This window comes from Euleptes europaea, chromosome 6, assembly GCF_029931775.1.
Source record: "Euleptes europaea isolate rEulEur1 chromosome 6, rEulEur1.hap1, whole genome shotgun sequence".
Lineage (NCBI taxonomy): Eukaryota > Metazoa > Chordata > Lepidosauria > Squamata > Sphaerodactylidae > Euleptes > Euleptes europaea.
In genome coordinates, this window is record NC_079317.1 from 108,009,942 (window position 1) to 108,154,120 (window position 144,179).

General features: G+C 48.3%; 1 protein-coding gene across 1 annotated transcript; it reads left to right on the top strand.

Moving 5' to 3' along the window:
* Positions 1 to 8,713: 8,713 nt before the first annotated feature.
* On the top strand, positions 8,714 to 102,718 carry WNT10A (Wnt family member 10A). Its single transcript, XM_056852044.1, has 3 exons — positions 8,714 to 9,011; positions 40,911 to 41,287; positions 102,231 to 102,718. The coding sequence occupies exons 1-3, from the start codon at positions 8,714 to 8,716 to the stop codon at positions 102,696 to 102,698; spliced, it is 1,143 nt and encodes a 380-aa protein (XP_056708022.1). The 3' UTR covers positions 102,699 to 102,718.
* Positions 102,719 to 144,179: the final 41,461 nt, after the last annotated feature.

A 144,179-nucleotide genomic window follows, 5' to 3' on the forward strand; every position in this document is an offset into this window, starting at 1 on the left:
GTTAGGTGGGGAACCCGACCCCCTACTCACGCTCCTGGAAACGGAACTTTTACCGCACATTACCGCAGCTGCCGCTCTGAGACTTGAAAGCGCACAGACTCTCGCGGATAGGGAAGCTGCTGAAGCGGCTAAGGCGGAAGCTGAGGCTCAAGCCGCAAGGGACAAAGAGCAGCAGTTGGCTGCGGATCGGGCGCGGACAGGCGGCCGCCCCAAAGACTCCGGACGGAGCGGTCCTCCATTGGGTCTGTCGTTTTCCCCGGTATTTGCCCCGTCGCGCACGACCCAACACGCACGCCGCCTCGCAGAATGACGCCAAGACTCCGAGGAGTCTGAGGAAGAGGACTTGTATGGGGACAGTTCTCAATGGGCCACAAGTTTTCGGACAAGCAAACCTCATCGTACAGGTGGTCCAGGTGAGGACGTTCACCTCTTACGAGCTCAGAATCGGGAGCTATCTGGCCGTGTAGATCAACTCCAGGAGCTAATGGAACGCTTGCTTCAGGACAACAGGCAGTTACAGCAGGCCCTGACAACCCTGGCACAACCCGTTCCACAGGGGGCCGCAGTACCGGTTCAGCAGGGAGTGCCAGCCCAGCCACCTGCTAATGTGCCTGTTCAACCCCTGGTTCCCGGAGGTCCCGTTTTACCTGCACCCAGGGCACCCGTGCAACCGGGCCAACCCATGCCCGGTCCTTGGAAACAACTCAAATTGAAAACTACTTACGATGGATCTCTCGAAACCCTGCCCTGTTTCTTGCATCAGGTAGACAGCTATATGCGAGAACAAGGACAGATTTTCTCTACAGAGGACAGCCGGGTTCACTATGTGGCTTCCCTTTTGACAGGTAAAGCAGCCGACTGGATGGTCCTCCAGTTCGACACCCGATCCCGCTCTATCCGTTCCCTCAACAATTTCATGACTGCCTTACGGAGGAGGTTTGAGGATCCCTTTCTGGGGGAACGAGCCAAAGCGGAGCTTCTACAACTAAGACAAGGCTCTACTCCAGTTCGAGAGTTTGCCGATGAATTCCAGAGACTAGCAAGCAGAATTGTGGGCTGGCCCGAAGCCACCCTAATTCACCATTTCAGGGAAGCCTTACACCCTGACATTCTGAACTGGTCGTATATGCGGGGTGATCCCGACACCCTCGAGGATTGGATTCTATTAGCCGAGGAGGTGGAAAGCCGCCTGCGCTTTATTTCCCTTGTCCGCCAAAGAAACAAGGAGAAAAGCGTCCAAAAACTCCAGCCCAAGGCACCGCTCCCCAATCCACGGAAGCCCGCGCGTCCACCCCAGGATCGCGAAACACGGTTTCAAAGATGAGCTTGCCTCACTTGTGGGGAACTGGGCCACTTTGCGGCAGTCTGCCCACATCGCCCTGAACTGTTTCGCCCCAGCATGGCAGCCCGAGCTCGAGGACGACCTCAACGCAGAGGCACCACGGCCACCCGCAGCGCAGCGCCGGGAAGACCCACACCCTCTGCACTTCACGTTGAGGACTCATCTAACCTTCCTACATCGAGTGACCCCGCCGGGTCGCGGATTACAAATGCCCCATTGGGGGACAACTCTCCTTCTTCTGATGAAGAGAACCCATGGAATCCTCCAGCTTTGAACCTGGAAACCCCCCTTGATTTGTCAAAAAACGGCTCCGGTCTGTGGTGAGTGGAGCGTCTCCACAGACCCCTGCAGAATCTCCTGCTAAACCGAAAGCTCCCACCAAGGTGAAGGAAGTAGAAACCACCGTTTATGTGGACGCAGTTTTACAACACTATAAAGGTGGTCCCCAACTACCCGTTAAGGCACTCATTGACTCCGGTTGCTGTCGCACTCTAATCAATGAGGCCACATTTGCAGCACTCAAAGTCAAGTCCGAGGCTTTACCAGCCCCCGTCCAATTTGCCCAAATGGACGGAAGCCATTTCAAGGGGGGCCCAGTTGATCATCGCACTACAGGAGTGGCGATGGGTATTGGCTCCCACTGGGAGCAAATAGACTTTACCATAGCCCCTATCCGATTTGAAGTGGTCCTGGGAATTAACTGGATTAAAGGTCATAGTCCCAGTATAGACTGGGAGATGAACACTATCTCCTTTGCCAACCCCAAATGCGATCAGCACCGACAGCAAGTTGCAGTGCTGTCTCCACCCGCTCCAGCATTAACCTCCGATGTCCCATCACCGCCGTCCCTACCTGATGTATACCAGGACTTTGCGGATGTCTTTAACATTAAAGAATGTGATGCCTTACCCCCCCACCGGGCCACTGACTGTGCAATTGAGGTGGTGAAGGACTGCACATTAACCAAGAGTAAGATTTACCCTATGAGCGCTTCCGAGCGCACTGTACTACGGGACTTTTTGGACAAAAACCTTGCCAGAGGGTTCATCCGCCCATCGAATGCTCCCAACTCAGCCCCCGCATTTTTCGTCCGAAAAAAGGAGGGCGACCTGCACCTATGCATCGACTTCCGAAAGCTCAATGCAGTTACTCAAGCCAACGCCTACCCTATACCGCTAATTTCAGATATTTTGGGACAATTGCAGGAGGGACGTATATTCTCCAAATTGGACTTAGTAGAAGCCTACTACCGCATCCGTATCCGTGAGGGAGACGAACCCCTCACTGCCTTCTCTAGCTGTTTTGGAATGTTTGAATTCCTTGTGATGCCTTTCGGGTTAAAAGGGAGCCCCGGGGGTCTTCATGCAACTCATCAACGAAATCCTCCACGATTTACTGTACCGCGGGGTGGTAGTTTATTTAGATGACATTCTTATTTATTCAAAAACCATGGATGAGCATGTCGCTCTGGTCCGAGAAGGTCTGCAGCGCCTGCGCAGTCACCAACTCTTTGCAAAGTTGGCTAAATGCGAATTTCATCAGAGCAAAATAACGTTCTTGGGATATATAATCTCCCACCATGGCCTTAGCATGGACCCGGCCAAGGTCCAATCCGTCCTCGATTGGACCCCTCCCTCCAACCGCAAACAAGTACAACAGTTTCTAGGTTTTGCTAATTTCTATCGCGGGTTCATCCCTAACTTCGCCCAAGTGGCGCTGCCCATCACCGACCTGCTGAAAACAAAGGGTAAAGGAAGCTCGGCTACATTACCCTCCGCTAAGATACTGTGGACTGATCAATGCCAGGCCGCTTTTGTAGCCCTCAAACGCCTTTTCACTTCGGAGCCCGTGCTACGGCACCCAGACCTGAATCAAATGTTCATTGTGCAAGTCGATGCCTCCGACGTGGCTATGGGAGGGGCCCTTCTCCAAAGAGGACCAAATGGTCTCCTTCACCCCTGCGCTTACTTCTCAAAGAAGTTTGCGCACTCCCAATTGAACTGGCCCATTTGGGAGAAAGAAGCATCAGCCGTTCACCATGCACTTACTCTGTGGCGACAATTCCTGGAGGGGTCTAAAGTACCCTTTGAAGTCTGGACCGACCACAAAAATCTAGCTGCCCTCACGGGGACCCATAAATTGTCCGCGAAACAACAGCGTTGGGCGGATTTCTTTGCTCAGTTTCGTTTTGTCCTGAAGCATGTCCCTGGAAAACAAAATGTTCTCACGGATGCTCTCTCCAGACTGCCTCAATACTCGGTGAAACTCGATCGGCCAACAGACTCTTTATTTACGCCCGCGCAAAGAGAAGCCCTACCCGTGCTGGCTGTACAAACCCGATCCCAAACACTGCCCCCACAACGGAAGCACGCAGTAGCCAACGCACCAACTCCTCCGACCCAACCGGCCACCAAGCCGCCTGCAGTCAGCGCACCGCCGCACGTAAGCGCTTCCCCCTCTTCGACCCCCATATCTGCTCCTGCTTCCACCGTAAAAAAGGGGGGGTTCCCGTCTCCGAGTCTTTCTTAAATTCCCTTCGGGCACAATGCCTTATGGAACGCTCTGCTCAAACCCTGCCTCCCGATGTAATCGAACAAGGAGGTTGCTGGTACAAAGACTCGAAATTATACGTGCCCAAGACGCTCCGAAAAGAAGTCTTACATTTGGCTCATGGAGTAAAAACAGCTGGACACTTTGGGTTCCTAAAGACCCTTCACCTGTTGCGCAGACAGTTCTGGTGGGGGGGAATGCGTTCTGACATTGACTCTTTTATTCGCAGCTGTCCTGTTTGCGCCACGGTCAAACGATCTCAAGGCAAACCCCCAGGACTACTGCAACCACTTGAAATACCCAGCAAACCCTGGGAAGTGATTGCTATGGATTTTATGACGGATCTCCCTCTCAGCGGGGGAAAAACTGTGTTATGGGTTATCACTGACTTATTTTCTAAGCAAATACATTTGGTTCCGTGTGCGGGGATCCCCTCCGCTCAGAAGTTGGCCCGCCTCTTCATGTCACATGTCTTTAGACTACATTCGTTTCCGCGCAAGATAATCTGCGACCACGGAAGTAGTTTCGTTGCTAAGTTTTGGAAAGCTTTTCTCAAATTGGTGGGGGTGGAGCAAGGGTTGTCTAGTGCATACCATCTCCAAACGGATGGTCAAACCGAACGTGTTAATGCTGTACTCGAATGTTATTTGCGCTGTTATGTCAATTACCACCAAGATGACTGGGTGGAACTGTTGCCTTTTGCAGAATATGCCTACAATAATGCTGTACATCAGTCCACAGGTTTCAGCCCGTTTTATGTGGTGTATGGACAGGACTTCGGTCCTATCACCCCGGTAGAAGGATCAGAGGGGGAGGGGGATGCCAACATTGCCTCTTGGGCACACACCCTCCGTACAACATGGCCCTGGCTGATTAGCAACCTGGACCGAGCCAAGCGCAAATAAAGGCGCAAGCTGACAAGCATCGTTCCCCCAGTAGGGACCTGCAAGTGGGTGACCTGGTATACCTTTCCACCAAGAACCTGCGCTCCACCCGTCCTTGCCATAAGCTCAGTGCTAAATACATTGGCCCATTTCCCATCACCCGCCTCATAAATCCTGTCACAGTGGAACTGTCTCTCCCCAAAACTCTGAGGCGTGTGCACCCCGTTTTCCATGTCAGCCTTCTAAAGCCCCATATTGCTTCCCCACAATGGCACCCGGAGCCGCCTCCTGAACAACCCATAATGGTGGGGGGGGGGAAGAACATTTCAAAGTCTCCAAAATCCTGGATTCCCGCATACACCATGGGGCCTTGCAATACCTGATCCGCTGGAAACACTTCCCCCCTGCCTATGATGAGTGGGTTCGCGCACGGGATGTCTCCGCCCCCAAACTCGTCGACGCCTTTCACAATACCTACCCGGACAGACCAGCCCCCTTGCCGGATGGGAGGGGGACTTAAGGGGAGCAGGATGTCAGGTTGTTATCTCGGTTTAGATCTTTCTTTTCGTTTCTCTGCTGAACCGTCCAGACTCAAGGACGGCTACACATACCAAAGCCTGGGAACGCCACTCCTGGGAAATAATGCTCTGTTTATGCTTTGTAATCTCCCGCCGTTTCTCTGCCTTATATTTCCAAATAACAGGAAAGACAAGCCATAGCTGTCATCTTGCTTTTCATGCACTGTATTGCCTATTTGACCAGTAAAGCCATCTGCTTGGAATCTGATTGTCTCTGTGGTGATTTCTGGTTCGATGGGTCAAGAGCTGACACTAGCGGCCTTATCGGAGCCTGAACTCAGGGAGAACCCTCTACCAGCCCCAACACCAGCATCAGGTCCAAACCATTCTCCAGTGGACATCGCGGAATGGGAGATCCCAACCGTCCCCATAGGACCAACCGTGTCAGCTTCAGCCGACATACAGTGGTCGCCGCCGAGGGGCCACACCGCTCTCAAAGGGCTCAGTTGCAGCTGAGCTACCTGCGGGACTATGTTTGCTGGAAGTGGGTATGCTCGTTCTTAGGAGGGAGGAGTGTAATGTACTTAGCTGGTGCAAGGTAGATGCGAACTATTGAACTGCTGAACTGTTGAACTTGGCTGGGCTGAGCTGTGTTGGGCTTGAGGCCCTACTCCAGGCTCCATCATCTGTTGTTCCTATTGGACTGTGGACTTTGGGCCATCCAACCATGGACTTGTGGGTGTGGCTCCGGGTGGTTGGGAGTTGTATATAAGTTGGGTTGGTTTGCAGTTAGCCAGCTTTTTCCCCTCTCCCGCTTCCCTGTTAGTTGAATAAAGCGGTTGATGTTGGAACTCTGTCTCTGGCTGTGTGTATGACCAATGCATACATAACAGTTTGTATGTGGATCCCAAAGAAGGAGAGGACCACACTGCTCATTAGACACAAATGCATGTAACAGCAGCCTAACGTGTGTGTGTTTTGTTGTCAAGTCACAGCTGACTTAAGACGACCCCATAGGCAAGAGACATTCCAAGGCAAGAGACATTTCCAAGGCAAGAGACATTCAAAGATGGTTTGCCATTGTCTTCCTCTGCATAGCAACCCTGGTATTCCTTGGTGGTCTCCAATCCAAATACTGACCAGGGCTGACCCTGCTTAGCCTCCAAGATCTGATGATATCATGTATTATGTTTACGTGTGGAAAAATAATTTCTGGTTGGGATGTTCAGGAGGAGAGAAGTATTGTGTAGTGAAGCAGTGTAACTCTCTGGCTGCCATTTCCCTATTACAGATAGTTCCCAAGTGCTTCCCCCCACCGGATTTTTTTATTTGGGGCATTCACATGTGGGAAAGCTCCCTGCAGAGCAAAAAACAATAGTGGGGTATGGATGCAAATCATTTGGTGAAATGGTGGGAAAGGGTTAAGTGCCCCCTGCCCTGCCAATTTTCTGCTCCTGATCCAGAAGTGGTTTTCTCTCATCTAAATGGACCATCAAGTTACTGCCATACATGTTGTGGTTTAGGCCTTAGTAGGCTGAGGTGGGTGTGCTTTATTAGGCCAAGCTTGTGAGGAAAACACACATTACAATTTCAAGCAAAATTCTGGATTTTTATCCTTTGTTGGCTATGATGAACTGACTAGAGGAGCATGAGGCATGACAAGTTTGTGCTTCTGCTGATTGGTTTTGATTATTGCATGGGACACAGGGTAAATTTAGCCTTTGTCTTACAGTCACCTTTGGCATGGCAAGTTTTGTGTGTTCCACCTTTCCTGCTGTGTAGACGGGTTGCATTTTGCAGTGTTGAAACTCTACAATTAAAGACTGAATGCCTCCAGGAATCCAGAAAAATGTTCTTAGGATTGTACTGCTATAGTGCAATTCTATTCAGGCTCAAGACTCTAGTCTCACACAACTGGAGCAACTCTGCCTAGGCTTGCATACTAAGTGTAGCAGGTAGAACAATCGGACGTTCATGTCCCTTCTAGATTTACAAAAGGAGCTGCTTTATGGGTCTTCATGGATCTCTTCAAGGAGCTCATGCACTGTCTGGAGGAGGATGCTTATGTCCAGCAAGTGTAATTTATGTACAGCAACAGGTTTTATTTTGATGGGGGTACATGAATTGTTCTGGTGGACTGCACATGAATTGCACTAGAATGTGCAAAAGAACTCTGTGATGCCCTTCCACTGCAGGTGTACTCATGAACCAGTGATTTATTTTGCTGACTTTGACAGTTCCAATCATTTTCTTTTGGCAGGGTGAAGTAGGGACAGACAGTTGCATGCATTCGCTGTTTGCTGCACAAGAACACATCTGGATAGCTTTTAGAAGATGCAGTGCAAGTGTTATGGGGCTAGTGGGAATCATAACATGAACAGAGCCAGAACTGTGATGCCTATGCAAAAAAGTCACATTTCTTGCTTAATCACCAATATAGTATGAGGCTGGATATAACAGTCACTGTTTGGTCCATGCTGGCCAAGCATGAGCTAGAAAAGGGGTGGGGAACCTTCTTTCCACCAAGGGCCATTTGGATATTTATAACATCATTTGCGGGCCATACAAAATTATCAACTTAAAAATTAGCTGACCAAGCCCCAAGCAGGCAGCTGCCCCAGATGACCCCCCCCCCGGCACGGGCAAGCAGGCAGGCATCCATTCAACCAGTGGGGCACTTGCCCACCTGGTGGCACAGGATGGTCTATTGCACCAGCCAGGCGTAGCCGTCCAGCCGCACGCTGGAGTTGCACCGGCTCCGCATGGTCGGGGCCGGATTCTATAGCAGGCTCCTGCTACCTCCACCTGCAGGGGTGAAATGAGGACACACTGGCTAAGAACTCACCCCCCCACACATTCTGGCCCTGCCCCCTTTAACCCCTCCATTGTCGCCACTTCTGCTCCCAGCCCTCTTGTAGTGCAGAGGGAATACGTTTCTCCACGGCCTGGGTGAGAAAGGGTTAGCACAGTTTCTTGGGCGGTCCTAGCAGCTCCATAGCTAATGACTCTTCTGCAAGTGGGGGGGAAGGTTCCTTTTCTCGGCAAAACAAGCTCACATCCGCCTTGTCTCTAATGATAGATGGGAGCAGTGGAGATAGTAATAAAACCCAGAGGGCTATTTTGAAACCACCACACTGGACCAAACAACATATGTAGGAATACACAGTTTCCAAACAAATACATTTTTTTTGTTTGTTATGGGGATGAAACAAGGATGAATACTTCTTGAAGGACCACAGTGGATGGGGAAAATGGTGGGGGTTATGTTACAGAAAGGATATGTAGGTTAACTATTAGAAATAATCAAAACTGAGCATTAGATATTGTGTCTCATTTCTTGGCATTTACCTTCTGAGATTGTTGACGTTTCTTTCTTTTGGGGTGAGGGATGTAATTGTAACTAGCTTTGGGATGTGATGATGGCCCCACTGATGACCCTCTGTATCCTCTCCAGCTCCTTCTCAAATGAGATCCTGGGTCTGAAGCTGCCGCTGGAACCAGTGCTAAATGCCAACACAGTCTGCCTGACCTTGCCTGGCTTGACACGGCGGCAACTGGAGGTATGTGTCCGGAATCCTGACGTGACGGCTTCTGCCATTCAAGGCATCCAGATTGCCATCCACGAGTGCCAGCACCAGTTCCGTGACCAGCGATGGAATTGCTCTAGCCTGGAGACCAAGAATAAGATTCCGTACGAAAGCATCATCTTCAGCAGAGGTGAGAGTGCTGCTCCTTTCCGTAGCATCTCTGTAATGCCTCCTGGAAATTAAAATGTACCACTTCAGGGGATGTTTTACTTACTTTAAAAAAAAGGAGAATTGAGTTGTGGAATTGTAATTTCATAATGAATACAGCACTGTCTTTAAGGCAGGCACATGGTTACTCACCCAAGCTTCAGTGGCTTCAGCGGGTGCTTTTTTGTGAAATGAAAACTTGTCCTCTTGCTCTGCAGGCCCAGCCTTGCACAAATTGGTCGCACTGGATAGATGATAACCACTGACATTAGGACAGGCATTGACATCAGTCTTGCTCAGATTGCTTTATTAAATAAACAGAATTACTGTGATCCAATAATGAATTTTAAATTTACAGAGGATTAATACATACTGATCTTGTAATATATAAGATATAACTCATATGTGCTGCTCCTGGGATTGTCTTGTTTGTTGGATGATGGTCCACCCAGTCTGGCATTCTTGATAAAAACCCTAGCAACTGGAAGTTGCTTTGTGGTCCCATGGTTGTGGCTACGAGTCCACCAGAGCCCCCCTAATTCCAAAGAAAGCATGGAAGAGCCTGTTTGTGCCAGTTTTGTGGAGTGGCGATCCTCTCTGTCTCTAGTTGATGAGTGGAGTTACATGGGGGGGGGGGGGAAGAGGAAGATTACAAGTACCTAGAAATATGTGGAGAAGCTTCTCCCCTTGATTCTTTGGTCTCAAAATATACCATTGTTTAATCTGTTCCCAGCTGCAGCACAATATGAGTGTGGGTTGGGAGAATATTGCTTAGTAGAGGAGAGAGATAGGCAGACAGGATCTGCAGATGGTTATTGAATGGGAAACCCTAAGGAAACTTTTCACTACTAATTGAGAAAAACAAATTATACATAAAGGTTTTACTAACTAGTGGAACTCTCTGCCACAGGTTATGATTAAGAGCCTGAGAAAAAGGGTCGGCTGTCTCAGTGGATGACAGAGTATAAAGAATTTTGAGCCATTTTTCATTGTTTCTCCAGTTCTGCTGGTGGTCTTCTCAGTCTTCTTGCCTCTATAGTTAGAAGCGCTTACTGAACCTAGCACACAAGTATGCCTCCTTGCAAAGTCATTGCATAAATATCATTTGGGAAAGCTCATTCTCATTTTTTGTCTTCAGAAGCTTAAGTCATAGGGGTTATTTCTTTGCTATGGAGGGGGGGATTACTGTAACTGTAGCAAACCCCGTGTAGCCACTAGCCTCTGATGTTGCAGCACAATTCATTGCCTCTGAAGACCACCTTAATTTCCCCAGTTACTACCTCACCTTTTTTATTTCCGGGAGTTTTGCCATATTCACTGTTAAAGCAATTCAGTTAAAAGTGTTGGCTGTAATATTTCCAGTAATCACGTATGACTTGAGATGTAGTACTGGTTGCATGAAATTTTTTTACGTCTGTGTTGATTGATAAGTTAGACTTGTGTTGCTTATCCAGAATTCATTTTCGTAATAACCAAGAAGCCTTCTAAGAAACAGTTCAATAGTCAGCATGTTTCTCTCCACAATCCCAGCCTCATACAGTAAAAGGATGCAGTAAAGAAGGAGATCTTTGTGTGGCTTCTCTTACTTGCAGAATCCTTGCTATGTTTCAGAAGGACAATTGGTTGGATCTCATTTGTGGTCTCTTATTAACAGAGGCTACTGTTCACACATCTGTAATTATTGTACCAAACGGAGATATTTTTTCATAGTGCCACATTCAGAAAAGGTGTGGGTTGGGTCTAGACCTTAAATTGTGGGTTTTGAACATCAAAGGCAACCCAGCAATACCTGCCAAAGTCTAACAATCTAAAACAGAAGTTTAGGCTGCAGTCCTCTTCACAGTTAGTTGTAAAGCATTATTGAGGAAGTATCATCAACATCATCTGGGATTTATTCCAGGTAAATATATTTAGGGTGGGCATATTAGGCTTCTCACATAGATCTATACCTCTGTTCATGATTCACTTTGCAAAGCTGCCTAAGAAAACATAGATATTTCAATTGGTACTGTTCTGGTTTAACTATACATGGGCATAGTGAGTGATGATTCAGAAGGCTGCAGATTCAAATTTCTAGTGCAGACTCACTCAGTGACTTTAAGGAAGCCACTGGATGTCAGCCTTGGCTTCTCTTCTGCAATATCGGGATAAAATACTGGACTACTTTATAGGACTGTTGTAACAATTACTATGATACTGTATGTGAGGTGGTTTGGAACTTGAAATGCTGTGCAATTTCTATTAACTGTCATTATTTCCCATAAAGCATTCTGGAAATTGAACTTTGGTGGGTTTTAAAAAAAATATTTCTCTACTACAGCTCCCTAGCCGCCTCAATTCCCAGGGGTTCCTGGGGAGGAGGAATGCCTTTTAAGCCAGTTTTTCTGCTGTTTGTGGTTTTAGTTCAACAAGTCTGCCCCAGCCTGTTCTCTCTTTCCCCCCTCCCGGGTCTGGCACCACAGCCCTCTAGAAAGCTTCAGAGACCTTTCTTCTTGGGGAGATCAGGAGCATACAAACCTGTGCAGATTTGGCTGTTTCTCTAGTTTCTGTTTTTCCACGAACAATGGAACAAAAAAGTCAGCCCCTCTGAAGACCATTTAAAAAACTGTCAGTGAAAATAGAACCCATTATTGCTTCCATGGCACCCTTGGACTTCGGCTGAGGAGTTGCATGTGCTGAAGAGGTAGTGGAGGGAGTCCCTGTGTCACTTGCATTAATGCTGTTTCTGGGTCTGGAGGGGTGAATTGCATCTTGCTGTGTCTCACAGGGGAATTCATTGTGCATACAAGGATGGTTCTTGGTAACCTAAAGTGACAGATCTCTTTAATCTTTCATGCTGTTTCCCACTTCTGCTTCCATCAGCTGAGCTGTGCATGCTTCTCACTTTAAATAATTTGTAGATCATACCTTTCTTCCCCTCACCCTAGTCCCTTATCTCTTATGCCTCATCATCTCCTTTTCCACCAAGTGAGGCAAAAGCAACCTCCCAAGACTCAGGGGCTGGGTATAGAAAAGCCACTTTCCCCATTCTGGCCTCGCTAGGCAGGTTCTGATATACCCGTATATACTCGGGTATAAGCCGACCCGAGTATAAGCCGACCCCCCCAAATTTGAGGCCAGAAAAGGGAATTTCTTATTGACCTGCGTATAAGCCGAGGGTCAATAAGAAATTCCCTTTACCGGCAATGCTGCACTCTAAAATGGCGGCCGCCATTTTAGAGCGCAAGGATGATCTCGCCCCTGCCCCAGGTCGCCCTCCTGCCGGCCTCCCGGGCCCTCCCAACCCACCCCAACCCACCCCGACCCCAGTCAACTGTAATTGACTTTAGTTTGAATATCAACTGTAATTCAGCAGTTGAATTACAGTTGATATTCAAACTAAAATCAATGCATTTTCCTGGGCTGAATAAAGACCTTGCATTCATGGCCCATTACCAATGCTGATTTCTCCACACCCATCTCTCCCCTGGACATCACAGACTCTTCTGCATACCACACCTAATCCCGTCAAGCCTGCTATTCACATTTACATACTGTTCCTCTACTTAAAGACCGATGGATTCACATTCTAGCTGTATCTGAAGAAGTGAGCTGTGGCTCACGAAAGCTCATACCCTACCAGAAAATATTTTTGTTAGTCTTTAAGGTGCTACTGGACTCTTGCCCTTTTTTGACAATGACAAATCAGAAGCCCTGCTTGTCAAAAGCCCCAGCTGGCTCTGCCTACTTTTAAAAAACACGTACTGGGTGCCAGGAAAGGTGCCCATGGGCCCTATGGGCACCCACAGCCTAGCTGAACATCTGATACAGTAGGTGGCAATGGGACCATATCATTCTGAAATGTTGTTGCTGAATTCCATCAGCCAGGACAGAGGACAACAACAGCTTGAAATGTTCTTTCAGCTATAAGGATGAAAAGGTTTTACTACTTTTTGTACACATTGCTTGTCATGTTCCACAACATGTCACTGAGGAGAATCCTTCATGCAACAAGTGGGACAATATCCTACAGTGCCCTCTTAGAACATTTTCTGGGAATAAGCTCATTGAACAATATCTTGTGCCTTTCGTTAGGATAGTGAGAGAACATATCCCCAAATATATAGAAGAACAGGAAGATTAAATGAAATAATCCTATCTACTCCCATTCCTCATGCCATGGTGTTTATATAATATGCATTTTTAGGAAGAAATCAGTGGTCATTTATGCTTATAAAGATTTGCCGCTCTGCAGACGCATGGTTTTTTTATTCGAATCTCATTGCCCCAAAGAAATTCCAGGAGTAGCAAGAGCCATGAAGAAACCCCGAAAATGCAGACATTCAGAGTCCCTCCCCCCGTGTATTGGTTGCGAAGAGTGCTGATGGCCGGCAGATCACGATCGGCAAGCACCCCTTGCCAGCTCCTGGAGCCTCAAGATCTTTTTCTGCTTGTCTCCCTAATATGCACGGCATCAAAGAAAGCCTCAATATGAGGTGTGTGTGTGTGTGTGTGTGTGTGTGTGTGTGTGTGTGTGTGAAAACAGGCAGCGGCCATGGAGTGGAACTCTCTGGCAGCCAGCCCCTGCGATTTGGGGGGGGGTTTACATTACTGCTTTAACGATATACCGATTAATTTAATAATATTTTAGTGTTTTATTGCTAGAATGCTATTAAATTAATCATTATATCATTAAAACACTGCCACACCTGAAGCTTCTGCCTTGGTGTGGGTCCCTCACCCTCCTCCCTTATTGTGGGGGAATCACTCTCTTGTCCCTCCTAGGGCTGTATATATCGATAAACACGAACCGAAAATAAACCCAAAATTAGCTGTTTTGGCAATATTGGGGCTTCGGCTTGTTGGGGTTCAGCTATTCGCCTTTGTTCTGTGCTTTCTCCCATTTTTCTATTTTTTTTACTGGTTTTGTTAGCGCCCCACCTTTTGAGTAGGGATCATGTAATCGGAGCCAACTTGGGCTGACCAACCTTCCAACCACACAACCATCCATCATCACTGGGTTCACTGGGTTAATCTGGATAAAGCTTAAGGATAATTTAAAAGACGGGGCTCACCCAGTCCCGTCCGGAGGGATATACCCTCCAACTAAAACGGAGCCATCTTCAACTCCTGCTACCACCAGCTTCTGAAGAAGATTTCTTCATCCACATGGATGAGCAATCTACTTCAGACAGCTCCTGTGGTCGAGACTTTGGCTGGCTCCGATCTCACCCCCCCTCTGAAAACCTGCTCTCAAACTGAAGGTTGCCCTAGTAGAGGCTTTGTTTCCCCGCACCGTGACCATCTCTTGAAATCTGGTTTTGATGACCACAATAAAGGACTGTTCACAGGATGTCATTTGCCACCAAAAGAAATGTTTCCTGTGCCTTATTTTTCTTGTATTTAAGCCTTTTCCCTCCGTTTGGAAGCTGATTTGCATGGACTTCATGCTATGCGCCCCAGATACGAAGGCAGCCTCCAGACTTTGAGGTGGCAGGCTGCCAATTGGCTCTTTCTTCCAGTCCTCGGCAACACTGAACTTCTGAATCTGAAACTGATGGACAGCTCAACTCGCAAATACCTGGAGGAGGGGTGACCCCTTTGCGGGCCCATAAAATTGTACCCCCTCTCCCAAAGTTCACCAAACTTTGGTGACTATCTAAGGAGAGTGCTTTGCAACCACGCTACAAATTTGGGGACTCTACTTCCAAAAATGCCCCCACAGGAACTTCAAAAAAATCCCCATAAACTATAATGGACCTGAATTTTTCAGTAAACCTGGAAATAACCCGAATGCCAATATTTACTGGGTATGGGTATTTGGCTTATTTTAGGTTTACTGAAAAAAACCGGGCCCAATAAACCTGAAATTTATCGATGTTTTTTGGGTACAATCCTAGTTTCTCCAGTTATTCCTTCGCTGGATAGAAAGTGCAGTTGGCGCAGCAGCTGCTGCTGCTGCTTCCAGCAAGGCCTCTCTCCACAAGAGATGCGAGCCAGGCTCCAGGGACGGAAAACAACAATGCCTTGTCTTGCTTGCGGCAGCAGAGTCACCCTCTCGCTGGCCCACATGAGCCAATTGCGGCCCCTCCAGGGCTCTGGGGACCAAGACAGCCCTCCCCCCCCGCGGGGCTTTGGAGTGCTGCGTGCAAACTGGTCTCTTGGTACTCCTTGTCTAGGGCATGCTGATGGAGGAGCATGGAGAGAAGCAACACAGGTGTCCACCATCAGAAGAGAGGCTGCCCAGGAGAGACCTGTCGTTAAAACATTAAACAAAATGCATGGGGGTGGGGAAAGCTGGCTTCCAAAATCTTTAAAGTACTTCCTAAAATGGTGGGTCTGTGAGAGCTGGTGTGATGGCGGGACAGGGCAACAATGAGTGGGGGCAGAAATAACCCAAAGTTGAGATTATTCATGAAAATTGTCTCGCTTTTGGATCAAGGAAAAATTTAAATTTGTGATAAAAGAGCTTTCTGAAATCCCAAAGCTAGTGTGGGTCGGCCGCGGGGTGACCCCTGAAGGACAGATAATTAATGCATAAGTCAAAAAAAGCCTTGGGGCACTTCTGCTTGGATAGTACGGCTAATAACCAAGCATAAATGGCCATAGTTTGATTGAGAGGCCGTAAGAAGATAGACAATTTACCCTTTCCTTACTCATGTTTCCCTAGCAAGGAAGCTTATTCCAGTGATTAATTATCCTCTTAACATTTTCACCTTTACACATAAGAAGTTAACTGTATTGAGCAGCTGGTGGGGCCTGTTAGTACATCCACATTCTTAACATTGCTTCTCTGTGGTCTCTGCAGACCCATTTACTATGTCTATGGAGATCTTGGTTCAGAACCTTCTAGAATTTGAGTCCAGAGGCTGGCACTCCCCTCTCCCCTCTCCAAAAGGAAGGTGCAGTGTGAAGGGACAGTGCTCTTCAAGGTGACTGCCGTCAATTCCTGGCTGAAGAGTCTGTTCAATTGTTAACTGATTCTGTAGGTTCCTCTCAAATTCAGTTTATCCACTAGCTTAATTTCTGTGCAGAGCAGGATCCTAGCCAACCAGGGTCTTTTCTGTGTTCAGATGTGATTTACTTCTGTGTTCCTTTGTTGTATGTGATAGTGTTATAAGAAGAGGTGAGAGCAATGCCTGAGGAAATTGGTAACAAAGCCAGCATATTGGAGATGAGGATATTTTCTGTACTACATAAGAAGTCAAGGGCTTGGTGGGACTAAAAGGTTTCTGGGATGCTGTATGTCATGTCTGTGCGCCTATGAGCCTCTTCTTGTGTGAAATAGACATGATGGCAAGAGGATGAGCATTATGAGGCACTTGTGTCCTCCACTTGACCATCACAAGTCACGTTGACCAGGTGTTCTCTGAGAGTTCCATGCTCAGAACTTAATTCCAGGTTGGCAGAGGCCTGATTCTAATTGGGACTGTGACATATGGGGGTGGCGATTTCAATCCCCCTCCCACACACATCATTGCCCCAACCTGTAATGGCACTAGAGATCTGCTGTTTGTCCTGTTGGGGAAACTTACTTGTACTGCTTGCAACACATACGTTTCTCCAACAAGGCGCATAGTAGCTTTCTAGGGGCATTTTAGATTGGGAAACCCCACACACCGCGATCTCCCTTGGGTCTTTGCACATCTGAGAATTAAGTTCTGAGCACTAAACATCCAGACCCCATCTGTCAGCCTAACAGGATATGAGGACTTCGTGATGTGTGAATCAGCCAATCTGAATCATGATTCCATCCTTTTCCCCAAACTCCTGTTGTTTGTACAAAGGGGGACTTTATATTTCTTGTTAAAATAGATCTGTGTTGTAGGGTACAGGTCACACATGCTCCTAAAGGGAAGGAGAGAAGGTACACATTTGCCTTCCACACAAGACAAGAAAGAGAGTGCACCTGATTCATGCCTATCCGTATCACCACTTCATACGTAAAGCTACGTTGTGTGTGGGTTGTATTTGACTCTGTTCATCTTTTTTAATGCAGTTGTGCCTTAGGGCTCAGATGTGGAGGTCCAGAATGTGGCTCAGCATAGGACCCATCCTTTAATCAGACGTTGGTTATCATTTTTGGCTTTTTCCCCCCCAGCCCTTTTGCAGACTGAGAAGGTTCAGAGCCTTGCCCGGCCATAGGTCTGCAATGTGCCATTGAGCAAGTTACTGTTTCTCAGCCTCAGTTCTTTGTCTATAAAACGGGGTGATGGAGTCCTATATCTATGGTTTGTTGTGATGGAAAAAACCCTGCATGTTAGCAGTGCTGAGTAAAAAAAATCAGAAACTTATGATTAACAATGGATTCTGGATGAGAAATCCCTGCTCAAAGGAGGCCCTCTGTGTCTCCACAGTGCAGCACCCCCAGCAGCTAGAACGCGTAAGGTCTCAGGGGCTGCTTATGAAGATGGAAGGAGGCAAGTTACAATCTGCAGCAAAGAGCTGAAGCTCTGGCAAGTTGCCAGTCCCTGGCGGGTTCACGTGCAGTTTAATTAGGAAAAGAGGGAGGAGGGGCAGGGAGAGAGAAAGGGTGACATGTTGCAACTAGCTGCCTGCATAACCCTCAGAGGAATTGGGAAGGGGAAGTGGTAGACAACAGCACATGGGGCAAGAAAGACTCTCCCTGTATCCCAGGAGGGTAGTTGCTCCTCTTTTGACACGGATAGATGAAACTTCCAACTAAGTGGAAAGCATTTTGCTAGGACATACTGTGGCCAGTTCTGGTACCTGGATGAACACCTATCAGAGAGAACGTGAAGAAGAAAGACTAATAATTACTTGTGGAAGGACAGAATAAACAGCTAAATCTGAGACTTTGTTAAAATATACACACGGTGATATTTTTTTTGCAGGAGTTTTGCTAATGTGGGTGTATTCTGTATTTCTGTGGGTTGAAGGCCTTAAGTAGTATCATATTCTCCAATCCTTGACAAATAGGTGCATTTGTTTAGTGTTAAGTCAACAAGGGGTTCATAATTTGAATTCCCCTATTCTATATATTGTCCTCATAAAACAGGCTTGCGGAGCCCTCTGCTGCCCACCTTCTCTGCCGCTGCAGTCCACGTTGCTGTTTAGCAGTTGTTCTGAAGTGAGGATCTGTGGGGAATGGATTGGGGGCAGTTGGGTTGCTATATCTATAAGGGGAATTTACAGTGCAATCCAGACTACGCACCAATTAACAGCCACTAGGCAGGGATACAATTTCTACTAAATTTCATCAGATTATTAACACGAGTGTAGCATTATCTTTGTGCTAGGAGAAGACAAAGCTGGGGCTGTTGGTTACACTGATAAAGACTCTGCCAGTATGAGGGGCAAAATGGGGGCAGAGCTGAGAAGTGATGGGGGAGGTGTGGCACTTAGGCTGCTCTGATTGCTCAGAGGAGGGGTCACCTCTCACACGATACATAATGTTACTTAGCAAGAGGTGTGGTGTGAGCAAATCATCTAGGGAGGGCAGTTTTGTGTTGGCAATCCCTAGAAACACTGTTGGGGGAGGGGGAGGCAGAGACTTCTTGGACATCATGACACACTACAAACATATGTCAGTGCTGTCAAGTCGCAACCAACTTATGGTGACCCCAGCTTCCAAGGCAAGTGAGAAGCAGAGGTGGTTTCCCACTGCCTTCTTCTGCAGTCTTCTTTGGTGACCAGCCACTCAAGTACCAGCCCCTCTTAGCTTCCAAAATTTGACAAGTTCAGGCTACGCCATGCCACCTTCCCTCCCCATGAAAAACTAGGGATTTCAAAAGTCTCTGGTAAAACCATAGAGGTTTTTGACATTCCTGAAGTGTTATGTTGTAACTTCCTGTTCTGAAACAGAAAGTGACCACCCCACCCCACCCTGCGCCAATCTATTGAGCGAGGGTGGGAGGTAGGAACCATTACCTGGAGATATTCCCCAGCAATAACAGGTATCTGGTAACCCTAAAATCATCCCAGTAGAGGACATGATTCTGACTGGCTCAAGAGCCAACTAGGTTCACCACTGGAAATGTTAAGGCTTACAAAGGGTGGAGCTATAGCTCAACAGTAAAGTTTCATGTTTGCATGCAGAAGATCCCTGGTTCAATCCTTTGCATTTCCCATTAAAAGGTTCAGATAGGAGGATAATGGGGAAAATCTCTTCCTGAGATCCCGGAGAGCCACGGCCAGTTGGACCTTGACAGACTAAGGGGCATTTTTATATGCTTGAGCCACAGCAAGAGAACCCTACTTATGTATCAAGGTGTGTGATATTGGGCTACATCATTCTGCTCCCACATCTAGAGAGCTCTGTGGGAACTCACTGGCAGTCTTCAAGCAGTTGGCTGGGTGAACACTTGTCAGGGATGCTTGAGGCTGATTTTGCATCGAGCAGGGGGTGGGACCAAATAGCCTGTATGGCCCCTTCCAACTATAATTTTATGATTCTATAACTCTGATGATGGGGAACATAGTGCCAGAAAGCACTTTGCAGAAATATCAAGCCACCAAGGCAAACACAAAGGTAAGAAGGGGAGATGAATAACCCTTGTATTCTCCCAGAACCCTCACAGGCACTCCAGACACAAACCCTGAAATCAACTTCACTTCTGAAATCGGGTCTGAGAGGTCAAGGCATTTCACAGAAGTAAGTGAAAGGGGTTGAGGTCAGGGAGGTAGAGATTGTATACGGATCACAGCTGGAACATTTGTCTGTGGCTTGTTCTTATGCTGGTGAGACACTAGCCTGGCTTGATTGTGGCAGCAGGATATGCCGGCCAACCTCCAAACAAAGAGAGAAGCTGATGAGCTCCTCTGCAGCAGCAAAACAGGTAGCTCACCACTGGCAGAAGACTGTTCAAAAGGAATGTGGGGAGACAGTGAAAGTTGGAAATGAATGGGGGTTGTTGCTCTCCTCCAGCCCATAGGATGCTAAGGGTGGCAGTAAATGGATTACACAAGATCCACTGGGAAAATTAGGTGTCTTCTCATGAAGGTGGGGGGCAAGGGATGCTTTAGACTGAACAGGGGGTTGGACTAGATGGCCTGTTTGGTTCTATGATAAGGGAGAGGTTCTGTTGGCTTCTTAGGATCACCAGCTCCTCTACTAGAGCCTGGGTCCAGAGGATGCTGACATTAAAGGAGTTGCTGGGAAGGAAGTAACCAGCAAGCTCCATTCTTATCTGCTGAGCACCCCAAGATGTGCAGAGCGCTCAAACCCCCCCGGGGCCACAGAAGTTGCTTCCATATGGAGCTTTTGCTTTTCATTCCCTCCTCCAAACTGCAGCATTGTGGGAGAGGATTGGGGGGGGGGGCTTCTGCGCAACACTATTGTGTAGTCAGCGGCCTTCTAGGTTTTCCCCTGCTTTGCTGAACGTTTTCCAAAATCTGCTTTTGTATGATCTTTACAGAAAGATCATGCTCTAAATGGGTTTGGGTTCTATGTGGATGGCCAAGCTCCAATTACCACTCCAGTCCCCAACATCTGGTTTCATGTTCCTTTGCACCTGCCATTTTGCTGGCCTTTAAAAACCAGTACTAGATATATCATTATACTGTATAAGTCCTTATACTATAATGAGGTACCTACTACTGATTCAAAGAAAAACCTTGTGAAAAGCACTTTGGCAACGGGGGGCGGGGGCGGGGGATGACAGGCATGAGGGGACAGTGCTGAGAACCCCCTCCCCACATGGAGCCTGTGTTGCCACTGCAGATGCCTCTGCAAATGAGAGCACAATGGGGAATTATCCCCATGTGGTAGCAGCCAGCCTGTCTATTCCCTGCAACAGGGGGAAAATAAAATCTAAGTTAGCAACTTGCCTTCCCATCCAAGCTGGCCTCTCACAGTGGGGAAGATTTTTTTTGGGGGGGGAAACCATTGTTGGTGAACATTGAGCACTCCATTCCATTCACTGGCACTGCAGTTCATGACTCATGTGTCACTCTTCCTTTCAAGATCGGCCTATGGAACATGGAAGAGAGCAAAACATGTCCAGAGTAGGGTCATGCAAAAAGAAAAACAAAATCAGTAAATTTCAGGTTCGGGTTTATTGGGCCCAATTTCCCCCCCGGTAAACCTGGAATAAGCTGAATTCTCATACTGGTAAATATGGTATTCAGGTTTATTTCTGGGTTTACTGAAAAAAATCGGGTCCATTATACTCTATGAAATTTTTTCGAAGCTCCTGTGGGTGTGTTTTGGGAGATAGAGTTCCCAAATTTTCAGGGTAGCTTGAAGGGACTTTCCTTGCATGAACCCTGAAGTTTGGTGAAGATTGGGTCAGGGGGTCCAATTTTATGGGGTCTGGAGGGGTCACCCCTCTCCTCCATAGAAAGGCACGGTAAAGTTTACATTATTTTCCTATGGGAAGTGGGGCCACCCCTTCAGGACACCATAAAATTGGACCCCTGACCCAATCTTCACCAAACTTCAGGGTTCATGCTACCCTGAAAATTTGGGGACTCTGCCTCCAAAAACGCCCCCACAGGAGCTTCGAAAATAATTTTCCATAGACTACAGTGGCCCTATTTCACATGTGCTGGGAATTGCTAAGCCCACTTTCCCATCATTGGTGTCAATTGGCCCATGCAAAGCAATGGGAGGACCAGTCTAAGTTCCAGTGGAAAAGTGGAGAGGTATGTGAGTAAGTACTGGCCAATGCCTCCCTCCCCAAGAACTCACGCAAGCCCTACACAACCAGGCACCAACCCAATCCAGCAGCACAACAAACTACATAGAGAAGTCTAACGGAGCTGATACTCTTTACAAAAACCCTGAAACACAGCACACCACAACAAAATCAAAGTGGGGGCACTTTTGCCATCCAATACGAAACCACAGTCCTACACTATGCACAGGGCGGAGGCCAAACACCAGCACCCAGGCATGCTCGGGAGGCACATGCCCAACAAAACCTATGTCCAGCCACACAATGCCAGGTAGCTACTGCCAGCCCAGATGTGGTGCCAAGCCAATCCGACACACAGGGCAAAACCCAACAACAACTAGGCACGCAACAAAGATACATACCCACACTTTTCCCTTGGAAGAAAGGCCTCAGAAAGTGAGAGAGAGGGGGTTCGTTATGCACCCAGATCCTCTTATTATCTCTGCAGTCTCGTACATCATCACACAGACCACCAGGTGGAAACGGTGGTGCTGCGGCTGCCTTTCACCATCGCTGGCTCTCCTCTTCCCACCTCCCAACCCTGCAATGAAGAAAGTTAGGGGGTGGGGGTAAATACTTGAATAGTTTCATTATTGTTGTAGCCACTCTGTTAGTTTCTGTTGTGTAACGTTTAAAATGCTTGTCCCTATCCTACTGTGTCCCTTTCATCTCTGAAGAGATGAAGAACAGTTTTGGGGCGGCTGTATTAATCTCACCAGCATGCAAATTTGGTGTGGGTTGCAGGTCCAAGGGGTGAGCCATGAGTGAGCCGAGAACCACCTTCAACATTCCCTTGTGGCGCATGGCCATGAAGGGTCAATGGAGGCCTTGGTTTGCTTGCGAGAGTGTTCCAGGTGGCGTTAGGGGTTGGGGAGGGGAGACTGCCACTTGGGAATCTGCCAATCCAATTGGGAATCTGACCTGCCACGTCTTTCTGATGCTGATGATTCAGGGAAGAGCATTTCACCCATACTTCCCAAGAAAGGCCCCAAGGAGATGCAGGCACAAGCATTTGCTCACCTCAGTCATCCTCAAAGTCCAGGGCTGGAAAACCAAACAGAGGCAAGTTGATCTTGAGGAATACCAACTTCTCTGCATGCCAGGGTGCTATGTGTGAGTGATGTGGGCTGAGGGTGTCGCCCAAATGGGAAAAAATGCACTCACTCTGGACGCTCATCGGAGGGCAAGAGAGGAGCCTCTGGGCCACTAGAGAGCAGTCCGGCCAGATTGACTCCTTCATGGCCCAGTAGCTCAGCGGACTCGAGGACTGTAACTCGTAAGGCTCCCCAAGGTACTCCCTCACCATTGCAGTTCTTCATAGAATCATAGAGTTGGAAGGGACCACCAGGGTCATCAAGTCCAACCCCCTGCACAATGCAGGATATTCACAACTACCTCCCCCCTCCACACCCCTAGTGACCAGAAGATGGCCAAGATGCCCTCCCTCTCATGAACGGCCTAAGTTCATAGAATCAGCATTGGTGACTATGACGCACCCTCCCTTTTAACCCCTTCAATATCCCACTCTCTCAGCTCGACTACACGCTGAGGGAAAAGCGTTGGCCTGAGTGTATTTGTGAGGAGATTATTTTCCTTCTCCTCCAGTCCCTCACCAGTATTTACCTCAGAGAGAAATAGGAGACAAGAGGCTTTTTAATTTAAACAGACAAAACAGGGAAGTTTATTGAACAGAACTCACAGAGATTGGTTTTCAAGAAAAAGGCAGAATTTGGGGGGGAAACTCAGAGTCAGATTTATATACGCAAGATTACTTCAGAGAGATAGCTTAGATGTTTTCTTCACTCAAGTTCCCTCAGTTCTTAGTTTTCACGCTTAGTTCTGTCCCTCAAAGCTGTTATTCAGATGCAGACGCTCAGACTCTGTCCCCAGCCCAGCTCACCGGAGCGAAGGAGGTCTGAGTCCCTCTCCCTCCTCAGAGAGCTCACAGAAGTTTGGGGAAATATCCAAAATCCCTCTTCCAGCTCTCTCTCTGACTACCCCACCTCAGTGGCTGTGATCCTCCACACCTCCCTGCTACCGGAACGGCTCTACCTCAGAGACTCATTCCCCTTTGTGACTTGAGAACGGGCCCTCAGTCTCTAACCCCATTCTCACCCCTGTCACTACCACAGGGGTTGTGTGTGTGTGTGTGTGTGTGTGTGTCAATCGCTTCGGCTTTAACAGAACCCCCCTCGGGTTCACAGAGAGTACAGTCTGGCTTCTGCTCAGTTTCGCTACTAAGCTCAGAATCTATCACAGCCTCATAGCCAGGCCGGGTCCCCAAGCTTCGAATGCTTTCCTGCCTCCCAGAGCCCAGGGTGTCCAGCTGCTCTCTCTGGCTCCGCCCGCTCTTGGTCTGTCAGCTCTGGCGGCAGATTGACCCCCTTATCCGTCACACTGACAGATGGCCATCTGGCCTCTTCTTAAAAACCTCCAGGGAAGGAGAGCTCACCACCTCCCGAGGAAGCCTGTTCCACTGCTCTAACTGTTAGAACATTCTTCCTAGTGTCTAGAGGGAAACTCTTCTGATTTAATTTTAATCCGTTGGTTCTGGTCCGACCTTCTTGAGCAACAGAAAACAACTCGGCACCCTCCTCTATATGACAGCCCCTCAAGAACTTGAAGATGGTTATCATATCCCCTCTCAGTCTTCTCCTCTTCAGGCTAAACATACCCAGCTCCTTCAACCTTTCCTCATAGGACTTGGTCTCCAGACCCCTCACCATCTTTGTTGCCCTCCTCTGGACACATTCCAGCTTGTCTACATCCTTCTTAAATTGTGGTGCCCAAAACTGAACACAGTACTCTAGGTGAGGTCTAGCCAGAGCAGAGTAAAGCGATACCATCACTTTGCATGATCTGGACACTATACTTCTGTTGATGCAGACCAAGATCGCATTTGCCTTTTTAGCTACCGCATCACACTGCTGACTCATGTTCGGTGTTTGGTCTACTAAGACTCCAAGATCCTTTTCACACACACTACTGCTCAGACAAGTCTCCCCCATCCTATAATTATGCATTTGATTTTTCCTACCTAAATGCAGACCTTTACATTTGTCTTTGTTGAAGTGCATTTTATTAGTTCTAGCCCACTTCTCCAGCCTGTGAAGATCATCCTGCATCTTGGATCTGTCTTCTACTGTATTTGCTACCCCTCCCAATTTAATATCATCTGCAAATTTAATAAGCATCCCCTCTATTCCTTCATCCAAATCATTTATAAAGATGTTGAACAACACAGGGCCCAGCACAGATCCCTGAGGAACTCCACTAGTTGACTCAATAAAGCAGGGGTGGGGAACCTTTTTTTTTTTTTTGCCAAGGGCCATTTGGATATCTTGGACATTATTTGGGGGCCATACAAAATTTATATATATAAAACAAAAAGTAATCAGCAGTGCAATGTTATGCAGGTCTACTCTAAATCCTACTCAAGTCCAGTCAGCGGGGCTTACTCATTGGAAAATGTCAGCAGGTTTGTCCTGCAGATGTCTAGGATCTTAACCAATTGGCAATCTACGCATTTTGGTCCAGAGAAACTATGAAGTACATTTTGTTTATTGAGAAATTTTACATGCTGCTTGGAAATTGACTTGGATGGCCCAGCCTGATCTCATCAGATCTCAAAAGCTAAGCAAGGTCGGCCCTGGTTAGTACTTGGATATGAGACCACCAAGGAATACCAGACTCTTTATGCAGAGAAAGGCAGTGGCAACCAACCTCTGTTCATTTCTTGCCCGAACCAGCAATGCCGTGGATTGAACTTAGAAGGGTACAGATTGGGGAGGGGCACAGAGTACACAGAGAGAGATGCTGCATGTTTGGTAGTCCATCCTGCACCTAGGACCTTCTGCATGCCAAACAGATGCTCTACCTCTGAGACACAACCCCTGCCAAGCAGAGGCTCTACCCCTGATCCACAGCCCCTCCCAAGCAGATGCTCTCCCCCTGATCCACAGCCCCTCCCAAGCAGATGCTCTCCCCCTGATTCACAGCCCCTGCCAAGGAGATGCTGTACCACTGATCCACAGCCCCTGCCAAGGAGATGCTCTCCCCCTGATCCACAGCACCTTCCAAGCAGATGCTCTCCCTCTGATCCACAGCCCCTGCCAAGGAGATGCTCTCCCCCTGATCCACAGCACCTCCCAAGCAGATGCTCTCCCCCTGATTCACAGCCCTTGCCAAGGAGATGCTGTACCACTGATCCACAGCCCCTGCCAAGGAGATGCTCTCCCCCTGATCCACAGCACCTCCCAAGCAGATGCTCTTCCCCTGATCCGCAGCCCCTCCCAAGCAGACGCTCTCCCCGATCCACAGCCCCTGCCAAGGAGATGCTCTCCCCCTGATCCACAGCCCCTGCCAAGGAGATGCTCTCCCTGATCCGCAGCCCCTGCCAAGGAGATGCTCTCCCCCTGATCCACAGCACCTCCCAAGCAGATGCTCTCCCTCTGATCCACAGCCCCTGCCAAGGAGATGCTCTCCCCCTGAACCACAGCCTCTGCCAAGGAGATGCTCTCCCCCTGATCCACAGCCCCTCCCAAGCAGATGCACTCCCCCTGATTCACAGCCCCTGCCAAGGAGATGCTGTACCACTGATCCACAGCCTCTGCCAAGGAGATGCTCTCCCCCTGATCCACAGCACCTCCCAAGCAGATGCTCTACCCCTGATCCGCAGCCCCTCCCAAGCAGATGCTCTCCCTCTGATCCACAGCCCCTGCCAAGGAGATGCTGTCCCCCTGATCCACAGCCCCTCCCAAGCAGATGCTCTCCCCCTGATCCACAGCCCCTGCCAAGGAGATGCTCTCCCCCTGATCCACAGCCCCAGCCAAGGAGATGCTCTCCCTCTGACCCACAGCCCCTGCCAAGGAGATGCTCTCCCCCTGATCCACAGCCCCAGCCAAGGAGATGCTCTCCCTCTGACCCACAGCCCCTGCCAAGGAGATGCTCTCCCCCTGATCCACAGCCCCTCCCAAGCAGATGCTCTCCCCCTGATCCACAGCCCCTGCCAAGGAGATGCTCTTTCACCTGATCCACAGCACCTCCCAAGCAGATGCTCTTCCTCTGATCCACAGCCCCTGCCAAGGAGATGCTCTCCCCCTGATCCACAGGCCCTGCCAAGGAGATGCTCTCCCCCTGACCCACAGCCCCTGCCAAGGAGATGATGTATATATTTGAAGGGGGGGGGTCCATATCTCTCCGGATCCAAGTTTTTTCTTCATTTTAGGTGCGAAAACAGCAATATATCAATGATGCCCTGTAAATGCCGTCGGCAATTTTTAAAGTCAAACTAATTCCCTCCCCCCGCCCCACTCTCCTGCTGCTTCGTCTCTTAGTTTGTATCGCCATCAGAAATCAATTATGCAACTTTTTTTCCAACTCTTTACTGGATAATCAATTTTCTTTCCAGGTGACAGGAGCTCTGAAAGTTGTTCTTCCAGGGAAAGCAAAAAGAAAATCACATTGGAAGATGACTTCTTCGAGTTCAACCAAAATGGCACCTCAGCAATGCCACCTCGTGCGCTGTGAACCCTTCCCTTAGAATCATAGAGTTGGAAGGGACCACCAGCGTCATCTAGTTCAACCCCCTGCACAATGCAGGAATTTCACAGCTACCTCCCCCACACACATACACCCAGTGACCCCAACATTGCTGACAGATGGTCATCTAGCCTCTGTTTAAAACCTCCAGGGAAGGAGAGCTTACCACCTCCCGAGGAAGCCTGTTCCACTGAGGAACCGCTCTAACTGTTAGAAAATTCTTCCTAATGTCTAGTTCAGGGGTGGGGAACCTCCAGCCCACGGGCCATAAACGGCCCGCGGGATCATTTCAGCCGCCCCCCAGCCCACCTGCAGAGGGCCCCCTGGCCAGCCCCTCCCTGCTGGATCTCCCGGCTGGCGCGCACTTCCCGCACGGCAGCCAGAGGACCCCCTGCCAAGCCCCTTCTCACTTGAACCTTGGAGTTGGGGATAGAGCAACTTGGAGTGTAAAAGCCTTGATTAATTCTTAAACTTAGGACTAATTCTCACGGAGATAGTAAAATTGTGTCTGGAAGGTATTATAATTTAGGAAGTCATAGACTACAGGATCATGTCCAACTTCATGACTGGATTGAAACACTTAGAATAATTATTTCAGAGCTGACTGTGTTGGTCAGGTTTCTATGGGTTTCTCCACTGAGTCAGACAGTACATTTCCACAACTGACCTAGTTAACCATTATATTATATGGCTAAAATTCAGTATTGTAAAGCAGTGTGTTTCTTCCTATTCTTCTGCCTGGTTCATCTCCTTTGTTCTGTGCCCTTTGGAACAACTCCCAGACAAGGGCTTCTTAAATTTATCAGGTGGGTTGGTTACAGGCCAAGAGGTAGAGACTAATGCCAACTAAGTGGAGAGGCTGTGACTCAGTGGTACAACTTCTGCTTTGCTCGCAGAAAATCCCAGGTTCAATCCTCCTCAGCATTGCAAGTTAAAAGGCTGTGGTAGTAGGTGATGTGAAAGCACCCTGCCAGCCTGAGTAGATAATACTGCTCTTGATAGACCAACGGTATAAAACAGCTTCATGTATTCATGTATATGTGATGGCTGTAGGGACACCAGGCCTCCTGGTGAGACCTGAGGGTCCCTTGGAATTTCAACTCATCTCCAGACTACTGAGATCAGTTCCCCTGGAGAAAACGGATGCTTTGGAGGATGGACTCTATGGCATTGTACCCTACTGTGGTCCCTGTATTCCCCAGGCTCCATCCCCAAATCTCGAGGAGTTTCCCAACCTGGATCTGGCAACCTTACCCCATCCCCTGCCAGTGGCTGGGGGGGGGGAGGGGGGAAGCTAGCAACCCTAGAAGGTTGAACAGTCAAGGCAAGCATTACGCGGAGCATATGGAGGAAAAGTGGTTGAGCCAGTGGTATGATCCCACTCCCCTCTCTGCACAATCTTCTGTGGTTATAAATGAAAGAGAGAATCTCTCTCTCTTCCCTTCCCACACACATTTCTCTAATCTAATCTTATTTATCTGTCTTAAGTATCCTTATGTACCTCATAAGCGGAAATACCTCCTTTATCTCAGGTGTAAACTCACATATAATATTCTGTCCTTCAGTGTGAGCATTTATCTTCTACTTGTAATATGAAACCGAGTGTTGAGGAGGGTTTGTCTTCCTCCATTGGTAAACTTAGTGCTGGAAATTCCCTTCTGCGCAGTGAAGTAATGCCGAGCCACGGTGGCTGCAGCCTGCAGTTTCTTCTCTTGTGGGAGCTCACGTGACGCCAGGGTACCTTCACAAAGTATAAACAAAGCCAAAAACAGAAGCATGCTCTAATTATAGCTGGTAAGTTTTCCAATTGTTGAGACTCGAAGGTGCCTCAGAATTCCCTTGCCATCATCACTTTTAAATTGTCCATAACTGCATAAGGCCTGAAGGGAGTCTCAGAGTCACCTAGTACAGGATTCTCCAACGTGGTGCCTGTGGGCACCAGGATGACTGCCAGTGCTTCCCTTGGTACCCACCAAACGTGTAAGGAAGTGGATGGGGCCATTGAAAAGCAGGGCTTGTTACTGGCTGTCCTTGTTCAAATGAAAGGGTTTTCCACTGGAGGATCAGGAGGACTGGTAAGTACCTGGCATTTCCTTAGCCAGTGTGCAGTTCCATTCCCTCTTAAGGCTTTCCATCTTCCCAGGAGGTTTGAGGAGGGACATACGCCATTTGGATCTGCTTCCTGTGGTAGCCATTTTGGGTTTGGTTCTGCCCCCTATGGCAGCCATTTTAAGATGGCACTCACTACTCCCTCTCAAAATCCCAAAGGGAACCCCTGACCTAACGTAATCCTCTGTCTCAGAAACCACTATGTCTGAATTGTTGCCAGAGATTGGCTTCTGATAGCAGGGCCAGAAGTCAAACCAAGAATAGGACACTAGAGTTTTATCAGCTAGAATCAAAAAGTTAATTAAAGATTCGATTCATGAAGACCAAGCAGGTTTTGTTCCGGAAAGACAAATTAAGGACAATGTCAGGATACTTTTAGATGCACTGAACTACTATGAACATAATATTCAACATAAAGCAGCTTTTGTCTTCCTAGATGCAGAGAAAGCTTTTGACATGGTTTCCTGGGATTATATGAAAAAGACTTTGGAAGTAATGAATTTTGGAGAAAAATTTAGAAGAGGTATAGATGCCATATATACCAAACAGAAAGCGAAAATATTGGTTAATGAATCAATGTCAGGAGAATGTAATATATAAAAAGGGACGAGACAAGGATGTCCACTTTCTCCTTTACTTTTTATTTTGGTTTTGGAGTCCCTGTGCTGTAAAATTCGTGAATCAAAGGATGTAAATGGACAAATAAATAAACAAACAGGAATTTAAAATGAGGGCATTTGCTGATGATCTATTATTGATTTTAGACGATCCTAATCAATCTGCACTTAAATTGAAGGAGATATTGGACTCTTATAGTAATGTTTCAGGATTTAAAATCAATCAAGAGAAAACACAAACGATTTTTAAGAATTTTTCCGGAATAGAACAACATTTTATTGCTACGACAGGTTGGCAGAAAGCGACTAAAGTGAAATACTTGGGAATTTGGATTTCTATAAAAAATGCGTATTTGATTACTAACAACTCTATCAAATTATGGGAAGAAATAAAGAAGGATATGATGATTTAGACTAATAAGATACTCCCTGCTTGGCCGCATTTCAACAATACAAATGAATGTATTACCAAGACTATTATTTTTGTTTCAGAATCTTCCTATAATATCCCAAGTAAAGTATTTTAATACCTGGAAGAAAGATTTATTGAATTTCATCTGGCAAGGCAAAAAAACCAAGGATTGCATATAAATATTTGGTGGATTCAAAAGAGAGAGGTGGACTTGCACTTCCTAATTTTAAGCTATATGCTGAGGCGGCTGCTTTAGTATGGTTGAAAGAGTGGATGGACTTAAATAATACACGTTTACTGGACTTGGAGGGTTTTGATAATAGAAGTGGTTGGCATGGTTATTTGTGGTACAATAAAATTAAAACTCATGCATCATTTCAACAACATATGGGTAAATCGTCTCTTTATAGGATATGGATTAGATATAAACATTTATTAGAAACAAAAACTCTGTTATGGATTTCACCACAAGAAATGCTAACATTACCCCCATTAAGACCAGCTCAATTTGTAACATATCAGGATCTTTTGAAATGGGAAGGTACAAAATGTTCACTAAGAGAATATGAAGAAGTTAAAGATTTACTATCTTGGTTCCAGTATAATCAAATAAACTTGGTCTTTTTACAGGATATGAAAACAGGATTTTGTAAAACTAAATCAACTTTACAGAAACTTTTACTGGATACAAATGATCATCTTATATCTAAGATGTATAAACTATTGTTAGAACTTTATTGTGAACAAGAACGAATAAAACCTACCATGATTGTGTGTGTGTTAAGTGCCGTCAAGTCGCTTCCGACTCATGGCGACCCTATGAATGAAAGTCCTCCAAAATTACCATGATTAGCTGGGCACAAATGTTGGGCCATGATATAATGTTACAAAAATGGGAAAGTCTTTGGACGAGAGATCTGAAATGTATATCTTCGCAATCATTAAGAGAAAATATATACAAAATGATGTATAAATGGTATTTAACACTGAAAAAATTAGCTTGCCTCAATGTCACCAAATTGCTGAAAATGCAATAAAGAAATAGGATCTTTTTATCATATGTGGTGGACTTGTGAAAAAGCTAAGAAATTCTGGGAGACGATATATAATGAAATAAGGTTGATCTTACAACAAAATATCCCTAAAACACCTGAAATGATGCTATTAAGTATGATACCGGATACCATTTTTACTCACCGAACGTTTTTGATATATGCCACCACGGCTGCAAGATTGATATATGCAGCTAAATAGAAGACTGTGGAGATACCAGACAAAAAAGACTGGATAAAAAAGATGCTGGAATTGACTGAGATGGCGAAGCTTACAGCCTTGATAAACCAGAATGATAATGTACAGTTTTGGGGGGAATGGGAGGCTTGGAGAATTTACTGCGAAAATCAATTTTCAATGGGGCCGTTTAAAGGATACTCTTTGATCTAATCCCTTATCTATACTTTTTATCAATTTTATATTAGGTAATGATTTAATAATGTTGGATAGGATAATAACTTGGTAATTAAAATAATATTGGGATTAGTACTGTTAACAAAAGTTTATACAATTTATTTCTAGACGGAAGAGGGTGAGGGGGAAGTCAATCTATTGTTAAATTAGCAATATTATTTGATTTTTTTAATTATTATTTTTTAGTATTGGATATTGTTTCATTTGTTGATATGTTAAATGAAGACAAAAAAATTATTAAAAAAAAAGAATAGGACACTAGAGCAGTAGGACCCAATGATATACTACACGTTAACACTACAATCCTAAGGAAACGGTATGCATTCCCTGCTTCTTAGAATCATAGAGTTGGAAGGGACCACCAGGGCCATCAAGTCCAACCCCCTGCACAATGCAGGAAATTCACCACTATCTCCCCCCTCCACACCCCTAGTGACCAGAAGATGGCCAAGATGCCCTCCCTCTCATCATCTGCCTAAGGTGAAAAGTTCCAGGGGCAGTACTTGTGTTAATTTCCTTTGGAGAAGAGAGACCATTGAGGGCAAATGTACCGATACTTTCCCATGCCTGTATTCTAGCCTTAAGTTTCTATGACTTGCTGAACTCGCTGACTTTCTGAATAAAACTTTTAACTGGCTGCATCGTCTGGAGTGAAGTTCATTATACCAGGAATGCAACGTGTTGCTGAAGCCTGACAGGAAGGCAATGGCAAACCACCTCTGCTTCTCACTTGCCTTGAAAGCCCCTTGCTGGGGTTGCCATAAGTCAGCTGCAACCTGGTGGTACTTTATGCACACAAAATACAATGGCTACAATCCTTCCTGTGTTCATAGCATTTCAAGACTTTTAAATCATGTGTGTTCCATTTAGTGCTAGAGAGACATTTAATCAGCCTCTGGTTTGTTTGTTTTCAGTGGGATGCCTTCATTTTTTGCTTGTATCTCCAGGAAGGCTATGGTTGCCAACTCCTGGTTGGGAAGTTCCAGGAGATTTGGGAGGGGTGGAGCCCAGGGAGGGTGGGCTTTGGGGAGGGGAGGGACCTCAGAGGGGTATAATGCCATAGAATCTACCCAGTAAAGCAACAATTTTTTTCCTGGTGACTTGATCTCTGTAGTCTGGTGATCAGTTGTAATTCTGGAAGATCTTCAGACACCACCTGGAGGTTGGCAGTTGTGAGGAAAGCCAAGGGTGGAGCCTGACACCAGCCCCATTTCAAGACAAGACCTTAAGGCCGTGACCTGATATATATTTTTCTTTATCTGCCCCGTTTTTGTTTTTTAATATCTAGCCTGATGAAGAGTTCTGGAGGACCTGAAATCTTGCATACTGTTTTGTGTTATGTGGTTGGTCTTTATAAAAGGTATTACATAACTTTTGTTTTTGCTTTTGCTTAGGATCAATGCAACTACATGGAACTTGCTTCTACTAAATTAAGAAAGGAGACCACAGAACACAGTGGAATTTACTTCTGAGTAAACATGGGTGGGATCCAACAGCTAGTATTTTGCCTTGTGTATCACTGCATTGGGTAGCAGTAGGATAACCACCCCTGGCCCCAGAGGTCCAAAACAAATGCGACACCGGGCATTCCATGATCAAAACTCCCTGTATTTTTTTTAAATCTGTCATCAGGTATGTGGGGGCCCAATTCCAAGTGAGACTGCAAGGTAAGGGGAGGGGGGTTAACCCTGTGCTAATATTTTGACCTAAAATAGCCCCAGGGAGCTGCTGTTGTGGAAACATATGAGTACAGAGCTTTCCAGGCTCAAAGACCAGAATGCTGGGAGCTCAGGTGTGGAAAATGCAAAGCCAAAGATGCTTCGGCTGCATGAAAAATATATAAGCACAAGCTCTGTCTGAGGGCACACTGGCAGAGGAAAGGGATGCCATACCCCTCGTGCCTATTTGTCTAAGCATGTCTGGAGGTTGGAGGTCAGTGGGAGATCTCTGGGGAAACCGCAGACAGAGGGAAAGGTGAGTGAGGTAGATGTGAGTGACTTAGATTCGGTGGGCCTGTTGGACCATTAAAAAGTGAGATTTATTCTTTTAAATGTATTTTTATTATGAGGTGTCTTGGACAGATGGGAAAATGGGTTTGTTATAACAAGGAAGAGTTTTTCAGAATATGCGCAAAGTGAATTTTCACCACTACCAAACGCAGAGTGCTCCACATATCTTTTTGACTAAGGGGCTGTCAAATTGTGCGGTTTCCAAGCAGACTTTTACTCTAACAGCTGCTCCCTGACAAAAAAACGGTCCTATCACCGAAGAAGAAGAAGACTTGGTTTTTATACCCTGCTTTTCTCTACCTTTTAAGGAGTCTCAAAGTGTCTTATGATCGCCTCCCCTTCCTCTCCCCACAACAAGCACCTTGTGAAGTAGATGAGGCTGAGAGCTCTAAGAAAACTGTGACTGGCCCAAGGTCATCCAGGAGGCTTCATGTGGAGGAGTTGGGGACTCAGACCTGGTTCTCCAGATCAGAGTCTGCCACTCTTAACCACTACGCCACGCTGGCTCTCAAGTTTCAGAAGGTTGTCTTTAGTTCTGAAACATTAGATTTTATGTCACAACCTTTCCTAAAATGAATCTTCCTGAGTGGTATCTGATGTTCTTTTGCAGTGAAGTGATCACACCTTCTTTGCATTTGGTAAATTTTTGCCTCAGTCATATCTTTGGGTGCAGCTATCATGTGGTGGTGAGTCCTGCTGGTTAATGTCAACAGTTATCTGTTAAAGGAGTTGACCAGCATGCCTGCTACATTAGACACGGGATGCTAAGTTGTGCTTAGCCTGTATCCTGGAAGAGGCTAGGGCATGAGTTTGACCTTTGCAGAAAACAAGTATTGGATGATCTTGGTAAGGGAGAGGATGCAATTCTAGTACTTCTGGGTTTTTTAGAGTTAATTCAACCCTGGAGCATTTTTAAAAATGTAATGCAAAAAAGCAGGGAGAGCTTTGAGTTACAGGTTTCTATATGCTCATAGTTGAAAGTGCTACCCAAGGAAACTGGGAGCTGTGTTGTAAATCAGGATAGGTACCCTGAGCTCTCTGTGCCATTGGCACTTCCTGCAGGTAATAGAGGGTCTAGGTCTCCATGGCTGAACGTGTGCAAGGGCAGAGACCATGTAGGGCTGTTGGGAAAAAAAATCGGTAAAATTCAGATTTGGCAAAATTCGGCCCGTTTTTATTCAGGAAATGCCGAAGTCCGAACTCCCTCTATTCGGATCTGTGAAATTCAGCATGAAATTCGTGTTGCCGAATAAATTCGGTCAAATAAAGCCATTTAAAGCACATTCGTGGCTTTCCATGGCTCCGGGGGGCATTTTTGGAGGTAGAGGTCCCAAACTTTCAGGGTAGCTTGGAGGGACCCTACGTGCAAGAACTTGAAGATTGGGTCAGGGGGTCCCAAGTTATGGGGTCTGGAAGGGTTTCCCCATCCGCCCATTGGAATGAATGGGAGCAGCCAATCCTTAATGTGCATCTAGAGAGCGGCAAATCCAAGGCAAAACCTCCCATTCTTTCTCGTTGGTTATTTCTACACGGGAGGTTTTGCTTTGGATTTGCTGCTTTCTAGATGCACATTTCCCCCAGACAAATTCTCAAAACTCTGCAGGGGGGCTTATTGTTGAGATTTGAGAATTTGGATGGGGAAAATGTGCATCTAGAGAGTGGCAAATGCAAGGCAAAACCTCCCATTGTTGTGGACTGATAAAAGGCAGCGTTGTTTACAATTCGCTCTGCTTTACCTTGGGAGCAAAGCCCCACTGCGGCTCTTACTTCTGAATAAGTAGGTTGGAGGATCAGGACTACCTGCCCTTTCCTCTACATTTTGCTTCCTCCTGTCACTGCTTCCTCAGCCCCAGGGGCACCCAAAAAAAAATGAAGACTGGGGTGGGGGGGGGGAGTTGAGGGAGGAGACAACGTGGCTGAGCTGTCACTGTCAGGGTAAAGAAGAAATCCTGAGCAGGGACACCCACGGGGTGCCGGGGAGGGGGGGAATAAACAGGATGCTGCATTGTATGGCACACGACACCACTGGCACATACACACATGCACATCCGCTACATGCCATTCCCTCCCCCCATCGCGCAAAAGAAGGCAAAAGCTCGGATTCTACGGACAAGGCCCACAGAGACAATCAACCCCCCCAAGCAGAACAGCTCCCCCCGTGACAAGAAGATGCAAATTCCAAATGAAGGAGAACAACAGGGCAGCCAGAGAGAGAGGCTCACTGACCCACACTGACCTCCAGGCGAAGGTGGCAACCAGTGAAAACAGCAAAAAAAAAAAAAAACTAGCGCAGAGGCAATCAACCCCCCCAAGCAGAACAGCCCCCCCCCCGCGACAAGAAGATGCAAATTCCAAACAAAGGAGAACAATGGGGCAGCCAGAGAGAGAGACTCACCGACCCACACTGACTTCCAGGCGAAGGTGGCAACCAGTGAAAACAGCAAAAAAACACTAGCACAGAGGCAATCAACCCCCCCCCCAGCAGAACAGCCCCCCTTTGGCTTCCCCCCATACACAGAATCTCCCCCCCTCACATACACACACACAGAGGAAAAAAGTTATAGAGAAAAGCCCCAAAACGGGTCAAACTGTGGATGTCTTCTCTTCCAATCTGATTCCAGCAAGCAGCAGCAGGTCAGCTCTGCTCAGGATCTCTCACGATCAGCACAGGAGCAGCACAGGAGCAGCAGCAATGGAAGGAATACAGACTCACACACACAGACTCTCTGGCCATTTATGCACAGGAGGTTTTGCCTTGGATTTGCCGCCCTCTAGATGCACATTTTCCCTAAACTCTGCATGGGAGCTTATTGTTGAGTTTTGAGAATTTGGATGGGGAAAATGTGCATCTGGAGAGCGGCAAATCCAAGGCAAAACCTCCCGTGCATAAATGGCCTCTCTCTCTCCCCCCCTGGGCCGCACAGCAACCCAGGACCACGCACATGCACCCTCCCACACAGGGATCTCTCTCACACACAGACTCTCTCTCCCCCCCCTGGGCTTCACAGCGGCTGGGCTCACACATTCATTTACGACTGATTGGTCAGAAGAAGATCCAACTTGGCCACCGATTGGCCGCGGGAGAATGCTGATTAGGGGGCGCCGAATTTGTACGAATTTATCCAGCATCCGCCCAAACTCGCCGAGTTCGGCTCGTCGTTTTCCCACCTTTTTTGACTTTGGTTCTATCAGAACTAGAAACCGCCGAATCGGGGCAAATTTGGCTGTTTTTAAGTTCAGATGGAACCGAATTGACAATCCTAGAGACCAGTCAGATGTATTTTGCTGTGTGATAGAGCAACGCTCTCAAAATGATGCCCTTTTAGTTTGGTAGAGAGGATGAAGTTGCAGGTGTTCAGGGTGTGTGTAGTGAATAGAAAGTCACTATTGAGAGGAGGTAGAATTATACTGTTTAAAAACATTTTTAAAACTCTTTGTCCAAGGTGGCATGGGTGTGTGGGGGTGCCACACAGATTTACTCTTAGTGGGAGGTGATGGGAAAGTGTACAGTTGCAACTTGTAAAACGAATTAGCATGTATTTAATCCCAGATATTTCTCTTTTGCCTGGAAGATGTAGCAACAGACTGCAGTCCTATTTTCATTGGGCAGCATCAGCTCATGCATTATACCGATTGAAGTTAATATAACTGTGTTACAACTGAGTTACTGTAAGTGTTGTAAGTGGCAACCATGCACAGCTGCCTCTCCCTATCTTTCAAGTCACTTTTGTTCTTGGTGCTGGAATTCTATACAACAAAATCTGATGGCTCAGGTGTTTCAGGAAAGCAAAGCGCATTGCCCACATACCACAGAAGTGTCACTGTACCTCCAGCTCTTTGGGGTTGTCAGTCACATGAATGAAGGAGGACTGTACCTGTGTCCTGCTGCAGCTTTGCTTAATTGTGGTGGTTTTGAAGATACACCAGAGAACGGTGTGGTTTCCTTTAAGCTTTTTGAGGAAGGGAGACCAATGAATGCTGGCCTAAGCTCCTTGAAAAAAGAACAGGATAAAAATGTATTAAATAAATGAAATGAGGGATTCCTCACTGAGAAGAACAGTAATGGAGGACATACTTCTCCGAAAGACAGCAGATCTATTGTTACCAGTCACCCCTGAAATACGCCAGATTCAAAATGTATGCTGAGTGCATTAGAGTACAATTTGTGCAAGGCAGTAGTGAGGGCCAACAGGCCTGGGAAGTATTGTGTGTGACCTGCATATATGCCCTGACATGTTTGAATCCTCTGCAAGGACTAGGGGCTCTGTGGCAACAAGTTTCCTGAATGCAGAAATCTTGAAAACCACTGCTGATTTGATAGGTCATAGCTGAGAGTAGACTCACCACCTATCCTTTATATTAAAGAGTCAGTCTACATCCCCATTAGAACTAACAACGTGTGTGCCTGTTTTTTTCTTAGTAGGCCATGGATGTGCCCTAAACTTGACATGTGTAGGCAAGCAGGTTAGTAATAGTTTTTGGGCTAGTGATTTCTGTAGATATATTTGCAAGGCCGTAACATAGAGTTGCGAACCTCCCGGTGGTACAAGGAGATCTCCTGCTATTATGGTTGATCTCCAGATGACCAAGATCAGTTCCCCTGGAGAAAATGACATTACATATGAGGTCCCTCCACTCCCCAAACCGCTCCCTCCCCAGAGTCCACTCCCAAAATCTCCAGGTGTTTCCCAACCCAGAGCAGGCAACCCTACTGTAACAGCAAGAGACATCGGGATGAGGATCAGAGAAAATTCTTCTGAGACTCCACTCAGCAGGGAAAGGACCAAAACACAGAGTCAGTCAACTCTCCACACCAACTACAGTTCCACACTCTTCACTACTGAAGTCTAGAAACATCCCATATTATTTTTACTTGTTTCAGCCATAGATGCTAAAGAACTGGTACATTTGATGCTGCGCAGTTCCAAGTAAGCCTGTGAAACTGGTCCCGGCTCCCTAGAGTGTTAATATTGACATATCCACCTGAACTGGACTTTCTATTCTCCATGTGTCCCTCAGTAAAACAATAAAATCTTCACCCAACAATTAATGCACAGTATATTACTTTGCCCTGACCTGGATGGCCCAGGCTAGCCTGATCTCATCAGATCTCAGAAGCTAAGCAGGGTTGGCCCTGGTTAGTATTTGGATGGGAGACCACCAAGGAAGTCCAGGGTTGCTGTGCAGAGGAAGTCACTGGCAAACCACCTCTGTTAGTCTCTTGCCATGAAAACCCCAAAAGGGGTCGCCATAAGTCGGCTGGGACTTGACGGCACTTTGCACACACACACACATTACTTTGTGGAAATAAAACAAGTCTTTCTGTACTGTGGTAGTGAGGGGGGGTCATGTACACAGGCCGGGGACTTCCTCACAGCAGGTTCATCTTTGTGGCTAATCCACTCAGCTTTAAACAGGTTTTGTATGTTTGAGAGGAATAGATGCAAGAATTCCTGGTCCTTTTGTGGCTCCAGAAAACACACTTTACACAAGATCCCAATTAAGGGAAATATAACTGCTAAAGATTAGTTCAGTTTATTGAAATGCACAGTATGGATTCTGAGCATGCTCTGTCGAAGGAAATCTGGGCATTTCCTGCTGAGGTACGGTGATACCCCGAGGGACACGTTGGGTGTTAATTGAGAGAAGGGTGGCTGCAGTGACAGAAGCTCTTTCCCCACCAGGAGTCAGTGAGATGAAATATGGAGAGGGAGCCTTTTGGAGGAGGGACCTTCTGCTCAGGGTAGCCTTGAAGTGTCTGTCAGTGCCCGGCTCCACAAAAGAGGAGGCGGGAAGGAAGAGGCAAAGGGAGACATCGGGAAGACACAAGCCCAACTGAGGTGAAGGGACATGGAGGCCTAAAGAAGAGGATAGGGTTGCCAGGTCCCTCTTTGCCACCGGTGGGAGGTTTTTGGGGTGGAGCCTGAGGAGGGCGGGGTTTGGGGAGGGAAGGGACTTCAATGCCATAGAGCCCAATTTCCAAGGCGGCCATTTTTCTAGGTGAACTGATCTCTATTGGCTGGAGATTAGTTGTAATAGCAGGAGATCTCCAGTTATTACCTGGAGGTTGGCAACCCTAGAAGAGGAGCAGATATTCCAGGCTGCACATTTGAAAAAGGTGTCCAGTGCCTGAGTGCAGAGAGACTTTGGGATGCTTTAAACCATCACTGCATCGCCCAGGCTTCTTCTAGGCCTTGCGGGAGAAGACAGCCACCCTTTGTCTACAAAGCTAATTCGCATGTGCTTGCCAGTGTTATGTGGCCTGGCTTGGGGTGTGTTCTAGCCTCCAACAATCACAGCTGGTTTTACAAACATCAACTGACCATTAGCAAGTAATTAAGTATGAAATAGGGTCACTTGTTGACTCTCATATGAATTTTTATTGAGTTTTTATGGGTTTGCCTGCCCCCCCCCCCCCCTGTAAGACAGGACTGGGCAGGCTGTAGCAGTTTGAACGAAGGCGGCAGCAGTCCAGACGTCAGCAGTGCCACTTTCCTCCACTCCTCCACAACACTTTTTTGTGGTTTTTGCTTGGTGTGTGCCTATTTTTAACTGACAGGTGCTGGAGGGCAGGGGTTTCTATGTTCAGCCTTTCTTCATAGAAACAGGGAGGGGAGATAGTTTGATTGTCATGATGAAGGACAACTGGAAGCCATGAAAGCAGGTTGAAGAGAAATGGGAAAATGTTGTCCCCTCCCATGTAGCAAAAATTGATCTGTGAAACTCATTGGATTGGATCTAATCTGCTTTCCTGCTAGTTAAAAAGGAAGGAGAGATCCTCTCAAAGAAGGGCTATGCTGAGAATCATGGGGTGGGGGCTGTAGTAGGGAGGGGAATTGGGCAAGACTGAATGAAACAGCTGGCTGGATCTAGCCCATGTCACATAGTGAGGTGGTGGGCAATTATATATTTGGATTATAAAAACTCATTGCTGATTCTTGTACTATACTTTTAAAAGTTATATTTTTGACAACAGTGTCCCTTTCCTGAAAGTGTGAGTGACAGGTACTGGAGGATCAATGTCTTCTTGCCTTATGTGCAGTATATATAGCTGAAGGCAGGACTCTTGATCTGGCTGACCCTAATGGGCCATTGTGTTCTTTCTTGCAGGTTTCCGGGAAAGTGCTTTTGCCTATGCCATTGCAGCGGCAGGAGCGGTGCATGCTGTCTCCAACGCTTGCTCCCTGGGCAAGCTGCAGGCATGCGGATGTGACCAGAAGCGCCGAGGGGACGAGGAAGCCTTCCGCATCAAGCTGCACCGGCTTCAGCTGGAGGCCATGAACCGGGGCAAAGGAATGATGCACGGTGTGCACCTGGAGCACGTGCCAGCTGAGGCCCCAGGCCTGCAGGACTCCTGGGAATGGGGGGGCTGCAGCCCAGATGTGGACTACGGGGAGAAGTTTTCCAAGGACTTCCTAGATTCTCGAGAGACCTACCGAGACATCCATTCCCGCATGAGGCTGCATAACAACCGTGTTGGCCGACAGGTGAGCTGCATGAGCAGAGATGGGAGAGAGTCCAGGCTTTTGGTCTGTACATGCCTCAGAGTTTGGGTATAAGGAATAGAGACCGCTCCTGATTTACTGGAAACAGAAGTAAAGGAAAGGAATAGAAGTAAAGTTCCAGACTAGGGTTGCCAGGTCCCTCTTCGCCACCGGCGGGATATTTTGGGGGCGGAACCTGAGGAGGGCGGGGTTTGGGGAGGGGAGGGACTTCAATGCCATAGAGTTCAATTTCCAAAGCGGCCATTTTTCTCCAGGTGATCTGATCTCTATCGGCTGGAGATCAGTTGAATTAGCAGGAGATCTCCAGTTGAATTAGCAGTTGAATTAGCAGTTGGCAACCCTATTCCAGACCTCTACTCACTTGGCTGGTTGGTTTGCACTGGGCTGGAAAAGAAACTGGAGTTGCTAAAAATGGGCGTGGCCTGCCAGTATCTTCTGGGAGAGTCTCTGGCATATTTGCATGAGGGTGTTGTGAGAAAAAGAGCAGGCAGTGCACCAGCTTCCAGTGCAAGTGCCAAATTCAGTGGTGCCTGCTGTACTGTGGCCCATGCCCAAAGCCGTCGCAGGCACAGGGGGCCAAAAGTGCCATTTGTTTGTCAGCATAAAGGGTGCCCCTTCAGAGACCCTTCAAAACCATGCACCATCTCTGCACAACTTTTCACACTCCCAACTTCAGAAGCATGAAACGTGCAGCCAGAAATTGCTGTAGATGCATAACACATCCCAAATGCCTTTTATAAGGGGAAGTTGGATTTTGTGTGTACATGTGTGGTATGGATACTTCACAGTGACTTACAAAATAAGCTCACAGTTAAAACCACAAATAAAACAAACAAATAACCCAAAGTAAAATAAAACAGCAACTACTACCTTTTTTGACAAAAGATGCCAAACATTCAGCCTGCCAAACTAAAGGCTCGCTGAAACAGGCTGCCTTGTGGCCCTTGCTAAAGCATGCAAAGAAGGAGCATTTCTGCACTTTTAGAGGGGAAGGTTCAGGGTTACCAACTCTGATTTAGAAAATTTCTGGAGCTTAGGGCTGATGCCTGGGAAGGGTGGAGTTTGGGTGAGGAACTCAGTGGGGATGTGTGATGCCATAGAGTCCACCTTCCAAAGCTGCAGTTTCCTCCAGGGGAATTGATCTCTTTAATCTGGAAAGCAGTTGTAATTCCAACAAAACTTCATGTCCCTCCTGGATGTTGGCAACCATAGGGAAGGGTGCTTCACAGGGGCAATCACCACAAAGGCCTTGCTTCTCTTGTGGGCCCAGTTTGTGCTTCCTGTATAGTTGGGGTATGAAGCAGGGATTAATTGGAAGAGCCAGGCAGAGGCTTCAGTGTGAGGTAGAGGACTGATTACTTGTTATGATTAGCAATCTAACTGGGAATATGTGGAGCATACATATTACAGCAATCAGGCTTGTTATCATTGTACACCAACAGAGGTTAGTAATCATGAGGCTGTCCTTTGTTGCAGGAGGTTTCTCTGGTATGCTTTTTTTCTTTTCTAAACAGAAGAGTCCCTAATCTTGGTTGCTCCAAGTATAGAAGATACTCTATACGCCTGCTAATTTAGGTTATGTTCTTTATACATTTCTGATTCTGCATAGAACAGCCATAACTGAAAGAAGGCTTGAGAGCAGTCTTCAGATACGTAAAGGGTTATCTCAAGGAGAGTCAGAGCCAGCTGTTCTCCTTGTTTACCATGGACAAGAAACAGGGACCTCAAACAGTAATGCAAAAGATTTGCACCTGGGCATTAGGCAGAGCTTTCTTATTCAAAGACTGGTGGAGCACAGTAACAGATAGCATTGGGGTGTGATGGAATATGCACTGAAGAATTGCTTTAAGGGAAGGGTAGGCAAACATTTGCTTTGATTTCGAGCAGCGGAGTTAACTGGAGATCCACTTAAGGCTGCTATCAGCCATATATTCAAAGGAGCCATCAGTTGAAAAGTCAGTAAAATAAAAGAACAGCTTTAGGTAGACTTCCTGCATTTGGTATGAAGTGTGCCAAATGGCGTTTATTCTGTGACTGCTCTGTGCAAGGGTAGAAACAGGCATTGGCTGCATCTCCACATTCAGTTTCTAGGTCAAACTCAGCACCCTGAAGCCTAACTAGAAGTCAGCAGGGAGACAGTGAGTTGGTGCTCTGTAGGTTAAAGAACAAAATTGCTTAACAAGTCAGATATTTTCTGAGTAATTTAAGGGACATAGTGTTCTAATTATAATGCAAATGTGAGAGATCCCCCTCTCTGAGTTTGCTTCTCCAAATCAGTTGCTCAGACGTTGATACAGAAACAATCGATTTATTGAAGCCTTCAGGAGATGAGACAGGCACAGGTAGAAAGTTGCAAGTGAGGGGCTATACGGGTTTACAGAATATATTGACTCCAGGGCACTGGGGCACTGGGGTTCACACTTATTGTTATGGGAAGTTACAAGCTTGGCATAATACAAAACATCAGACAGATCCCAGGAAGTCTGGGCGGCTATCACACTTCCAAGGCCGCATCGGCCTGAGGGAGTACTGGCAGGAAGAACAGCGGGGGGGGGGAAGATACATGGGCCATCAGGCCTGGCGCCTGAGACCAGAAGGTGTGAACTGCTTTTACGAGTTCACTGATAACACAGCAGGTGATGGAAAGCAGAGACACAAAGACAGAGACCCTCACATTCTGCCCCCCTTAAGGCCCCCCCCCGGGGTCCCCGAGAGGACGAGGCTTATCGGGATAAGCAAGGTGGAATTCCCGGACTAAGCGAGGAGCCGCCATGTGGGGTGCGGCCACCCATTCGTCATGAGCGGAGCCAAGGTTTTTCCAGCGAACAAAGTAAAACAGTTTCCCTTTCTTCCATTTGGAGTCTAAAACCTTGGATATTTCCAAATGGGTGTCCCCTCCTACTACGGTAGGAATCTCGTGTGCGGGAGGGGGGTGGAACTGGGGGGCTGCCACATAGGGTTTGAGGAGGCTTATATGAAAGACTGGATGGACTCCTTTCAGAGTTTTTGGGAGGTCCAGTTCCACAGTAACCTCGTTGATTACTCTGGTAATGGGGAAAGGTCCCACATAACGGTCGCTTAGTTTTTTGCAGGGGCGAAGAGAGCGGAGGTTTTTGGTGGACAGATAGACTTGCTCCCCCACCTTGAGTTCCCATCCCGGAGACCGGTGTTTGTCTGCTTGTTCCTTGTACTTGCTTTTTGCCCTTTCCAGATTTTTGAGCAACCATGGCCAGGTGGATTTAACCACCTGAATCCACTCCTGAAGGTCAGGGGTAGACTGGAGCTCTGGCGAGACGGGGGCAGAACCGAAAGGGCCGAAATCCGTCCCGTATATAACTTGGAAGGGACTAAAGCCGGTAGAGGAATGAGGCGCATTGTTATACGCATATTCGGCAAATGGCAGCAGGTCGACCCAGTCGTCCTGGTGGAAATTTACATAGCAACGCAAATAACATTCTACCACCGCATTTACTCGTTCTGTTTGACCATCCGTTTGGGGGTGATAGGCGGAAGAAAGGCCCTGCTCTTCCACTCCCATTAACTTTAGGAAGGCCCGCCAGAATTTGGCAACAAACTGGACCCCCCGGTCGGAGAGGACCTTCCTCGGGATCGAGTGTAGCCTGAGGACGTGTGTGATGAACAGTTTAGCTAAGCCCTGGGCTGAAGGAAGGCCTGCACATGGAACGAAGTGAACCTGTTTGGAAAAGAGGTCTGTGATAACCCAAAGAACCGTTTTTCCCCGACTCGGAGGTAGGTCGGTGATAAAATCCATGGCGATGACTTCCCAGGGACGGGAGGGGCTCTCAAGCGGTTTGAGAAGCCCTGGGGGTTTTCCCATCCGTTTCTTGGCTGTGGCGCAGGTGGGGCAGCTGCGCACATACAACTCTACATCAGATCTCATACCGGGCCACCAGAATTGTCTTCGAACCAGGTGAAGCGTTTTTATGAAACCAAAATGACCCGCTAGCCTGGCACCATGTACAAGTCCCAATACTTCCTTGCGAAGAGAGGAAGGGACGTACAGTTTCCCCCCTTGCACCCACCAAGTGTTGGTACGTTCCAGACCAGTGGGGAGGAGATGATGCTCCTCCTCCTGCAAGGAGGCGTCCCGGAGTCGCTGTTGGAAGGCTTCCGGGATGCCTTTGAGTGTAGGGGGGGTCTCCGGTGGTCGGGCTTGGGACCGGGTGGTGACGGCTAAGCTAGGAACTTCCCCTCGCTGCTCGGGAGTGAACAGGGAGTCGACTGGGCGATCGAAATCGTTGCGATACTGGGGAAGTCGTGACAAAGCGTCGGCTAGGGCATTTTCTTTGCCAGGGACATGTCTGAGAGTGAACCGGAACTTAGCGAAAAATTGGGCCCACCGAACCTGTTTGGCATTGAGTTTTCTAGCCCCCTTGAGGGCCTCACGATTCTTGTGATCGGTACACACTTCGAATGGCAGTTCGGCCCCTTCCATGAAGTGTCGCCATATGGTAAGGGCATGTTTGACCGCTGCTGCCTCCTTCTCCCAAATGGCCCAGTTGATTTCAGACTGGGAAAACTTCTTGGAGAAGTAGGCGCATGGTCTCAACCGTCCCCCCTCATCCCTCTGCAATAGGGCCCCGCCCATGGCTACATCCGAGGCATCCACTTGCACCACAAAAGGCTTGGTGCAATCTGGGTGAGCCAAAACGGGTTCGGATGAAAAAAGTAGCTTCAAACGTTCAAAAGCTAGCTGGCACTGGGGGGACCATTGCAAACGGGCTGAGGGAAGCGCGGCGCTAGCCCCCTTGTCCTTGGTACGCAACAGGGCAGTGAGGGGAAGCGCAACTTGGGCAAAGTTAGGAATGAAGTTCCGGTAAAAATTGGCAAACCCCAAAAACTGCTGAAGTTGGCGGCGGGTAGTGGGGGGTTCCCAGTCCCGCACTGCCTGGACCTTGGCGGGGTCCATTTCCAACCCTTGGTGGGAGATCACATACCCCAGAAATGTAATGGAGGGTTGGTGGAATTCACATTTGGACACCTTAGCATACAGTTTGTGCTCCCGCAGCCGCTGGAGCACCTCTCGCACTAGGCGCACATGGTCTTCCATGGTTTCAGAGTAAATAAGGATGTCATCGAGAAATACCACCACCCCCCGAAACAGCAAATCATGCAAAACCTCATTAATTAATTGCATAAAGACACTCGGAGCCCCCGAAAGTCCGAACGGCATGACTAGGTACTCAAACATCCCAAAACAACTGGAAAAGGCCGTTTTGGGTTCGTCTCCTTCTTTGATGCGAATGCGGTGGTAGGCTTCTACCAAGTCCAGTTTGGTGAAGATTCGGCCCTCCTTTAATTGTGCTAGAAGGTCAGGAATAAGAGGGAGGGGGTAAGCATTAGACTGGGTGACTGCGTTCAGTCTGCGAAAGTCAATACACAGTCTTAAATCTCCCGTCTTTTTCTTTACAAAGAAAGCTGGGGCTGAATAAGGAGCCTTGGAGGGGCGTATGAAACCCCTTGCCAGATTGACATCCAGATAGTCTCGCAACACTGTCTTTTCACTAGGGCTCATGGGGTAAACCTTTCCCTTAGACAGTTTGCCTTCCCCTACAATCTCGATGGCACAGTCCGTTTCTCTGTGGGGAGGCAGTTCGTCGCACTCTCTAACATCAAAAACATCAGTAAATTGCGAGTACTCAGAGGGTAATTGAGGAGAGACTGGGGCGGGGGACCCTACCAGTGCGGCGGCTGGAGTCCTGAGTACCCGTTCCTTGTCATGCAACCCACAGGGGTTTTCGGGGAAGGAAAGCACCCGTTTAACCCAATCAATGGAGGGATTGTGCCCCCTTAACCAGTTCATCCCTAACACCACAGGGGTTACAATAGGGGCGATAGTGAAATACAACCGTTCCCAATGTTCCCCCACGGACATAATCACGGCTGCAGTTCTGTGGGTCACCGGGCCCCGTTTAAAGTCACTCCCGTCCATTTGGGAAAAACGGAGGGGTCCCGGAAGCCGCTTGCGCCGGACACCCAACTTCTTGGCAGTTTCCTCATTTATCATGGTGCGGGCACACCCCGAGTCGACCAACGCGGGGACCTCTAACGGGGGACCCCCTTTGGGTAGGGACAGATGGACACGCACAAATACATTGTCCTCTTGGGCGCTTACCATCGGTGGAGCTCCTTGCACAACGATAGGGACGGTCTGCTGCGGAGCCCCCTCTACAGCAGACCGACGGCGTTTTTTGCCGGCTGTTCCCACTCTTCCTCCTCGCTGGAAGAGGGGGACGGGGTAGTGGCCTCCGGGGAGCCGTCCGAATCGAAGACGGTATTTGTAATCCGGGACCCCGATGGGACCGTAGAGTCGGATGCTCCATCCTGGGGACGTGCGTGGAGAGCGGAGGGTGCGCCGGAGCGCCGGCTCAGTGGTCCACTTCTGCGGCGAGGCTGGCTGTCGGCGGCCGGTTTCGTCGGCTCGGCCTGGGTTTGGCGGGGAGGGGTCGGACGGCCTGAGCGAGAGGGGCATTGCGATGCAAAGTGACCCTTTCCCCCGCAGATCAGGCAGACGCCGGCCTCGAACCGCTTGCGGCGTTCCGCGGCCGAGAGGACCCCGCCACCCCCTTGCCGGAGTTCCCGGCCACGGTCACCCCGGGGCCTGGGGTCTCGCCCAATCCGTTGCTTGGACAAGTTCAGGAGTTGTTTGCGATTCTCGATGTCAGCAGCATGGCGAACCCAACCTTCCACATCCGGGGGGTTCCCTTGCATGAAGGCCCAATGTTGGAGGTCTGGGTTGAGACCCTCCCTGAAACATTGTACCAAGGTAGCCTCACTCCAGTCCAGAATTCGGCTAGCCAGTGACTGGAACTCACTTGCATACTGCGCCACCGACTTAGTCCCTTGGCGCAGTTGCATCAGGGAGGCTTTAGCCCGCTCACCTAGAGTCGGGTCCTCAAAACGGTTTCGGAGTGCTACCATGAACTCGTCCAGGGTTCGCAGCACCGGCGAGCGGAGTTCATACTGCAACACCATCCAGGCAGCCGCCTCCCCTTGCAGTAAGGAAGCCACGTACTGCACCCGGGACTCCTCAGAAACGAAGGTTCGGCCTTGTTCCCGCATAAAAATGTCTACTTGGACCATAAAAAAGGTCAACTGGTCTCCCGACCCGTCATACGTGACTTTCAGGTCCCGACGGGCCGGGGGGGCAGGGGTTGCGGGCGGAACTACTGGCGCCCCGTCTGGGGGAGCACCGGCTGGAGGTTGCAATTTCAGCGCATCTAGGGTCGTGGCCATCTCACCCATTACGCGTTGCATGATCTCCATCTGCTCCTGCATAGCCCGGCGGTCTTCCTGCCACTGCTTTCGTTCTTCCTCCATGAGGGCCTCTTTGCGGGCCGGGTCCCCTTCGAGTCCCGTGCTGGGGAAGGCCAACCGGCGATCCTTCGCCGCAGTCCGCGAGAGCGACCAGCCCTTGGGAGAGTCCAGCCAATAAGTGAGCCCCCGGGGACGTCCGTCCCGATCTTGGTCGGGGGCGCGACCCTTCGGTTTCTTTGGCTTGGCTCCCTCCTCTTTAGGGTCCGGCTTCTCCGGCTCGTCCGGTTCCTTGGGGGCATCGGGGTTAGGGGTGGTGTCCTCGTCGGCTGACATTCTGTCCAAAGCGGTACAGCTGCAGTCCGAGAGGCAATGACTTGCAACTTAATGTGAGAGATCCCCCTCTCTGAGTTTGCTTCTCCAAATCAGTTGCTCAGACGTTGATACAGAAACAATCGATTTATTGAAGCCTTCAGGAGATGAGACAGGCACAGGTAGAAAGTTGCAAGTGAGGGGCTATACGGGTTTACAGAATATATTGACTCCAGGGCACTGGGGCACTGGGGTTCACACTTATTGTTATGGGAAGTTACAAGCTTGGCATAATACAAAACATCAGACAGATCCCAGGAAGTCTGGGCGGCTATCACACTTCCAAGGCCGCATCGGCCTGAGGGAGTACTGGCAGGAAGAACAGCGGGGGGGGGGAAGATACATGGGCCATCAGGCCTGGCGCCTGAGACCAGAAGGTGTGAACTGCTTTTACGAGTTCACTGATAACACAGCAGGTGATGGAAAGCAGAGACACAAAGACAGAGACCCTCACAGCAGTGCACCAGACATCCTCAAGGGAACTATGAGTGTGAAACTGAATAGTATTTAATATCACTAATTAAACAATATAGGAACATAATTACAGACAAAACATCTCTTTATATTAAATGGACATTTCTCCCTTCTTCTAGCTCACTTTGCTGTCTCTTTGACCTCTCGGGATTCTAAAAAGAAAGTTTTTGAAAAAAAAAGCCTCAAACTTGCAGATCATAAGACAATTTGCACTGATCTTGAGTTCTTGGTGACCACAGCAACACACTGCTGTCTCTGCATGTTGTCATATTGTTGTCATATTGTTGCAGGAATGTGGGAAAAATGTGTTTCTTCTGTGCATACCAGGCAGGAGGAAGGCAAGGGGGTTGTTGTTTGTCGGACCACCTTCTGTCAAAGATTTCACAAATGACAAGGAATGAGGGTTGACAGGTACAGACCACAAGTGGACACCTGGGCCCAGGGACCATTGTGTCACTGCTGTACTCTAATGTGAAAAACCAGATCTTAAAAGGGGGTGTGGGGGGAAAAAGCCACCGTTTGGCAAGGAATAAAGAGATAGCAGAAGCAGCGCCAAATGTGAAATTTGTAGCAGATTTGAAAACTATTACAAATGTACTATTACAAATTTGTTGCACCAGTCCTCTTGGTAGCCTGTAAAAGGTTAGTGCAGACAGGGACTTTTAAATTTAAGGCTAGTACAGACAGGGACTTTTAAGTTTGAAAAAGAATATGGATGTGGAAGCTGGAATGTGACATTTCTAGATCTGACCAAATGACATTGGTTTGTTTACTTTTGGTAGCATGTCTCACTGTATTTTTTTTACCAGTTGTGCTTCATGGCAGAATGCACTGTGCTGCCACAGCTTAGCTCAAAGGGTTGGAACCAGACTACATTTTCCATCAACAGAAGGGAGCTTTCCTGCTTCCCCCTCTCACTGCTGCTCAAGGATCACCACCAAACTCTGTTCCTGGGGGATAGGAGAAGCTGCAGAGGCATCCTGGGGTGGGGGTGGGGGCTCCTGATTTGGCCCTCCCAAGTTGCACCACTGCCCTCCAGGCTCAAGGGACGTGGGTTAGGGGAAGGAACAGTCCCTTCCCAGGCTTGTTTGGGCCTCCCTGATTGCCCCTGAGACTCTGAGGAACAATACGAGAGTGGTCTGCAGTGGGGAGGGTGAATCAATAGTGGAGTTGCCCCCCTTCTGTTAGTCTGGATTCCTCCCAAGGTGTTTTACTGGATTTGCAGTTCTTTGGATTTTCAGTTAGCATTCAAACTGCTTTCATGCAGTGCAAACAAATAATCCATGCAGTGCAGAAAGCTGAAAGACAAGTTGAAGTATTTGGTTATATGGCATTGCACCAGTCTTTGTTCTGGATCTTCCAGAGAGCTTTGTAATAAATAAATAAATAGTACCCAGTTAAGCAGAGGAGTGTCTCAGATAATTTCTGTGGCTCCCACAGCACGATACATAGACGGGGGTGCCTTGCCTTTCTTGATGAACTCTGCTGGGGCAGGCAAAAGTCATGTTAGTCTTAAGGTTGAGGTGTGCCTCAAGGCAAAACTCCATCCCTTCTCACAGGGGTCAGACCTTATGGGTCCATAATGGCAGCACTTGCCTTTGCGAGATTGAACATGAAAGGGGAACCAGAACCGCCCATTAGATGCACAACAAAGGCCTCCTGGGAACGAGGGCAACAATAAAGCATTCTGGGTGTATCAGTGAGCAAAGGGCAGCTGGTAGCTCAGGTGGCCGTGCTCAGGTTCTGGATACCAGTTCACAAATTCTTCAGTCTTGGTTAGGTGGCTGAAGTTTGACCAGAACTGACAAGTTATATAGAAGCTTAGCTACCTTCCCTTCCTCCATGTATTAATTAAAAAAATTGATTCTCATCTATGGGAGAGATAAAATCATAAAGGAAATGGCAAAATTATCACTTTCAAGGCCCTTGAATTATGGATGATGGGGATGTAATCCCTGGTAATGAGGGCTAATCCAGGTTAAACCTTCTTCCTGTACACAAACCTGAACACCTTGACAAGGAAGAAGCAGCCCTTTACTGTCAGCCTAATGCAGGGGTCGCAAAAGCACGGCTCCCGAGCCGCAAGTGGCTGTTTGGGCCCCTGAGTGCGGCTCTTCCCACGTGCGGAAGCAGCGCCCTAGGCCGGCCGAAGCAGCGGGAGGGTCTCCGAGAGAGGAAGGAGTGGCCCTTCTTCCTTCTCGCCCCAGCGCCGTACCCGCCTCCCACCATTGCGGCGGCGGCCTGAGAACAAGAGCCCCTCAACTGCCACCCCCCCGTCTTTTCTTGCCGCCTGGCTGAGCGCCTTGGTTTGGCAGAGAGGGGGCTCCTCCCTCCCTCCTCCCTCCCTTCTCTCCACCGTGAGGAGTGAGGCGTGGCTGTCGGGTCCTCGTTTCGGCCGCCACCGCCTTCCCTCCTCTGTCTCTATGGGCGACCAAAGCTGGGCGACCTCTCACCCCCACCTCCTCCTCCTCCTCCTCCTCTTCCTGTTGGCTCCGCCTGGCCCCGGGCGGGGAAGGCGACGATGCTTCCTGGGCCAGGACCGAGCTCTCTTCGCTCTCCCCGCTCCTCAGACTCTCAAAAGAAATCTCAATGGTTGTACTGTTGATATTTGGCTCTCTTGACTAATGAGTTTGCCGACCACTAGCCTAACGCAACCGAGTCTGACACTGCGGCCTTGCTGTGTATTTGTGCAGTGGCTGATTGTTCCTCTAATCCTCTAAGGTTAGTACAACAAGCAACACTTTTAAAAGACAGGGAGATAAATCTAGGAAGAGTATTAGGATAGATTGAAGAAACTGCTTGGGCAGTTATGGGATATCCTTCAAAAAGATTGTACAGCCACCCTTGGGCAATGTTTTAGATACAGGAGGCTGCTGAGAGAGGTGTGGAGAAGCTGTTATATAGTGCTTAAAATATTTGGCTAAAACGTGGGAGATCCAGGTTCAAATCCTTGTTCTCCCCTGAAGCTCACTGGGTGACCTTGGGCCAGTCACTCTTTTTCTGCATAACACACCTCACAGGGTTGTTGTGAGGATAGAAATGGAGGAGGGGAAAGCCATATACACTGACTACAGCTTCTTGAAAGAAGTGTAGGATAGAAATGTGGTAGAAAATCATGGATCCCCAGGAGTTCACAGATGTGGTTGTCAGTGATGGTCAGAAAATTAAAATCTGGTAATCAGCAGGGGAAACCTCTATTATATTCCGCCACAGGAGCAACTTTAAAGAACATTATTCGGGTACCATAAGGTGTGCAAGTTGCAATCTGGGTAGATGGGCTTGAGATAATGAAAACAGTGCATAGGAAGGTCTTAAAATTCCTTAATCTGAATCAGGTAGCCCTGCAACTCTTATTAGAAGTTTTAAAAAGTGAGTGATTTATTCACAGACTCACATCATCATATCTAGTCAAACCTCCCCCCCCCAATACACACACATACACATTGTGCTCTTTGCTCCTGAGGAGGAACCGCTCTGAGGCCGAGCTGCAGTCACCTCTACCCCATACCCCCGAGAAGAGGAACGCCGTCTTCTGCAGGAGCAGAACCATGACCTGACTCGACAGAACCGGGAGCTTCAGGACCAGCTGGAGATCCTAAGGAGGGAGATGGCGGCGCTAGCAGGGACGGTGCGGGGACTCCGATCGTCCATCGGCGCGGCGACTACCCTCTCCATTCATTCCCCACGCACAGTCGCCCGGGACCTGCAGATTTCTTTTGATGGGACCTGCGCCCAGTTATCCCACTTCCTACTGCAACTTTCTGGTTTCATGAATGATCAGGGTGAGACTTTTCCTTCCGAAGAAACCCGGGTGCGGTATGCCATCGGGCTTCTAAAGAAGGAGGCAGTAGAGTGGGCAGTGGCAGCGACAGAGGTTAACCCTGGACTTTTGTGCTCCCTCGATGATTTCCTAGAAGCCCTGCACTGCCGGTTTGAGGACCCTCACCGGGCAGAGAGGGCCAAGATTGCTATGCGCAGATTCAGGCAGGGGTCCCGGTCTGTGCTAGAATATACCCAGGAGTTCCAGTCCCTGGCGTGCAAGGTGCACGAGTGGAGCGAAGCCACCAAGGTCCAACACTTCCGCAAGGGACTGCGCTGGGAAGTGTTGGAGGGCTGCCTGACTCTGGGAGACCCTGACACTGTGGAGGGCTGGATCCTGCTGGCATGGCAAGTAGAACACCGCAAGCTAACCCTGCAGTTCGCCAAGGATCGCCCGGGGAAGGAACCCCCTTCCAGAGGCCCGACCAAGGGGAACACTATGACGGAGGTGCACCGAGGCGAAGGGAATCGAGGCCATTTCCTGGATGAGAGAGTGCGCCGCTTCAGAGAAGATTCCTGTCTACGTTGCCGTAGGATGGGACACTTTGCTGCCAAGTGCACCAGTGGATCGCCCAAGCAGGCGACAGACAAGAAAACTCTGACCAGCTACCAAGTTCCAGATCTGAAGAGGACGGAGGGAACACCCACCCGGCGCGGGATGGCGGCGTTAAGTGCGGACCTGGAACCTGTCCCGTGTGAACATCGCTGCTGTTCCAGAGATGTCTCACCGACAAAAAACGAAGAAAGCTTCCTGTGAGTGAACCGGCACAGGAGGCTACTTTGCAAGAAAACGAGCCGGTTCCGACCTGGGTGAGTGACCAGGGGGAGACTCTCCTGGTGCCCGTGGTGTTAAGGAATCCCCAGGGAGGGGATCCAGTTGCAGTAGTGGGCATTTTGGACTCTGGTTGCTCCAGAACTTTAATTGACCAAGACGTATTTAGCGGATTACAATTGGGGGCAATGGAGTTGAACCAGCCCTTGCGCTTCCGTCAAATGGACGGGAGGGATCTTCAGGGGGGTCCCGTTCATTTGCACTGTGACCCTGTGTTGCTAGGGGTGGGGGATCACTGGGAGCAAATCAGCCTCACCATAGCCCCTGGGATTGCTTACCCGGTGGTTCTGGGAAGCAATTGGTTGGCGGGTCACAATCCCAGCATCGACTGAGCACAGCGCCAAGTAGTGTTTGAGTTCCCCCAATGCAGGTGGCATTGCAGGGAGGACATGCCCGATGGGGGGAGGGTAACTGCCACGACGGCAATTCCTGTAACGCTACTCCCGGAATATCAGGACTTTGCGGAAGTCTTTGAGGGGAAGGACTATGACTTGCTACCCCCTCACCGCACCACGGACTGTGCCATTGAGTTAACGGCGGACATGAAGCCCTCCAAGGCTCGGGTCTACCCCATGAGCCCTCAGGAAAAGACTGTATTAATGTAAGCACTTGGCCTAACGAGAACCACAAACCACAACAGTAGATGAGTTGTCCAAAGAAGCTGGTTTTACTGGTCACAAAGGTTAGCAGCACACAGGGAAACTAAGACAGCAATGGGGCAAACTAGCTTGCACTTGATAATATAAAAGCATTGAAAAAAGCACTCTATAGCACAGTACAGCTTCAAGAGATTACAAATTACAAACAGCACAAAGGCGCTGTGGTTCTCACGGATTACTGTCGGCTTCAAAGAGTCCAAATATGCAAAACAATCCTTGAAGGCTAGTCGGTGGGAAAACAAAACCAACTGAGATACAGACCTGACATTTAAGGGAGTTTCTGGATAAGAATCTGGCCAGGGGGTTCATCCATCCATCCAAGGCTACATTCTCCTCACCCTGCTTCTTCGTGAAAAAGAAGGGGACTTCGGACTTCCGGTTATGTGTGGACTATAGGGGGCTTAATGCAGTTACTGAAACAAATGCATACCCCATCCCCCTCATCCCTGACCTTCTCAGCCAGCTACAAGAGGGCAGGGTGTTTTCTAAACTGGACTTGGCGGAGGCCTACTACCGGGTCCGGATTAAGGAGGGGGATGAGGCTAAAACAGCTTTCTCGTGTTGCTTTGGGCTTTTTGAATTCTGTGTAATGCCTTTTGGGTTGTCTGGAGCTCCGTCCTGCTTCATGCAACTTATCAACGAGATTTTGTATGATCTGTTGTTTCAGGGGGTCATCGTATACCTAGATGATATTTTAATTTATTCATGAGACCCGGAAGAACACTGGAAATTGGTGCGGGAGGTTTTGCGCCGGCTGCGGGAACACCACCTGTACGCCAAACTGTCCAAGTGTGCCTTTAACCAAGACGAACTTTTCTTGGGTTTGTGGTGTCTCCCAATGGGTTGATTATGGACCCCGAGAAGGTTCAGGCGGTCCGGGATTGGGAACCTCCCCGGACCCGCAAACAGGTTCAACAATTTCTGGGCTTCGCAAATTTCTACAGGGGTTTCATCCCAGATTTTGCTGAGATAGCCCTCCCGATCACGGAACTCCTTAGGACCAAGGAGAGGGGCCAAGCGGCCACTGCCGCTAACTATCGGGTAGCATGGGATGACCAATGCCAGGCGGCGTTTGATCTGCTTAAGAGCCGGTTTACTACCGGACCCGTCTTGGCTCACCCCGACTGTTCCCAACCTTTTACCCTGCAAGTGGATGCTTCCGACAGGGCGATGGGGGGAGCACTCTTACAGAGGGATGCTCAGGGAAGGCTCCAACCCTGCGCCTATTTTTCCAAGAAGTTCTCTGGGGCTGAACTCAACTGGCCAATAGGGGAGAAGGAGGCCATGGCAATTAAACACACCCTCATGGTCTGGCGCCAGTTCTTGGAGGGGGCGGTGGTACCGTTTGAGGTTTGGACAGACCACCGGAACCTCGAGGCCATCCTGGGACAGAGGAAACTCTCGGCCAAACAGCTGAGGTGGGCGGATTTCTTTTCTAGATTCCGCTTCACCATTAAGCATGTTCCCGGGAGGGAGAATTGCCTGGCGGACGGTCTCTCCCGTATGCCGCAGTACGACTGCAGAGTCGAGCGGCCGCTTGGATCCCTTTTTACCCCAGAACACCTGGGCTTGGACCCGGAGGGGGCAAGCGCAGGAGTTCTAACCCAGGCCCAAGCCCGAGCAGTGCCCCCCTCACCTGCCCCGGCTCTTTCGCATGGCGGCACGAGCGGTGCCACTCGTCTCCCAGGGGTTCGGACCCGGGCCCAGACCCGGGCGGCGGGTACCGCGCCTGTACCAGACCTCCAGCAAGAGGGGACACTCGATGCCTCCCCCCCGGGGAGTCCGGACCCGGGCCCAAGCCCGGACGGCGGGTTCTCCGCCTCCCCCGGCCCTTCCACAGAGGGAGACTCACGATTCCCCCCATTCCCAGGAGGTTCCTGGAGATCTGCTTTCTGCCGCAAAGACCAGGTGGGAGAAGGCCCTCCTCGAGGAACGAGGATTGGGGTGGAGGAATCTGGGACCCCGGAAGGAAAGACTTATGTTCCCCAGAAGCTGCACCAGGAAGCGCTAGAATGGAGCTACAGCTCCAAGACAGGGGGTCACTTTGGTTTCGTGAAAACCCTACACCTGGTACGGCGGCGCTTTTGGTGGCCAGGGATGCGCGAGGACATTGATGGTTTTGTAAGGTCCTGCCCAACGTGTGCTACCAATAAACGTCTCATGGGAAAGCCCCCTGGACTACTGAAACCCCTGGAGACCCCGGAGGCTCCCTGGTGGGTGATTGGTATGGACTTTGTAACCAATCTCCCTCCTAGCCAGGGTAAAACCGTACTTTGGGTCATCACGGATCTGTTTTCTAAGCAGATCCACATTATTCCGTGCGAGGGGTTGCCCTCAGCCCACAAGTTGGCCCGCCTATTTGTTCAACAGATCTTCCGCCTACATGGTTTTCCTCGGAAGATCATGAGCGACAGAGGCTCGGTGTTCCTGTCTAAATTCTGGCAGGCTTTTTTGGGAATTGTTCGGGTACAACAAGGTTTATCGTCAGCCTATCACCCCCAGACGGATGGGCAGACGGAAAGGGTGAATGCTGTGGTTAAATGTTATTTGCGCTGCTTCACCAATTATCACCAGGATAATTGGGTCGACCTGTTACCTCTGGCGGAGTACGCCTATAACAACTCAGTGCACTCTGCTACTGGGCAGAGTCCCTTTAAGACTGTTTATGGGATGGAATTCGACCCTTTGGGGGCGGTCCCCCTCCCGCTGGGAGGCGACCCCCCGGAGGTGGCAGCATGGTCTAACACAGTCAGAAATACTTGGCCGGGACTTGTTAAACAGTTGGACCAGGCTAAGGAACGATACAAGGCGCAGGCTGATAAACAGAGAGTGCCTCAGTGGGATCTAGTGGTCGGGAAAAAGGTGTACTTTTCCACCAAGAACTTAAAGTCCCTGCGTCCGTGTAGAAAACTATGCCAAAAGTACGTGGGTCCGTTTACCATATCCCGAGTAATCAATGAGGTCACTGCCATATTGGACCTCCCCAAGACTCTGCAAGGGGTACACCCTGTGTTCCATGTGAGCCTTCTGAAGCCCTTTTCTCCCACTCCTGGTTGGCACCCCGAACCCCCGGCGGCGACGCCCATCATGGTGCAGGGGGAACAGCATTTTGAAATTTCCAGGGTCCTGGACTCCAGGCTGCCATCCTGGGACAGAGGAAACTCTCGGCCAAACAGCTGAGGTGGGCGGATTTCTTTTCTAGATTCCGCTTCACCATTAAGCATGTTCCCGGGAGGGAGAATTGCCTGGCGGACGGTCTCTCCCGTATGCCGCAGTACGACTGCAGAGTCGAGCGGCCGCTTGGATCCCTTTTTACCCCAGAACACCTGGGCTTGGACCCGGAGGGGGCAAGCGCAGGAGTTCTAACCCAGGCCCAAGCCCGAGCAGTGCCCCCCTCACCTGCCCCGGCTCTTTCGCATGGCGGCACGAGCGGTGCCACTCGTCTCCCAGGGGTTCGGACCCGGGCCCAGACCCGGGCGGCGGGTACCGCGCCTGTACCAGACCTCCAGCAAGAGGGGACACTCGATGCCTCCCCCCCGGGGAGTCCGGACCCGGGCCCAAGCCCGGACGGCGGGTTCTCCGCCTCCCCCGGCCCTTCCACAGAGGGAGACTCACGATTCCCCCCATTCCCAGGAGGTTCCTGGAGATCTGCTTTCTGCCGCAAAGACCAGGTGGGAGAAGGCCCTCCTCGAGGAACGAGGATTGGGGTGGAGGAATCTGGGACCCCGGAAGGAAAGACTTATGTTCCCCAGAAGCTGCACCAGGAAGCGCTAGAATGGAGCTACAGCTCCAAGACAGGGGGTCACTTTGGTTTCGTGAAAACCCTACACCTGGTACGGCGGCGCTTTTGGTGGCCAGGGATGCGCGAGGACATTGATGGTTTTGTAAGGTCCTGCCCAACGTGTGCTACCAATAAACGTCTCATGGGAAAGCCCCCTGGACTACTGAAACCCCTGGAGACCCCGGAGGCTCCCTGGTGGGTGATTGGTATGGACTTTGTAACCAATCTCCCTCCTAGCCAGGGTAAAACCGTACTTTGGGTCATCACGGATCTGTTTTCTAAGCAGATCCACATTATTCCGTGCGAGGGGTTGCCCTCAGCCCACAAGTTGGCCCGCCTATTTGTTCAACAGATCTTCCGCCTACATGGTTTTCCTCGGAAGATCATGAGCGACAGAGGCTCGGTGTTCCTGTCTAAATTCTGGCAGGCTTTTTTGGGAATTGTTCGGGTACAACAAGGTTTATCGTCAGCCTATCACCCCCAGACGGATGGGCAGACGGAAAGGGTGAATGCTGTGGTTAAATGTTATTTGCGCTGCTTCACCAATTATCACCAGGATAATTGGGTCGACCTGTTACCTCTGGCGGAGTACGCCTATAACAACTCAGTGCACTCTGCTACTGGGCAGAGTCCCTTTAAGACTGTTTATGGGATGGAATTCGACCCTTTGGGGGCGGTCCCCCTCCCGCTGGGAGGCGACCCCCCGGAGGTGGCAGCATGGTCTAACACAGTCAGAAATACTTGGCCGGGACTTGTTAAACAGTTGGACCAGGCTAAGGAACGATACAAGGCGCAGGCTGATAAACAGAGAGTGCCTCAGTGGGATCTAGTGGTCGGGAAAAAGGTGTACTTTTCCACCAAGAACTTAAAGTCCCTGCGTCCGTGTAGAAAACTATGCCAAAAGTACGTGGGTCCGTTTACCATATCCCGAGTAATCAATGAGGTCACTGCCATATTGGACCTCCCCAAGACTCTGCAAGGGGTACACCCTGTGTTCCATGTGAGCCTTCTGAAGCCCTTTTCTCCCACTCCTGGTTGGCACCCCGAACCCCCGGCGGCGACGCCCATCATGGTGCAGGGGGAACAGCATTTTGAAATTTCCAGGGTCCTGGACTCCAGGCTGCAGAGAGGTCAGCTGGAGTACCTGGTGCACTGGAAACACTTGAACTCAAGTCACGATGAGTGGGTCACAACAGAACATGTGAACTGATCACCATCAGTGTTCCATCAGTTCCATCAGTGTTGTCCCGACAAGCCTGGGAACCCAGGGAGGGGGTCTTTGGAGAGGCGGGATGTCAGATAAGGCTTCTGACAGCTCCGGTCCCAAACAAGATGGTTTCCCCGCAAACAAGATGGGGTTCTCCGTGCACTCCTCCCCACCCCCGTTTTGCACACGAACTCCGGCCAGGGATTTACATTTGTTATGGGACCCGCCCGTGTAAATCTCCCATCTGATATCGGGTCCCGCGCACAAAGCCAGGAGCTCGGCCGTCTCCTCCACTGATTGCTCTTAATGGTTTCTGTTTCAGTTTTACTTAAGTCATTACTGGCAGGAAACGACTACATTGTCTCTTTGTTCCTATAACCCTATTGTATCAGTCCTATAAATGTATCCTCTCCACCCCAGTCATGTATTCCAGTCTTGTTTGCCTCCTTACTGAAATCATTGACTTTCGGAATAAATCTTTGAATCTCTGCTCTGCCTGGATTCGAGTTCTATTGCCTGAAACGCCGTGTATTTGCTGAAGCCTGACACCTACCTCATGTCAAAAGCCTTTGCTCCAGTGAACAGGCAAAGGCCTGACATGTTGTAATCCTCTCAACAACAATCTTATGAGGCAGAGTAGGCTGAGAGAGTGTGGCAGGCCCAAGGTCACCCAGCAGGCTTCCATGACAGAGTAGGGCTTTGATCCTGGGTTTTCCGTATCCTAGTCTGTCACTTTAACCACTGCATCCCTCTGATGTGGAAGCAGGAAATCCCACTAACTGGTGTGTTTTGTGCATGTGTTGTTTATGTGTTTGATTTATGTATAAAATGGAAGGTGTAATGGTATGACAATGGCAACAGCTAGGAGACAGCACCAGGGGCATAAAAATCCAGACTGCACAGAGGCATCAGCAGGGATGTCCCTTTCTTGGGGATATCTATCCAGCACAGTTGATAGTAGAAAGGCTCCTGCTCGCCAGAGGCTCTTGCCCTGTGGCTCTTAGCCTGTGGATCGTGACTGGGGATCTGTAGGTGAGTATAAAATCTTTTTATCTTAGCAGAGAAACTCTCTCCATCTGGTTGGAGTACCAAGCAACTTGAATATCTATGTGAATTAGCAGCAGATAGCTGCAGGGCAAGGAACTTTGGCACTCAGTTCTTATTTGGTATAGGAACAGTGCAAGAGAGTAAAGGGCAGGGTTACAACACCAAAGAATAATATAATAATAAATTAATTAATAAAATACCAGTTATGAAGGTAGAAAGCCAGCAGGGGTCGGGGGTCTATCCAGTGTGCTGCATGGAATGTCACATGTATGATTATCTGCCTTCTGGACAGAAGTCATGGGTGTGCGCTCGGTGCAGGGAGCTCCTGGCTCTCAGGAAGCGAGTTTACTTCCTCGAGGCCAAGGTAGCTCAACTGGAGGAGCTGAGGCAGGCAGAGAGAGAGGTGACTAAGGACTCCGGGGATGAAATAGTCACATCCCAGTCCCAAGGTGACTGTCACCTGCCAGTCACCTGCCTCAGAGGGGAGGGAGGCTTCTTGTAGTGGGGGATTCAATCCTTAGGAATGTAGATAGCTGGGTTTCTGGTGGGTGCATGGACTGCATGGTGACGCCTGCCTGGTGCGAAGGTCATATAGGTAGTCTGGTAGGTAGTGCTGGGGAGGAGCCAGTGGTTGTGGTGCATGTTGGCACCAACGACATGGGGAAATGTAGTCCGGAGGTCTTGGAATCCAAAGTTAGGTTGCTAGGCAGGAGACTAAAAGCCAGGACCTCCAAGGTAGCTTTCTCAGAAATGCTACCTGTTCCACGTGCAGGACCAGCTAGGCAGGCACAGTTGGTGAGTCTCAATGCGTGGATGAGATGGTGGTACAGGGAAGAGGGCTTTAGATTTGTAAGGAACTGGGCAACATTTTGGGACAAGCCGGGCCTATACAAAAGGGATGGGCTCCACTTGAACCAGGATGGAACCAGACTGCTGGTGTGTAATATAAAAAAGGTGGCAGAGCAGCTTTTAAAATGAACCTGGGGGGAAAGCTGACAGGAGCTGAGAAGCATCCAGTTCGGGCAAACTCAGTTCACATGGACAAAGGGAAAATTGCTTCAGATTGCCCACATGGGAATTACTTAGACATGAAAGGGAATGGGGAAAAAATGATGGATAGCCACTTAAAGATGCCCAAAGGCACATGCTAGGCAAGCCGAAAGAGAGAAACAGTGTAGAGGTGTTTCTATGCTAATGCTAGAAGCATCCAAGCAAAAATGGGGGAATTAGAGTGCATGGTTTTAAGGGAAAACATAGATATAGTGAGCATCACAGAAACCTGGTGGAGGGGAGAGAACCAGTGGGATACAGTCATCCCTGGTTACAAACTGTATAGAAATGACAGGGAAGGGCATATTGGAGGGGGTTGCTATGTATATCAAGGAAGGCATAGTGTCTAATAAGCTAGAGACCATAAAAAGGGCAGACTCGTCCACAGAATCCTTATGGGTGACGATTCCGGGCCCCAAAGGAGATTTAGTACTGGGGACGTTCTATCGGCCCCCTGACCAAATGGCTCAGGGTGATCTTGAGATGGAGAATGAAATTAGGGAAGCATGTAAAGGTAATGAAGTAGTAATAATGGGAGACTTCAACTTCCCTCATATTGATTAAATAAATGTATGCTCCAGTCAAGCCAAAGAGATAAAAATTTTAGACATCCTAAATGACTGTGCCCTTGAACAGTTGGTCATAGACCCAACCAGAGGGGAGGCGATCCTGGATTTAATACTCTGTGGTGCTGCCAGTGATTTAGTGCGGGATGTGGATGTAGTTGAGCCAGTTGGCAATAGTGATCACAATGGCATCAAATTTAATTTATATGTAAGTGGGAAAGTGACTGGGAAATCTCACACAATTACCTTTGACTTTAAAAGAGGAAACTTCTCTAAAACGAGAAAACTGGTAAAGAGGAAGTTGAAAGGAACAGTTAGGAGGGTTACATCTCTTGAAAAGGCTTGGGGGTTACTCAAGTCCACATTACTAGAGGCTCAGCTAGCTTGTATACCGCAGGTCAGGAAAGGTAGTAATAAGTCCAAGAGGTCACCACCATAGCTAACGGGTAAGGTGAAGGAAGCCATTAGAGAAAAAAAGTGTTCCTTCAGAGACTGGAAGGTTTGCCCAAATGAGGCGAACAGAAGCAAACACAAACTTGCACAAAGGAAATGCAAGCAGATAATTAGAGATGCAAAAAAAGATTTTGAGGGGCATATTGCTAAACACATCAAAACAAACAATAAGAAATTCTTTAAGTATATCAGGAGTAGGAAACCAGCTAGGGAAGTGGTTGGACCATTGGATGACAATGGGAGTAAAGGAACTCTAAGGGAGGATAAAGCGATTGCTGAAAAACTAAACGAAATCTTCACTGTTGAAGATACAGGGCAGATTCCTGTCAGGTCTTCCAACCAACCTAGGTCTTCTCAAAAAGTCACTCGCTCAGACAGACATGTCAGAAGCAGGTAAACGTTTATTGAGAGCATCTAGTAAGCATGGATACACTGCAGCTTCAAAGCTGCCAATAATGGGCTGGACTACAAGGCATAACTTAAAGCATGGTTACATGATTACATCACAGGTGCAAGATCAAAAGGCCTGGGAAACAGCGAGATAGCGGAGCACAGGAGGAAGGAGGGAAGAAGGAGTGAAACAGGAATCTAAACACGGCTTGGCCGTTAGCTACCCAAGGTCGGGGCTCGGGAGGGGCGAGGATCAGGGAGTGGGAATCACAGAGCAACTGAACAGCAAACACGGGCCTAGAACATGTCAAGAGCCTGAACCAGGGCCTGACCGCTTGTACAGGTCAGACCTGACAACAGAGTTAAAAGAAACAAACCAGCAGACTTCCTCACATTCTGCCCCCCTTAAGGCCCCCCCCGAGCCCGAGGGCTTCTGGGGGTAGGCCGTATGGAACTCATGGAGCAGATGGGGGCTGCTACATGTGGAGCCGCCACCCACTCGTCCTGGGCTGGACCCAGATGTTTCCACCGGACCAAATAGAACAACTTCCCCTTTTTCAGTTTAGAATCCAGAATCTTAGAGACTTCCAGGTGCATTTCCCCTCCCACCACGGTGGGCACTTCAGGCTTGGGCTCCGGGTGAAAGTGAGGGGCTGCGGTATACGGTTTGAGCAAGCTGATGTGGAACACGGGATGAACTCCTCGAAGCGCCTTGGGAAGAGCTAGTTCCACTGTCACCTCATTGATCACCCTGGTGATGGGATAAGACCCACATACTTATCGCTGAGCTTTCTACATGGATGCAAGGTCCGTAGATTCTTTGTGGACAGATACACTTGATCCCCCACCTTCAAGTCCCACCCCGGGGAACGATGTTTGTCTGCTTGCTCTTTATATTTGCATTTGGCACCGTCTAAGTTTTTCTGGAGCCAGGGCCATGTGGTTTGAACAACCTGTATCCACTCATTAACATCATCAGCATCTCCCATGTCCTGGGAAAGAGCTGTACTTCCAAAAGGACCAAAGTCCCTGCCATTAACCACTCGGAACGGGTTGAAACCTGTGGAGGAATGGGGAGCATTATTGTAATCGTACTCAGCAAAAGGCAAAAGATCTACCCAATTGTCCTGATGGTAATTCACATAGCAGCGCAAATAACATTCCAGCACAGCAGTAACACGTTCAGTTTGTCCGTTTGAGGGTGATGTGCAGATGATAGCCCTTGTTCCACCCCCATGATTTTCAAAAAGGCTTTCCAAAATTTAGCCACGAATTGGGAACCTCTGTTGGAAATTATCTTGCATGGAAAGGAATGATATTTCATCACATGTGTAACAAACATGTGTGCCAGCTTTTGGGCAGTAGGCTAACCTGCACAGGGAATAAAATGTACTTGCTTGGAAAACAAGTTCGTTACAACCCACAACACCGTTTTTCCTCAACTGGGAGGCAGATCTGTAATAAAGTCCATGACAATAACCTCCCAGGGGACAGATGGGGTTTCTAAAGGTTTAAGAAGTCCCGGAGTTTTCCCCATGAGTTTTTTTGAAGTTGCGCAGGTGGGACAACTGCACACAAAGAGCTCTACATCCGCTCTCATTCCCGGCCACCAAAACTGATGCCGCAGTAAATGTAAAGACTTGACAAAACCAAAATGTCCTGAGGTTTTAGCCCCATGCACCATTGCCAGCACCTCTCTCCAAACACTTTCGGGTACATAGAGCTTGTCGCCATGAAACCACAAGTCTCCGTGGTGAGTGAGGGCTTGGGGAAGAGTTTGGCCCCCTCCTCCTGCAGGGGGGCCTCGGCTAGCTTTATTCGGAAAGCTTGCTGCAGTCCGCTGACCGAGGCGGGGTCCTCCGCCTGGCTTTGAGCCCGAGTGACCACAGCCAGCCCCGACACCTCCCCCCGCTGCTTCGGAGTGAAGAGGGATTTGACAGGATGGTCGATGGGACCGCGGTACTGGGGGAGTCGGGACAATGCATCAGCTAGACAGTTGTCTTTCCCCGGAACGTGCTTCAGAACGAAACGAAACTTGGCAAAGAATTGTTTGGCTGATAGTTTCCTAGAACCTTTGAGCACCTCAAGGTTCTTGTAATCGGTCCGGACCTCAAAGGTCTACTGGGCAAAACCCAACATGGCTTCTGTAAGGGTAGGTCCTGTCTCACTATTAGAGTTTTTTGAAAGCGTCAATAAACATGTGGACAGGAATGAGCCTGTGGATATTGTGTATTTGGATTTCCAAAAAGCTTTTGACAAAGTCCCCCACCAAAGACTGCTAAGCAAACTTTATAGTCACGGGATAAGAGGAGACGTCCTCTTATGGATTGAGAGCTGGCTGACAAATAGGAAGCAGAGAGTAGGAATCAATGGTCAGTTCTCACAATGGCGGGATGTGAGCAGTGGGGTGCCTCAGGGATCTGTGTTGGGACCGGTGCTTTTCAACCTGTTCATCAATGACCTGGAGTTGGGGTTAAACAGTGAAGTAGCCAAGTTTGCAGATGACACCAAATTATTTAGGGTGGTTAAAACAAAATCGGACTGTGAAGAGCTCCAGTAGGATCTCTGCATACTGGAAGAATGGGCATTAAAATGGCAAATGAGATTCAATGTGAGTAAGTGTAAAGTGATGCATATTGGGACAAAAAATCCCAACTTCACATATACCCTGATGGGATCTGTGCTGGCAGCGACAGACCAAGAAAGGGATCTTGGGGTGGTAGTGGATAGCTCACTGAAGATGTCAACCCAGTGTGCGGCTGCTGTAAAAAAGGCAAATTCCATGCTGGCTATAATTAGACGAGGAATAGAAAATAAAACTGCTGATATCATACTGCCCCTGTACAAATCTATGGTGAGACCACACTTGGAATACTGTGTACAGTTCTGGTCACCACACCTAAAAGATATTACAGAGCTTGAGAAGGTGCAGAAAAGAGCAACCAAAATAATTAGGGGACTAGAGCAACTGTCCTATGGTGTGCGGTTAAGACTCTTAGGGCTGTTTAGCTTGGAAAGAAGGCGGCTGAGGGGAGACATGATAGAGGTCTATAAAATTATGCCTGGTTTGGAGAGAGTGGACAGGAAGAGGTTTTTCTCCCTCTCCCATAATACTAGAACACTGGGTCATCTGCTAAAGCTGGAGGGTGAGAGATTCAAAACAGATAAAAGGAAGTATTTTTTCACACAACGCATAGTTAAATAGTGGAACTCCCTGCCCCAGGATGTGGTGATGGCTGCCAGCTTGGAGGGCTTTAAGAGGGGAGTGGACATATTCATGGAGGAGAGGGGTATTCATGGCTGTTAGTTAGAATGGATATTAGTCATGCTGCATACCTATTCTCTCTAGTATCAGAGGAGCATGCCTATTATTTTGGGTGCGGTGGAACACAGGCAGGATGCTGCTGCTGCACTCGTCTTGTTAGTGGCTTCTTAGAAGCACCTGGTTGGCTACTGTGTGAACAGACTGCTGGACTTGATGGGCCTTGGTCTGATCCAGCAGGGCCTTTCTTATGTTCTTATGATGCTCCCAGTTGCAGGTAAGCAACTGTTTGGAGACCTGCTTGGAGAGAGGGCACTTATCAAAGGCATGTTCCTTTAATGAAATAATACCTGCCTTGAATTTGAACAAAGTATGCACATCTTGATATGGTTTCATAAGAATTTCTCAGGGCTGAAACAGTCATAATTCAGGGTGTCCATCTTAACTTTTTATCCTTAAACTACTGGGGGAGTCTGATTTTGGTTGGAACAGCAGTGCTGCAGGCATGAAGATTAATGCCCCCCCCCCAACAAAACTGGTGTTAGCCCTGCAGAAGAAACAGACAGGTAGATAAAGGTAAAGGTAGTCCCATGTGCAAGCACCAGGTCTTTACTGACCCATGGGGTGACATCACATCACGGCATTTACTAGGCAGACTATGTTTATGGGGTGGTTTTCCAGTGCCTTCCCCAGTCATCTTCCCTTTATCCCCATCAAGCTGGGTACTCGTTTTACCGACCTCAGAAGGATTGAAGGCTTAGTCAACTTTGAGCCGGCTGCCTGAAACCAACTTCTGTCGGGATCAAACTCAGGCCGTGAGCAGAGCTTTCTCACTCTCTCACAAACTCTCTCTCTCACACACAAAACCTTTCTTTCTCCCTCCCAGAACAAATTTTCCTCAGGATACTCTTTTTGGGGTCAAAAGGACTACTTAGGAGTTGCTAAAACTAAGCTCTGGTGCTCTTCAGCTCCACAGCTGATCGAATCCTGGTAGATGCCTTGCCAAAGCAAAGACTCTTAATTTCACTCGCTACATCTACAATCCTATATATACATACTTATTTGGAAGTAAGTTCCATTGAAGTCAGTGGGATTTTGTTCCAATAAACATGCAATGGATTGCACTGCACAGCTGTTCTTTGAGATTAGCTGTCCTTTGAACAATTGTACTTTAAAGCATAGTGTAATGGGCTGAAGACAGACAGTGAGGGGGTGGGGGGAGAGACGTGTCCTGCCTGGTTGCTGTGTGTGACCTTTGTTACCCTCCACACATAGCAGCTTGTGTTCATTGCCAGGTCTTCGTCATATAGCTGGAACTTCTGTGTCAGTGAATGTCTGCCCACCCACACACCCTTAGGGAAGCTCCTGTCTGGGAGGCTGTGCCTTTGGCAGGATGGAACCTCTGTGCCTCAGCACCCTTCCCAGGCAGGCAGCCCCCTTGGAGCACACAGGAAATGGTTTCCAAACCACTAGGTGGGTTGCAAAGGGGATAATGGCTCCAGACTATTAGTGCTCTATAATTTGGTGCTAATTTCCCTTATTACAGTGTTCCTGCACTGCAGGGGGTGGTGCTTGCTTGCAACCTGTGGTGTGTGTGTGTGTGTGTGTGTGTGCGCGTGCGTGTGTGTGTGTAGAATCTGCAGAAGCAGCCAGGCAAGCAATGGATAAAGAGGTGGCTTCAGTCAGCCCTGTGGACTGGCCCCATGTGCCTGGCCCCTCTGAGGCACAGCGGAGCTTGGCAAATCAGGGGGGGGGTCCTGTGGCAGCCAACATAGCAATAGCAGTGGGACAACAAGAATACATAGTTGTCAGGACGAATACATTTGTTTCACAGGATCATACCGAAAGCCCATCTAGCCCAGCACTCTTGTTTTCAGAAATGGCCAGCCAAGTGCCCCAGGAAGTCCATAAGAAAGCCATGACAGTTATAGCCATCACCCATACTAATTAGAGCAGGGGTGGGAAATCTTTTTCCCGCCAAGAGCCATTTGGATATTTATAACATCATTCGTGGGCCATACAAAATTATCAACTTAAAAATTAGCCAACCAAGCCCCAAGCAGGCAGCTGCCCCAGCTGACCCCCCTCCCCCACACGGGCAAGCAGGCAGGCATCCAACAGGTGGCGCACTTGCCCACCTGGTGGCACAGGATGGTCTGTTGCACCAGCCGGGTGTAGCTGTCCAGCCGCACGCCGGAGTTGCTCCTGCTCTGCATGGTCGGGGTGTCAGACATGGTCTGAGAAGGCATGTTGTGGTTTCTCCAGGTGCTGGCCTTGGCCAGTTCTGTATCCTGTAAACAGTGTGTTTAGACTACTCCCCGTGGGAAGACTCCTAGCACCCTGACAGCTCCTGGGAGGGGGGTTGCCATGGTAGCCAGATCCATCCCGATTTTCCCTTTGCTCTTCCATATATGCCCTGTACCGTTCCCGTAGTTTTCACTAGTGTCCATTTGACTCTTAGCTTCTGTTAACCTGTGGATTTTCTAATAAGTCAACTCTCTTTGGACTGCTTGTCTGCTGATGTCTGTTTATGGGATTATCACGGGACTAGAGCTCACATTTGGACACTAGTCCTGTGTCCTATTTTTTTATCCCTGGCTGGAGCCCTGGAGGGATCGCCGGGACCTCGGGTTGGAGCTAAGGACGTGCTCCCTGAGGGTGTTTTCCCTGGCTGGAGCCCTGGAAGGTTCGCCGGGAGGTTGGGTTAGAGCTTTGGGTCAGCTCCCCAAGGATTCTGATCTACTGCATGCTATCCTTAAGGAGGCACAGCGGACTCAAGCCGAGTCCGACTGGCTGACTGGGTTGGTCATGGATCAGTGGCATCTGCTGGTGGCAGTGGCCCCCTGGGAGATGCGGGGTGCTGATCTCCGCGCCCATAACGAACTTTGGTGGTTGGATGTTTTGCTAAAGGAGACCTGGTTGGCGCAAGAGGAAACAACTCTCTTAACCCAGCTGTTTGACGAGGTTGCAGTTCGCGGGGCACAGCGGGGACCGCCGGTCCCAATCCGAGGGCCCGTTTCCTCGTTCCCAATGGCGGGAGATGGAAGTGGAACTGTTCCGGACCTCAACCAGGGCAGCCGGGACACTCATAACCTGGCCGCCAGCACAGTGTTGTCCCTTATGGATTTACCGCCAGACCTGGCGTCGGAGGACGATGTGGTTAAGGTGCTACATCCAGAGTTTGGTTCTTCCTCCGTGGAGCTTGCCCGCAAGGTTTTACCACTACTGGGCAAGCTTAAGGAAATTCAGTTGCTACTGGAGCAAGCGGCCGAGCCGCTGGTGGCGGCCGCGGCGGCAGCTCGGGCTGCCGCCTTGGAAGCGGCTCAGGCTCAGGCTGCTCAACAAAGGGCGGTGGAGCAACTTTTGGCTGAGGCGGCCAGTGCTCAGAAAAAGGCCGCCCTGGAGCAGGTGGCCTTGGCGTCCAAAGCGTGACCGAAAGGCGGGGGGGGGGGGCTAGAATGGCCCTTGTTCTCCCCGGAACCCTGTCCGCCCCGGGATGTGGCCCGTCGACGGCGGCTCGCCTTCGCCTCTGACGTGCAGGACTATTATGAGGATGTGGAGCCTGACGAGGAGGACTCAGACGACTGGAATACAAACCTCCATGTTAGCCAAGCCCGACGGACTGGGGGTGCTGAGGAGGAGATACACGTTTTGAAGTATCAAAACCGAGAACTATTAGAGCATATGGCCCAAATGCAAGACCAGATGGCGTGCTAGTGCATGAGTATGGATGCTTGCATCAGGCCCAAACCGTACCTCCGCCCACGCCGGCTCCTCCGCCCACGCCGGCTCCGGTACCGCCTCCACCCCCAGGGCAGCAGCCAGTTCCTGGGCAGCAACCAATACCTGGACAGCAGCCGGCTCCTGGACAACTGCCACCAATGCTGCCCCCAGGACTGCCCGCTCAGCCAGGGCTCAGCCAGGGCCCCACCGGTTGGGTGGTACCGGTTGTACCTTGGCAGCAGCCCCGACTACGAGTGACTTTCGACGGCTCCGCAGAAGCACTGCCCTTTTTTCTACACCAAGTGGACAGTTATATGAGAGAACAAGGGCATGCATTCCCCACGGAAGATAGTTGGGTAAGATTCGTCTCTTCTCTTCTGACTGGGAGGGCTGCAGAGTGGATGATCCTGCAGTTTGATACCCTGGCCCGATCCGTCCGCTGGCTCAACAAATTTATGCGAGCGTTAAGATGACGTTTTGAGGACCCGTTCCAGGGGGAGAAAGCCAAGGCTGCCCTTTTGCAACTCCGGCAAGGATCTTCTTCAGTCAGGGAGTTTGCTGATGATTTTCAATGACTCGCTAGTAAAATCGTCAATTGGACGGAGGCTACACGGGTCCATTACTTCCAAGAAGCCTTACACCCCGATATTTTGAACTGGGCTTATATGCAACGAGATCCAGCCACCCTGGAGGAGTGGATCCTACTGGCAGAGGAAGTGTAAAGCCACCGCCAGTTCATCTCTCTTGCCTGACGTCGGGCCAAGGAGGGGGGAGGCCAGAAAAATCCTCCCAAGGCCGCAGCTCCTGACCCGTGGAGACCAGCTCAACCCTCGCAAGACCAAGTGTCACGGTTTCAAAGTGGAGCCTGCCTCGTTTGTGGTGCCATGGGTCACTTCGCTGCGGCCTGCCCGTTGCGACCTCCACAGAAGCTTCTGCAAAACCCAAGGCTCTCTTAATGGTGAGTGAGGTGGGAGAGACTGTTTATGTGGATGTAGTATTGCAACATTATAGAAGGGGCCCCCAGTTACAAGTGAAAGCTTTAATAGACTCTGGATGTGCCCGCTCCTTGATCAATGAGGCCACGTTTCAGGCACTCAACGTTAAGTTGGTGCCTTTGCCGGCACCTGTTCAGTTCGCCCAGATGGACGGCAGTGATTTCAAGGGTGGGCCAGTGGACCGTCGCACTTGGGGAGTAGAGATGGGAATAGGCCACCATTGGGAACAAATCGACTTTACTATCACCCCCAATATTCGTTACACTGTGGTGTTGGGAATAAATTGGCTCAGGGGGCACAGCCCCTCCATTGACTGGGAGGCCGAGACTTTAGCATTTTCGAACCCACTATGTGAACAGCATCAATATGAAGTAGCGGTCAAAACCGTAATCCAATCAACTCCTGCCCTGGCGTCAGACACTTCTAATTCATCCCAACTACCTCCTGAGTATCAGGACTTTGCGGAAGTCTTTAATGTACAGGAATGTGATATGCTACCCCCCCACCGCAGGACAGACTGTGCTTTTGAGGTGGTGGGGGATGGAAAACTATCAAAAAGCAAAATTTACCCCATGAGCCCTTCTGAAAGAACAGTGCCCCGTGAGTTCTTAGACAAGAATCTGGCTTGAGGTTTCATCCGACCCTCTACCGCGCCTTATTTGGCAACAGCTTTCTTCGTGCGTAAAAAAACTGGTGACCTGCGTTTGTGCATCGATTTTCGAAAACTTAATGCGGTTACCCAAACCAATGCCTGCCCCATCCCTCTGATCTCAGATCTTCTGGGGCAACTAAAGGAGGGACGCATTTTCACCAAATTGGATTTGGTCAAAGCCTATTATAGACTCAGAAATCGAGAAGGGGATGAGCCCCTCACAGACTTTTCCAGTTGCTTTGGCATGTTTGAGTTTCTAGTGATGACTTTTGGATTGAAAGGGGCTTCGGGGGTCTTTATGCAACTCATTAACGAGATCCTACACGACTTGCTGTTCAAGGGGGTGGTGGTCTACTTAGATGACATTCTTATTTATTCTAAGACCATGGATGAACATATCGCCCTGGTTAGGGAAGTGTTGCAACGTCTCAGAGACAATCAGCTCTACGCTAAGGTGTCCAAGTGCGAGTTCCACCAAAAACAGTTAACTTTTCTGGGCTATATAATATCGCACCAAGGACTTACGATAGACCCAAAAAAAGTGCAAGCCGTGATCAATTGGGAACCCTCCTCCACACGTAAGCAGGTTCAAAGATTTCTCGGGTTCACAAATTTCTACAGAGGGTTCCTCCCCCACTTCACCCAGATTGCGTTGCCCATCACAGACCTCCTTAAAACTAAGGGAAAGGGAATCACGGCCACCTTGCCTATGGCCAGAGTAAATTGGACCCTCCAGTGTCAAACTGCTTTTGACAGTCTCAAACAACTGTTCACCTCCGAACCGGTTTTACAGCACCCTGATTGTGAATGAATGTTTGTAGTCCAAGTAGACGCGTCTGAGGTAGCCATGGGAGGTGCGCTGCTGCAGTGAGGGGGGGATGGTCAACTGCATCCGTGCGCTTCTCTAAGAAGTTCACGCAATCTCAGCTCAATTGGTCAATCTGGGAAGAGGAGGCTGCTGCGGTTAAACATGCCCTCACGGTGTGGAGACAGTTTTTAGAAGGATCTAAAGTCCCTTTTGAAGTTTGGAGCGATCACAAAAACTTGGAGGTATTAACGGGGGCTCGCAAACTGTCCGCAAAACAGGTACGATGGGCAGACTTCTTTGCCCAATTCCGCTTCGTATTGAAACATGTACCAGGGAAGCAAAACTTACTGGCCGATGCTTTGTCTAGGCTTCCCCAATATCCTACCAAGGTTGAGCATCCCACAGAGTCTCTCTTCACCACTGCCCAAAGAGGTTTACTGCCCACCCTGGCAGTTCAGACCCGGTCACAGACCCGGCTCCCAATGCTACCGCCTCGGAGGGGGGGGGAAGCCCAACGCCCTCATTGGCATGGACTCCTCCACACATGCAGCCTACAGGTGCGAGTCCTGGGTTGCGGGGACTCGACCTCCCGATCGAGCCATCCACCCTGCTTCCCTCAACGGTGCCAGCCCCTCCTCCTGCCAAGACGCCTGCCAGCATGGTTCCTAGAGGGCAGGAGGTGGAGGGGCTTAGTGATTCCTTCAAGGAAACTCTTCATCGCAGTTGCCAAGCAGAGCTCTCCGCCCAAACCCTCCCTGCTTTTTTGATTGAATGCAGAGGTTATTGGTACAAAGATTTGAAGTTATATGTTCCTAAAATGCTACCGGGGGGGGGGGAGGTTTTGGGTCTAGTTCATGGAGCTAAGACCGCAGGACACTTTGGGTTTCTCAAAACATTACACTTGCTGAGGAGACAGTTTTGGTGGGCGGGCATGCGATCAGATGTGGATTCGTTCATCCGCAGTTGCCCAGTGTGCGCTGCTGCCAAGAGACCCCAAGGCAAGCCACCTGGACTGTTACAACCTTTGAAGACCCCCACTAGACCCTGGGAGGTAATCGCAATGGATTTTATGACTGATCTACCCCTCAGTGAGGGGAAAACTGTACTTTGGGTGATCACGGATCTGTTTTCGAAACAGGTACATCTTGTACCTTGCGCAGGTATCCCTTCCGCCTCCAAACTGGCCCGCCTCTTTGCATCACATGTCTTCCGATTACACAGTTTTCTGCGCAAGGTGGTGAGTGATCGCAGGAGCACATATGTGGCTAAATTCTGGAAAGCTTTCCTAAAATTGTTTGGGGTGGAACAAGGTCTGTCAAGCGCCTTCCATCCCCAAACAGACATCGAGATGGAATGGGTAAATGCTGTGTTGGAATGCTACTTGCGCTGTTATGTTAATTACTACCAAGATGATTGGGTGGGACTGTTGCCCTTCGCTGAATATGCTTACAATAATGCTGTGCACCAGTCCACTGGATTTAGCCCTTTTCAAACTGTGTATGGACAAGAGTTTGGCCCCATTGGGCATGTTGATGTTTCAGGGGAGGAGGGAGGTGGCGATGTGGCTGAATGGGTGCACACGATTCAGACAACCTGGCCGTGGCTGATAAAAAATCTGGAATGGGCCAAACATAAATATAAACACTGTTCACCAGGTAAAGAGTATGGGGTGGGGGATTTAGTTTATCTGTCCACCAAAAATCTACTGTCAACCCGCCCGTGCGGCAAACTCAGTGCCAAGTTTGTGGGTCCGTTCCCCATCTCCCGGATTATCAACCCGGTAACTGTAGAATTCTAGCTTCCCAAGTCTCTAAGGAGAATCCATCCCATGTTTCATGTCAGTCTATTGCAGGGGTCGGCAAACTCATCAGTCAAAAGAGCCAAATATCAACAGTACAACGATTGAGATTTCTTTTGAGAGCCAAATTTCTTAAACGATATAGGTAGGTACACTGTTTATTAACTTAATAAACTTTAATTAAAGTTTTAAGTCTTAATTAAACTATAGGTACACTGAATAAAACTTGATATCATACTTAATAGTGATCTTATTTATTGATTAAAATTAAATTGTAAGTCCCTGCCATTTCCCCCTCCCCGTCCGGAGTCCTCGTCTGGAGGCCTGGTCTACCGCCATAAAAGCCTATTGGTAGACCTAGCCTCCGGCTGAGTCCCATTGGGAGGCCAGGTCTACCCATTGGCTTTCTTGGCAGTAGACCTGGCCTCCGGAGGCTTTTAGTTGGTAGACCTGGACTCTGAAGGGGGTCTTTTTCCCCCTCCTCGGAGTCCAGGTCTACCGCCAAGAAAGCCAGTGGGTAGACATGGCCTCCCAATGGAACTCAGCCGGAGGCCAGGTCTACCAAAGGAAGCCCGCCCCACCCAACAGCGGATAGGCGGGGGGGAGCAGGAACCGCTGAGCCGCCCGCCCAGCAATCGCACTGCTAGAGGGGAGGGGAGGCTTTAGCCTCCCAACCATTGAGGGCAAGGGGAAGGGGGACCCAGCCATTCTCCATGGCGGGGGGGGGGAGAGACAGCACGCCCGCTTGCCCGCTCTCTTTCTCTTAGGCACACTGGCTCCGCAGCCCGGCTGCCAGCGCGAGTGGGCGCAAGAGCAAGGGCTCCGAACCAAGTTCGGAGAGCCGCACTCAACGGGCCAAAGAGCCGCATGCGGCTCTGGAGCCGCAGTTTTGAGACCCCTGGTCTATTGAAACCGCATGTTCCTTCCCCGGAGTGGCATCCTGACCCACCGCCTGCAGCACCTGTGATGGTGGGGGGGGGGGGAGCATTTTGAAGTCGCAAAAATCCTGGACTTGCGTATTCGTCATGGTTCCCTCCAATATCTGGATCATTGGAAGCACTTCAGTTCTGCTCAGGATGAGTGGGTGCGTTCTCGTGATGTTTCCGCCCCTTGTCTGGTCCGCGAATTCCATGCTGCCTATCCTCACAAGCCAGGTCCCGGGAAATGAGGGGGGGGGCTTTGGGGGGGCAGAATGTCAGACATGGTCTGAGAAGGAATGTTGTGGTTTCTCCAGGTGCTGGCCTTGGCCAGTTCTGTATCCTGTAAACAGTGTGTTTAGACTACTCCCCGTGGGAAGACTTCTAGCACCCCAACAGCTCCTGGGAGGGGGGTTGCCATGGTAGCCAGATCCATCCCAATTTTCCCTTTGGTCTTCCATATATACCCTGTACCATTCCCGTAGTTTTCACTAGTGTCCATTTGACTCTTAGCTTCTGTTAACCTGTGGATTTTCTAATAAATCAACTCTCTTTGGACTGCTTATCTGCTGATGTCTGTTTATGGGATTATCACAGGTGTCAGCTCTTGACCCAAAGAACCAGAAATCACCACAGAGACAGTTAGAATCCAAGCAGATGGCTTTACTGGTCAAATAGGCAATACAGTGCATATAGGATAAGATGACAGCTATGAGGGCCTTGCTCGTTAGTTGGCAATATAAAGCTTGAAAACGGCGGGAGATTACAGAGCACACAAAGCATAAACAGAGCATACTTTCCCAGGGATAGTGTTCCCAGGCTTTGGTATGTGGAGTCGTCCTTGAAGTCTGGACAGTTCAGTACAGGAACAGAGGCAACAGAGAAACCGAGATAACAGCCTGACATCCTGCTCCCCTTAAGGCCCCCTCCCATCCTGCAAGGGGGCTGGTTTGTCTGGGTAGGCAATGTGAAAGGCGTTGACGAGCTTGGGGGCGGAGACATCTCGTGCGCGGACCCACTCGTCATAGGCAGGGGGGAAGTGTTTCCAGCGAACTAGGTATTGTAAAACTCCATGGTGAATACGGGAGTCTAGGACCTTGGAAACCTCGAAATGTTCTCCCCCCCACCACCATTATGGGCTGTTCGGGAGGCAGTTCTGGATGCCATTGCTGAGAAGCAATGTGGGGTTTCAGGAGGCTGATGTGGAAAACGGGGTGCACACGCCTCAAGGTTTTGGGGAGTGATAGTTCCACCGTAACAGGATTTATGATCCGAGTGATAGGAAATGGGCCAATGTATTTAGCATTGAGCTTATGGCACGGGCGGGTGGAACGCAGATTTTTGGTGGATAGGTACACCAGGTTACCTACTTGCAGGTCCCCACCGGGGGATCGGTGTTTATCGGCTTGTGCTTTGTAAATGCGCTTGGCTCGGGCAAGATTGCTAATCAGCCAGGGCCATGTGGTGCGGAGGGTGTGTGCCCAAGAGGCAATGTCTGCATCCCCCTCCCTTTCCACATCCTCCACAGGGGGGATAGGACCGAAGTCCTGTCCATATATTGCATAAAATGGGCTGAAACCAGTGGACTGATGTACAGCATTATTGTAAGCATATTCCGCAAAAGGTAACAGTTCTACCCAGTTATCTTGGTGGTAATTGACATAACAGCGCAAATAACATTCAAGTACAGCATTAACACGTTCAGTTTGGCCATCCGTTTGGGGATGGTATGCACTAGACAATCCCTGTTCCACCCCCACTAATTTGAGAAAAGCTTTCCAAAACTTTGCAACAAAGCTACTGCCGCGGTCGCAGATTATTTTGCGCGGAAACGAATGTAGTCTAAAGACATGTGACACGAAGAGGCGGGCCAATTTCTGAGCGGAGGGGATCCCTGCGCATGGAACCAAATGTATTTGCTTAGAAAATAAGTCAGTGATAACCCATAGTACAGTTTTTCCCCCGCTGAGAGGGAGATCTGTCATAAAATCCATAGCAATTACTTCCCAGGGTTTGGAGGGTATTTCAAGTGGTTGCAGTAGTCCTGGGGGTTTGCCTTGAGATCGTTTGACTGTGGCGCAAATAGGACAGCTGCGAATAAAAGAGTCAATATCAGAACGCATTCCCCCCCACCAAAACTGTCTGCTCAACAGGTGAAGGGTCTTTAGGAACCCAAAGTGCCCTGCGGTTTTCATTCCATGGGCCAAGTGTAAGACGTCTTTTCGGAACGCCTTGGGTACATACAATTTCGAGTTTTTGAACCAAGAGCCCCCTTGTTCAATAACACCAGGAAGCAGGGTTTGATCAGGATGTTCCATAAGGCAGTGTTCCCGCAGGGACTTTAAGAAAGAATCGGAGACGGGAACCCCTCCTCGTTCAAAGTAGCAGTAGGAGCAGGTAGGGGGGCTGTCGAGGGGAAAACGCTTACGTGTTGCGGTGCGCAGACTTCAGGTGGCTGAGCGGCTGGTTGGGTTGGAGGAGCCGGAGCTGGAGCCATCGTGGTGTTCCGTTGAGGAGGCGGCAGGGCAGCCGGTAGGGTTGGAGGAGTTTGCCCGCTGGTGACCGTGTGCTGTCGCTGGGGCAGCGTTTGGGATCGGGTTTGTACAGCCAATACGGGTAGGGCTTCTCTTTGTGCGGGCGTAAATAAAGAGTCTGTTGGCCGATTGAGTTTTGCCGGATATTGAGGCAATCGGGAGAGAGCATCCGCGAGAACGTTTTGTTTTCCTGGGACATGCTTCAGGATAAAACGAAACTGAGCAAAGAATTCCGCCCAACGTTGTTGTTTTGCGGATAATTTATGGGTTCCTGTGAGGGCGGCCAGATTCTTGTGATCGGTCCAAACTTCGAAGGGGACTTTGGACCCTTCTAGGAATTGTCGCCAAAGAGTAAGAGCATGGTGAACAGCTGAAGCTTCTTTCTCCCAAATAGGCCAGTTCAATTGGGAGTGCGCAAATTTTTTAGAGAAATAAGCGCACGGATGAAGGAGACCATTAGGTCCCTTTTGCAGCAGGGCCCCCCCCCCCCCATGGCTACGTCGGAGGCATCGACTTGTACAATAAACATTCGATTAGGGTCTGGGTGCCGTAGCACCGGTTCCGATGTGAAAAGGCGTTTGAGAGCTACAAAGGCGGCTTGGCATTGATCAGTCCACAGTACTTTAGCGGAGGGCAATGTAGCAGAGTTTTCTTTCCCTTTGGTTTTTAGAAGGTCGGTGATGGGCAGTGCTATTTGGGCGAAGTTTGGAATAAATCCGCGGTAGAAATTAGCAAAGCCCAGGAATTGTTGCACTTGCTTGCGGTTGGAGGGAGGCGCCCATTCAAGGACGGAACGGACCTTGGCTGGATCCATGCTAAGGCCATGGTGGGAGATTATGTATCCCAAGAAAGTTATTTTGCTTTGGTGAAATTCGCATTTAGCCTGCTTTGCGAAGAGTTGGTGGTTGCGTAGGCGGCGTAGAACTTCTCGGACCAATGTGACATGCTCGTCCATGGTTTTTGAATAAATGAGAATGTCGTCTAAATAAACCACTACCCCGCGGTAAAGTAAATCATGAAGGATTTCATTGATGAGTTGCATGAAGACCCCCGAGGCCCCTTTCAACCCGAAGGGCATCACAAGGAATTCAAACATTCCAAAGCAGCTAGAGAAGGCAGTGAGGGGTTCGTCCCCCTCTCGGATGCGGACGCGGTAGTAGGCTTCGACTAGGTCCAATTTAGAAAAAATACGTCCTTCTTGTAGTTGTCCCAGGATATCTGAAATTAGTGGTATAGGATAGGCGTTGGTTTGAGTAACTGCATTGAGCTTTCGGAAGTCAATGCAGAGGCGTAGGTCGCCCTCCTTTTTTCGGACAAAAAACGCGGGAGCTGAGTTGGGGGCATTCGATGGGTGAATGAACCCTCTGGCAAGGTTTTTGTCCAAAAAGTCCCGAAGCACAGTGCGCTCGGAAGTGCTCATTGGGTAGATTTTACTTTTGGTTAATGTGCAGTCCTTCACCACTTCAATGACACAGTCAGTAGCCCGGTGAGGGGGTAAGGCATCACATTCTTTAATGTTAAAGACATCTGCGAAGTCTTGGTATATTTCAGGGAGGGCTGGTGTTGATGGGACCTCGGAGAGTAAAGCCGAAGTGGGTGGAGACAGCACCGCATCTTGCTGTCGGTGCTGATCGCATTTGGGGTTGTCAAAGGAGATTGTGTTCGTGTCCCAATCGATACTGGGACAATGACCTTTAATCCAGTTAATTCCCAGGACCACCTCGAATCGAATAGGGGCTATGGTAAAGTCGATTTGTTCCCAGTGGGAGCCAATTCCCATCGCTACCCCTATAGTGCAATGATCAACTGGACCCCCTTTGAAATGGCTCCCATCCATTTGGGCAAACTGGACGGGGGCTGGTAAAGCCTCGGACTTGACTTTGAGTGCTGCAAATGTGGCAGCGCTTATGAGAGTGCGACTGCAACCAGAGTCAATAAGTGCTTTAACGGGTAATTGGGGGCCACCTTCGTGATGTTGTAGAACGGTGTCTACATAAACGGTGGTTTCTATTTCCTTTATTTTGGTGGGAGCTGTCGGTTTAGCAGGAGAATCTGCAGAGGTCTGTGGAGACGCTCCACTCACCACAGACCGGAGCCGTTTTTTGACAGATCAAGGGGAGATTCCAGGTTTAAAGCCGGAGAAGTCCATGGGTTTTCTTCGTCCGAAGAGGGAAAGTTGTCCCCCAATGGGGCACTTGTAATCCGGGACCCGGCTGGGTCAGTTGATGCAGGCAGAACGGATGAGTCTCCAGCGTGAAGTGCAGAGGGTGTGGATCTTCCCGGCGCTGCGCTGCGGGTGGCCGCGGTGCCTCTGCGTTGCGGTCGTCCCCTAGCTCGAGTTGACGTGCTGGGACGAAAGGGTTCAGGGCGGTATGGGCAGACCGCTGCAAAGTGGCCCTGTTCCCCACAAATGAGGCAGGCACCCCTTTGAAATCGGGTTTCGCGATCCTGGGGTGGACGCGTCGGCTTCCGTATAGCGGGGGGTGGTGCCTTGGGCTGGGGCTTTTGGGCGCTTTTCTCCTTGTGTTTTTGGCGGACAAGGGAAATAAAGCGCCGGCGGCTTTCCACTTCTTCGGCTAATAGAATCCAATCCTCGAGAGTGTCGGGATCGCCCCGCATGTACGACCAGTTCAGGACGTCGGGGTGTAAGGCTTCCCTAAAATGGTGAATTAGGGTGGCCTCGGGCCAGCCTACAATTTTGCTCGCCAGTCTTTGAAATTCATCGGCAAATTCTCGGACTGGAGTAGAGCCCTGTCTTAGTTGTAGCAGCTCTGCTTTGGCCCGTTCCCCCAGAAAGGGGTCCTCAAACCTCCTACGTAAAGCAGTCATGAAATTGTTGAGGGAACGGATAGAGCGGGATCGGGTGTCGAATTGGAGGACCATCCAGTCGGCCGCTTTGCCTGTTAAAAGGGAAGCTACGTAGCGCAACCGGCTGTCCTCGGTAGGGAATAATTGTCCCTGTTCTCGCATATAACTGTCCACCTGATGCAAGAAACAGGGTAGGGCTTCAAGAGATCCATCATACGTAGTTTTCAACTTGAGCTGTTTCCAAGGACCGGGTATGGGTTGACCCGGTTGCACAGGCTGACCCGGTTGCACAGGTGCTCCGGGTGCAGGTAAAACGGGACCTCCGGGAGGTGGTGCAGGAGATTGGACTGGTCCCCCCTGACCCGGTATTGGGACGGGCTGTGCCTGGGCTATCAGGGCTTGCTGCAACTGCCTGTTGTCCTGAAGCATTTGTTCCATTAGCTCTTGGAGTTGATCGACACGGTCAGATAACTCTCGATTCTGGGCTCGTAACAGGTGAACATCCTCTCCTGGGCCACCGGTACGATGAGGTTTACTTGTCCGGAAACTCGTGGCCCATTGAGAACTGTCCCCATATAGGTCTTCGTCTGCAGACTCTCCCGAGTCTTGGCGTCGGTCTGCAAGGCGGCGTGCACGTTGGGTCGTGCGCGACGGGACAAACACCGGGGAAAAAGACAGACCTAATGGAGGGCCGCTCTTTACAGTGTCCTTAGGGCGACCGCCGGTCCGCGCACGATCCGCAGCCAATTGTAACTCCTTATCCCTTGCGGCTTGGGCTTCGGCCGCCGCCTTAGCCGCTTCAGCAGCTTCTTTATCCTCGAGAACCTTTCGGGCTTCAAGTTTCAGAGCTTCAGCTGCGGTAACGTGCGGTAAAAGTTCCGTTTCCAGGAGTGAGAGTATGGGGTCGGGTTCCCCGCCCAGCAATGGTTGTATCCGAACCGCGATAGTGGGTGCGTCGGCCCCAAACGTCGAGGCCAAACGTTGGGCTAAGGTGGCTACCGTAGTATCCTTTGTACAATCCGCAAAGAGGAGGGCCGTATGGACAGCGGCCCGCTTGGCTTCAGCTTGACAGCTAGCTGCATCGGGTATTAGGGAAAGACCTGAGGCTCCTGCCATGTTACCTTTTCCCAGGGTAGTGGGGGCCGTGAATGGGAGAGACTCACGGGCAATAAGTTCGTCCAATAATCCGGTTAGTACCTGTAAGTCCTCAGTTGCCAGCCGGGCATCATCCAGCAACTGATCAAAATCCTGGAGATCTAATCGAGTATTAGCATCATCCGAGGTTAACATCCAGAGAACTTTCACTAGGGATTGCCACTGTGTCTGTACCAGTCCCTCCAAGCGGCAAGCCTCTAGAGTGGTTCTAAAAAGTTCAGCGACTATGTCCTGTAGAAGGGTAGGGTCCCCACATGAGGACTCCAGGGTTCCAAAAAGTAGTAGTCCCGGTTCACTCGGAGAGCGACCTCCTAGCTCCTATCCGAGTGGCAGGCGAACCCTCCAGGGCTCTAGCCTGACTAGGGGATCGTTGAAGAAGAGTTGTAGGGATAGCTGTCATAATGTCAGCTCTTGACCCAAAGAACCAGAAATCACCACAGAGACAGTTAGAATCCAAGCAGATGGCTTTACTGGTCAAATAGGCAATACAGTGCATATAGGATAAGATGACAGCTATGAGGGCCTTGCTCGTTAGTTGGCAATATAAAGCTTGAAAACGGCGGGAGATTACAGAGCACACAAAGCATAAACAGAGCATACTTTCCCAGGGGTAGTGTTCCCAGGCTTTGGTATGTGGAGTCGTCCTTGAAGTCTGGACAGTTCAGTACAGGAACAGAGGCAACAGAGAAACTGAGATAACAGCCTGACAACAGGACTAGAGCTCACACGGTGCCGAATTCTACAGCTGGCTCCTGCTACCTCCGCCTGCAGGGGTGAAATGAGGACACATTGGCTAAGAACTGACCCCTCCCCCTGCGCATTCTGGCCCAGCCCCCTTTAACCCCTCCATTGTCGCCACTTCTGCTCCCAACCCTCTTGTAGTACATAGGGAATACGTTTCTCCATGGCCCGGGTGGGAAAGGGTTAACACAGTTTCTTGGGCGGTCCTAGCAACTCCATAGCTAACGACTCTTCTGCAAGGGGGGGGAAGGTTCCTTTTCTCGGCAAAACAAGCTCACATCCGCCTTGAATAGAGGCTATTCCTGTCCCTGGGAGTGGGTGGATCACCAGTCTTAAATCCTTCTGAACTAGAGATCTGCCAGGACCCACAAAGGGCCAGACCAAATGATTTCGCGGGCCTTAAACGGCCCCCGGGCCTGACATTCCCCACCCCTGAATTAGAGGTATACCACCTCTGAACACTGATACAGCTACTAGCATTGATTTCTTAGGTTGTTGGGCATAGGTGACTAGAATGTATTATGCCACTGAAAGTAAAGATGTTGTACTTTCATTTTTTTAAAGTATGTCTCTATCCCTTTCCATGGCAGAGATATGCATTTCCCCTTATATCTCTTCAATGGAGGGAGATAGAGACTTCCTTTTCAAAAAATGAAAGCTGGGAATTCAGAGAACCTGGAAGATGTCTGTTATAACATTATATGGATGTAATTATATTCTAGTGGTAATTAAAACATTTAAAGCCTCCGGGGGGAGGGGGGAGAGGTGAAATGGCCATTGCTGAGACAATCTCAGGGGAAATGACTGCCACGTGGGTGGGGGAAACCTGAATTTTCCTACCCACAAAGCAGCCATCCAAGATTTACTATGATATTTCCCAAAACTTGGGAGCAAAGCAGGTTTGAGAAAGATTGGAGAAAAGCTGGGGAAACCCCAGGAGGTGCACAAATGCACCATGATGCTATGGGGAAGCAGGAAAAAAAAACACACACAGCTTCCCAAAAGCACTGAAGTGGAGGCTCATGTGAAAGTCAGCATTGAAGCCCCACGTGGAAGGGTCATTAAGGCTGTCAATGAACTCTGTTGCTTAAAGCTACTCTCATCCTGGACAGTTAGTTGAAACAGTTACCGGAAAAAAAGATTAATTGCCTTTTAATAGAGGGTAAGAGTTGAGACTGGCCCCTTCTTATCTTGCGATATCAGATGTAAGACTCATATACACTTGCTGATTTGCTGATTTGTACTTATGTTGATTATCTCATATTTAGTTATGAACCAATCAGTTACCTAGATATGATCACATGATTATAATAGATCAGATTTAGAGAAAGATAAGATTGATATCTTTATATAAATATGCACTCCTGTGACAAGGAAATCAGATTTCTTTGGATGGAAATAGATTGGGTGAGATTTCTTGGTGAGATAATTTGGGCTTTTTGATAATCCCTAAAAGCAGTGAGACAAAAATTGAAACCTGAGTTGCTTTTAAAAACTATTACTTGCTATAATATGGTTAAGCAATGCTAGGAACTTTGATAATTTTAGCATTTACCTTCACAGTGTAGGGTTAATGTTTTCATGCCTGTAATTTTTTCCCTGTCCTCTGCAATAAAAATAATCTTTTATTTTCTCAATAAAAGACAAACGTTTCCACAGGTGTTCTGTCTGGTTTGCTAGTTAATAGTTCAGAGAACTGAACGCTACCCCCTACTCTTTTGTATTATCAGAGTTAAAGGTTGTAAATCACCTTTAATAATATAAATCCTGGAGAACTCTGATGCTAATCAGTTTTGCACAGGCAAAACCTTCAAAAATATTTTAGTGCAGGTCCTCTAATAGGACTAGGGTTCCCAGGTCCCTCTTTGCCACCGGCGGGAGGTTTTTGGGGTGGAGCCTGAATAGGGCGGGGTTTGGGGAGACCCTCCCTTCCCCAAACCCTACCCTCATCAGGCTCCACCCCAAAAACCTCCAGCTGGTGGCAAAGAGGGCAACTGTACTTCAATGCCATAGAGTCCAATTGCCAAAGCGGCCATTTTCTCCAGGTGAGCTGATCTCCAGGTGAGCTCATTTTCTCCAGGTGAGCTGATCTCTATCGGCTGGAGATCAGTTGTAATAGCAGGCGATCAGTTGTAATAGCAGTTGTAATAGCAGGCAATCTCCTGCTACTACTTGGAGGTTGGCAACCCTATATTGAAGTCCCTCCCTCCCCAAACCCTTCCTCTTCAGGCTCCGCCCCAAAGACCTCCCACCGGTGGCAAAAAGGGATCTGGCAAAATGGGATCTGGCAGCCCGTCAACAGAGATGGGAACCGGAAGGGGCAAGGCCAAGGGGGGGGGGGGCTTTGTAAGCTTGGGGGGTAGAAACCACAGGGCAAAGGGGTGGGGCTTCTCCCATATAAGGGGAAGGAAGACAAGGGCCAGGGAGGAAGGCAGAGTAGCTGCTGTTGGGAAGGGTGAAGGAGTGAGAGAGACGAGTTCCTACCCAAGGCAGCGATGCCAACCCTCTGCGGGGGCGGGGCGGCACAGAGTGGAGCTAACTCCCCTCCCCCTGTCTGAGGCCCAGCAGTCAACGTACCCAACAGGGGTAGGGGCCAGAGACTCATCAACGCCCAGAGTGGCTGCCTGACAGCAACCCGGGTGCATCACGGACCCCCCACCAGGACCAGGAGAGCCAGGAAGAGCGCCACATGCACCCCCACTCTTCTTTTCAGGTTTTTGTCTCATTCTCATCCTTACCTTGGCTGGGAGGTTATAATATACTTAACAGTAGAATAGAAAACTTCTGTTAATATTATGAACAGTCAAGTTAATATTTCCCAACATGTATGGGAAATTAATATGTATTAGTGGTTATAAATATAAAATAGTGAATGCCTTTCTTGATTAAACAATACAAACAATACTGTAGCTTAAGAATGTGAGTATAATTTGTGCTTGTGGTTTTTAATAGATCTTGTTTTAGACCCCTGTTAAAGCATATACGAAATCTGAGATTAGTAGTTAAAACTAGACACCCCCCCAATAATTAGAAGTGATTTAATTATGTTTTAAACACTGTTCAAGCAGTTGGTTTTTCTATTATTGTATTGGTGAGACATCTGATCTGTTTTTTTGTAAATGTATTGTTGCTACTACAGGCTTCATGTTAGATGACAAACAGCAGTCTTTTAAAAAGATATGCCAGTAAAATCAATCCCAGAGAACCCAGGTGCTTCTCATGCAGAGCCAGTTGTATAAAGCAGCACCCTATTTCGCCCCTGGTTTTATGGTAGATAAAGGTACAAGGGTAAACAGAGAGAGTTCTTATGATTTACTTACTAAAGATTATAGTGACATGAAGTTTTTGTGAACTAGAGGCGTTATCAGATGTAAGAAATCTATCCTATATTGTGTGTATGTGTGTGTAAATATAAAATTACAAAATTAGACACATGGCTATAGAAAAAATACTGAGAGGAACATGCTGTGCAAACGAAATAGATGATATAGTAGGAATAATCAGGAGCTGATACAAAAGAAACAGAGGACTTTCCAACATCTTTAAGAGACAGGATGCATGTGTGCAAAGTGCCATCAAGTTGCAGCTGACTTATGGCAACTCCAGCAAGGGGCTTTCAAGGCAAGTGATTAAGCAGAGGTGGTTGGCCATAACCAGAGGTGGTTGGCCATAGCCTTCCTCTGCAGAGTTTTCCTTGGCAGTTTCCCTTCCAAGTACCAACACTGCTTAACTTCTGAGACCTGATGAGATCAGGCTATACCATGCCACCTTCCCTCGTAAGAGATAGAATTGGAAGGCATTTTTGACACCTTGGCTGGGAAGAGGTGAGGAAAGCTGCCCGTGCTTCAGACCAGAACCAATGGGTTGAAATTAAATCAAAAGAGTTTCCGTCTAGACATGAGGAAAAACTTCCTGACAGAGTGGTTCCTCAGTGGAACAGGCTTTCTGCATTGTGCAGGGGGTTGGACTAGATGACGCTGGTGGTCCTTTCCAACTCTATGATTCTATGAAAGCTTATTTAGATAGATTAGTTATCTAAATAGGCTTATAAACTAATGAATGATGGAAAGAAAATAGAGTGAGAATTTTTTTTCTGCCTCACTGCTACAGTTCATCTGTTCCCAGACCCGCACCATGCAGAACCTCAACACCTCTCCCCTCCACCACTTCTGCCAGGATAAGAGGCTGCAGGACACACTCGGGCCCCTCCAGTTCTGTGGCCAGGGCCTGCTCGAAGGAGGCCCCTAGCGCCACCAGATGCCACACCTGTTTCTTGGCTCTGCCAAATGAGTCGTTCCACCGCTTCAGTCACTACAATAAAGCTATTGCAAGCCTCCTCCTTGTGGCCCCATCTCTTCCTGCCTCGCACCCATTCTGGCCTGGAGACCTAGGTGGCCCCTCTCGCTGACAGTCCTGGATGGCTGGGTGACCGCTGCGCCACCCGCCACCTCCCATCCACCTCAGACATTGGGTGCCCCTGCGGTGGGGGCCACAGAGACCCCTGCAGGGACGGGGCGCCCTCGGTGAGATGGCCACTGCCAGATCTGTGTTTCAACAATGGAAAACGTGGACCCCTAGAAGAGGGGGCAGGGGATCTGCTGGCGTCCGAGCTTGGAGGTGCCACACAGGAGCGATAGCACCTCGGCTGGACAGGGGCAGGTCTGGTTAAAAGCATCCCGCCACCAAGGCGAGACAAGGGAACAGCGCATCTGATCAGGTGGCCTGTCCCCGTGCCCATGCAGGCCCCGGGGTTCCCAGCATTGACTGCATGGGACGTCCAAGCTCGGATGACGGCCAGACCCCATGAGGAATGGTTGAGCGGTGGTAGTAGCACCTGTGTGGCCACGAATGACTGACATGGCATGGTGGCCTGGGTCCTGGGGGAATAGGGGGTCGGCCATTCATGGGGGGTGGACACTGGACCCCCCAGGCTGGCGAGGGTGGCCCCAGTGAGGGGGAGGGCTGGGAGGGTCTGAAAAAGGACAGCTCCACCTGCATGCAAATGTTCGCTATGCTGATTGGGATCTGCCAGCTCTGCAACGCTAAGGCCTGCCTTCTTGACCTCCCCCCTCTCTGAACCGGAGCCTTCCCAGGCGGCGGCCATTGAACAGTGACAGTGGTGGATAAGGCGGCAGACCCCCATCTCCCATGCACGCTTGCCGCCCTCCCCCCGCTCCCGTATCAACAAGTGAGGTGGCTGGAGATGGTGTGGGTCGGAGGAAGAAGACCTTTATTGGGAGGCAGTGAGGGCTGGGAGAATGGAACGAGAAGAGGAAGGGGGATGGGAGGAAGACACCCGAATGCTCCGGGCTGGCCACGTTGTTGGGCGGGGCAGCCGCAGAGATGGACATATCCACCCCGGGCTCTCTGCCTTTGGTGACCAGCCAGCCAAGGAGCCGCAGTCAGTGCTCTGTGGGTGGGGGCCCTGTTGGCTGGGTGCCCTCACAGCAAGCAGGTCGCTTGCCAATCCGGTGGTGGGGTGCAGGAGGGAGGGCTCCCCTGGTCAGTGGCTGGCAATGCAAGGTTGGTGGAGGCTCCGTCAGATGCATCTTCCAAGGGAGGGGGGGCAGCCACAGCGCCAGACCCGTCGGCCCCCAGGTGTACCTCAGGTTCTCGAAGGGCCAGCCAACCTGGCAACTGCCAGGACTGGGCAATGTCCACCATGAACTGCTGGGCAGTGTGCGCCCTGCCTGGAAGGGCCAGGGATCTCTCTGCTACTCCTGCAAGACTGGATGACACAGAGGTTGTGGGGGTCTCCAATGGGGTGGCCGGGGGCCCTAGGGCCGGCCCCCACCCCCCACTCCTTGCTGCCTGGTCACCTGCCTCCATCCTGCGGAGCGGGGACTCATTCTCCTGGTCCAACCAGGCGGAGCAGGCCCCGGGTGACAGCCCCTCATCTTTGGTCAGAGCAGAAGGAGCCAGTCCGGCAGAAAAATCCCCTGCGGCTCCAGTGGCAGCAGGTGCGGCCCTGGGAGACTTCTGGGGGAACCATAGACAGGCGCCTCCCAACTCTGCAAGACAAGGAACAGAGTGATGACCTCCCTTGTCGAGCTCTCCGCCCGTGGAGCACCTTTGCCAGGGGGAGCTATCTGGTGTCCCAGCCGCCATGTGGTAGTGGAGCGGCTGTCAGAAGAACTCACTCCAGTAGTCTTCCCCTCAGCAAGCACTGGCGAGCCAGTGGTGGCTGCCCAGAGAGACTACCCCAGACCCCTCTCCAGACGGGAGTGGAGATGCAGGTCCGTCAGTTGCCACGGGCCATCTTACTCCTCCCAGTCCTCCTCCTCCTTCCGACCTCCTGGCTGCCAACTCATCCTCGCCGCCCTTGACATCTGAAGCCCAGGTGTCAACCCTGAGGGGATGTTTTAGAGGGGCGGCATGCCCAAAATGCAGCACACACTTTGGGGGGCAGGGCAGGCTCCCGGCCAGCTCCACTGGCCTACCTCCCCGGTGAGCTGCCCAGCCCCCTGGCCTAAGCATCCCACAGGTGAGGGTGGTTGGCTCTCTTGGTGAGAGGTGCTGGAGAGCGGGCCACCATGGTGATGGGCAACACCGGCGGGGTCCTGGCCTGCAAGGGTGATCCTTGCTTGGAGGGAGGCCAAGGGAGTCTCTGTTCTTGACAAAACAGTGGGAGTCCTCCCCAGGAGGAGGGGGGTGTTGGTGGGAGGTTGTTGATGTCTGTGGAGCTTGGTCAAAGCACACCAGTCGACAGCAGATATTCTGGTTCCATTACCCCAGGCGCAGCTAGCGCTCTGCATAAAGAACAGATACTTGGCCTGTGACCACATGAACAGATTCCAGCAGACGGCAAGTCCACGAAAGCAGTTTTATTGGTTAGAATCGACAGGTTACAGAAGCCATATTCAGAAGGAAACTAGTGAGGGGCAAAAGGCAAAGGCTTGACAACTGCGTAGAAGAGTGCCCCTAAAGGACTCAGACAGACCTTCCATACCCTCTGGAGTTGTCCCTGGAATCGACACTGGAGCGGGGGGCGACCGAACGGGGTTCTCGGGTTCCTGTGCCTCAGGAATCGTGGCTGCAGGTCGCTCCGAGGGAGGAGGAAGTGAGACGGGTGGTGTTACCAGCTTGGCCGGGCGCGTGATGTCCTTTCCCTCCGGAAGCGGCAGCGGCGGGGACCGGGTCTGAGAACGGGTTTGTCCATCCTCCCCCCGCTGCAGAAGTGCACCCCCCATCGCTATGTCGGAGGCATCTACTTGAACTATGAACGGCTGAGTTCAGTCGGGGTGCTGCAAGACAGGCTCGTACGTAAAAATCTGCTTAAGACTATCAAAGGCGGTTTGACACTGGGGGGGTCCACTCCACCCGGGCGTTGGGTAAGGTGGCCGAATCCCCTTTTCCCTTAGTTTTAAGGAGATTGGTGATGGGTAGAGCAATCCGAGTGAAATGAGGGAGGAACGCCTTGTAAAAATTTGCGAACCCGAGAAATCTTTGTACTTGTTTACGAGTAGAGGGTGGTTCCCAACTAAGCACAGCTCGCACCTTTTCTGGATCCATAGTCAGTCCCTGGTGCGAGATGACATACCCTAGGAAAGTTATTCCTCCTTGTGAAACTCGCACTTAGATAGTTTGGCATAGAGCTGATGATTTCTAAGACGTTGCAGCACCTCTCTGACCAAGGCAACATGTTCATCCATGGTTTTAGAGTAAATAAGAATGTCATCTAAATAAACTACCACTCCTCTGAACAGCAGGTCATGGAGGATCTCGTTAATGAGTTGCATGAAGACTCCCAGAGCCCCTTTCAATCCAAACGGCATCACCATAAACTCGAACATCCCAAAGCAATGGGAAAGGCTGTCAGAGATTGATCCCCCTCCCGAATTCTGACTCTGTAATAAGCCTCAACAAAATCCAACTTGGTGAAAACGTGTCCTTCCTTCAATTGTCCCAAGAGATCAGAGATGAGGGGGATGGGGTAGGCATTCGTTTGAGTGACGGCATTGAGTTTCCGGAAGTCAATACACAAACGCAAATGCCCCGTTTTCTTATGTATGAAAAAGGCCGGTGCCGAGCAGGGCACGGTGGAGGGTCGGATGAAACAGCGAGCCAAGTTCTTGTCTAAAAACTCGCGGAGCACCGTTTGTTCTGTGGGGCTCATTGGGTAAATCTTACTCTTTGGCAGTTTTTCATCCCCCACCACCTCAATAACACAATCAGTCCGACGGTGGGGAGGTAAAACATCACACTCCTGCACATTGAATACATCTGCAAAGTCCTGATAGTCGGGTGGCAAGTAGGTCGGACTGGAGGTGTCCGAGGCTAGAGCAGGAGTTGGTTTGACTACAGTTTTAACGGCCACTTCATATCAGTGTAGATCACACAGCGGGCTATTGAATGCTAAGGTCTCAGCTTCCCAGTCTATGGTGGGACTGTGCCCTTTGAGCCAATTTGCTCCTAACACCACAGCATAACGAACATTGGGCACAATAGTGAAGTTGATTTGTTCCCAATGGTGCATTGCCACTCTGTGAGTGCGACGGTCGACTGCCCCTTCTGAAATCACTGCCATCCATTTGAGCGAAATGAACAGGTGTCAATAAAGGGACTGACTTCACTTGGAGCACCTTAAAGGTGGTTAAGTTAATTAACGAGCAGGCACACCCTGAGTCTATTAAGGCTTTAACTTGTAATTGAGGACCTTTTCTATAATGTTGTAATATCACATCTACATACACAGTCTCTTCCACGTCACTCACCATAAAAGGAGCCTTGGGTTTCGCAGGAACACCTGCAGAGGTCTGCGGTATCGCTCCCTCTACCGCAGACCCTGTCCGTTTTTTGGCTGTTCGCTGGGGGATTCCAAGTTAAGGGCTGGGAAGTTCCAGTGGTCACCCTCCTCTGAAGAAGCGGGGCTGCTCTCTCCAGGAGTAGTAATTGTAATCCTGGACCCCGACGGGTCCGCTGGCGAAAGGTCCATTGTCACTTCTCCGGCGTGCAGAGCTGGGGGGGCCTTTCATCTTGGAGCGATGCTCCACTTGGCAGTGGTGCCTCTCCCCCGAGCTCGTCCTCTCCCTCGAGGAGTTCCCTCTGGCTTGGGAGAGGGATTCGGCAGTCCCTGACGTGACGGGCAGGCGGCTGCGAAATGGCCCATGGTACCGCAAACGAGGCAGGCTCCCCTTTGAAATTGCAATGCTCGGTCTGGTGGAGGTAGAGCCGGCCTCCGCGGGGCCTGAGGAGCGGCAGGTTTAGGAGGGTTTTTCTGGCTTCCCCCCTCCCTGGCCTGCCATCGGGCAAGAGAAATAAACTGGCGGCAGCTTTCCACCTCTTCCGCCAGCAAAATCCACTCTTCCAAGGTGGCTGGGTCTCGTTGCATATATGCCCAGTTTAGGATCTCAGGATGCAATGCTGTTCTGAAGTAGTGCACCCGGGTCGCTTCAGTCCAATCGACTATTTTATTAGCGAGTCTTTGGAACTCGTCCACAAACTCTCGGACTGAGGAGGATCCTTGACGGAGTTGTAGGAGGGCCGCCTTGGCCTTCTCTCCCTGAAACGGATCCTCAAAGCGTCTCCTTAACGCTCGCATGAACTCATTAAGTGACCCTATGGAGCGGGCTCGAGTATCAAATTGAAGGACCATCCATTCTGCAGCCTTTCCAGCTAGAAGTGAGGAAACAAATCTCACTCAGCTGTCTTCAGTGGGGAAGGTATGCCCTTGTTCTCTCATGTAACTGTCTACTTGGTGAAGAAAATAAGGCAATGCATCCGCGGAGCCATCAAATGTCACACGTAATCGGGGTTGCTTCCACTGCACCACCGGTCCCACTGGTGGAGGTGCCGGAGGTTGCTGGCCGGGGGGTTGTTGTGGTATTGGCTGCCACAGCTGCCCCGGAGGTTGCTGTGGTATTGGTTGTGCCGGAGGTTGTTGGCCAGGGGGTTGCTGTCCTGTGATTGGTGCCTGCGCAGGTGGCACTTGAGCTCGCTGCAGGTGACCGTATTCATGCATCAACAAGTCCATTTGGTCTTGCATACGGGCCATACGATCCAAAAGCTCTCGGTTTTGAAACCTTAAGGCATGGATCTCCTCTTCAGCCCCTCCAGTCCGTCGGGCTTGACTGGCTCGGTAGTTTGTATTCCAGTCCCCCTCCTCTGCGTATAAGTCCTCCTCATATTCTTGAGGATCAGGAGCAAAGGTGAGTCGCTGTCTGCGCGCTACTTCCCGGGGCAGGGCAGGTTTCGGGAAGCCCAAAGACCACGAGGGGAGAGACCGGTCGGATCCTCCACCAACTTTTGACCGCGTTCCCGTTCCTGTCATTGCCCGCACCCGAGCGGTGGCCGCATCCGCCAACAGTTGTTCCTCCGCCTGCCTCTGGTCAGCGAGCACGCGGTCCGCCTCAGGTTTGGTGGCCGCGGCGACCGTCACAATTGGTTCGGCCGCTTGTTCCAAGAGCAATAGGATCTCCTTGTGTTGACCCAACAGCGATTGGATCTGTTGAGCAAGATCCGCAGAGGAAGGACCAAAATCGGGGTTTAGTACCTTCTCGACATCAGCTGCCGTTGCCATAGGTGGCGGTAAATCCAAGAAGGGCCAGGACTGTCCTGGCGGCAACGTTTTGTGCTTTCTGGCGACATAGGGTGGGATCCGGAACAGTTTGCGGAACATCTCCCTCCCGGGCCCCCGTCATTGGGAAACAGAACCTGAGCCCCTGGATTGGGGCCTCCTGTTGCGCCCCGCGGAGCATAAGCTCAGACAATAGTCGAGTTAGCAGAGCAAAGTCCTCTTGCGCTAATCGAGTCTCCTCTTTCCTTTCCTTTTATCCCTTAGGAGCTCCTTGATCAATTGATCTTGAGCAGCATATATCTAGTGTTGGAGGGATATAAGGACTGAAACAAATCTTGCCACTGACAATGTAGCCTTGGGGTCCCTGTCGCTCAGTAAAAAAGGCATTATGTCAGTCACAGAGGCATTGGATTTGTATATTAAAAGGGGGGAAATATAGTGCGATCGAAGTTCCTCGTAAAAGCGGCATTCCAAAAGGGCATGGGCTAATGTGTCAATAGAGCCAGAAGAGCAAGGGCAGATCCTGTCTGAGTATGGTATATTCAGAATTCTGCCCTGCATTACCATAGAAGGGTTAGCATTCAATCTAGCCAAGCAAAAAGCTCTACAGAGACGAGGAGTTGTCAGATAATATGTATAGGCAGGCAGACCACGTGGAGGGGGTATTCCGAAGAACTGGGATGAACAGACGCGACGAGCATGAAAAGTAGTGCTGTTATAATCGAGCTCTTTAATGCGCTTTTTAATTTTGGCAAAAGCTTCAGTTTTCCCAAGATCTGATAACATATCCTGCGAGAAGCCCAGCAACGCCAGTTTCTCATCTAAGATTTTTTGCCATGAGGATTTGAAAGGGTCATGCTTCAGAGAAGCTAGGAACCCCTCAGTGCTAAAGCACAGTTTAAGGTGTAGTTTAAAGGCAGCCAACCACGCCCTAGCTTCAATACTAGTAAAGTATCCAGTCCCAAAAGGTCATCGCAGGCATGTAGATCAGCGTCCTGGGTCCTCCAAGGAATCGATGCTGCCAGGCGACGCCACTGATCAATCACCAGCCCAACCAGCCGGGTGGCCTCCACGTCAGTTCTCAACGTCTCCTCCAAGACGGCATGCAGCAAGTCAGGGTCCTCGGGGAGCTCGTCCTGCGCCCCAACCCGAGGAGACAAATGCCTAGGTGAACCCTCCAGGGCTCCAGCCAAGGGCAGCAAGTAAGGATCAGGACTAGTTTCCTAATGTAAGCTCTAGCCCTGCGGCAAACCTATAAACAGATTCCAGCTGACGGCAAGTCCACGAAAGCAGTTTTATTGGTTAGAATTGACAGGTTACAGAAGCCATATTCAGAAGGAAACTAGTGAGGGGCAAAAGGCAAAGGGCTTAGCATATATGGAAAAGCAAAAGGAGATAACTGGTAACCTAGGCAACCCCCCTCCCAGAGGCAGGAAGCACTTGGCAATTCCCACAGTATGGGAATCTATGCAGACTAAACACAGGGCACAGACTGGCCTTGGACAGAACAACAGAACAGCACCTAGAGGCAGCTCAATCGCACTACCGCATACCATCCTCATGGCATGCTCCTGACACTCACAACAACCCAGTAGGTTAGGCTGAGAGTATATGACTGGCCCAAGGTCACCCAGCGAGGTTCCATGGTAGCGTGAGGATTCAAAAAAAGAAAGTGAGGATTCATATAATCTGGGTCTCCTAGATCCTAGTCTGATGCTCTAATCATTATACTACACTAGCTGGCTGTGACTGGTAGATTGGAGTTTGGCTTGCTTGGGTGAAACATGGCACAGGCTTGACAGTGTCTTCCCATTCAGTTCTCCCATCTCTGTTCAATGCTTATCTCATTTTGCCCTGCACAGCCTCCATGAGAGATTGTGACTTGTCCAGGGCCGTCTGGTGGGTTTGCATAGCAGACCAGAGATTTGTAGCTGGACCTCTTGAGTCCAAGCTTACCACTCTTCTCAATTGTGCCAGTGACAAACCCAGATAACGTTGCTACTTTCTTCCAGACAGCGGCACAAGCTTCTAACAGCTTCAGGGCAGACAGAAATTAGCAGCAGCAGCATGTCATGCAGCCATTTAAATCACAGCAGTGATGTGGGATTCAGGGTTTCTCTGATCTGGCCAAAAGACAGTAGCTATGCCCCTCAGTGGTGTCTGGGCTAACTGGTATCAGTTTATTTAGTTAGAGCTGACTCTCCCCCATCCATTAGGAAAATGGGATTTCCCAGGCCGGAGGCAGTCTCCTCTCTCCCCGTTGGAACATGCCTGTCTGATGGTTGGGGCGGTACAGTGCATGCCACCACTGCTCCATTGCTGCCCTGGGGAGCCGGTGTGGCTAATAGGCAGGTGGGCAAAAGCCTGATCCCTCCAGATTTTAGCAGGAGGAGGCTTGGGTTGGGCTGTTTTTTTTTGGGGGGGGGGGCTATTCATGCAGTCAGTGGGGCTGTTCTCAACATTGAAGGTAGTTGTGTATTTACTCCAATGAGCAATACAGTGTGTGTGCTGACCACATGTGCTTTTGTAAGTGTCAAAGGCTTGGGGGAAGATCACAGTCCCTCCCCCCCCCAATTGTTTTGATGCATCAGCTCTTTCTTGGGCAGAAGCTTCTTGGAAGAACTTCTACCCAGGAACCCCCGGAGGAGATCCTTCACAATCCACCTAATTCACACATACCAAGCCAAAATTAATTACATCTAAAACATTCCATGCAGAGGATGTTAAAAAAAAAAAAACCTGCCTTCATGCTTGTTCCCTTGCCCATCTTTACTACTAGAAGAACCTGTGTGTTAGTTTGGGCCCCCTATACTAAAAACTGTTGTTGACCTCCCTCCCTATCTGCTTCTTTTAACTTTCTTCCTTAGAGTTCTGTGATAGGAACTACAGATGTGTAATTTGAACCTAAATAGCAACCATAAAGGGATGGGGAATCTGGATTATGGCCATGGCACTGGAGAAGGAAGGGTTTATTTTTTTCTTCTCTGTGCTGTTTCCCTGATTGGATCCTTCCCCCCCCCCCCCGGCTGCTTTAAACCCCATGAAAATCTGCTATGCTGCCACTGAGCCACAGCCTTGTCAAACAAGTAGAAGCCCCTCAAATTCTGTACAAGGCAGCAAGTTGTCTGCAATCCAGCCTAGGGCTGTTGAAAAAAAAATTCGGTAAAATTCAGATTCGGCAAAATTCGGCTCGTTTTTATTCGGGAAATGCCGAAGTCCGAACTCCCCCACTTCGGGTCCGTGCAATTCGGCATGAGATCTGGAGTTCGGGGAAAAATTCGGCTGAATAAAGCCATTAAAAACACAATCACGCCTTTCCGCGGCTCCGGGGGGGGCATTTTGGGGGGTCGAGGTCCCAAACTTTCAGCGTAGCTTGAGGGGACCCTTCTTGCAAGAACCCCCATGTTTTGTGAAGATTGGGTTGGGGGGGGCTGAGATATGGGCCCCGAAAGGGATCCCCCCTCCTTAATGTGCATCTCTGACAATGGGGGTTTGCAATTAGCAGCGCTTGCTGCCCATTCCCGAAGCTCCCAGCCCCGACAAACAGCTGAGCTGGGGGGAACAAGGGCGGGGCAGGTGCGAAGAAGTTTGCAAACCATACAAAGCAACACTTTTGCAACCATGCAAAGCATGCAAACCATGCAAAGCAACACGTTTGCAACCATGCAAAGCAACACCTGATGCCTGGGAGTTTGCAAAGGAAAGGGACAGAGGCATGCTAGCTATGCATAAGGAGCAGGAGGGGGTGGAATTTCCCCTTTTGCATCAGACTTGGGACCAGGCAAATGCATTCTTTAAGTCACAATTTGAAAACCAGTTTTGAGCAAGCATCAAAATAGACCTAACTGATTGTATGAATGGGGGAAAACCTGAGGACACACAACTGAAGCCCCCCCTCAAACCAGGGAGAGAGAGACTCGAGGGGGCACCCCCCCAGGCAGAATGGGCGAAAGCCCCCTTTGGCTTTCCCCCCACACCCACAGAAACTGCTCCCTCCCCACACACACACAGACTCTGCTTCCCCCACACACACACAGAGAAAAGTTATAGAGAAAAGCCCCAAAATGGGTCTTACTGTGGATGTCTTCTGTTCCATCTTCGCACCTGCTCCGCCCTTGCTCCCCGCAGCTCAGCTGTTTGTCGGGGCTGGGAGCGTTGGGTGATGCACATTAAGGGTGGGGGGACCCCTTCCCGGCCCCATATTTCACCCCCCGCTGATCCAATCTTTACAAAACTTGGGGGTTCCTGCAAGAAGGGTCCTCTGAAGCTATGCTGAAAGTTTGGGGGCTCTATCCCCAAAAATGCACCCCCTGCAGCAATGGAATGGCTCGAATGTGCACACGCTCCCCCCCCCAAGGGGGATCTCTCTCACACAAACAGATACTCTCTCTTTCTCTCTCCAGGCCACGCAGCATCTGGGCTCATGCACTCAATCGCGACTGATTGGCCAGCAGAAGACCCAGCTTGGCCACCGATTGGCCGCGGGAGAATGCTGCTTACTAACTGACGGTTATGCTGCTGCGCTGAACCCCGAATTTGCCGAATTTATTCACCGAACACCCCAAACTCGCTGAATTCGGCTCCCCATTTTCCCGCCTTTTTTGAGTTCAGTTCCATCCGAACTAAAAACCGCCGAATCAGGGGAAATTCAGCTGTTTTTCGGTTTGGGACGAACTGAATCGACAGCCCTAATCCAGCCCATACCAAGTCACATACCTTCCTAATGGATTTTCTGGTCAATGCTATGGTCTTATCATGGTGACATCCTCTATCTCATATTTTTTTCTGGTGAATTTCAACTTTTTAAATATAATAATTCCAGAAGAGTAGCCATGTTAGTCTGTTGCAACAGAACTAATTAGGAGTCTTGTGGCACCTTAAAGATTAACAACTTTTCTTCTAACAAACATTTGTGTGGACTAGACCCTATTTCAGAATTCAAAGGAACACCCTTTCGGTGTTACAGCTGTTGCCTTTTGTCATCCACTATTGCCTTTTGTTGTCAGAGGAGAAAGTTTGGGGCAAACACCCCTACTGGCGCATGTCTTTTGCAATCAAATGCCAAAATTTAAAAATGGTGTAAGTAAAATGTAATTAAAAACCCAACAACCTCATGATTTGAATATTGTCTTTAAATCTGAAGTGCTAACTCATAGCTCTGGAATAATAACCCCATCCATCACTCCCATCCTGTATTTTTATTTATTTTATTTTATTAGATTTTTATCCCATCCTATCACAACTGAGGCTGGGCTCAGGGCGGCTTACATCCATATAATATCATCCAAGGCAATTCAATTACAATACATCACAATCAACATTAATGATAAATAAATTACAATTTTAAACTTATAAAATCACAAAAATGTAACAGTTTATTTCTTTTATCTCAGTCCAGCATCTGAAAAACTAAGCAAGAAGTGTTGAGGACAAATGCTTATATAACTATAAAACAAAAGAAAAGGCCAAAGGGAACTTGTAAAAAAGACTTATCTTGTTCATGCAGCACCTAAAGTTGCACAAACCAAAAGCCTTTTCTCTGCAAAGCAAAAGGATCCTTAGATCCTCGGAGTTGCTTTCTGTCTTCCAAAAATGACAATCCACATGCAAGGGTACAACCTGGACTTGGCTGGTTAGTGAGTGGAATCCTTCCTGTCCCACTACAGGTTTGTGTGTTTCTGTGTTATGGAAGGATAGGAAAGGAGATCCATCTCCAAATGACACCCAGCAAAGCAGCACAGATCCTGCTCTTTCCCAAATGGGGAGTGTAAAGAAACATGGCTCCCATGATTCCTTGACAGGGAGAGGCCCGAGTGCTGGGGAGGGTTAAAGTAGCATTGCAAGCCCTCGTGAAGTCACTCAAATTCACTGTCCCATCCTCATTAAATCTGGTTCGCGTGAGAGCTTCCTGCAGCTCCTCGTGGGTTAAATAGATCCCCAGAGCAGCCAGGACAGAGCCAAGGTTGCTGATCTCCACCTTTTTGTTCTTAAGGCTGAGGATGGCTTGGGCAGCCCACAAGACATCTTTCGTCCCATCCTTGTTAACCGTTGCCAGCTTGAGAACTCGCTGCACCTCCTCTTGGGTCAAATGGATTCATATGTCAGCCAGGACAGACTTCAGCTTGCTGGCATCCACCCTTTCTTCAGTTTTCATGATGGCTCTCACATCTTTCTTAAACGCTTATAAGTCTACCTTCTCATCAGCGTCCATTGGTGCATATTTCGGTGCCTCATGCAGCCACTTGTGGGTTAAATGGACCCCCACTTCCAATAAGATGGTATCCAAGCTGTCAACGTTGACCCTTGACTCTCCTTTGATCCATCTATCTGGCTTTATCCAGGGCATCTTCAGGATCTCTCGTTTTACTCCTTTCAGGTCATTCAGCGTCCCTTCAGCAGTCCTGGGATGTGGCTGGACTGCTCTGACCACCTTCATAAATTCTCTCAAGTTCACCTTCCCATTCACATCCACAGGGGCATATTTTAATGCTTCCTAAAGCTCTTCGGCTGTGAGGTAGATGCCCGTGCTGGCCAGGATGCCTTCCAGATGTTGAGCATCAATCTTGTCTTTTTGAAACATGGAGGGTCGCCATGTAGCCTTGACACTCTCGATCGTGCTCTTCAGGCCCACTTTCCCTTCAGCATCATGAGCGATGTGCTTCAAAGCCTCCTCCATCTCCTCTTCTGCAAGATGGACGCCCATCCTCATCAGCCACAACCATTTTTCCTTCAGCATCCGCTGCTCACTGCACAATTTCACCCTTTTCATGAACTCAGCCAGGTTAATTTTGCCATCCTCATCTATCCCTGCATATCTCAGAGCTTCCTGGATCTCATCATCTGTTAAGTAGATGCCCATGCTGATCAGAAGAGCATCTAAGTTACCCACAGACACCTGATCCCTTTCACTTTGTGATTCTGTACGGGTTTGGAGCACATAGAATCACAGAATCATAGAATCATAGAGTTGGAAGGGACCACCAGGGCCATCAAGTACAACCCCCTGCACAATGCAGGAAATTCACAACTACCTCCCCCCTCCACACCCCTAGTGACCAGAAGATGGCCAAGATGCCCTCCCTCTCATCATCTGCCTAAGGTCACAGAATCAGCATTGCTGACAGATGGCCATCTAACCTCTTCTTAAAAACCTCCAGGGAAGAAGAGCTTACCACCTCCCGAGGAAGCCTGTTCCACTGAGGAACTGCTCTAACTGTTAGAAAATTCTTCCTAATGTCTAGACGGAAACTCTTTTGATTTAATTTCAACCCGTTGGTTCTGGTCCGACCTTCTTGAGCAACAGAAAACAACTCGGCACCCTCCTCTATATGACAGCCCTTCAAGTACTTGAACATGGTTATCATATCCCCTTTCAGTCTTCTCCTCTTCAGGCTAAACATACCCAGCTCCTTCAACCTTCCCTCATAGGACTTGGTCTCCAGACCCCTCACCATCTTTGTTGCCCTTCTCTGGACCCGTTCCAGCTTGTCTACATCTTTCTTAAATTGTGTTGCCCAAAACTGAACACAGTACTCTAGTTGAGGTCTAACCAGAGCAGAGTAAAGCGATACCATCACTTCGCGTGATCTGGACACTATACTTCTGTTGATGCAGCCCAAGACTGCGTTTGCCTTTTTAGTTAAATGTAATCCATCAGTTCATTCATGTTCACCTTCCCATTTTCAGAAAGCTGTCTTCTGCTCACCATCCACACTCATGTGCTTCAATGCCTCTTCAAGTTCCTCTTTGGTTAGGTGGATCTCCCCATCTTGGATAAAAGGGAGTTTACATCTCCCACAGCAACCATACTTCCTTGGTCTCCTGCAGCACTGGACAGCTGTTTTGTACACTTTACACTATTCATGATTGCATTCAGGTTTATTTTCCCATCCTCATCCACTGTAATGCGCTTCAGAGCCTGCTCCATCTCCTCTTTGGTTAAGCTGAGGCCCCTGCTTTCCAGAATGGAATCCAGGTTTTCGACAGCGACTCTGTCCCTTTCAGCTCGGGAAAAGTGTTGAGTCTTGTTCAATCCAAACATGAAGTTTTTCAGACTCACTGTCCAATCATCATTCTTAGTAACATAATCCAATGCCTCTTGCATCTTTGATGGGGACAGGTGGATGTCCATCATACCCATGGTGGCATCCAGCTCTTTCACATTCCCCTTATCCTGTTTGATCCATTTCACTGCTTCCATACCTCCTTCAGTCTCTGTGTATATAAAATGCCAAGCTGCTTGCAGCCATGCAATCTCTGTTTACATGTTGCTGCATGTTACCAGGCACAACAACTGCATCCATCCTAAATTGCATAAACTATCCCCTCCCCCCCCCACACACACTCCTAATAAACACCATAGCAACTGGGAACAGTTTGGATCTATTTCTGTTGAATCAGGGGAAGGGCAAATGAAACACCCATGTACCCTATGCAAGAGGACCCCACCCCATGTGCCTTCCTCTCCCCATTACATGTTGGTGGTGATGAATTGTTGAGATCAAGATGTTCATTAACACTGTCCTGGTTCAGCCTGTATCAGTGAGAAAGGTTTCACTGCTTCAGGTGGCTGTCATGGGTATTTGTTGCAAGTAAAGCTATGCACGGAATACTGGAGAGGAGAGCTTCCATAAACCAATGTTCATTTTCTAAATCCAAAAAGCTGGCATGCTATGGAATACAAGATACAAACTATTGTACCTGGAGAAAATAATGATTTATACTCTTCTGTGGCTCTCCTTTGCCCAGCAACATAAAGCACCAGAGCACAACTTTTGTAACAACTTTGTTCAGCTGCCTAAATGACTTGAGGTTGGAGTCCTGCCCACCAGTTAAAGGCCTTTTCCTGGGTGTTGTCTGTGCCTCTGCCTTTAGAAGCGAGGAGCATGGCAACCATAGATGGGGCTTTTTCAGTGGTGGCACCTTTGGAATGCTCTCCCCCTTGAGGCTTAACTGGGCCCCTAGGAGCAAGATGCAAACCCAGCCAGAGAGACATGCTGAGCCCCTTCCTGTAGCATACTTGTAATAGCAGAGCAATTATGAATAGTTAACAGCAGTTCTCTATTAACTACATTTGCTTTTGCCCTGGCAGGTGGTGATGGAGAACATGCGGAGGAAATGCAAGTGCCACGGCACCTCTGGGAGCTGTCAGCTGAAGACGTGCTGGCAAGTGACTCCTGAGTTCCGGCTGGTGGGCTCACTGCTCAAAGAGCGCTTCTCTGGGGCCATGCTGATCCGGCCCCACAACAGGAACACAGGACAGATGGAGCTAGGTCACGCCCGCCACCGGCGTCGGGCTGGCATCAGTGACCTGGTTTACTTTGAGAAATCACCAGACTTCTGTGAGAGGGAACCAGCCTTAGACTCCATGGGCACGCAAGGGCGCTTGTGCAACAAGACCAGCCCAGGCATGGACAACTGTGAGAGCTTGTGCTGCGGGCGGGGGCACAACATCCTGCGGCAAACACGCAGCGAGCGCTGCAACTGCAAGTTCCACTGGTGCTGCTTTGTGGCTTGTGAGGAGTGCCGGCTCACCGAGTGGGTCAGCGTCTGCAAGTGATCCGGGGCCCACCGGATGCTCCAGAGACTCTGCTGTTGGACTCTGCAGCGCTAATCGTCAGCAGGAGGCACGGTTTGGGTGGCCTGGCACATGAGGGCTTCACTGGCCCTTCCACTCCTTCCTGACCTGGGCATGAGCACTGAGACTCCAAGGGGCCCATCTGAACAGACAATGTGTGGGCCTTGCACCTCACAGGCGCAAAGGGTTTTGCACCAGGGACGCAGGAGCTCGGCTCTTCCTGCCAGTAACAGGGTGGCTGGAGTCTCTGAGAGTAACTCCAGTGCCTTCTGACCACTGATATCTGTGGGTTCTAAGGTTTGTGAGCCACAAATGTTGGCTCCTCCAGCAGAAACTTACCCAGGCTCCTTCCAGCTCCCTCCCCAGTGACATCTTCCAGTTCCACTGTGTGATCATTCAGGTGACACATAATGCTACAGACTGAAATAACTGCTTAAAAACAAAACCTGGGCTGAGACTGCTCCATTGCCAGTTAAGAGAATTTGGAATCTTTTTTGGCTGCCATGAGTACATTTGTTGTTCGGGGGGGGGGGGAGAGAAATTAAAATACAAAGTTTGCTTAAGGAAATGTTTTGAATGAGGGATTGAAGGGTGGGGGAACAGAGGTTTGTGTCTGTAGTCCTCCTTAAAGGTGCCATAGGCACTTACGGTGGTTACTGTGGTTGGTAAGTTATTTTATTATTGTGAGAATAAAAGTGAATCAGAGATGGCGGTGTATGTCTAAGGCTGTAATGCTGGAAATGTGAGATTTATTGGGTGAAGTGTGGGATGTGTCCCATAACTGCTCATGTTACTTTGGTTCACATGAAACTGCTGAGGGGCCACAGGGAAGAGTTTAATCTGGAGTCCCCTCCATCTGAAGCTGAGCATTCAAGCTCCTTCACAAGAGTGCTGAGAGATCTGCACATGCTCTGCTGGGTGGCTCCTGGAGTTATGTGCAGACTTTACAAAATGGAAATTATAGTTATGACTCCAGAATTATAGTGATAACTTTGGAGAGAATCCCTACAATCCTCTATTAGGTATAGGATGAGAGGTACAACATCAACATTTAGAACAGAATCATAGAACTGGAAGGGGCCATTTAGTCCAACCTCCTGCTCAATGCAGGATCAGCCTAGAGCATCCCTGACAAGTTCTTGTCCAGCCTCTGCTTAAAGACTGCCAGTGAGGGGGAGCTCACCAACCTCCCAAGGTAGCTGATTCCACTGTCAAACAACTCTTACTATAAAAAAATAATTCCTAATATCCAACCGGTACCTTTCCACCCTCAATTTAAATCCATTATTGTGAGTCCTATCCTCTGCTGCCAACAGGAACAGCTCCCTGCCCTCCTCTAAGTGACAGCCCTTCAAATACTTAAAGAGGGCAATCATGCCCTCCCTCAACTTCCTCTTCTCCAGACTAAACATTCCCAGCTCCCTCAGCCTTTCCTCATAGAGCTTGGTCTCCTGGCTCCTGATCATCCTTGTTACTTTCCTCTGCACCCGCTCCATTCTGTCCACATCCTTTTGAAATGGAGGCCTCCAGAACTGCACACAATACTCCAGGTGCGGCCTGATCAATGCTGTGTACAGTGGAACTATGACATCTTGCAATTTGGATGTTATGCCTCTGTTGATGCACCCCAAGATCGCATTACCTTTTTTTGTTGCTATGTCACACTGGCTGCTCATATTTAACTTATGGTCCACCCGCATCCCAAGATCTTGTTCACACACACTGCTGCCCAGAAGTGTATCCCCCATCCAGTATGCGAGCCCCTCATTTATGTTACCCACATGTAGAACTCGGCACTTATTCTTGTTGAATTGCATCTTGTTCACATCCGCCCACTTTTCCAATGTGTTCAGATCTCGTTGAATTCTATATCTCTCTTCTGGTGCGTTCGCTGTTCCTCCCAATTTGGTGTCATCTGCAAATTTAATGAGTAGTCCCTTCATACCCTCATCCAGATCATTTATAAAAATATCAAAAAGTACCGGGCCCAGAACCGAACCCTGTGGCACCCCACTAGACACCTCCCTCCATTCAGATGAAATGCCAATGACAACTACTCTTTGTGTGAAGTACTGCAACCAGTTCCCTATCCACCTAACTATCTTAGGGTCCAGTCCACAGTCTTCTAGTTTACCCATCAGAACATCATGGGGAACCCTGTCAAAAGCCTTACTGTAATCTAGGTAAACAACATCAACACATTCTCCAGATCCAGTAAGCTGGTCACTCGATCAAAGAAGGAAACAAGGTTGGTCTGAGAGGACCTGTTGGGGACAAATCCATGCTGACTTCCCGGGATCATCAAGCTGTCCTTCAGATGCTTGCAGATTGATCTCTTTAATATCTGCTCCAGTATCTTCCCTGGGATAAATGTCAAACTGACTGGCCTGTAGTCTCCTGAGTCATCCTTCCTCCCTTTTTTGAAAATGGGGATAACGTTCGCTCTCCTCCAGTCTTGTGGCACATCTCCTGTCCTCCAAGAGGTCTGGAAGATGATGAACAAAGGCTCTGCAAGCTCTCTAGAAAGTACTTTAAACACTCTTGGCTGCATACTCTCCGGCCCGGGAGATTTGTACTCATCCAATGCAGCCAGGTGCTTCTCAACTACCTCTCTGCTCATGTCAACCAGCAGCCCAGATGCTGTGGCTTGCCTGCTATCCTCTCTAGTTGAACCTGTTCTGTTTTTCTGGGAAAAAAACTGAGGCCAAATAAGCATTGAGTCTTTCTGCTTTCTCTCTGTTATCTGTCAGAGTTTCTCCATTTTCACCCAACAGTGGGCCTATGGCCTCTTCTCCCTTGCGCTTGCTTTTCACATATCTGAAGAAACTTTTCTTGTTGTAGCGAGCCTCCCTGGCCAGCATCAACTCACTGTGAGCTTTGGCCTCTCTGACAGCTGACTTACAGTCCCAGCAACCCACAGATACTCTTCTTTAGAGGTATGTCCTTGCCTCCATTTCTTGAACGTTTTCTTTTTCTCCCTTAGTTCATCATGGAGTTCTTTGTTCATCCACATTGGCTTCTTGGTTCCTCGACCATGTTTCCTTCTTATTGCAATAGTGAGGGCTTGAGCTTGCAAGAACTTTTGTTTTAGGAGAGCCCACCCTTCACTTGCTCCTTTCCCTTCCAGCAGTCTTGCCCATGGAATTATTCTCATCAGGCCTCTGGGTTCATTAAAATCTGCCCTACCAAAATCTAACAGACACGTGTGTGACTATGAACGTCTTTGGTCCCCCATAACAAAATGAATTCTAGGAGGACACGGTCACTTCCCCCTAAGGTCCCCACCACCTTCACATCATCTACCATCTCTCGCCTGTTGGTCAATATTAAGTCGAGTATGGCTAAGCCCCTCGTAGCTACCTCCACTATTTGATGAAGGAAGTTGTCAGCCAGGCAGGTGAGGAACTTGTGTGACTGTGGTCGCTTTGCAGAGTTTGTCTCCAAGAACACATCAGGGAAATCACCCATAACTACCAGCTCTTGTCGTTTGGATACCCTGTCAAGCTGCTTGTGGAGGGCAGCATCCACCTCTCACCTCAGGAGGTCTGTAGCACACTCCAGCCACAATACTGTTTGTCCTTCCTTCCCTTATCCTCACCCAGATACTTTCCACTGGGCTGTCACCCTCCTCCTCTGGTATTTCTTGACAAGCAAACCCTCTCTTCACATACAGCGCCACTACGCCACCTCTTCAACATTTCTGGTTATTCTTGAACAACTCATATCCATCCACTGCTACATTCCAGTCATGGGAATCGTCCCATCAAGTCTCTGTAATGCCTACTAAATCATATTCCTCTGACTGCATTAGCAGTTCAAGCTCTTCTTTCTTATTGCCCAGGCTTTGGGCATTGGTACATAGACACTCCTTTAGACCCCGCCCTCCCAGGTAGGCCTCTGTTGTTTGATCACCTTCATTTAAATCCCTACGTTGGCTGTCTCCTTCCCCTTGTGGTGTTAGTTTAAAGCCCTCCTGATGAATCTCTGCAGGTTTCTTCCAAAAACATTCTTCCCCTACCTTGAAAAGTGAATTCCATTGCATGCTAATAGGTCATCATCCAGAAAACCTAGCCTGTGATCCACCTCCATCATTTGATGAAGGAAGTTGTTGGCCAGGCAGGTGAGGAACTATTTCTGTTTACAATAGAAGGGGCAAGACTTTCCATATATGAATGAGAAATGGGAAGGGACTGCAATACTCCAGAGGCATCCCCTTTCAAAGTAAAGAGAGATTAGAGACTGGCCCTCCTGCCCGCTAGCTAAGGGTAGGAATAGTCAACATCCCTTATAAGTTATCGTGGCCAGCTGAGACAATATATGCAGGTCCTGTGTGTTTGGGGGTGGTGGTGGTATTGCTGTTGCTGAGAAGTCAGCCGCTGCATCCCTAAGGAGCACTAGTTGCCCGCTGTGGCCTGCATGGGCTGGGTGCTGATGAATCACCCTATTGGTATCTTGTGCTGTCTGATAAATCCCCACCCTGCTTTTAATTTTGACCCTGAGGCTATGCAAATGGAACAGCAGACAGGAAGAAAAAGAGTGGGCAGGGTGCACAGGCCTAGCCAGGGAGGAGCAACCGTGTTTCATAAGGCTTCAAGGTGCTGTAGGTTGTGGTGGCTGGTATCTCAGTGTCACCAGTACACATTCTGGAGCTGTCAGCTCATTTTTGATTTACAGGCAGCCAAGAGCTGGGGAGATGTCATCACCCAGAAGACCTTTCTTTCTATGGAAGGGCATAGACTGAAGTGTCTATAGAATGGGAGTGGGGGAAAGCCCCAGCCACCTACTTCAGCTCTAGCACCTCTGCAAAGATAATGAACAGCGAAAATGCCTATGGAAGTGGGGCTTCCTGAGACCAACTAGATTGGTTCTTCTTTTCCTTGCCCAAAGTCCTGAACTTTTAGTGCTGTGTGACAGCCTGAAATTCTACACATGAATATTTTTCCTTCACTACATCTCAGTGTGCCCTGACCTGGATGGCCCCAGGCTAGCCTGATATTGTCAGATCTCAGAAGCTAAGCAGGGTCAGTTGTGGTTAGTGTTTGAATGGTTGACCTCCAAGGAATACCAGATGTGGAGGCAGGCAATGGCAAACCTCGTGATGCAGAGGCAGGCAATGGCAAACCACCTCCCATTGTCTCTTGCCTTGAAAACCCTATGGGGTCGCCATAAGACAGCTATGACCTGACGGCACAAAAAACAACATCCTAGTACTGGAGAAATCTATGCCTGTTGAATATCTGCCTGTTGTGCAGCTAATAAATAGAGAACTCCAGTAAAGGAGGAAAATGTGTGCCTCAGGCGTTTGGGTTCAATTTCCGTATGGTAAGGAAAAGGTGACTGCCCTCTTCATAGATCTCCCCCCCTCCCCTGGCCATGCCTTTACAGCATAGTATCTGCCTTCAGTCCCAGAGCCCCTGTGGATCCCTCCGCACCATCAGCATTCTCCATACTCAGTCAACCCTTCACGGGGTGGGAGAAGAGGGAGTGTGTGCTTGCACATTAAGGGGAGGGGGAAAGGAGGAATTATCCTCACACATCAATCACACCTCAGCCCTTTGAACTCGGTGTCTGTTCACAAGCTCAAAGCAAGGGGTTTTGGCTGGAAGTGTGTGATTTCACTGTGCCGCCACAGATGATAATGCACATTCCCAAAGCAGCCCTGCCCCTGGCTCTAGCTATTAATCCCACAGCACTTGTTCCCTGCAACAGCTGCACAGAGCTCACCTGGCCAGCAGGAAACACGCACTGCTTGATGTTATTGTGAGAAGGGGCAGAAACCACAATCCCCTCCCCCCATGGGCACATCCACGCACCCTCCTACAGTCAATATTGTGCTACTTTCCTCTCTATGATGCACCATCAGGAAAACTGCTGTACAAAGTTGCTTACCTGCTCTCCTGCTGCCCCTTTCCCCAGATATGCCTCTTTTAAAGACTTTTGACCCCTTTTGTGGTGCAAAAAACATGTTCACAGTTCTGAATAGGGAGAAGATTTGAATGGCTAACGAAAATTATTTTAGCAGGAGGACCCTTCCCTCACCCCCCAGATTATTCCATAGTCTCCTATGGAATAGCAACAGGGACATTTGACACAGAATAAAGCAGTGGAAAGTGAACTGTAAACTCTTTCCTCAACCCCTGGTTAATCAAAGATAGGGTTGCCAACTGCCTGGAAAAAAAATGATGTCCTGTTCCTTTAATAGAAGCCTAGTAGAATGTTATTTACCTAGATGTCACAAAAACCTTCAGCTGCCTATTAAAGGGACAGAACCTTCTCTCCAGGCCTGTTGGCAGCCCTAATCAAGGTCTGCCCTGGCCAGGGAACTGCTGAGCTAGCATACCTAAGAGGAGAGGCATTTGTAGAGTCCTGCTCTGGGGGGTCATCCAGGCCTTGATGTCTCACAGGTATCTGAAGGGTCATCTTTTACTGCAATGCCACTCAGTCTTGGAAGCATTCCCTAGATTGAAGTCATCTCTGATATGTGTTGATCCAGCCTCTTCTTTGACACCTCAATAGATGGGATTTCTACAGTGTCACTTACAAAGACACTCCTTTTCCCATGTCTTAACTTAAATCTGTGAGGTTGAAAGTCTCCAAATGTTGCTTGGCCTTCCTTGAGTACTCCCTGTTGAGAACAGGTAAGCAATCTTGTACAACCCCCCTCCCCCTTTTGGGAAGCCTGTTCAACTGCTGAAGCCAGCTTTGATATTTGCCAGCAGATATATGGGCCCATGTTCCTTCACTGAAATGCAATGTTCATACTCTTTACTGTTTTCACTGCTTTTCCAGATCTTCTCTAGTTTTTCATTTTGCCCCAAAACAGGAGGGTGCAAAGAATGTGTAGTGGGTCTGGGGTGGGAGAAGTGGAGCAAAAGGAATGCAAAAGTGGAAGCCAGGGCTACCTCCTCCATATTTCTGGGGCTCTTAAAGAGAGGAGAATTTTCTGTTGGGTTGCAACTAGGAGAAACTACTTTTAGCAGTCCAGATGCAGTGCTGGAGAATTTACTGCCCCTACTCTTCCTTGCTGGGCTTCTGGTCTCTCACTCCCATTTGCCAAAGCAAGAAGGACTTTCATGTTACCCCACAGCACACCTGGAAGGAGAGTGGGGGACAGGACACAGAGAAGTAAAGGCAGATTTTCTGGGTTGCAACCTGGCAAAACTACAGTAAAACTAATAACAGCATGGGTTCCTTTTGCTTAGAGAGATACCTGTGTTGTTTTCAATAGTGTTTGAGTAACTGCATTCTGACTATGGAAAGTCAACCACTGCCCATAACATTCCATTTACCAATATTCCCAAGTCTGAACAAAGGCCAGCCCATGCAAGCGAGTGGGCACTCATGCCTTAGGAGTTGAACAGATCACAAACTAACTCCTGTTTTTCCCTTTGCTTTCCCACAAGGCAGAGAATGTAAATAGATTGGAAGTTTTATAGCATAGTAGCAGTTAGGGTTGCCAACTATGGCTTGGGAAATTCCTGGAGATTTGTGGAGGTGCCTGGGGAAGACAGTGAGCTCAGCGAGGCTGGGATGCCAGGGGTCTACCCTCTGAAGCTGCCATTTACTCCAGGGGAACTAATAATTCCAGGAGAACTCCAGGCCTCATCTGGACATTGGCGGCACGAAGGCTCAAAAATATCAAACCACGCTGGAATTCAACAATAAACCATATAATAATGTATAAGCATTCATTCATGCAATTCTCAAAGTATAAATCAGCATATAGTCAATCCCGACTATCATACAAATCAAAATATAAATCCCAAATCGCTCTGAACAGGGGCAGGAGACTCCCGTCCCGAAATTGCAAATCAACAGTCTTAAAGTAATAGTAGTCCAATTCGTTGCAATAATCAAACACGGTCCAGGGTGTCCTTGACAAACAAAAAAGAACAGGAAAAGGAGAACATGTGGCTAGTCTTTGGTGCACGTTTCAAGGGCTTTTATCAGCTCCAAATAAAAGGAAGACAACCGCAGCTTTTATGTCGTTTTGGAAGAAAGCCGGTTGCTCATTTGACCATCAGCTGTGAGAAAAAAAACATAAACAATGTATATGCATATCACAACAATACAACTATTACAAATATTACAAAAAGGCTAACTGTGCTGGGGATATAACATGCTCACCAAGAATAAATGCGTCTTAAAGAAATTCTGTAGCGCATAATCTTTCATGTCCGTGGTAAGGGAGAGGGGGAAGGGGAGGGTTTTATAATGTAGCCAACCAATCAGCATTTAGGAGATAGTAAAGGGAACGTCAGAAGTTTTAAAGAGATAGGCTGAATTGGGCTGAACTTATATGAAACAAGACAGATCGAGTTCATTGTTCAAACCTTTGGGGATCAAGGTTTGAAAGGCATAAATCAAGTGGCACTCCTGTTGGAGTAAAATTATTTTGGCAACCTGAATGTGGAATGGTTTGTACTCAAACTGCTAAAGAACAAAAAACAATATATCAGTGTCAGAATGATGTGCATTAATGTAATGTTGTACGAGGGGCGCCTCCAAATTCCGAGTGCGTATGCGGGCCCTAAATAAACCTCAGTGCAAAATGTTGTGATCTGCCTTAATCCTTGCTGGGGCCTGGCAGGCGTTAAACACCATCAGATTAACATCAGCATGGGGATACCAGCCAGGCTTCCAATTGTACACAACAATGCCAGTCTTGTCATGCACTTGTGGTAATACTGTCCTTTGCTGCAGTTGTCAGTGGCCCTACAGAAATGAGGACAGATCTCTCGCACACGTCCAAGTCCCAGTTAGCATTTCAGGAGCCAAACTTTGTCTTAGCATTTTGGCTGCTCTGGATAGTGATTTGGGCGCAACACACTAAGCCATTCCAGGTCCAGCTGCCTCTTTTCACTGGCACTTTATACAGCATGCCCTCCCCTCCTTACATGGAAGGGTCTCTAAACTATAGTCAAATTCACAAGGTCTTTAATGCTTACCATAAGAAGAGCCCTGCCGGAGCAGACCTAGAGCTGATCTAGACCAGCATCCGGTTTTTCTGACAGCCAGATAATTCTGAGAACCACACAAGTGGGTTATGAAGGCTGCATGACCCCATGGCTCTGCCTTGCTGCTGCCTCCCAGCAATTGGTATTCAGGTGTACACTACCTGTGATATGGGAGGGTGTCTGTTTAGCCACTATGGCAAAACGCCTTCAGCTGTGTGAAAGGCAGCAGGGACAGCTTCTCCCATGGTAGTGCCAGAGCAATGGGCCAGAATGTTCTTGCTGAAGTCTTTGCTTCTACTGAAAGATTACAGGCACAAAAATGCCACCTTTGGTTGAATCTGGCAGCAGCACAACCTTCAGCCCCCTTTGCTGGAGAGGTGGGAAAGAAACTGCTCTGTACCGATTTAGCAACTGCTGCACAATTCTGCCTTTGCCGTGTTGCTGCCTGTCTCCTTTTAGAGGTTTCTGTGTCAGTAACAACAATGTGACAAGCAAAAATTCAACAAACAAAACTTTGCCTGTTCCTGCACCTTAACCCTTTTGATTCTGTGGATCTAGACATGATGGGAAATGCAAGTTTCTGTCTCCTCCTTTAATCCAGTTATGTAACAGGCAAACATTCAACAGGTGTATTTCCCTAGCATTATATGCAGCTTTGGGGAAAGCTTTGTCTGCTTAATTTGAGCCCATGCCTCCACATAATGTCTAAAAAAAAGGCACTGAAGCTCCAGGCCTCTGGGAGCTGGGCCGTCTGCTTAAGAAACCTGCTGCTCAAAATGTGTACAAACAAGCTGTCATCACCCAGGGGAAAGAGATGAGGAATTCTGCACATACTCGGAGGCACTTTTGTTGTGATTAGTTCAAATGTTCTAGGCTTCAGCACTGCTATATAAAACAAATTCCAGTCTTCGGCCCTGGAAGGAACCAGAAAGAAAAAAAAATAGCTGTGAATCAAGCTTAGTTCTCTAAACACTAATGAAAAAACCCCTGAAGTTGAAAAATAGTATGGAGTCAGGATGAAGTACCTGTACTTGCTTTTAAAGGCCTAGAAACCTAGCCAGTGGGGGAACGAGGAATGGTTCCTGTTTGGGAGCTTCCTGATGACATGTAGTCTTGATATGCAACGAGTCTCCTATGTTCCACTGGGGAAATTTCCACTCCTTTGCTTATGCATCCTCACTCTTTGGTTCTTGTACCTTGCAAATAAGAAGGTCAGTTCCTTTCAAGACTAATGTCCTGTGATCCTTTAAAAATAACAGTAAGCCCAGTTGTAATTGGTCCAGCTTTGTTGAACTCCAAATTCCTTTTAGTTACTGGAAAGAATAAAACTGCTGCTATCATACTGTCCTTGTACAAATCTATGGTGAGACCACACTTGGAATACTGTTTACAGTTCTGGTCACCACCCCTGAAAAAGGATATTGCAGCACTTGAGAAGGTGCAGAAAAGAGCAACCAAAATGGTCAGGGACTAGAGCAACTGCCCTATGAGGAGCGGTTAAAACCAGTGGTGGACCTACATTTTTGGGGCCCTGAAGCTTGAACTGTTATGGGGGCCCCTTTGCAACCAGCAACAATAGGGCAACACCCAACAAGGCCCTGGCCCCAGCCTGATGGAATGTCCTTCCAAGTAACATCAGGGCCCTATGGGACCTTCAGAAGTTCTGCAGGGCCTGTAAAACAGAGCTTTTCCACCAGGCCTACAATTGAGGGCAACCACAGGTTGTCATCGTTACTGGCCTCCCTCTCCTCTGCCTCGGGGCTTCTGCTATGAGGATTTGGCTGCTTGGCCAGGCCTCCAATGGCCCTGTAATTATATGAGTACCATCTTGTTAACTGTATTGAATGGTTTTATGAATTTTATTGATTACTTATGAATTTTAGATATATATGATTTTATTGTGATTGTTGTTACCTGCTGTCAGGTAAGAGAGAGGAATGGGGATCATCAGTAGCTGCCACCACTCTGGTGTGAGCCTAACTCAAGAAGGCCCAGAGCACCCTCCCTGCCCCTGGCTGCTTCTTCTCCCAACAGGGTGTACTTTCTAGGTGACCAAATGAGGCGTGAGGACCCAGGGCAGAGTAACAGTTTATTTAAAAGGTCTAATAATAATGATAACTCAAGACACAATAGGACGACAAAACCTGTAAAGGCAGGCAATCAAACAAATAAAAACCCTAACGAGTCTATCTTTACTGTCCCTAGCCATCACCTGGCACTGGGCCTCAGGCTAATTCACCCCTTCCTGGATGAGGGATCCCTTCATCTGCAGCAACCTCTCCCCAGCCCTGCTCCCTAGGAGTGAACCCCCTCCCTTTTCAGGCAAGGCATTTTATTCCTTCTCCCCAGGCACCACTCCCTTACCCCTGATTGGCCCTAGCCTTCCCTCCAAATCTCTTCCACCAATCACAAGGCCCAGAGGTTACCTGGGAGATGTAGGCCTGGTAGCTACTTTAATATAGGCCTCCCTAGGGCCTGTAGGCTGCACTTGAGACCTAGGATCATGACACCCACCCTGAGGCCGGCTTTGACCAGGAATGAGGGTGGGCTACAAATTTAACTAGTAAATAATAATAATAGGGAGGGGTCATCAGAGGGGGCACGTTAGGATAAAGAGGTGAAAATCTGATCTTTTGGTGTTAAAATGCACAAGTGAGACAAATGCAGCCTGAATTGAGAATTCAGATGTCTTTTTATGGTGTTGATTGGCTCTAGCCTAAGGGCTGAGCTATAGAGCTATCAAGCCGTGCACCAACGAAGGATTTGAGGATCCAGCTGCCAAAATGTAGGCTATGAATAGATTCTGGTGAGCTCAGTGAGCTGTTACAGCTGGGGGTTCGAGCATTGCAAGCCCCCAAGAAAATTTTGAAATTTGACCAATTACAAGGACATTTTGAGGCCATGTGAAATGGGTATTAGTTAGAGCATATTCTAAAGTCAGTATTAAGTACTTCAACCCATTGGCTTATGATTCTATCACTAAAAAACTCCATCAATATTGTAGAGAAATTCACTCATTAAAAAAAAGTTGCTATGGGGGCCCCTCCAGGATTGGGGGCCCTGAAGCTTAAGCTTCATTAGTTTCATAGTAGATCCACCTCTGGTTAAAATTCTTAGGGCTGTTTAGCTTGGAAAGAAGGCAGTTAAGGGGAGACATGATAGAGGTCTATAAAATTATGCATTTTATGGAGAGAGTGGACAGGGAGAAGCTTTTCTCCCTCTCCCATAATACTCGAACATGGGGTCATCTGTTGAAGCTGGAGGGTGAGAGATTCAAAACAGATAGAAGGAAGTATTTCTTCACACATCATATAGTTAAATTGTGGACCTTTCTGCCCTAGGATGTGGTGATGGCTGCCAACTTGGAAGGCTTTAAGAGGGGAGAGGACCTGTTCATGGAGGAGAGGGCTATTCATTGCTACTAGTAAAAATGGATACTAGTCATCATGATGCATACCTATTCTCTCCAGGATCAGAGGAGCATGCCAATTATATTAGGTGCTGTGGAACACAGGCAGGATAATGCTGCTGCAGTTGTCTTGTTCGGGGGCTTCCTAGAGGCACCTGGTTGGCCACTGTGTGAACAGACTGCTGAACTTCATGGACCTTGGTCTGATCCAGCATGGCCCTTCTTATGTTCTTATGAAAGTTACAGCACAGATCAGCAAATACTTTGCTACACTGGGATTTTCCCTTGGTGGAGATTGTTGCATCTCCTGGAGTGATTGCAAGTTGTATGTCTATATGTGTGTGTGAGTAAGGCTTTTGGTATTTATTCCCTGCTCAGAACACCCATCAGAGAAGAGGTATTCCCCCAGAGGCAATGGAGATACAGTGGGAACGCCCAGCTGAAGACAGATTTAGTTCTTCTCACTCAGAAGGAAACTTTACAAGGTGAGTCTATAAAGGAAACACTCACAATAGCACCCAAGTCTCTTTTGTATCCATTGTCAGAGGTGACAGGCAGAAAAGGCCCCACTTCCCAGCTTTCCAGAATGTATTGGTTCTCCCCAGTTTCAGAAACCAGTGTATCCAAACCCAGTAGCTTCTGAAATGGCATCCAGTACTGTTCCATAAGGGCCTGTCTTTTACAGCCTCCCCTAGTTGTGGGTCTTCACTAGGGCTGCCCACTTCCAGGTACTAACTGGAGATCTCCTGCTATTACAACTGATCTCCCGTCGATAGAGATCAGTTTACCTGGAGAAAATGGCTACTTTGGCAATTGGACTCTATGGCATTGAAGTCCCTCCCCTCCCCAAACCCTATCCTTCTCAGGCTCTACCCCAAAAACTTCCCGATAGAGGCAAAGAGGGACATGGGAACCCTAGTCTTCACATCTGCTTACAAAAATATCCTCACCTAGCCCACCAGGCACCTCTGTCATCCTCAGACACCTCCCCTACTCTGCTATCTGTCAAGCTGGAACTTTGACTTCAGGTTTTGGGGTTTTTGGGGGGAAGATCCTAAAGAGGCAAGAGAGAGCAGGGAACAAACTATTGAAACAGAACCCAGCAACACAGGGAAAAAAGCAAGGTAAGTCTCTTTGAAGAGGACTGCATACTTCATGGCCTTGTGCCTGCAGGTAAACCAGGTGTGTTCTCTCCCTAATCCCCTAAAATCCCTCCCACTCTAGAGGATTTTAGCAAAGGGTGTAGCCCACATAGGGCACTTAAGAGAACAGGAAGCTAATGGACAATGATGCAGCAACAGGGCTTCTAAATTAACTGACTATGGGAGTTACCGCACTTTGTATTCCCAGAGTTGTATTAAGAGTTTGAAAATGTTATAAAAAACATCGCTTTAAAAGGGTTTTGGATACCACGGCTTATAAATAGTTGGAAGTCTTCTTCACAGCTAAAGGGGCCAAACAAAGTGCGAACAGTATTTTTTATAACATTTTCAAACTCTTAATACATCGCTGGGAATACAAGTGCAGTAGCCCCCTATATTACAGCTTACTTAATGCATGATTAATCTGGTTCTGGCAGCTAACAAGCTTCTAGGAGACAGAGGATTCACTGTGGTAAACAAAGAAATACGGCGTATGATAAGAAGAGCCCCGCTGGATCAGGCCTGTGGTCAATCTAGTCCAGCATTCAGATTCACATAGTGGCCAATTGGTTGCCCTGGAGGGCCAACAAACAGGCCATAGAGGCCTCTGTTGTTGCCTCCTAAGCACCGGGCTTCAGAGGTTCAGAGGCCTCGGAATATGGAGGTTCCCTTCAGTCACCATGGCTGGTAGCCATTGATGGACCTCTCCTCCATGAACCTGTATAACCCCCTTTTAAAGATACATATGCTATCACATTATGTCCATGGATAGCACTGGGGAAGAAGAGCACTGATCTCATTCAGTGGCAACGGAAAGAAAATTCAAATCAGAATTTCTATTAATCTACTGTCATGTCTCTGCAAGGTGTAAATGTTAATCCAAAACTTTAGTCACATCTGCCTGTCTTTGAATGCAAAGTTTGCCAAATGCTGATCTAGTGAGAATTCTACCAAGGATAGATTATTTTATGTCCTCCAGACCTTATCTGAAGACTTACTCTGACAGCAAACGCACACAGAGAATAGTTACACTGCCCTTAGAGCCAACAGCAATGCACCAGACCTGGAGTGACCATAATCTGTGAAGCATAAATCAGAAAGGAAACTGAAAGCCCCAACTCATGTCCAGAGAACTGTGACTGTCTGGTCAGCAGGACAGAATAGCACGAAAGTAGAACACAATAAAGGACTGTTCACAGGATGTCACTTGCCACCTAAAGAAATGTTTTCTGTTCCTTATTTTTCTTGCATTTATGCTGTTTTCTTCATTTTGGAAGCTAATTTGCATGGACATCATGCTATGCACCCCAGATATGAAGGGAGCCCCAAACTCTGAGGCACCAGCCTGCCAATTGACTCTTTCCACCAGTCCTTGGCAACGCTGAACTTCTGAACCTGAAAACCGATGGACAGCTCATCTCACAAATGCCTGGAGAATGGACCCATAAAATTGGACCCCCAGTCCCAAAGTTCACCAAACTTCAGTGACCATCTAAGGAGAGACCCTTGCAGCCATGCTGCAAATTTGGGGATTCTACCTCCAAAAATGCCCCCACAGGAGCTTCGAAAAATTTCCCCTAAGTCTATAATGGACCCGAATTTTTCAGTAAACCCGGTAATAAGCCGAATACCGATATTTACCTGTATGGGTATTCGGCTTATTCCGGGTTTACCAAAAAAAACCCAGGCCCAATAAACCCAAGCCCAAAATTTACCAGTTCGTTTTTTGCACAATCCTAAAAGTAGCCAAATAAATGGCAGTGTAAGCACTTGCCCTATCGAGAACCACTAGCCACAGCAGGAGACGTAGTTGTCCAAAGCAGTTGGTTTTAATGGTAACAAAGACAAACAGAGCATAGAGAACCCAAGACAGCAATGGAGGAAACTGGCATGCACTTGATAATATAAAAGCATTGAAAAAAGCACTCAGCAGTACAGTCTCATGAGATTATTTCGAACACATTACAAACAGTACAGAGGCGCCGCTGCTCCCACGGACATCTGCAAGCTTCAAAGGGAACAGGAATGCAAAACAGTCCTTGAAGGAGAGTCGGTGAGAAAACGAAACCAACTGAGACTGACAGGCAGCCAGTTGTGAAGAGAACGCTACCCAAAAGGCATTGAGCTCATGGATGATTCTGTTGATACACAGAATCTCCTGGTTTCCCTCTCTGATTTGCTAGTCCCCTGGCTCCAGCACTCTCTTATTGTGTCATGCACAATGCTTACAGAAGTCAGATTTTTTTTTTTACCATGGATCTTTTTCTTAGATAGAAAAGAAACTTTACCTCAATGTGTTTCATATTTAGTCATGTTCAGTTTGAAGAGATCCTATGTAGCTTTCATTCCTTTGTATTAAATTCAGATATGTTTCAATCTAGGTATTTTTTGGTTGTTGTAGGTTATCCGGACTGTGTGACCGTGGTCTTGGTATTTTCTTTCCGGATGTTTCGCCAGCAGCTGTGGCAGGCATCTTCAGAGGAGTAACACTGAAGGACAGTGTCTCTCAGTGTCAAGTGTGTAGGAAGAGTAATATATAGTCAGAAAGGGGTTGGGTTTGAGCTGAATCATTGTCCTGCAAAAAGTATCTGAAGATGCCTGCCACAGCTGCTGGCAAAACGTCAGGAAAGAAAATACCAAGACCACGGTCGCACAGCCTGGATAACCTACAAGAACCAATGAACTCTGACCATGAAAGCCTTCGACAATATTTCTAGGTATTTTTTTTTAAAAAAAACCACATTCAATATCACTAAACTTTAAAAATCTGATATAGAAACCTTACTATTGCCATATCTGTCATCATAGTTTTATCTCACTCTTCATTCAAGAAACTTGGGGTGCCAAATGTTTTTCCCCTCCTGTATTTTAAAACCATTTGAGGAAAATTAAAGTGAAATTTGTTGGCCCAAAGCCACCCACTCTGAACCTTTGTCTTCCTAGTCCAGCTCTCTAACCACTATACCTCAGTAGCTGCTGAGGATACATAGGATGATAAAGCCCAAAACAGTCTGTGGCATGTAAAAGAGATCCGAACAAGCAGATTATGATTTCAACCATTGCGATGGATATCCAGGAGACAGGAAATTAACCTACCAATGAGTTCTAAATACAAGCTTCATGTCAGAAAGGTCAGATGCCCCCTCCTGGGAGCAATGCTTAATCCCGCTTAAAAACAAACAAACAACCCCCCCCCCACCAATCACAACTCTATTTGGAATCTCTGTTCCCTTATCCCAGTGGTGAGTGGGTCAGCAGTGGTAATGCAGGAGGAACCTTTCTGCAATCTTCTTTCCAGCCAGTTTGCTCTGGAAGACAGAGGCAAATACGGGAGCGTCGGTTGTCAGGGGGCTGTTTGGTGCCTCCATACAAATAGTATCTCTGGGGTGCGGGGGGGGGGGGCATTGAGGTTGGAAAATAGTGCCGCCATGGACTGTGGGCCGGTACTGTGACCCTTATCCAAACTAGGGCTTGTCGTGGCTGCTATTTGCCTTTTAAATTAAATAAAAAAATCCGATGTCTCACAATGCCTCACTTAGTTAAGCCCTCTGAGTTCTGGCACAAAAAAACAGTTCATCAGCTGGGTTATATCAGGCACTGCCTAGCTAGGACCTGTAGAGAGGTCTACAATGAGCTTCCCTGGGCAGCAAAGCCACTGTTTTGAGTGGATTGTCATGGAAATGATGGCTGAGGGAGTGGGCGGGCTGTCAGAGTTACTGCTTCTGCCTGCTCTTGCTGATCAGCATGCAGGAGGATCAATGAGCCAGGTGGGTCCTCCCCCTCTAATCCACACTCTCATGTGGGTGCCTGCAGCTGCCTGCGGTCGGCCCCATCCCAGGCTTCAGGGCTTTCGGCACTGGGGCTTTCCAGCTGTAGCTTAATTATAGCCCAAGGGAAGGATTGTATGCTGAGGCAGAGTCCGGTGTTTGGGGGAGTATGTATGTGAGGGTGGGTGGGTGGTTGGAGCTCTGTAGTGCCTGGGTCTGGGGCTTCTCACTGTGCCTGGCACAGAGACCCTTGTACTGAGACCTGCCTGTAAGCAAGGCAGAATGCCAGCCAGGTCTGTGCAGCTATACTGTGACTGCCATATCCTGGTATTTCTTCAGCTGCACTTGGATGAAGCAGGCAGAAATCCCTAGCTCTGGGTTTAAAATTTTAGGTCTGGATAGAACGTTTTCTGTCATTCTCCCATATCATCTGCTTCTAGCTCTGTTAATATCTGCTGACCTAAAACCAATGGTTTTTCAAATAACGTTCCAGAAAACTTTGGGGTTTATTGATGAGAGAGAGTTGCCCTTCACCACAATCTCCTTCAGTGTGTTGGTGTGTATGTTCCATTCCAAGAAGTATTCCTGTGTCACGTAGAGGGATGGTGGAGGACCTCATGCAAACTGAATATGTGAGGCAGGATACTCCTTACAGTCCTCTGTGATGGGTAGGAGATCTTTGTCAGATAAGTGAGTGCAGGAAAGGTTCTCTCAAGAAGTGCAGGAGGTTAGTACCAAAACATTTCACTACCAGCCACATATTGTCAGGTGGAAGATGTATGTATATGGAAATCTGCAGATCACCTGAGAAATTTGTACAGCTCATTACTTCATTACTACCGTGCGAGCTGACCTACAGCCTTCTTGCTTGCCCAGTTCTTATAATTTGTGCCAGAGGATACCACTGCTCTTGTCTCCCACAGAACACAATATGCTTGGGGCCTATCTAGAGGTTTGCTTTGTGAAAAATGGCTCCACAACACAGTCTCCTCTTGCTTGCTCACCCTCCATAGGTATTGGATGTAATTCCAGCATGTGATATTCTCAATAAATAACTTCAAAGGTTTTTCCCCCACCTTGCTTCCAAGACAGAGAATGGGGAAGGTGTCGTCCTCTGAACAGCACGCTGGAATTGGAATGGGGTGTGAGGGTAGGGTTGCCAACCTCCAGGTACTAGCTGGAGATCTCCTGCTACTACAACTGATCTTCAGCTGACAGAGATCAGTTCACCTGGAGAAAATGGCTGCTTTGGCAATTGGATTCCATGGCATTGAAGTCCCTCCCCTCCCCAAACCCCACCCTCCCCAGACTCTGCCCCAAAAATCTCCAGGTATTTCCTAATCTGGAGCTGGCAACCCTATGTGAGGGTTGTTTCCCTTCCCCAAAGGTCATATTAGGTACAGACCCTGTGGTTGTTTTGGAGTCTCTTTCAGTTTCAGTTGCCCTTTTGTAAGATGGGCATGGTAATATTAACTTCTTCTTGTCTGGTTAGGATAATAAAAGCATCTCAGAATATTTGCCAGCACAACTGGAGGGTGTGAGTGTTTGCACCGTCTTCAAGACAAGGGGGGGGGGGCTTAGGCAAGCACTGCATTGGGAAGAACAACTCAGCCTATCCTAAGCTCCATGCATTGCAAAACTAGCAGAAAATAAACTGGACTAGTTTAGCACTGGCAAGGTAGGAACCTTAGTTGATAGTGTATCATAACTGGACCTCCAGAGGATTTACCATTGCTGTCTTGAATAGAGTCTAGCTAGACACCCTGAAATCATTGCAGGGGAACGAGAGCAGAAATGCTCTTTGAGGTTTCCTAGCATCTCATGGAAACCTGCTTCCAGAATCCCCCCTATTCTGCATCTCTGTTTATGCCCAACAGAAATGACATTTGTAGCTCTTCATCCTGGAATCCATCTGGACATCAGCAGCCTCCTATTGACAAGCAGGGACATTATGATGATGCTAGGTGTATAATTGGCCGTGGCGACTTTCATTCTTGGTGACCAGTGTGGGTAACACTTAGCAAGGATTGGTGGAATAATGTAGCTGATGTGAGCCAGAAAGCCTGTGGTCCCAAATCTTGGCCTCAGCCATGAACCGAACAATGACCTTAAGCAAGCCACCATTCCTTTATCCTCTCATCTGCTGTGTGTGTTTGATAAAAATACTAGCCTACCTTTCAAGGTTGTTGTAAGGATCTTGAGATAATATATATGTCATTCTCTGAATTCTAAAAAGTGATAGATAAATATTAAGTTTTACAGTAGTTGATTCTTGGGAATCCAGACCTGCGCAGGTAGCAGTGCACGTTTGCTGGGGATCATCAGAAAGAAGCTAATGATATGACATTCCATCATTGTGTAAGAACATTGCTAAAATCAACCACTTGCCTGCTACTGGCTATGTGTGATTTATTTCTCTTGTTGGTATGTATGGCTAAAAGGGGAATGAATCAGAGTTGAAGGAAACCATAAACAGTTTGAAAATGATGAATAAAGAACAGCTTTCTGATTTTTTCATAGAGCCCTAAAGAGCATTCAGAACAATTGCATTAAGACTGTCATGAAGTACATGATTGATTTTTTGTAAGTCACTTCAATAATTGGTGGTGATGACCACAATTCTAAACAGATCTGTTGGATGATAAGACTATTGACTTCTCTTACCCAATGACTAAAACATACAGCATGTCTATACTAGTTGTTTAGTGTGGAGCTGATTTGAGGTACCTGTAAAGCACACCTGACTTGACCTGTTTGTGTTTTATGTATGTATTTATTTGTTTTTATAGCCTGCCAGGCCCAATGCAAGTTAACAACAATTGTATATCAGGAGACGTCGACCATCTGACCTGCATCTGAGAGGCGTTGTCTCTGCAATGGGTGTATTGTTACCACACTGAATGTTTTACAGGGATGAAGCAGAGCACGTTTCTTCGTGCATTAGAAAACCAATGGATAAGGCACTACAAATATATTTTATGTCCTCTCAAATTTTCCTTTCCTCAAACAAATGAAGGTATGCAGGAATGGTTTGCCACCATGACTGAACAAAATATGATGTGAAAATTCTACGCCCCTATCCTCAAGGAATCACTAAACTATGCCTAAATATTGTAAGAAGGTTGTGTTGGTGTGGGGAATGATTGGCAGGACTACTAAGGCCGTTTATACATGGCTGTTTCCTTGCGGTCACCCCGACGACTACTTCAGGGCTTTGCCTTGATTATGCAGGCATTTTCCAATCATCAGAGGTCACCTCGCTCTTCCCGCGCGTTTCCATGAGTTTTGCCCAGGTTTTCTGGATAGTGGCTAAACACAAATCCAGAAAACGCAGGCAGAATGAGCGGGAATGCGAGGGGAGAGCAAGGCGACCTCTGATGGTCGGAAAATGCATGCATAATCAAGGCAATACCCCGCAGTAGTCGGTGGGGTGACTGCGAGGAAACAGCCATGCATAAATGGCCTAAGAGATGAGCATTTTGGGGTAAAAAAAAACTCCCCTGGAGCTGGGTGGTTTTGGAGGCCAGAGAAGTCAGGCATCCTACCTGCCCTATTTCACTCTCATGTGAGAACAAGAAAGTAGCCAGCATTCTGCATGTCCTCTTGGGGCTTTAGCAACAGCAAGAAGCCTTTAGGAAACCTTAACAACCAACCTTGAGCTTGTCTTGAAACGACGGCCAGTGGTGTCCCGCAGCAAGAGAGCCCCCAGCTACATTTTTTTTCCAATTCAATGAAGGGCTCAAGTGAATTGTTTTGGATGCCCAGAGAGGCTTTTCCCACCTCTTTTCCATTAAAGTTTGGCAAGGGCCTTCCATCGTGCAGCTCAGCCTCTCCTTTAAATGTCCTTTAAACATGTTAGGAAGCCCCAGAAGGAAGCTGGTGGTGATGGTCAGTCACTTGGGTCACTGTGTGTGTTGTGTGTCTGCTTAGACCAAGGGGTGATCTGAATTTGAAAGTTCACGAGATTAAACATTTCACCCCAGAAGTCGAAGTAGTGAGGACCTGAGGAGGTATTGGTTGGCTCAAGAGATGCAGGAAAAAATAGCAGAGCTTGTGAACTCACTCTGTGTGTGTGTGTGTGTAAAAGTACTACAACAAAACCATTGTGAACAGCTAAGAAGGGGACATCTTTATGAGCCATTGCTCCTGTGCCATTAGCAATTGATTTGCAAGCATGAAGAGATGGCAATGCTTGTACCATGAGAAGGTGGTACACACCTGCTGATCTGTAACAACCAAGCTGCTGTTAAGTCACAGAATTGGACTAGGCTTTTTCTTACCAGTTGGCTTTTTCTTACCAGTTGGCAACTCTGTGGACCCATAAAAGTAGTCAACGGGAACTGCCCTGATGTGAATCACATAATTTTTCCCTTGGCAAAGTTACCATTTCTATCATGGCAAATTGAGGAATTATGGATGGTGCTGCTGCAGTCGCCTTGTTTGTGGCTTCCTAGAGGCACCTGGTTGACCACTGTTGGGCTTGACTGCTGGGCTTGATGGGCCTGGGTCTGATGCAGCAGGGCCTTTCTTATGTTCTGACCTCTTTCTGGCCTTCTTTTAGGCTTGTGATCTTTGCTTAAAAGGCTAACTGAAGCCAAACATAAGAGAGGTTTGTGCTGATGCAGTGCTAGGACCAATGGATTACCTTAGCAATGTGCAATAGATGTGGTTCTGCTAAGGGAACTCTGAAAGGAAGAAATAATGTTTATATATTTAAAAAAAATTGTATGCCTCTTCTCCTGAGAACCTGCCCAGGGAACCAAGACATGTATGCAGGCACATCTGGCATGAGAAATGTATCTGTTTCCAGTTTTATACTTTGGAAGGAAAGGGAAAGATACCTGTGAGTGAAGAGTAGGGTTACGTGCTGAAGCCTTGGCAGGATTGTCGAGCCCCAAGGAAGAATCAAGAATAGGGCAAGGACTGAGTCTAGATAAGTCAAGGAGGTTAAGTCCAATCAAACAGGATTGGCTGATTTCCATTGTGTGTGGTCTATTTTGTTTTACTAGATTACTGTGTTAAAATTACAAAGCAGAGAAGATGGGTAGTTAGGAGGGAATGTACCATTCTTGTTCTGTACCGTAGCTTCCTTTCCTCTAAAAGGAATCTGTAGCAGCCAGCTTCAGAGATGGATGTGAGGCTGGCTCAACCATTGATCTGCCCCAGTTCAACTGGCTTTCACCTGGCTTTGGGAATGAAACGACTGCAGTTTGATGATCCAGCACATTCCCAGCTGCTGCTTGGGTGAGGCCCTGTGCCCAAGGACGATGCCATGTCTAGCCAGGCTGCAAACATCCAAACTCCAGCAGGCTATCACTCTGTAATTATTGCAACATAGACGGAGGGGTTGGGTGGGGGGAGCAATTCAAACCTTTGTGTATAAACACGGCTGTGCTATCTTCTGCCCAGCATCAACCTCGGGCTCAAAGAAAGCTCTAATTTCAGGGCTTAAGGATGGGGTGGTTATTATTGAAAGGGCTGTGGCCAAGGGCTTTCATCTCAGTTGGGGAAGGAGGAGCGCAGGGTGACTGGAAGCTGTGAGCCTTTGGTTGCAGGAGCAGGGCTGCTCAAGATCTGGGTGTGGGGTGTGTGTGTTGTCCTTTGGGGCCTGTGTTCTTATGTCATTCTGCATCCTAACCTTTTCTCGACCTTGCTTCATACTGCTGGCTATGATTCCAGTGGGGTAGCTGTGTTGCAGCAAAATGACACAGGAGCCCAGTGGCACTTTAAAGACTAACAACCTTTATTGTGCCATAAGCTTTTGTCAGCCGGAGCTCCCTTCCTCATAGGCATAGCAGTATGCATACATTAGGTATGGTCTATAATTTATCCAGTGGAAAGTGGGGGTGCTATTTACAAAGAGAGGCTGGTATAAAATAAGATTTGAATAAAAGAAAAATCAACTCACCCAGAATGTGAGACACCCCTCCCAACAACAACAACAACGTAGAATAAACATCGAATATAATGCAGGATGAAATGAAGTAGTGGAAAAAATTGATATCTGTAAGGGGTGGGATATGTTAGATATTAGCACTTGTACTGAATTAAGCATCCAAGGTCCCTGTTAAGGCCCAGGGGTACATTGTCCGGAATTTTTTTAATGGACTCTGATTCAGCACTTTTGAGTTGGCTTCTACATTTGAAGTTCTTTTTAAGGAGAACAATTATGTGCTGACTACAGTGTCAACAGCCAGTGGGAGCACAACAGCATCTAACCCCAACTGGTGGCCGTAGAGATCGCATCAGAAAACAAAACAAAAAAAGCCAGCATGATAGACTGTCCCTTTATTGGCAGGCTCAGAAGCTCATCCTTCTGCCTTCCAGGGGGAAGTGACTGAGATGCTCATTCCTGATATCTGCTTCAGCTTGAACTGTTTTGCTTCTTGTTAGTCACTGACCTTTCTAAACATTTTGTCATTTGTGCATCCTTTCAGAGGTTTTGAGCCTGAATCATGTGTCCTCTGATCTTTTCCCAGTCCCTTCAGCCTTTCCTCACCATCTCTTTCTTTCTTGAAAGGTGGGGGTGACTCCAAGAAGGAAGAGAAACCGGCTCCAGCGCAACAGCTTAGCCCAAAATCACATCCTCCCTCACATCTGTGGGTGGTTGGTACGTTTTGCTAAAGAGTTCGCTAATTGCTCTGGAATTGTTTACAAATTGTGAGCCCCAGTCTTATTTTTGTGGTTGTTACAATGGTGACTCATATCAGTGGATTGTGTCATATTTGTCCATCGTGTCTGGTATTTCATGATAGACCTTGTTCAACTGCAGCCTTTACCAGAAAGGTTGCCTTAAAACGTTTGTTATCATACAAGCAAGTATGATTATGATCCTAGGGATGTTTCCCTGGAAATGTCCCCCTGAGAGCTATGGCCTTACTTCCAAGGATATATGACTTCCAAGGAAACATGGCTAGCATCATGGATATATGACCAGGAGCATTTTCAGTGGAGAGCTGTAGTGGTCAGACTGAGACTGTGGAGACCCAGGTTCAAATATGCACTCGGCTGTAAAGCTTGACTGGGTGCCCTTGGGCTGGCACTCTCTCTCGGCCTTGTCTAGGCCACCATGTTGTGCTGAGGAGGGCAGAGGAGAGGAGGCTCATGTACACTGTCCTGGATTTCTTGGAGGCATGGTAGGATAACAATGAAATAGGTGCATTTGTACTAGTGGGTGGCTGTATAGCATTATAAAATGTTTACTGTTCAGTTGTGTCAAAATCCTGAGCAAAACTCAACAAATTGTTGTTTTTGGAAATGAAATGATGAGATCATAGGGAGGGAGGCTATTGTTGTGTTTGGCACAGGGAGGGGGGAGGAGTCCTACCTCATTCTTGCTGTCCCCCCCCCCCCCACCATAAAGCCTATATCCCAGCAGTTTGTGTTGCACCTACTGCCAGGCCTGCAATTAATGCTGCATCTTGTCTGTTTGTTCCCAAGCAATATAGCAATTACTCGTTGACTCATCCAGCAATTAACCTAAAGGATTGGAGAAGGGGAGAAAGCATGGGCATGTTAATGGAGTCATCACTGAAATAACCACTAGAAGGGGACATTGGGCAGAAATTTGAGTTGCCGCAAAGAGCCTTGGACTGATGACTTGGCACTGTGCCTTTTTCTGGCACTGTTGTCTGCAAGCTTTCGTGTCCTGCTTTGTTATCACACAGGGCTTTGGTACCCATCCTGGTACCAAGGCACAGGTATACTCTGGTAGTGAGTAAACTGAATGAACACATTCAGATAATGTAGCACAAATCATGCCTTTGCATTGAGGCATTGCATATCTGCACATTTTCACCATTGCATACTATCTTGCATCTTCTCCCTCCAATCGCTGAGAGTTTCCGAATTTCAATACTTTGGCATTCAAGAGAAAACACTGAACTCCACTTCTTAAGTAAGTCTTACAGTAGTCAGTTTTCTCATGATAGAGCTTGGGGAAACAGAAAGGATGGCATCTCCAGCAGAAAATAATTCAACCAGTGTGTTTCTTTTATTTTGTCCCGTCTTAATCTCCAGGTATAATTCATGTTACCCCCAGAAGCTCAAGGTGGGCACCAAAACAGAAACATTTTAAGAAACATTAAACCCAGTGTAAAATATACCACTAATATCCTTTTTTACATATTCACATACACATCTGTGTTACAAACTTACATAGGCTTTATACAGTTGTCATAAGGTAAAGGAAAAGGTCTTCTATGCAAGTACCAGGTCATTACTGACCCATGGAGTGACGTCACATCCCGATGTTTCCTAGGCAGACTTTGTTTACAGGGTGGTTTGCCAGTGCCTTCCCCAGTCATCTTCCCTTTATCCTCAGCAAGCTGGGTACTCATTTTACTGACCTCAGAAGGATGGAAGGTTGAGTAAACCTTGAGCCGGCTACCTGAAACCAACTTCCGTTAGGATCAAACTCAGGTCGTGAGCAGAGGTTGGACTGCAGTACTGCAGCTTACCACTCTGCTCCACAGGGCTTTGCACCATGGGCAGTTGTTGTGGCTCCCCCAAAAAGAATTCTGGGAACTGTAATTTGGTGGTGCAAATTTTGGTGTTATAAGACTTCAGCTACTCACTGTTTGAAGAGTTGCAAGTGAAGAGGGAATGATGATTAGGCCTGTTGAAAGTAGTATGATAAGTCAGCCTGAACAAAATGATAGTCCAAACCAAAGACTTGCAGTGCTTTTAGAAGACTGGTAAACCTTTGGGAAAGGGAGTTTCAGGAACAACCACAAAAACTGCCTCTATGCATGCCTTTGTTAGTCTAACATGTTGCATGGATACAATGGCCGTTTATGTAGGGCTGTTTCCCCGAGGTCACCCTAGCCGACTGCTCCGGTGCTTCGTTTTACATAAGAACATAAGAAAGGCCATGCTGGATCAGACCAAGGTCCATCAAGTCCAGCAGTCTGTTCACACAGGGCCAACCAAGTGCCTCTAGGAAGCCCACAAACAAGATGACTGCAGCAGCATCCTGCCTGTGTTTCACAGCACCTAATAAAAAGGGCATGTTCCTCTGATACTGGAGAAAATATGTATGCATCATGACTAGTATTCATTTTGACTAGTAGCCATGGATAGCCCTAAACTCCATGACCATGTCTACTCCACTCTTAAAGCCTTCCAAGTTGGCAGCCATCACCACATCCTGGGGCAGGGAGTTCCACAATCTGACCATGAGTTGTGTGAAGAAATACTTCCTTTTATCTGTTTTGAATCTGTCACCCTCCAGCTTCAGGAGATGACTCCGCATTCTAGTATTATGAGAGGGAGAAAAGCTTCTCCCTGTCCACTCTCTCCATACCATGCATAATTTTATAGACCTCTATCACGTCTTCCCTTAACTGCCTTCTTTCCAAGCTAAACAGCCCTAAGCGTTTTAACCGCTCCTCATAGGGCAGTTGCTCTAGGCCCCTGACTATTTTGGTTGCTCTTTTCTGCACCTTCTCAAGCTCTGCAACATCCTTTTTTAGGTGTGGTGACCAGAGCTGTACACAGTATTCCAAGTGTGGTTTCACCATAGATTTGTATAAGGGCAGTATGATAGCAGCAGTTTTATTCTCTGTTCTTTTTAAAATTATGGCCAGCATGGAATTTGCCTTTTTTACAGCAGCCGCACACTGGGTTGACATCTTCATCGAGCAATCCACTACCACCCCAAGATCCCTATCTTGGTCTGTCGCTGCCAGCACAGATCCCATTGGTATATATGGGAAGTTGGGATTTTTTTTGCCCCAATATACATCACTTTGCACCTGCTCACATTGAATCTCATTTGGCATTTTAATGCCCATTCTTCCAGTTTGAAGAGATCCTTTTGGAGCTCTTCAGAATCCAATTTTGTTTTAACCATCCTGAATAATTTGGTGTCATCTGCAAACTTAGCGAGGAGTCTGGCAGCCCTGAAGCTGGTGACTCTCCAGAGCAGGCACAAGACTTACAGTCAGAAGTCATGGCAGAACCAGCCCTGTCCTGCTCAGAGCCTGGACCCAGTAGCCCAGCTGGGAGTCCTCAAGCTACTAAGGCAGCAAAGGCTGACAGGTCAAGGCAGCAGCAGAGAAAGGCACTGGTGGCTAAAAGACATAGTGCCCGGCTGGAAGCCTACCGGCTTGTGCTGGAATAACAGCAGAACAGTGAGTCCTCGCAGGAGAACTGACAGAGAAGCCAGATGCCAGAAAAGCCTCAGCTGAACAGCCCAGGGTTAAGGAAGCAATGCAGGGCATACCTGAGCAACCTGCTGCCTCCCACACCTGAACAACTCTCTGTACCTTTAGACCTTGGACCAGCTACCTGGACTATGAACTGTTACTCTGATTTGGCAAGTACTGGACTCTGATTTCTGGCTGACAAACGGACTTGTTCTTTGGACTCTGCTTTACCCTCTCCCTGCTGTTGCCAACTGCCTGGAGCAGTATCTCAGAGACACTGCAAGTGGAGACCTGAGCATTGGCAGCTAGCTGTGAGGTACTGTGTTGCTTTTCTTTTGGTTTTGCCAGTACAAGCGGCTAGGGTCTGGTACGAAGGCCAGACTCTTGACAGGAGTCAGGCCTCTGCTGGTATGTTCTCACTCCCAGTGATTCCCTCCCCCCCCCGTGTCCTTGACTGCTAACAAGCAACTGCTAACGAGCAAGCCCAAGACTGTGTTTTGATGTCTGCTTTGCCTTCCTGCTCAAGACTCTGTTATCAGTCCCTTTCCCAAGCCTCTGGGCTGTGCACCTGTGATGTAGATATGTTTATAACTATGCAATGTTTTGTAAGTAGTCACTAGCAGCTTTGCCTTTGCGAGGGCCTGGCTGAACCTGTTGCTTCTACAATAAAGTTTACCTGCTTCTGACCTGATCGTCTGAGCTAGTGGCTTTTTAAGAATTGACCAGGGTGGCTGGAGAGCCTCACATTAAGCTGCTAGTCATTGCTCTGGCCTCTGCTCCTATTCGATGTTTGGATAGCTATGGCAGGGGATGGAGATGACAAGAAGGACGAGGACAAGACTGTGCCAGAGGGGCCCGATCCTGACTCCAAGGAGGAGAAGCCGGCGGGTAAAACACCCAGCGGGGCCAGCTCTGGATCTGGCTTAGGCACAAAGATGACCCGCGTGAGCGCCTGGTTGTAGTCCCCTTGACACTGGGCGGTGTCGGGGGTGGACACACGGGCTCGGAGACCCGGATTCCCGGGTGTTGGGTTCGAGGAGGACCCGGCCCTAAAAGAAGCGGTTTGGCAGCACCAGATGGAAGAGGAACATCAGCAGTGGCGTTCGGAGCTGCAGGAGATGGCTGACCGGATGGACGCCATGCAGGCCGTGATGCTTGACATGGCCCGCGAGTTGGATGACTTGCGACAGAACCCGCCGCAGCCTGTTTTTCGGTTCGGCCTGAACCGATTCAACAGCCCTACGTCCAACAGATATCCGGGTAATTAAAATCTCCCATGACCACTGTGTCCTGACTCTTTGAGAACTTTGTAATCTGGTCTAGGAGTGTCTTATCCAAGTCCTCTGCCTGGTTTTGTGGTCAATAGCAGACCCCCACCATAATATCACGATTATTTCTTACTCCTTTTATTTTTACCCATAGATCTTCGACTGAACTACCATGCTCAGATTCATGTACTTCTTCACAGGTGTACACATCTTTGACATACAATGCTACTCCTCCCCTCTTCCTTATTTGACTATCCCTTCTAAACAAGTTGTACCCCACAATCTTAATATTCCAGTTGTGAGTGATATCCCACCAGATTTCAGTAATGCCAATTAGGTCAAAATCCCCTTCCTGTATTAGGGCTTCAAGTTCTTCCTGCTTGTTTTCCATACTCTGCGCATTTGTGTACAGACATCGGAATCCATGGTTTATGTGTCCCGAGGTTTTCATTTCTGAACTTACCCTCAAGTTTATGCTTCCTCACATACATGGCACTCCCCACAAATCTTTTGTGGTTTGGTTTCCTTCCTCCTGTAGTGTGGCTTCGCTTAGCTTTACTTGAAAGGTTTCTGGGACCCCACAGTGGGGAGTAGAATCTTTAGCTCGAGCTTGGAATAACCGTTTGCTAGCAGTGCGTGATTTAGATGATTACTTTCTTCCTTGAGAAACAGTGGTTCACAGATCAGTCTTGCACGGTCCATTAATGTTTTGATTATTCCTCTTTTCTGTCGGTGGTGGTGGTTGGAGTATGTGTACAAAAAACACCATATGAAATGTATGTGGCAGGGTCCAGAAACTCAAAACTAAAACGGGATCATACAAAAACATACAAAAATCATACAAAAAACTAAAAAGGGATCCAACCAGCAAAATTACCAGGAAAACTAGCATACTGATCAAGAATTCCACTCTTCATCCAGACACACACAGAAAACTATGCAAGACAGAAGCACAACCACCACGATTATATGGACTACCTAAAATTCATAAGGATTCCGCCCCACTCCGACCCATCGTGAGCGCCATTGGTTCCCCAACATATGAATTAGTAGATATTTGACCACCCTCCTACAGGACCACATTGGAAAAACCACTTCTTACATCAAAGATTCAACTCATTTCATCAACAAAATTAGTCCGTTGAGACTCAATCCACAGGATATATTAGTCAGTTGTATCCCTCTTTACCAAGGTTCCAGTAAAATACACAATCTCACTGATTAACCAGATTTTTCCGGAAGATATAGCAGCCTTATTTCACCATTGTTTGACAACAAGTTATTTCCTATGGGATAAAGAATTTTATGAACAGATTGATGGAGTCCTCCATGGGAAGTCCTCTCAGTCCAGTAATAGCAAACTTTTACATGGAATATTTTGAAAAGATAGCATTAGAATCGGCACCTTACAAACCTACAGTCTGGTTCAGGTTCGTGGATGATACATTTACTATTTGGAGCTATGGTGAAGAAAAATTAATGGACTTTCTAAACCATCTTAATAATATCCATCCAAACATTCAGTTTACCATGGAAAAAGAAATTGAGGATAAACTCCCATTTCTTGATACCCTTGTCATCCGTAAAAACAAACTTTCAGTTAGGTCACAAGGTCTACCGGCAATCAACTCACACAGATTGCTACTTACACAAAAACTCCAACCCCACCCCACCCCGACAGAAAAGAGGAATAATCAGAAACATTAATGGACCGTGCAAGACTGAGCTGTGAACCACAGTTTCTCAAGGAAGAAATTAATCATCTAAATCACGCACTGCTAGCAAACGGCTATTCCAGAAATGAAATCAGAAGGGCCATTAAACCAAACAAAAATCAGAAAACAGTCTCCCATAGGAAAGGTATTCTTGCCATTTATTAAAGGAGTCACTGATAGGATGGAGAAACATTTGAAAAAACATAACCTACAAACAGTGTTTAAACCCACCAAGAAAATACAACAGATGCTACGATCAGCAAAAGACAAAAGAGACCCCCTCACCTCTGCAGGAGTATATCGTATACCTTGCAGTTGTTGACAAGTTTACATCGGGACCACACAACGCAGCATACAAACAAGGATAAAAGAACATGAAAGATACTGCAGACTTGGCCAACCTGAGAAATCAGCAGTGGCTGAACATGGACTGACCCAAACAAGACACCGGGTCTTATTCCAAGACACTGAAATACTGGACAATTCTACCAACTATTTTGTCAGATTGCACAGAGAAGCCATTGAAATTCATAAACATCAGCACAACTTTAACAGAAAAGAAGAGAGTTTAAGAATGAATAAGGCTTGGCTTCCTGTCCTGAAAACCTCCAGACTAACAAAGACTACAGTCCACAATAGCCATGCAGATTAGCCTTGGATTCCACATGTTATCAGATCACTTCAGGATACAATGGTTCCCCATTAACATACCACACCCTCATTAGCACATTATCTTGATACTTACAGGACAATGATTTGCACATTACCCTTAATACTTTGCAGGGCAATGACTCAGCTCAAACCAAACCCCCTTCTGACTATATATTACTCTTCCTACACACTTGACACTGAGAGACACTGTCCTTCAGTGTTTCTCCTCTGAAGATGCCTGCCACAGCTGCTGGTGAAAGGTCAGGAAAGAAAATACTAAGACCATGGTCACCCAGCTCGAATAACCTACAAGAACCACTGTCCTTCAGTGTTACTCCTCTGAAGATGCCTGCCATAGCTGCGGGCGAAACGTCAGGAAAGAAAATACCAAGACCAAGGTTACACAGCCTGGATAACCTACAAGAACCAATGAACTCTGACCCTGAAAGCCTTGGACAATAATTCTCAACTAATTGAGAAACTAATTCTCAAGCAGTCAGCATTTTTACTGCACATGCTCAGTGGCCTGTCTTTGCATTACCAAATAAGGACTTCCTTCCTTACCAGGCTATTTTGCTAAACTATAAACAATCAGTTTTGAGCTTTATTAGCTCTCTATATACTCAATTTTAGTATCATTCTCATCCTCAGAAAAATATGCTTAGATTGAACCCATTCATTAATTTCTAGCCTCAAGTTTACATGTTTAAATCATAAAATACAATATATTGTTTACATTACATCATTATAGCATAGTCAGCATATGTATACTTGAAGTCATTGTGAGAATAAGTCTTAAGCTGTCGTGAGTCAGCCTGAACTCTCCTTGGAAGAAGAGGAGGAAGGAGTGTCAGAGCAGGGTGATGCACAGGTGGAAGTCTTACCAGGGCGACTGGACCATAGGTCTGAACCAGCAAGGACAACAGATGCAGAAGAAGGTGGTGCATATTGGGAAGGAGCAGAGGAACAGAGAAGGTTATCACCTCCAGACCCGCCCAGCCAAGTTAGCAGGCAAAGATCAAAGGTTTGGCTCAGTTTGCAGGAGAGGCTTCGCAGCTCGAGATTGCAGGCAATTGGTCGTAGGTGTTTGCAGGAGCCGACACCAGCGAGTGATGCAGAACAGCTGGCCCAGGAAGGGAGTGAGGAGGAATAGCCATAAATCTTGGGATGGCCAGTCAGTCAGTGTGGGAACAACTTTGCTAATTACTACAAGCTCTGTTGCTCGTGCTGAGATCTCTGCGCACAGTATTGGCTTGCTTAGGTGCCAGCTACCAGCTCCTGCCCTTCCGGCATCCCTGCAGAACCTGGGAGGACAGAGCCTAGACCTTGACGCAAAGGAACTTGTACTGGTGAGTGAACCTGTTCCTTGTTTAGAGGGCTGCCTTGGTTACGCACTCAGTCCACCCACACTACCGGGAAGAGTAAACTGCTACAGGCTCTGCTCCCCCTCCCATTGCTGGGAGTGGAGTCAAAGGCCAAGAACCTCAGCCTGGTCCCTGCCTGTATGCAACATAAGCACTCAGTTCTGCATTTCAATGGTTATATAAGAAGTTGCAAACTGTTTCTCATTATTTTAAGAAACGGTTTCTCATTATCAAAACTGCTGAGAAAAGTCTTTGGAAATAAGCAGAATATTCTTATGGTAAATCTGCAATGTCATTGTTACCTTTGACAAAGTATTATAAGCAGAAGCCTCTATTTTTCCTTCTTTTAAAAGGAAATTAAAACATATACCTCTGGTATATATCTTTTGTAGTTTATATGTGTGTACCTGGGTTTTATAATGAATAATTCTGCATATGTACAACAATTCCATGTTCATGTACTCTAATATGTCAAAGCCTGTGACATCATGACCAACTGTTTGAGGGCACAATCATTGAGCATGTCTAGACATTTTATCTCTTTGGCTTCACTGGAGCATGGATTTATTCAGTCAATATTAGGGTAGTTAAAGTCTCCCATTATTACTACTTCATCATCTTTGCATGCTTCCCTGATTTCATTCTCCATCTCTAGATCACTCTGAGCCTTTTTGTCAGGGGGCTGATAGACTGTCCCAAGTACTAAACTACCTTTGGGACCCGAAATTGTCACCCACAAGGATTCTGTGGACTAGTCTGCACTTTTGATGGTTTCTAGTTTTGATTGTGCATGCCATTCCCATCAGAGGTTGCCTTGCTCTCCTCCCCCTGTATTTGCACGCATTTCTGTACGTTTTGTCCGTGTTTTCCAGATTCTCGCTAAAACAACATCCAGAAAACATGGGCAAAACATGTGGGGAGAGCGAGGCGACCTCTGACGGTTGGGAAACGAAGCACTGGAGCAGTCCGCAGAATGACTGCGAGGGAATCAGTCCTGCATAAATGGCCTATGTTGAGAGAGAGGAGGGAAAGGGCTCTATGTTGTATGTTGTAGTCTTAAAAACAACAGAATCTTGACAATTGGAAGCCAATACTGATGGTAGAGCATAAGAGCAATGGTATAACCTACTATTCTGTTGCCATCTTTCATCAGCGGGTGAAGACTTTTTTTGTTTCTTTTGGTATTCCCTCTGTGATCCCTCCTTCCTGACCAATGTTTTAATTGTTGTTTTTGTGTCTTTGTATGTATATTAGCTCTGTTATTAATTTTTTTAATGACATGTTTATATTTGGGGGGTGCTTAATGATTTTTAAATTTGGTTTTATTGTGTATGTTTTAATTTGTTAGCACCCTTGGTGGCCCTTGTGAGAGAAGAAAGGTGGGATGTAAATTTTGTAAAATAAAATAAGTAATAAAATGTTACTTCTTTCTAGCAATGTACACTTGTCAGGAAGTGCACTGCTGTGTTCTGCCTCAGTTAAAAATTTCTAAAGCAGTCCTCAGGGGCAGCCCCATATAAAGTGCGTTACAGCTGACTAGCTTGAAGGTTGTAACCCGACGAATGATGGTTGTGAGTTAAAATCTGAAAGGAAAGTCTGCATTCTTTTTATCAGGTGTTTTCCTTAGACAATTCCTTGGAACTTTGTAATCAATCATGGGTATTTCCCTCCTCCTAAAGTTATCTTACAGTGGCCCTTTTCAAACAACTTTTATAATCCATTTTAGCAGCCGGTTGTAATGTGTTTTTGTGTAATTTCAAACAGAATCATTTTGTTTCCAGGATGCTAGTGGTTTTTTTTAAACCTTTTCATACAAATGCGCTTGTGTCCTGTTTGCAAAGCGCGGCTGAGTATTCGAAGACTACTTTCTTCCATTTTCAAGTCTTCTTTGCAATTCTGAATCACTGTAGTGTGGTGTTTGAAATGTCTGAGGCGCTTCTGAAAGTGCTGCTGCTCCCCCCCACCCGCCGCCTTTTTTCGCAGTGTGTTCTTGTTTGGCTTTTTTTAATGTATTAACTTTCGCACTATAGTGCTAGACCAATATAGCAATTCAGAAGAACGTACCACAAAAAAAGGGTAGTCGGGAGGGGGAAAGTGGCGTGGTTTGGAATGGCCAGAGCGCTTTAGACATGGCTCATAAATGGATTTAAATATGCTAGATGAAACCCCCTTCCCAATATCTCTTTACCTGGAATCGGGCCAACAACGGATAACAACTGGTTTAGAATGGTAATGTGAAAGGGGCCAATGAATGGAAACAATTTCAGTTTATATTCACAGTGGTGTATCTGTTTGTGAGAGGAGTGTTAGTTGGGGTTGGAGAGAGAGGAGAGGGAAGAAACTTCCCTGTCGCTTCCCTTGTAATCAGAGGCGGGTGACCCTGCCGAGGCAGGAATGCCCTTTCTTCTCATGCCATTTTGTGGCCGTTTAAGTACAGGGTTTCTCCATAGCTTGGGTTGGCTTGAGCTATGTGGATTTGCCAGTGCCAAAGGTGTCTTACACAGCTGGTTAAGCAGCAGCAGCTGGGTGAAGCAGTGACATGTGGCTTCGACCCCAACCACATTTCCATGCATCTGGCTGAGAGGCAGGGCTCAGGAAAAAGGGAGAGGAGAGCTTCCCCACAAGCTGGTGCAGATCTCTGGGGGAATGGCTCCACAAAATGATGGGCTAAATGTAGGGGTGAGTCAAGCCTTCTCTGTGATCTCATCGGTACAGCTGTCTCATACCCCCAAGTCCCCCTCCCACAAATGGATGAGTGTCTGAAATGCTGTCTTATCTTCAGATGCAGCTATGGCATACTTTGTCAGGTGGCAAATTATGTGCTTACCAGAGGTGTCCCTTTCGTCTGCTCACGGTTAGTGGCCGGTCTGCTCCCGTCAGTTCCAATAGGAGCTGCTCTTGTCAGATGTTGGAGGATATGGCTGAATGGCAGGAAGCTGAGGAGTCAAAGCCCTGGACAGGGTGGATTTAAATGAGCCAAACCAGGCATGTGACTTTATATCATTTGTTATATTTGTAATTTGTCCTTGTAATGACAGTCACCCTCCCTTTTATCCTCACAACAACCCTGTGAGGTAGGAGACAGAGAGTTAATGACTGGCCCAAGTGCTCTTACCCTGTCAAGGCCAACATGACATACTGTCCTTGTGCTCTGCCCCCTTGCCTACCATGATGCCTGTCTGCTAGATGTGCACTTGGTGTTTTGTGCTCAGAACTAAATTCTCAGGTGCATGGGGGTCTGATTTGGACCAGAACTGTGGTACACAGGGGGAGGAGGCTTAAGCTGTCTCCACCCCCACCCTCCACACACAGCGTTGCCATTCACTTGAACGGAAACCACCCTGGGGAGTCACTATTTGCTCTGTTAGGGAAATGTGCATACTGTCATGAGTCAGGGGGTTGCTAGGTCCCCTGCTGTAGTGGGAGACCACTTGGCAACCCGATGCTTTGCCCTCTGGTGTGTGAAGTGCCAGCAGGAAGAATTGGGGTGTGCTCTGGCATCACCAGAAGTGACATCACAGATGCTTTATGATTTGGAAAAAAAAAACCACCCAAAAATGCTTGTAAGTTTCCCTTGTGGGACAAACAGCAGCTGCCTGGAGCTGTTCCAGAGCAGCAACATGGTGCTGGGGAAGTGCTTAAGTCTTCCTATCCCTGCGGATTGCCGTCCCTATATGAATCGGGCCCCTACATGCCTGGGAATTCAGTTCTGAATACAAAACTCCCAGAGCACACCTGGAGGACCAGGACCTGAGGCAGACATGGGGTTGGGGTGGGCATGAGGTACCATGTAGTTAGACCTTGAACTTCATAGCAGATTTGAGATTGAACCCAAATCGCCTTAGAAAAGACACTTTTCTAATCATTACACTACCTTGACAGAAGATGCTGGAGGAGCCGTGGGAGAGGGGAAGAGCCTGCTGAGCCCAGGAAGTCCTGAGACCCCCCCTCCTTTATCTCAGATTTTATCCTGCAAGTGTCTAGGGGCAGGGACCTGCCTTGTTGTACTGTGTAAAGAGTCCCAGGTACACTGAATGTCCTATCCGAATGCTGCTTCTGCTGCTGATACCCCCAGCTTTTAAAAACACTCCCCCCCTCCCCAGGCAATTCCAAATCTACATATACTGAAAGTACATTTAACTTATGCCTGTGGCAATCAGCTGGTACCCCTTGCCCTCTTCCCCTTGATGCTCAAGACTATTCTGGTCAATGTAACTATAATTTTGGTGATGACCAAGCTACCGCTTAAGGGATCAGTGCGAGCTAACTGTTATGGTGCCCCACGGGACACAGCCAAATATCACAGGAGCTCAGGGCTTTCTTTGGTAACTTCTTCCAGGTAGAATGTCTTCCAATAATGTCTATGGCAGGCCTGTGATCCACCAAGGCAAGCACAGCTTTGCTTTGGATCCTTCCTGGAGCTTGACAACTCTCCTTTTTTTCTGGAGTACAGCGCTGTCATATATGGCTGGAGAGATGGGCTGAGCCCCCGGCTCCTGGTGGCCTCTGACTTATGATTATCACAGGCAGCCATTTTAATTGTGTCTGGCTAACTTTTCTGGAAGTGTACACATGACCAAAAAAGATCCCATTTTATCCCTCTCCTCTTCTTTAAAGGAGTTCAGGGTTCTCCCTACCTCCATTTTATCCTTACAACAACCTTATGAGGTAGGGTGCACTGCGGGGGGGTGTGTGTGACCAAAGTTCCCCTAGGGAGTTTCACGGCTGAATAAGGATTTGAAGCCTTAGTTTCTGACCCTCTGTGCTCTGCACTATACTGCATCTCATACATATGGGTCTAGAAAAGGTGACAGTCCAGGGTTTGGGGGGAGTTTGGCAATAGTGCTTCTGTTTTAATCATGTAACTGTGAAAGCTGAAGGAGACAGCTCTCTGCTTGTTGTGGTTGTTGGCTGGCACCTGCTTCGCTGCCTGGCTTAGCTAGCTAAGGAGATGGGCTTTGTTTCTGGAGCAGCAGTCAGGACCCGATCCATTCTCTGGCCTTGGAAAGAATCTGCAAAGCCTCCCCCACCCCCACCCCCAGGTATCTGGCACCGAGTTAAAGGTGGTTGGATTGTAAGAGTACAGTAAGTCTTACATGAATGTTCTTTGAGAATATGTGATATAAATATTTTAAATAAAATAAATGAAGTAATTACCATGAGCTGGTAACCCCACCACCCGCCTTTGCAGCAGAACTCCCTCCCCCTGTCTGTTCTGCCATTAGTAGTTCACATCTGGCCAACAGGTGTTGTGAGGAAGCTGGAGTCAGAGTGCCGTCTGGTGGGTTGAGAGAGCCATTGCTGAGATTTATAGTGGGTAGGATTTTGCACTGACAATGAGGCATATTTGGAACTTTAACTTGTGGCGAGGGGGGAGAAACACCCTCCAAAATATTGTAGTTCATTTCTCCTTCCCCTAAGTCTGGGCGAGATCCTAGATGCCTCCTTTTTCATGGAGGCTCAGGTCACAGAGTCACAGCCCGATCGGCCTTTTACCATCTTCGCCGGGTTAGACGGCTGGTGCCATAGCTCTCCTGCTCCAACTTAGCCACAGTGATCCATGTGATGGTCATCTCCAGGCTAGATTACTGTAACTTGCTCTGTGTAGGGCTGCCCTTGAGACTGATCCGAAAGCTCCTGCTATTTCAGAATGCGTCAGCAAGGGGTCCTTACAGGGACCCCGCTGAGAGCTCACATCCAGCCAGAGCTCCGACAAATGCAGTGGCTCCATCTAGAATATCGGACAGGTTCAAGGTGTTGGTCTTAACCATTAACGCCCTAAATGGTCTGGGACCCTCATATCTGCGGGACTGCTGGGGTTGCCAGGTCCCTCTTCACCAGCGGTGAGAGATTTTTGGGGTGGAGCCTGAGGAGGATGGGGTTTGGGGAGGGGAGGGACTTCAATGCCCTAGAGTCCAATGGCCAAAGTGGCCATTTTCTCCAGGTGAACTGATCTCTATCGGCTGAAGATCAGTTGTAATAGCAGGAGATCTCCAGCTAGTACCTGGAGGCTGGCAAGCCTAGTGGTCCCTGGCTTGAGGAGTTTCCAGCTGTCCTCAACCAGGGCCAGGGCTTTCTCGGCCCTGGCCCCGGCCTGGTGGAACTTCCTCTCTGAGGAGACCAGGGCCCTGTGGGACCTTACACAGTTCCCCGGGGCCTGTAAGGCCAAGATGTTCTGCCAGGCCTATGGTTGAGGGCAGCAATGGTTTTATCACCCGAGCTGGCCTTCCCTGTCTCTCTCACCACCTTGACTGCTTACCATCTGAGGGAGGGTGCCTGGCTGTGTCACTGAGTTGGCCGAGATCCTGTGTCCAAGAAATTCTTGAGTGCCATCTGTCTTTGTTTTAAATTGTTTTAATCTTGGATTGTTGATTCTAATTATTTATATATATTGATGTTTTTATTATGTATGATACATTGTGTTGTTGTTACCCGCCCTGAGTAGGATTGCCAGCCTCCAGGTACTAGCTGGAGATCTCCTGCTATTACAACTGATCTCCAGCCGAAAGAGATCAGTTCACCTGGAGAAAATGGCCTCTTTGGCAATTGGACTCTATGGCATTGAAGTCTCTCCCCTCCCTAAACCCCACCCTCCTCAGGCTCCACCTCAAAAACCTCCCACCGATGACGAAGAGGGACCTGTCCCTGAGCCCGGCCTTGGCTGGGATAGAGGGCGGGATACAAATTTAATAACAATAACAATACGTTCCATATGGTATAGAGAGAGACAGAATTTTGTACTGCTTGCAGGTTGCCAACTAGCCAGGGGGAAATGTCCCTCTAAAAAGAAGTTGAGTATATAGAAATGAACAACGGAAACTTTTCATACCATGGAGTTAAATAACCGCACCTGATAACTGTGACACATCAGACTGATATTAAAGGGTCAGCCAGAGGGACGAATTTAACAGCTGTCAAACCAATTGGGAACTGCGCGATTTTGGGTAGAAATTCTTGCTCTGCTCGGACGTTCACTCAGTGACCTTGGGCCAGTTACACTCTCAGCCTAGCCTATCTCACAGGGTTGTTGTGAGGATAAGATGGAGGAAGGGATACCAGTGTGCATTGCCTTGAGCAACTCGGAGGAAGGATGGCCTAAAAGTATACTCAATAAATACATGACACTGCTGCCTGGCTTCCAAACCTCCCCTGACCCATGAGACCGGAGCTGGTCAGAGGTGATTAATTAGATTTCATGACGGTGGGATTCACTTTACTTTATGAGGACCTGTGATCAAAGCGACATAATACTTCAGGGCCTTCCTGAAAATATGCTAGCATAGATAATCAGCAAGGGGGAATTAAACCTTCTAAAACCCGACCCTTGTTCTTAACATAGATAACAGTCCTTTTCAACGACTCCACCGCACAGTTGCATTGCCTTTCAAGGATGTTTCATTTGCAGAAGGAGCCAAGCATGCTACAGGAGGAGAGATGGTTGCCTGGCTCATGGAGGACAGGTCCATAAATTCACAGAGGATAGGTCAATCAGTGGCTGATAGTTCTGGTTACTAAGTGGAACCTCCACGTTCAGAGCCAGCGAACTCATGGCATTGGGCTTGTGCAGCTGGTCCCCATTTGCTGCCTCCTGCACTGGGTGCAGGTCTTGGCTAGCTAGGGTTCTGTGGCCGTCTCTTGCTATCTCTCTATCTCTCTGAGGTTCTCCCTAGCTTGCAGCCTGCAGTGGGGAATCTGGTGGGTAGGTAGCCCTACTTTTAGACACAGGTTTTGATTATATGTTTTGTTGTCATCCCATGATTATGTGAGGAGAACGGTATTGAAAGAGATCAGTGATTGACAATGAGAACTCCAACAAGGTGGGAATGGTGAGATGCTTTTATGCATTAGCCCACATCCACAATGTACTCTTGCTATTCTATAAATTAATTTGTACTTGATTCAGATCACAAATCCTCCTGCAGAAAGGAGGGGCAACCAAGGAGCAGAACTCCAGAGAGATACAGGCAAGGCCTGACTATTAAAACAAATCCCAAAGTAGCAGTCTTCAATGGGTCTCAAAGACACACATGCTGAGGGAAGGTGGTCCTCTCACAAGATCACTAGCCCAACTGACTGGAGTAAAATTCCCCTCCAACTCTAAATGTGACAATCAGAAAGGTCCTATCCAAGAAGGAAGTTCATCCACCAAATCCCAGTCTCAGGGAATCCATCCTACCAAATATCCTTTTCTCTGGTTGGGGACGTTTTTGGTATTTTAGAGGAAAGGGGAGAAACACCAAAGATTTGAACTAGTTGGAGACACCAGCTTGCCACAGTATGATGATGATGATAAAGGGGTGTCGTGGCCTGTGAAGTGGGGCCAGGGGGTGGAAGAATATAATGATCTCACTAGTATATAGGTGATGTTTTAATCTGAAAAAGATATGGGACACAATAAAATACTTTTGTCACTGGGGCTGCCTAAGTATTCGTATGTCAAGGGGTACCACTTGGTATACACCATTGTGTGGTGAGTCCCATTGTTTGTGAGTGCATCCACGTGGCTCTTCCCACTGCTCTTGGTTTGGTGCCTTGGGAGTCATGAGGACTCCTAAAGGTACCTCACAAAATCAAGTTTGCTTTGGACAAATTTCTAAAATCCGTTAATTCTGCCATGCCGATGAGTGGGGCGTGTGGCCCTGTACTGGCCCTGCCCTTGTCTCTGACTCTGATGTGGTTGGATAAAAACAGTAAGCAAGAGACAAGCATGGGGTGGAGCCCTCAGTGCATGAGATCAGATTGCACTGGATGTATCATGGCCTCTCTTCAAAACTGCCCTGTGGACGCATGAATTATGGTGTGCATGTATGTGCTCACTTGTAGTTGAATGTGATCATATATGTTTGTGTGTGTATTATATATATATATAATATATATATATAGTATATATATATATATACACACACACACACACACATACATCTCTGTTAGTAGAAAGCTGCAGTAGAAAGCTGCAGTCGAAGCTCTGCTCACGACCTGAGTTTTATCCCCACTGAAGTCGGTTTCAGGTAGCCGGCTCAAGGTTGACTCAGCCTTCCATCC

Coding starts and splice junctions, on each gene's coding strand:
- WNT10A (XM_056852044.1), top strand. CDS start 8,714: ATGGCCCCACTGATGACCCTCTGTATCCTCTCCAGCTCCTTCTCAAAT. Junction 9,012..40,910: donor AAGCATCATCTTCAGCAGAG/GTGAGAGTGCTG, acceptor TCTTTCTTGCAG/GTTTCCGGGAAAGTGCTTTT. Junction 41,288..102,230: donor ACAACCGTGTTGGCCGACAG/GTGAGCTGCATG, acceptor TTGCCCTGGCAG/GTGGTGATGGAGAACATGCG.